Raw genomic sequence first — 144,179 nt, 5'->3', positions numbered from 1 at the left:
TTTTAGCCATTTTATAGAGAAGCTCAGAATCCTCACCATCACCTTAAAATCATGATTCTGAGCTTTCCTACAATTCTCTTCTCCCCATTATTGGATAAATTTCGGTTCTTGATGGGTTTTCTCCCTTCTGGTGTTTTGTGCCTAGTGAATAGTGGCTATGCCTGTATTACATGGCAGGTACAGTGTGAATTCCAAAGAGCAATATGGCACAGTTTATCTCTTGGACAAAGTAAGAATGCAGATTCAAAGGTCCTAGAAAGATCAAATTCCTGGGTCTTGAACTTGCTTGTAAAGCCAAAATATTTGAGGTATTTTTGAGGCTGTATCCATGAACATGAAAACTAAAGATAGAAAGGAAAAGCACACTAGAAGATTGCATTAGGAGTACTGAGAACAAATACTGGAACACAATATTTTGCACCGAAAATTAGTATAATTAGGTGTGGCATGCATATTAGACTGCAAAAAAAAGCAAGTAGAAAGAGAAAAAGTAAGCATATATTTTTATAAAATAGTTGTGGGAAAGAAATTGCTACTGGCAATGAAAAAGTTAAAGAAATTCTGGGCAAATTAATGAAGTGAAAACTAGATTAGTTAATGAAATAAGCACCACAAAATTAATGAAGCTGACAGTTGGAGCTTGTATTCCAAGAATTACTCTGTACATGCAAATTTGAAGCCTGGCCCCTGCAGGTCTGGAGATGCTGACGACCACCGCAGAGCTGGATAATATATTGTCAGTGATACTTGCTTCCAAATAATATCAATACGCAACACATCTTCAGGTCTCTAAGCCATGGTTTTATTTTTATCCTGCTGGAAAGATGGGCTAAAGGTTGAATTAGACCAAGAGATCAAAGAATAACAAACAATAGAGCAGGCGAGGGAAACACCAATTGAAGCAGTAACTATGACTTGAAGTGGCTTGCCTTACATGTCTCTACCTTGGAAATGCACAAGGTTCTGCCTCCCTATGAGCAAATAGAAACACACAAGGCTTTTAACCAAAGCTGCTGTTGGTTGAGTGCTTTAAAACATAGAACCATGCATGATATGTGCTATGACACTTGGCTCATGATTTTTCTCTCAATACTATTAAAGACTAAATTCTCTCCTTGTTTCATTTTGTAAACGAGGGAATTAAAGTCCAGTGAAATGAGCACGCCTGCCCTAGTGTACAGGGCTAGAAAGTGGCAGAGCCAGGATTTAAACCTCAGGAAATCAAACACCAGAAAAGTATGAGAGTTTGCGATTTTTTCAGATTTATTTTTTTTAATTGCAAAGTCAGCTATACAGAGAGGAGGAGTGACAGAGAGGAAGATCTTCCGCCTGATGATTCACTCCTCAAGTGATTGCAATGGCCAGAACTAAGCCAATCTGAAGCCAGGAGCCAGGAGCCTCTTCTGGGTCTCCCACATGGGTGCAGGGTCCCAAGGCTTTGGGCCATCCTCAACTGCTTTCCCAGGCCACAAGCAGGGAGCTGGACGGGAAGTGAAGCAGCTGGAACACAAATCAGCACTCATATGCGGTCCTGGTGACTGCAAGTTGAGGCCATTAGGCACTAGGCTACTGCGCTGGGCCCTAGGTTTTTAAAACTGTTTATACAGGAGATGTGTAATGTAATCCAATATTAATTCATTTTGTTGCCTACACGTTGATTTTGGTTTAACAGTCGGGAGCTCTTTTACTTGATGTACCCCTCTGTCATATGTGTATCTAATGTTTTAGATATTCCATTAAGTTTTAGTACTCTCATATGCTCCATCTTCATCTCACATATTTCTTGCTCCAGTTCTACTGTCGTCACTTCCTCAAGGAGCCCTAAGCATCAGCATTGCTACTGGCGCGTCACTGCTCCTCGGCCCTCACAGCCAACAGAGCAAGAAGGTATGCGTGTGTGCTACCCTTTGTATATGTACATGCACAGATCTAGGAAGAGTTCCAGATGCACCCTTAATCTATATTATGCCTCCAGCCATCTGCCGTGAATTTATTTCACTTTTGTAAACCAGGATACATATATAGCAACATTGGATTTGTTAATCTGTATTTGCATGGGGGACAATTTTATTGAAGAAGATTCAGAGTGTATGTGCAATTCGTTCTGTGCTTAGTTTTAAAGACTGCACTCATTTTCAAAGTCACTTGGGTCAATACCATGTGTTCCAGAGACTGGCCATTCTATCGCAGTCTACACTACATTATGGATGCTCTCCTTCCACCATAATCTTTAAATTCTTGCTATAAAGTTATGTGGCTGTTGACAAATATGTACTATAAAAGGTCCCACTACAGTAGCATGCACAAAGTTTCATCACCTTAATAAAATATTCTATTCCTCACTTTTTCAACCCTCCTTACCGCAAAACCCCAGGTGACCATCTAGATGCTTTCTGTTCCTGTAGTTTTGCTTCTTCCAGAATATCATGTAAAATGAATTATGTCTTTTCAGATTAATACCCTTCATTCAACAATATGTCTTTAAGATTCATTCAGGGCTCTGTGTGTATCAGTCATCCATTCATTTTCATCATTTTCATTACTGAGTAGTATATCATCAAAGGTTTGAACCACATCTATTTATCTATTCACCCAATGAAGTACACATTGCTTGCCTCCAGTTTTCATTAAGAATGAAATTACTCTAAATAGTCATGTTTTTCTGTAGACATAAGCTTTCCATTCATTTGCATTAATACCTAGGAGTATCATTGCTGAAGTCACATGTTTAGTTTTTCTTCTAAAGATTTATTTATTTTTATTGGAAAGTCAGATTGATAGAGAGAAGGAGAGACAGAAAAGTCTTTTTTCCACTGGTTCACCCCCCAAGTGACTGCAAAGGCTGGGGCTGAACCAATCTGAAGCCAGGAGCCAGGAGTTTCCTCCGGGTCTCCCACGTGGGTTTAGGCCTTTTTTTTAAAGACTTATTTATTTATTTGAAGCACATAGTTTAAAAAAGAAAAATGGAGAGACACACAGAGAGAGACAGAAATCTTCCATCTGCTGGTTCAATCTCTAATGACTGCAACAGCCAGAGCTGGGCTGGTATGAATCCAGGAATCCCGTTGGGCTCGGGGGCCCAGTCATTTACACCATCTTTTTTTGCTTTACAGGCACATCAGCAGGAGTCTGGATGAGAAGAGGTGCAGCTAGAACTCAAACTGACAATTAGATGGGATGCCACAGTCACAGGCAGCAACTTTACCTGCTGAGCTGCAATGCCAGCCCCCAGTGTCACATGTGTAGCTTTATGATAAACTGGCAAAGCACCCTTCAAAGCAGCAGTATCATTTTCTTATTGCAACCAGCAACATTTGAGCATTCCTGTTGCTTGGTATCCTCTCCAACATTTGATATTTTCAGTGTTTGGTATTTCAGCTAACAATAATAGGTATGCAGTAGCATCACGTAGCTGCTTATTTGTATCTGCCTAATAAATGACTTGAACATATTTTCATATTCTTATTTGTCATCTAGTGCAGCCTCCTTGTTGAGGGAGCTGCTTCTCCTGGTCCATATGCATCTTCTTTGATGCTGTGTTTATTCATATGTAATCCCTTACAAGAATTGCCTTGCTTACCCTTGAGATTTTTTATTAGTACAAGTTTTGGTTCAAGCTTTTTATCAAATATGTGACTTGCAAATACTTGTTCCTAGTGATGATTGGTAATTTCGTCTCTTAACAGTGAATTTTGCAGCATGAACATTTAGAAATCATAAGAGCCTTGGTTCAACCTGGGTCTTCTCTATTTCTTCCTTTCGGCCGTCTGCACCTGTGGTCTCCAGCGTCCTTCATCTCTCACCCACTCAGATGGTGCCACTCACAGTGCTGCAGAATACCTTTCATCAAAGCTCTTTGATGCTGGGCAACATTTCCATTTTCCTGAAGCATGTCTAGAGAACATACCATACACTGGCGTATTCTTAAATATGCCAGACAATTTTGGCTCTGCACTTTGCACTTTAGGATGTTCTTTCACAGATGTCATCTTAGCTCACTCTCTTCTTGCTATGAATATTTTCTCAAATATCACCCTCTGTAAGGCCTACTTTGCAGAGCGCTGCAGCTCACTGTCCAAAATCCAGTTGAGAACCACTTCCGAGTATATTCAGAACTTCTTCTGGTGCCTCAGGAATTATGAAAAACTCAGGACCTGGAGGCAAATCGTGAAACTTAGCCCTTACTATGACCTTTGTCTCATGTTAAAAATTAACAAAACATGGATTCCCAGTGTGTCATCTCTCCAATATTTTCAGGTGATAACTGTAGTTACTAAATTACAAAAGCAGTGCTGGTTTTCTCATTTATGTTGCTCAACAAAGTAGGTAAGCTGATTTGTAATCATTTGAACTTTTATCATGAGACCCTATGCGGCATGGGGAAACATAATACCAGTGAACATATATATTTTAAATTTTCCAAAATTCTTGCCCATGCACAATAGTGTACTCGTTACTGGAGGACAGTATATGCTTGGCTAGGCCAGGACACAGTTGATCAGGGTCAGTGATCATGGTTGGAAGTGTGACTGGTTCTCCAAAACACACAACAATGAAAGCAAACATAATACCAGGCCCAAATCATAGCCCCCTACCTGCACTGACACAAATTTTCCCAGGTCCACCCACTCACTCACTTAGCTCTCAACCCTGGCCTCTGACCCTGATCTCCCCAGATCCCAACTTCCCTGTCTTCCAGTAGCATCTTAACATTTCTCTTTTTCTGATGACCAGCCTGTTCCCTTCTTTGGTGTACTGACCTATGCTGCCCCTTCCTGATTTCCCTAGACCCAAAGGCTCTGGACCGGGCACATTTCCCTCTCCTCCCCCTGTCCTCACCAACCTCCCTGGGCTCCCCTGCTATTCCAGACCTGAAGAGGCTTCTGCAGCTGCAGTCAGGCTTTCTTTGCTTTGTTAGGACACAACACATTATATAAATTCAGATTTATTATTCGTAGCAATATGGAACTTGGTTTAGAGATACACAACAAGATTGGGGCTAAGAGCAAGTAATGAGGAGATATTTCACATTAAATAGATCTGAACAGCTTACTTTAGCAAGGATTTGAATCTTAGCCTTTCTGACCCCCCAAAGCCATCCAGTTACTCAGCTATTTCCATTGCAGTGCAGTTTCTCTCTCGAGGACACATTTCTTTACTGAATGAGGCACTAACAGCAAAACTCAAGAATATTGCAACTTTGTTTACCAGCAAGCAAAACCCAACGCACTCTCAGAATAAATGATATCATTTTCAGTTCTTCCATTTAAAAAATGAGATTTTCAAACATCTTGAGAATCTTAATTGCTTTGACAATGTTAGCTGAAAGGTGATAAAAGATGAAAAACAGAAAGAATAATAACTAAGGTTATACAAAATTTGCAGTTATAAACTCAAATCAACAGTTGCCTGAGCTTGATTGTAGTCTCTGCTTTCACTCCATCAAAAATGAACACAGTCCTTCAATTGATAAGATGAGTTTTTGTAAGGCATACCAATGGCACCAAACCACCAACATGAAAAAAATAAGGCAAAAGGAAATCAGACTCCTGAGAGACAAAACTAAATTTGGAGAAATGAGACATGTGCATTTATAGAAAGGAAAATGCAAATTCAAGGTCAACAAGGAGCTGTGTGATAGACAGTAAATTTGTGAGTTCTGGAAATCAGAATTTCTACAGTATTCTTACAGTTGAGGATCTGTGACCATCAGAGATGTAAAATTAGCTTCCCTTATTGAAAAACTGCATAGGCAGAAAACAACCAAACCATTCCATTGTAGAGGCATGCCCTCTAACTGTCCTGGAAGAAATCTACATTTTATGGGAAGGCATTGGGATGTGCACAAGCATCTTGGTAATGCTGATAACAATGACAGAGACGTCACTCAACACAGTGCTGGTGTTGAGCCTGTGAGGTGCCTATGCCTTCGAGGCACAAGGAACACCCTCGAATTTTCAATGTTTACCCAAAGAGAATAGCCTCTGGTCATAAACTGCTTCCTGAAAACATTCCATAACATGGAAGATCAACTGCCATGGATCAGCCTTGGTAGAACAATGTATTCTATTGGTACACCTCATCTTGAAACTTGGCAGCTCATTGGGTATAGGGTACACTTAAAGCAGTGCCTCTAGCAAAGAGGCAGAGAATCATTCTGAGTGAATAAACAAATGATTCCCTAAAGTAACTTCTAATTCTCTCACTCAATAATTCAGGATTAAAGTGTTCAGAAATAAAAAGGAGGCGATGGATCATTAAGCCAAAATAAATGCTGAAAGTGCTGGGGCACTGAAAAATAAAGTGCTGAAAACCCACCAAACAAATCAGCAGTACATGGGTGGGCATAGCATATTACAGACCGAAGTGGCAAAGGCTTGTCAATTCCCCATCTTACATGGAGAAGAGTTCTTGGGAAGAGGATGAGAAATATTTATAATGGGAACAAAGGAAAACAAATGCAAAATACTGTGCTGCACAATGTGCAAGTCATTCCCCTATTATTGTACCTGATTCACACAAAATGCATATTTGTTATTCATAGTCATTCACCATTTACCTTTTTCCAGCAAATATTGTAAAATATATAGTATGGGTCAGGCAGTATTCTAGATTCTGGGAAGACCACAGAAGAAGAGAGATGAAGTCTTTTTCTCTTATAGTCTGTGGTTAAAAAGTCATAAACTCAACACATATTTTAAAAATCTGTATGGAACAGGAATTTAATCACAGGTATTGAGACATCTTTCAGGATGTCCATGTCCCACATCAGAGTTTTGGGGTTTGAGTTTCAGCCTTCCTTCTGATTCCAATGTCCTGGTAATGCATACCCTGGGAGAAGCAGATGGTCCCTGCCACATAAACAGGAGACACGGACTGGATACTGGGATCCTGCCTCACTCAGCACCAACTATTGTGAGCATTTGTGACTGAACGAGTGAATGGGGGATCTATTTCTGCTGTTTGTCTTTCTGCCTTTCAAACAGAAAAATTTTAAATTGACATGTGTACAAAGAATAAAATGTCCAGTGCCCCTGTATATCAGATGTTAGACAATCCTTTCAATAGAGAGAATAGGTATTAAGGTTACATCTGCGTTAAGGCCAGACAGATGAAAAGAATCCAACTATATAGAAATTGGAGGGAGGCAGTAATAGGTGTAACAGCATTCCAGGCAGAAGGGACAGAAAGGAAAGGCCTTGATGTTGTGAGATTTTCCATTTTCGTGCACCTGAAAGACTGCTGCTAACATAGCTAGAATTTAGTGAGCCAGACGGAAGAGGAGAGCAGGTGAAGCCAGATCCAACATCATGGGCTGATTGGTGACGTTCTTACAGCCAGTGGAAAGCAGTGTGGAATGTGTATTTTATTCCAAGTGCAATGGCAAGACAAGGGGGATAGGGATAATAAACCAAAGTGTATTTATTTATTTATTTTTAAGGTTTCTTTATCTGAAATACAGAATGACAGAGACAGAAACAGATCTGTCTCATGATTCACTCCCCAAATGAATGCAACGACTCAGACTAAGCTGGGCTTTAGTCAGGAGCCATGAACTCCTTCCCGGTCTCCCATGTGCATGGCAAAAACTCAGCTTACTGATCATTTGCTGCTTCCCAGTCACATTACTGTGAACTTGATCAGAAGCGGAGGAGTAGCAGTGGTACTCCGATAGGGAAGGTAGGGGTCCCAAGTGGGAACTTAACTCATTCCCAAGTTGCATTTTTAGAAGGTGAGGAAATAGAATGGGAGAGGACAAGAGTAGGCATGAGGGAATATACTTTATGTGAGAATGCTGGTGAGGGACGACCAGGGACTGGCTAGTGTGGTGCTGGACGGGACGTAGTTAAACAAGGGCTATGGTGTGGCGGTGGAACTTGAAGGACCTGCTGATGTTTTAGATGTGGGTGTAGGGAAAGAGAGGGGTCAAGGACTACTCTTACTTTGAGGACTGAGGAATTTATTGGACACTGTCGCCATTGTCTGAAATGGGTTGCACTTGAGAGAACAACAATGAGATGTAATGGGGATATCTAACAATACTCTGAGAACATGTTACATTATTGTTTTACAGACAAGAGAATTCAAACTCAGAATAATGCAGGCAGAATTCTAAAACTGGTCTTCCTAGGCCGCCAATATGGAGAATATCCAGGATCAAGGAGCAAACATTCCTACAGATGCCTTACTTTAGCCCACAACTTCTCCGGTCACAGACTAAACCTCCCATTAATACCATTTGCTGTTAAACTGTCTTCTCATTGCATCCCTGGTTATAACCTTTGGAGTAACACCAGCCAGTTCAAGCCCTCACATCAGGATGTGCTGAGACATACTATGTAACTTTTCCATGGCCAATTATTATATTGGAAAAGCTCAATTTTTATACAGTAGTTAACCACTGAGAAGCATCCCCACTATTCCAAAGTGAAAACCATTCTCTAATCTAGTAGGCAATTAAAGCAATCTCAGTATTGGCTTATTCTAATCTGGTTTGATCATGCTAGAGTTCTATACATCATCGAACTGTTTTAATTTGCCTAAGAGTAATCACACTGATCACTTTTTGGGATGTGTACACTATTGAATAGGCTTTGGAATCCAGTTACATAGAAGTCCCCTCTGGAATGGAAATTTTATTCTGGGAATTTGAATTTCAGATTCTGCACCTTGAACAGCAAAAGGTAGCAACAGGGCATAACTTTTTCTTCAGGCTAAGAGAGCACACTTGGTTACCTTTGAAAACAAAAGACAAAGGAGTTATCTTAAATTGTCCTTGGAAGCAAACTGATAACCCTTCAAGTAGCTCAAGGCAGATGGAAAAGAAGGTGTTTCGTGTTGGTTTTTTCTCTAATCAAACAAGCCTCTCACCCCAGCTGAGGCTTCCTGGACCTCACCAGGGGGCAGCCATACGAAGGGCAGGTCAGGAGGTTAGAAAATGTGGAGAGAGGTCCTGAGGTCAGTTTTGGAAAAAATAAACCACAAAGAGGAAAAGGTTGCTGCCCACTACAGAAAGGACTGACATTTGGAAACACATCTGCTACAGGAGAGTTCAATGAAAATGGGGCTCAAAAATTGCCCATTGCCTACGAGCTCTGACAGCCAAAGACCACAAATGAGACAAAGCAATTACTCAAAGTCACTCTCTTTTCTGGTTCCATGGCCCCCAGCTTTTTGTCTGAAGCCAACCCTTTCTGACATAAAATAAACGTATCAGATGCTCTTTTGCTAAGATTATATACTTAAGATTCCTTTTACCTTATGGCCCTCGGCATCTGTCCTCACAATTACGGCCATCTTTGTTATTCTTCACTTCCAACACAAACATCAGAGTCAGACCCCATCATCTCATCACAACTTTCATCAATAGTACCCTAAATGTGATTCCACACCACTATCATCTTCCCTCCAATCTATTTCTCAGAGTAACCTGTCGAAAATTACCTATTGTTTAAGCAATGTCCATATCTAGAACAACTGTTTTTTCTACCCACTTTGAGTGTAAGCATCAATAATAGATCTGTCTCATACCCTTGCCCCAGTGTCCTCTCCAAAGAGTGCTCCGCAAGCAATAATTTAATTTTTCAATTAATCTCTGGGCAGTATCAAAGCCCATGCAATGCTTCTTACCTCACCTTGGGATACTTGATCAAATCCATCTATCCCAGTTCTTATCCTGCCCTCTTCTAGAACATTCACTCCAATCCTCCGCCACTGCCACTTTTGGATACCTTCAAGTGTCTCTGCTCCTGCTCATTCATCATTTCCAAAGTTTCCCTCCAAATGGATAGATGAATTGTGACCCTTCCTTCTCACCCATAAGAAATAAAACCTTTGCATATGTACACCTTCAATGAATTTAAGGCTCCCAACAGCAGTCTTTTTAAAAATTAGATTTGCATATTAAAATACAGAACAGCATTTTCTTTTACATTTCAAAAGTGTGGTGATAAACTTGTTGTTCTTGATGGTTAGTTGCCTAATGTACCAACTTAAAGTCTGTATTCTGATTATATGTTTTCTAAACCACTATCTTGCAAAGCTTTTAGGAACTTTTGGTCTCAACTGAGAATACAGGACTTTCCGCAAAGAGCAAAACAGGGACAAAAGAAAGAAAGACATTTGCAACCTGATACTTCCTAGAGGCAAACTCCTTCTCATGATATGGCAAGGATCACAAAAGTCCTCTCCTAGAATCTCATGTCCTACAACCAGATCTCATGAATCTTCCTTTTAATTATTTATTTTTATTGCAAAGTCAGATACACAGAGAGGAGGAAAGACATAGAGGAAGATCTTCTGTTCAATGATTCACTCCCCAAGTGATCTCAGTGGCCGGAGCTGAGCCAATCCAAAGCCAGGAACCAGGAACTTCCCCCAGGTCTCCCACATGAGTGCAGAATGCCAAGGCTTTGGGTCATCCTGGACTGCCTTCCCAGGCCACAAGCAGGAAGCTGGATGGGAAGTGGGGCTGCTGGGATTAGAAACAGCACCCTTATGGGATCCTGGTGCTTAACTACTAGACCACTACGTCAGGCCCAGATTTCATGAATCTTGATAAGAACATATAAGATGGAAATGATTTTTTTTTTTAAAGAAAGCAGATCATAGAGAGAATGTGGAGATAGAGGAGAGAAATGGCACAGTAGTAACTGCCCACTGGAATTTGGGAGAACACTTTACAGGAAGGTGATGATATTTGCAAAGGACCTTGAGGTAAAAAACAGGATTTATCTGCCAGAGATCGATAGGAATGCTGTCTTGGATGGAGGAGAGAGGGCAAAATGGGGAGGGAAGAGTAGAGAAATTGAGAGGTGCTTACAGGTCAAACCTTAATGTTTTATCGTGGTAAATTTCCTTTTTTAAATATGTACTTATTTGAAAAGAAGAGAGGGTGTGAGGAAGGGAGGCAGGGGAGGAGAAAGCAGGGGTGGGAGAGAGAGTAAGAGAGCACAAGAGATCTTCAACCTGATGGTTAGTTTTCCAGATGGCTGCAATGACCAGGCGGCTGAGCCGGGTCAAAGCCAAGAGTCAAGTTCTCCAGCCAGGCCTCTGGCAGACATGGTGTCAGAAACACAAATACTTGAATGATCGTTTGCTGCTTTCCCAGGTGCATCATCAGGCGCTGGATTGGGAGCCAAGCAACTGGGATTCAAGCCAGCACCCATATGGGTTTCAGGCAGTGGCTTAGCCCGTATCATGCTAATTTTCTAAGGAAGAAGCTGTGGAACTATTGTCCTAGTATTTGCTCACTAAGATGGTTTAGCTTAACAATGTGAAACACTAAATGTTCTGTTATTTATCCTCCTGAACACATGTAAAAGATAGAAATCACCACTCCTTTAGGAAATTGATTCAGAAAGTGACTACTTAAATGCACAAGAGTTCCCATAGAAACACATGTTTTATCTACCTATGTATTGTATTATTGCATGACCGAGACAACACTGATGATAGTAGGTGTTTGTGCAAACGCTGGTATCAGAAGACAATAAACACTGTATTCAAAATTGTGAAATGTGTATTGCCTCTTTCACCTCCTTTGTGTTTCCTGAACTGTAACCCCAGTTCAAGTTCTTTAAATTCCCATAGCACTAAAGAAGTGAATTCCTAATTACCTTCCTGTGTCTGGCACAACTACATGTTTCTGCTATAGTAATCTTCTGATAGCATGCCTCCAAAGATGTGTTTCTGCTCAAAAATGTCCATGGTTCCTTATTTCCCATGGCTCCCAATTTTCCATTAACTTTTGTACAACCTCTTCACTGTGGGTTTTAAACCCTCTGTACTTAGGCTCTCACAGGCTTTCACAGCTGCTTATCTATTGGTGCCTTACATAGGTCTTGTATAACAGACAGATATATTCCTGGATGTGCCCTAATACATTAAACACTTTCTGTCATGCCCTTCTACATTGTTCTCTCCATCAAGCGTACCATTACCTATTAATTTCTGCCTCATAAATTCTACCCATCCTTGAAGGATTTTTTTTCAAATATCATCAACTCTCTAGAATATTTTGACCAACCCATTAGAGAATTTGCCATAAATTTCTCTTACATGACTTGCTCATTCACAAGGTATTTTCTGACTCCCTGATCAACCCAGTGGTGGACTTATAAATTTTTAACAACTGACTCTTAAGAAGTAAAGTTCTACTGTATAGTGTTTATTGATTTAAATAATACAAATGACTCTCTGGTCACTTTCAAGAGATTAACGCTACATCATTCAAGTGTAGAATTGTATGATGTAGTTTTAATAACAGTCATGCTTAATAATAAAATCTTGAAATCGCTGAAATTTGTAATGATCAGTATGTGTGAGCTCGTTGTCCCAGTTGCATCATACCAGCACCCCCATTCTTTACATGAAAATGTAAGTTCGTGGACGGAAGATATTGTCTCTTTAATCATCTCTATCTACCCATCTCATTACTTTTCACAAAGATAGATTCTAGATAAAATCTTAGAATATAAAGAACCTTATTCAATTTAGAACATGAATCCATATCCTGGAGTAAAGTCCTAAAAGGAGCTTGTCCATAAGGATGCAGAAGGCTGAAGTCCTGTTATTGGCAAAATGGAAGCAAGATGCAGCATTTATTGGTTCATTTATTGATTCAGAGTAGTTCAATGTCAAAGCAACTAACTTGGATTTAGAGGACTCTTCTTATTGCCACTTTTGTTGTATTTGTTGGAATGCAATTGGGTCTGAATCAAGGAATTAGGAAAGCAAAGGATGAAGAAAACTTCTGCAAAGAAATCATGTTGGGCCTGGTGTGGTAGCCTAGTGGCTAAAACCCTCACCTTGCATGTGCAGGAATCCCATGTGGGTGGCAGTTTGTATCCTGGCTGCTCCACTTCCATTCTAGTTCCCTGCCTGTGGCCTGGGAAAGTAGTCAAGGACAGTCCAAAGCCTTGGGACCCTGCAGCCATGTGGGAGACATGGAAGAAGCTCCTGGCTTCGGATTGGCACAGCACTGGCAATTGCGACCACTTGGGGAATGAACACGCAGATGGAAGATCTTTCTCTCTGTAAATCTGATTTTCAGGTAAAAACAAAATAAATCTTAAAAAAAAAAAAGAAATCTCCATGTTGTCTTTCAAATACCAGTTGTAACTATAGAAGTGTGCAAGAAACAAAAGATGCATTTTAGACACTCCTTTTCTCATATGGAACCAAAAGCTACTTGGATTTCAACATGTGCACATCTCCCTACATCAATACAATAAGGCCCCAAAATGACGGTACATTGCATTTCTTTGGAAGTCTTACAAATACGACCTGGAAGAACCAACAGATGATGCTACAGTATCCTTGAAAGTGAATAACCATTTACTAATCACATTTACTTTTTCTCCTATAAGGACTGGCTAAACATCCTACTTCAGATACAAAGCATTTGAATGCTTACCTGTGTTCTGATGGGATAAAAATATCACAGTGCAATTTTGCTGTTTTTAATTTATTGGGGACAAATTTGCTACTGTCATTGAAACTCAATGTGAGGGTTGTTGAAGAATGTGAATGGGCATTATAAAGGGCACATCAGAGGTTATTATAAGCCACTGGGAATGTCTAAAGCCTAGAAACAGTTTAGACAAGGTTGGAAAGGGCAAAGTCCTTGTTTATAAAAATCATCCAAGAAATCCAGAGTTTTAGGAGTTAGAGTTTTGTGCCTTCAAGTGAATCAAAGGAAATAGATGTGTGGTAATTGACAAATGGATTATTAAAGTATTCAGGCACTTCTAGTCAGGGTAAGTGCTAAAGCCAAGGAGAAGAGCGATAACAGAACAAGTCATGAAATTGAGGTAGAATGCTGGAGATGGGACAGCTTGGGGGATGAAAGGGCAAGGCAATCTAGGTTTAAATTACCTCATATTTACAACTAGGTCTAAGAATGTAAACCACAGATAATTCCTCAGGAAGATGAATTTGGCAAATATAATGTGAAAATGCCTACCTTGATAGTGAGGACAGAAAATATAATAAATATTTGTTACCTAAATCTGAATCCAGCGTTAATCTCTATTTAACCCTCACCTAATAGAAAACAATAACACTAAATTGCTAACTCTCTTCTTGAAGGTTCGATGAATCTCACATCCATATCTGAGAGCACTGACAGGCATGAATTTGTGCTATTAACATTCATTTTTATGTCATCTGATAAGGTCATATTAATGACACAAGGAAAGCAGCACACATGTGAATTTCAATAGTTCTAGCCCTTTTCTCATTTACAGGCATAATGTTTCCTTCAGACTGCACTATATATGACATAAGTCATATTAATATTATTGATTTCTTTCAATGGTGATTGAATCATCACTGTAATTATTATATTAAGGGGAAGATTCAATCTAAAGATAGAAACTGTGGACCTACTTTAAATGTGTAGTGTTTTGGGGGGTAGCATCCTAAAATTTAAATTTCACTATAGGTATTTTTAAACATAATATATACTGTATATTTTTATATTTTAATAACCAATTTCCTTGCACACATAACACAGAAATGATGCTGCATGACTCCCATGACTGAAATAATAAAATACTTTATGGCCTTTACTTATGCAGTAGGGCATCCGCATTTGCTGGCCTGGGCTGCCATGCATGGTATATAGAATACAAGAATTCTGATGGCAGCCCTATTCTTTGACCAGATAAAAAGCATCTGAGATCCCCCCAATCAGTCCTTGTACCAGCTGAGTACCACTGAGTGGCATTGGTTAGCTGCTGCATAAACAGGAAAAGAAATGCTTGAATCTTGGCCCACAGAATCTGAAAGGATAATTAAAAAGGCTATCATTTTAAGCCATTGGCTTTGAGGATCATTTGTTATGTAGCAGCACTATAGAAAGATCTGAGTTACACAAACATCACCTCACTGGGGCCAAAAAGCCCATGGAAATATCCTAAACTACAAGTCATAAGGGTCGGTAGGATAACAACAATGTCAGCAATATCGCTTCTCTGCCTATTGGCTGAGATCAAGGGAAGAATGTCAGCAATGGTGAACCCATAGACAAGACCTACTCTGCCAGACAACATAGCTGGTGACTGGTGCGTATCAACTTTTTCAATCCTCACATCAGTTTTGTGAGGTAGAGAACAATGTATTCCCGCTTCACCTATGAGGAAATTGAGTCACAGAGGAGGGAAAGGTGTAGCTCATTTTTCCACTGAGTAAATGGTAGAAGAACTAACTTCCTACCAACAGGTAATCTGCTGCCAAAAATCTCTGCTTTAGTCATCACACCATTATTCATTCACATTAAATATGAGGCAGAAATTTTACTCTTTTTTTTCTGGGCCTTCCCAAAACATTGCTTTGCTGAGGCGGAGGCCATCAAAATGACCGTATATCTGGCTTCCTGATTCTGCACACACTCACCAAACCCATCTAGAAAGGTGCTTCCAGACAGTTCAGCTATGGACTGCTGTGAGTCACACATTCCTTGCTCCGAATGTCAGTCTCCAAGCTAAGAATGTGCTTATCCTAGTTCCTGCAATTTTTCTAAAGACTCACCCACTTCTGGGGCTTGGCGACAACAAATACATGACAGAGATCATTGGCAATCTTGTTAGGGACAAGATTTTGTTGTTATTGTCTAAGCAATGTAAGGAGAGGCTAACCATAACAGTCAGAATGCAGGTGTGTCCACTGGGCAACTCTTAGGCTCACCACAGCACATGTAATATTTTCTTTAATTCTCGTGATAATAATGACACATGATGTAGCTATTATACAAAAAGAAAATAAGGCTTACAGAGATTAACTAACTTACCTAAGGTCTGCCATTGATGAATGGGTAGCCAGAATTTGAACGCAGAACGGTGTGATTCTAAAGCCAATGTGGACTGGATGGATCGATGTGACTAATTATACCCACTACATTCCTGGACTGATCCTCATTTCAGCACTTCCACTCTCAGCGTTCTCTCCTGGAAACAATAAAAATATGACTGCTTTCATCCTAGGTTTGTTGAAATTAAAGCATATATTTAAACAAAACTTGTACAGGAATATTTACAGAAGCGTTACTGCCAAGAGTCTCAAGTTGGAATCAACACCAATGTCCTTCTATGGGTGGATAAACAGCCTGAAGATCTGTTTGTACAATGGAATAATACTAAGCCATGAAAAATCATGAAATACAGATTTATGGTACCGTGTAGAGGAACCTAGAAACCATTACTCTGGAGACCAGTAATACAGCACAATGTGTTAAGCTACCACCTGTAAAGCCAGAATCCTAAATGAGTATGATTTTAAGGCCTACCTTCTCCACCTCTAATCCTGCTCATCCACCTGAGAAACAACAATAATAAATGGCCCAAATATTTGGGTTTCTGCTACCCGTGTGGGAGACACAAATGGAAGTTAGGATACTTGCTCCAAACTGGCCCAGCACCAAGATTCACAGTCATTTGAGGAGTGAACCAGCATATGGAAATCTCTCTCTCCCTGTCTGTATCTGTCTCTGACTTTCAAATAAACAAACAAGCAAATTATTAAAAATTACACCAAGTGAATGAAGTCAGGCACAGTAACTCACATATTGTACGATACCACTTACATGAAGCACCCAGAAGAGACAAATCCATACACATATTAAATTGGTTGGTGGCATCCAAGAGCTGAGAGGAGAAAGAATAGCAAGTGGCTGCTGACAGGTATGAAATTTCTTTTAGGGCTAATTTTTGCACATTTGTGCAGAAACATTATTTTAAGTGCTTAATTTTATGAATTACGTTTCAATAAATTTGTTTTAAACATACTGTTCTGAAGCTGGCATCAGGGTAACCAAAATAAACCTCTGCCTGCAATGTTGGCATCCCATGTGAATGGTGGGTCGAGCTCGGCTGCTCTGCTTCTGTTCCAACTCCCTGCAAATGACCTGGGAAAGCAAGTCTTTGGGCCCCTGCCCCCATGTGGAAAGTCCATAAGAAGCTCTTGGCTCCTAGCTTTGTGCCAGCCCATCTCTGGCCATTGCAGCCAATGGTGAGTGAAGCACCAGACGAAAGATTGTCATTCCTTCTCTCTCTCTTGCTCTTGCTCTCACTCTCTCCTTCCCTCTCCCTCTGCTTCTCTCTCTTTTTCTCTCTCCATAGTTCTGCCTTTCAAATAAAAAAGATATTTCTTTACCACATGAGGTTGCTATTTGGAATAAATAAATACCCAGAGCCACATCTGTCAGATGATCAGTAATGAATACACTTTAGCCATTTTTTATGCTTTGAAAAATTTGAAAGTACCAGGACAAACTAGGGATGTTGGCTCTTATTTGGATACCACAAGAGATTGCATTCAACTGTCACTTGGATTTTATTTTTGCTTTCCTGAAACTCATTTACTCTCTTCTCTCCTGTCATCTGAAATAAAGAAGTATCAGCTTACATGGGAGGAATAAGAGAAGAATGAAATAAAAATAAAGTCACTATTTTGGTGGTAGAGACCAAACATGACAGAAAGCTACTTCATCCTGTATGTGTTTGGGGCAATGACAAATCTTCAGGGAGATAATACTCTCTGGTTCTTCCAATCAAGTGCTCCTCCTTGGAGCCTGTCTTCTTCCTCAAAAAGTTTAGCTACTTGAAAACTTCAAAGTAGGACATATACAAGATACCAGCAACTTGTCCTGATGACTGGTACAACTTGAAGCGCTGAAGAATTTTCAAGACACACCTTTTGATTGGTTGGAGCCACTATAGCCTTAAGATAAATGAGGACTGTTTTGGGCTGCCTACCGCTCCTGCACATTCCAGAACTTCTACTCCAGCCAGAGCTGAAGAAAAGGAAGAAAAATGCAAACACACTTTGAGAATTAGGGAAGTGAATTTGTGCTTCCCACCTTTCCCAAATGTCTCTTTTTACTTTATGGAAGTTAGATTTGTATGGTTTGCAGCTGCTCTTGAGTAAGGTTTCCTTGTCCTTAGCCTTGTATCCCAGTAGGACCTCCCTTCAAAAAACACCAACATAATACAAATGACAGGGTTCTGACAATTTCTCTTCCTTAGGTTTTTTAGTGGGAGGCTGTGAGAGAAGAGCTATGGCAAGATCAATAGGCACATAGGTAAGCATGTATATACGTATGTTTATCTAGAGGATCTGTATAATGAAGCAAGTATACCATGAAGTGGAGATACATTGCAGTGTGCATCTTGACTTCTGAATAAAAGATGGACTCACAATGAAACTGTTACATATATATGGACACTAAAATGTTGAACTTTATACCATTCTCTGTACCAACAATGTGAGGAAATACTTACAGAGCAAAATGATGAACCTGTGACTGTTGTTGAGGGACTAAATGCTGTTACAATATAGGGGGAAACAATGGCAGGGGGCAGGAATGCAGGAGGGGGGAAGGGGAAATCCCTGAGCCTAAGAAATTATAGCATGAAAAATAAGGAAGTTTTTAAAAATACTATCCAAAAAAGTCTATTAACCATATTGCCAGTATATCAACAATAGCTAACCAAGAGCTCCAAAACGTGCCCAACACTGCACTAGGCACTTAATCAAACATGGATGCAGTCCTTTCTGGAAAGTGTTATGATGGCAGTAATCTGCAGAAGATTATATAGAAGCTAAGGAATGGTGGCTCCAAAATTCACTCCAGTTTCTCTGACATCCCAAGCCTGTTCTTTTATCTCTACACTGCCATTTGTTTGGTGGACTTATATTTGACCATTTTGTTAACACATAAATGAAGGTGAATCTAGCAGAGATGAAAAGAATCCTGTAGGCGAACGTCGGAACAGAGTGTGGGCCGAGCCAGGTTCAGTCACGACAAAAGCCGTATACAATACGGAACGCCTAGTTGAGGTTGCCTGTGCCAGATGTGACCGCACAGCCCAACCAGCACACGTGAGAATCAGGAAGGGAGGGGCAGAATCTGCAGAGGAATCAGGGGTAGTTACCTTGCTGAACAGCTACTCCCACTTCAGAGCGTGAGCTGGGATGGGGACAGACCAGACTAGGCAGGGCTACAACACCTGTGGGCCTCATGTGGACCAGATCAGGGAAAAACCAGGCTGGGCTGATTATTCCTACTAGTGCAATCTACAATTAGAGTGGGTGAGTTTTGTTTGGGCTTAGCTGGCAGAAGTTGGCACTGGGAGCTAATTCTGTCAAGTTAAACCACAGAACCACCTGGAGAGTGCATAATCTGGGAGTGGGAGTGGCCTGGGAGGGAAATAGTGGGCTCTTACCTCTTGGGTTACCACCCCCACGGAAGGGCACAAAATAACTAGGACAGGGGCTGGGGTGGCTAGACAGAGAGGCACTCAACAATATCCGTGAAGGCTGGATAGTTGAGCTGGTTAGATGGCACAAGGTTTTAATACCCACTTACATGTATGAGAGCCGAATGGGATGTGGGACAGACTGGAATAGTCTGCTGCACATACTGGCAAACCAGGGTAGGGGGTGGGCCTGGTGGGGGTTATTGTGGGTTGCTCTGACTAGGCTGCAGCCCACACTGGTTTGTGTGAGGGCCGAGTAATGTGCTGGGCAGAACCAGGCAGGACTGCAAACACCCATTGGTTCCAGTAGAAGACAGGGATAGTAACAGAACCAACCCAGCAATTGCAACCACCAGCTGATGAGGGCAATGGACTGTGCCAGGCCCTGTGCTTGCTAGTACATACAAGAATCTGGTCTGGGAACACCTCAGACAAAGTTTCTTTGGGGATCCCCCCCAATCAAGCTTCCAGACTCAGAACCCTAGCCATCAAAAGACAGAGGACAGAGCAAGTCAATCAACCACCTCAGCTATATGTTGGCAATGAAAATACTGGGCAAACGGAGACTCTATGATGGACTATGTCAATCAGTGGATTCTTCAATGACCTCATCGTGCTTGGAGTGGTGAGAGTGGCAGCAATTCAGAACTGGTGAACTATCAAAACCACTTGAGCAAGACCCTCGGAGCATGCCCCACATCTGGGACCTGGGGTGGGTGGGAGACTGGGTGGGGCTTCTCCCTTAAAATTCCCTTTTACCTTAGATATATTAAGGAAACAATATGGAACTAATTGTTTTGCCCATCTTCCTGTAGTGCTTGAACCTTTTTACCCTAATTATGTCAAGATTGTAAATAAATAAATAAATAAATAAATTTTTAAAAAAGAAAGAAAAAAAGAGTCCTGCAGGGCCTGGTGTGGTAGTCTAGTGGCTAAAGTCCTTGCCTTGCTTGCATGTGCTGGGATCCAATATGGCCATAGGTTCTTGTCCTGGCGGACCCACTGCCCATCCAGCTCCTTACTTATGGCCTGGGAAAGCAGTCAAAGATGGCCCAAGCCCTTGGGTCACTGCAACCTCATGGAGACCTGACAAAAGCTGTTGGCTCCTGCCTTGGGATCAGTGCAGTTCCAGCTGTTGCGACCACTTGAGGGGTGGATCAGCGGACAGATAATCTTCTGCTCTGCCTCTCCCCCTCTATGTGTATTTGACTTTCCAATAAAAATAAATAAATCTGAAAAAATAATTTTAAAAGAAATCACACTGGGATCTCTCCCTCTCTGCAACACATTCAGAGGGAGGGATAGAGAGAAAGGGAAAGACAGAGAGGGAAAGAGAATGATCTTACCCTGTTTGAGAAGAGCTGAGCATAAAGGCTAAGGAAACAAAACTAGGTGAGGCCCTTGGAAGAACAAATTATCTACTGGCTTTGAGAACTACTGAAAATAATGGTATATGTGTGGTCTTTGCTAGTTGGAGTAGTGAGCTTGATTATTATGAAATTTCATTATGGTTTAATTATTTTTTTCCATGAGATAAGGCCAGGAGGCCTTTGTTTCAGTATTATTTCTAATTATTCATGGCTTATGAATGCAATCACAAATAAGGGTGAGAAGGTAGGTTTATTATTTAATCAACTGCATAAAATTGATGCAGTATTCAAATTTCAAAGGAAAGAAAGTCATCTATTAATTAAAGTCCTGGTAAGATAATGAGGCCTCTTTGGTTGTATCTATTCTCTAGCTGCAAAAACTTTGCAAGAGTGAAGTGCCAAAGTCACAATTTGATATGTTTAGGGAGGCTGTCAGAGTCCAGTCAAGCAGCTCTGAAAGGCCAATCCCTGAGGAAAGAACTCAATAGTCATTTACTGCAAGGTCCTAGCCTTTGAAGTGAGCCCCTCTGAAAGCTGGCCAGCAGTCCATCCCTGGGCCTCTGGATACACACTTTTAATGATGGGAAACTCAATATCCCATGATGAAGTTTATTCCTCTGTAGGATACCCACTGGATTAGAAAGCATCAAGTGAAAGGCTGAGATTACATGTATTAGTAGCTTTCATCCGTTGGCCTAGCTTTAGCCTTTACTCTAACCACATGGCTTTTCTGCCATTTTGTGAGTACTGGGGCCTCAAACACACACATGTGCGCGCGCGCGCACACACACACACACACACACACACATCTCTTAGTCTAGAATAAATAACCTGTTTTTTTTCATTTTCCTCTTAAATTGTATGATTTCTAGATGATGTCGTACCACACCTCTTAGAGGACACTTGAATAAGCTGATTGTAAAATGGAATTAAATGATTTTTGCTGCAACAAAAAATTTCCAAGTTTTTTTCATGATACACATTTTCATGAATATTTTGGAGATCCCTTGTATTTACTTGTTTCTGGGCAATCTCTTCATTACACTACTTCTCACATTGAACTAAATAATGAAAGTCATAGTGCTGACACGGACTCCATACTAACTGAATCAGTGTCTCAAGTGTTGGGTCTCCAATCTCAGTATTTTGAGTCTTTTCAAGGAATTCAGATTTATAGCAAGCTTTGCAATCCAAGGCTCTAGTCCCTCATTAGTGGTCTGTGAATCAGTGGCAAAGCTGACCTGAGAGTGAACTTGCATATAGAGTCTCAGGACTCAGCCCTGTCTTACAGAATGACAATCTGTATTCTATAGGATACAATGTGATTCCTATGCACATTACAGTGTTCAAAGCTAGGCTCTAAGGCAGTGGTGAGGAGACTTTGTCCTGCTAAGGGCCCTTTGGATATTTATGACATCATTCTCGAGCCACACAAAATTATCAGCTTAAAAACTAGCTCAGTAGAGATTTATTGAATTTCAAGTTCAACCTGCTGTTGCCTTGGCAGGGCCAAATGATTTAACACAAGCCAGTTGGACCTCATGCCTGTTCTAGGCATGTTCTGTGTCAGTCCTGGTCAGATACATTGGTTTCTTAGATTCTACACTCAGCTATTCCCAGATAAAGTAGGATTTAATCTTACTCATGATTTATCACAAAATGGACCATGAGTCATGTTTTTTCAGTCATTTAACTGGATCCTGGTCATACAACTCGCCTGTATTGAACAAGCTTTACCCAGTGCACTGTTTCCTAAATGCAAGCTCACTGTCCGATTCTGTGTTCTATAGTTCCAAAATGATGTTTTAAACTGGATATTTGAGCTTACATCAGGAGATTGAAATAATAATAATAATACCAATATAGGAATTTTAGAACCCATATGTATGATCACCTATAATTAGGCACTGCTTTGTAATTTTAGTGCTTGGTTTGGCTTTTGTGTTTATAGCCACACTGGAGCCAATTAGAAATATTTTAAGTGACTCAGACTAATGAGAAAATAATAAAAAGCAGTCTAGAATGTGGAGCCAGGATTTAAACTCGGATCTGTGCCTCTGCTGCCTGCCCATCTCCCCCTTGGCAGCCTGAAGCCTTAACTGGCAGTGCCTTGCCAGACATCTCAATGCAAGACCTATATGGCACAAGCCAAATTCCTAGGTTCTCCACATTCTTTCCCAGCACCAAAGCTGATTGCCAGAGTGGTACTGATTTTAACCATTGTCTTATTTTCCTTCCAAGCTATTTTCAATGTGCCTATAAAATTATCAGAAAACAATTCTTTGACATCAGCCTTGTTTGTGCTTTTTTTCACCATGGAGACAGGGCAAAACTAAAATTCTTCACCATGGAATCACTTTATCTTGAAGAAACAGCATCTTTCATTAGAAATAAATGAATTATGTAACACAATGTTTCTCAAACTGAGATGAAATGACAAGTTCTCAAGGATCCTGAAGATTTACATTTAGTTTATATTTTCATGCTTGCTTACACTATAAAGAAATCACTTTCATATCATAGCTAACTTGTAATTAAATATTGGCACATATTTTCAGAACCCACACTTACAAGGCAGGATTTTGCAAATTGGTTAATATGCCACTTTTAATGTTTGCATTCTGTGGCAGAGTGCCAGCTCTGAATCCCAGCTACTCTGCTTCTTATCCAGTTCCCTGCTAATGTACCCAGGAAGACAACAGACTTGGCTTTTGTAATCATATGGAAAATGAATCGGTGGGTGGAAGATATTGCCCTCCTTCCCCCCCCTCTGTCATTCTGCCTTTCAAAAGTCTTTTAAAGTTTCAAAGAATTTATTTATTTGAAGATTTATACATTTTTATTGAAAAGGCAGATTTACTTAGAGAAGGAAAGACAGATAAGTAGATATTCCATTCATTGGTTCAATCACCAAATGGCTGAAACAGAGGGACTGAACCGATCCAAAGCTAGGAGTTAGCAGCTAGGAGCCACTTCAGGTCTTGCACGCATGTCGGGACCTCGAGGTCTTGAGTCAGCCTGCAGTGCTTTCCTAGACCATAAGTAGGGAGCCAGATGGGAAGTGGAGCAGGCAACACATGAACCAGGGCCCATATGGGATCCTGGCAAGGGAATGACTGGTGAGTTGAACCATCTTGCAGGGCCCTCACATTTTTTTAAAGGCAGTCCACATTTGCATTTTTATACAAGTGAAAGCTGAATCTCATCATAAAAGAGAGAATAATTCAGAAAGGGAAAGGGTTACAGGATGGAGACAATGTGTGACCTCCATTCTACAGCTTCACAAAGTTCCCAAGAACCTACAATTTATGAGGCAAACTAACTCCCGTGCGAAACAGCTATAATTACCAAATCGTGTCTTTAAGAGTAATTTAATACTTAACGATGAATTCACCCTTAAATGTTAGTTTTATATTTAAATGTTTTATTTATGGACATTGAATTTACTTTCTTAACAAATAAATCAGTAATTATCTAAAGTCTAACCCTCTGAAAAATTAAAAATAATAAGAAATCAATGGAACAAAAATGATCTGTTATGCTAAAAAGGAAGAAAGGAGAAAATGAAAGAAGTTATTGGAATATACAGTATATCTTTCCTATACCTAAATGGAAACACTGAATTTTTGCAAGATTATTTGCTAAGATTATGCACTGCTGATACAGATTTCTTTCTTAAATTATCTACAAAGACAACCAATGGCAAAAAGAAATTACAAATGTTTTAGGATAAATGTAAGTTTACCCTCATTCAAATAATACACAGTATACACATGTATGACAATATAAAATAATACTCCATAAATAGGTACAATTTTCAAGTATTGGTTAAAATTGAGGAGAAAGGATGGAACTCATAGAATGTATCATTTAGGACTGATGACAAACCTGTGGACAGAATCTTGTGGGCAATTCCTCCAGGTGCAACTACAAAGTCATTGCCCCTGGCCACTCTCTCCCACACCTTCGTCTATGCTGCAAAACTGGATATAGAATTAACTTATTGATATCTCTGCACTAAGCCAAATCTAAGATTTCCCTAATGAGGGAAATTTCCTGTTCTTTTGGGGTCTTTTTCCTGTGCTGCATGGGGTCTTTATGATACAGTCAAAATATTCCTTGGCCTATTTAGATAACTCGTCTCTATTTAGTTGGAGAACAAAACTGCCAAGAAAGACCTGAACAGAAGGTGCATGTGTGTGGAATGGGGTTGGGGTGGCGAGGAGTAAGGTGATAAATACAAGAGAAACCTAAAGAACCAGACTTCACCAACATATTGCTCTAGGATTTTCAGAATGTAGACTGAGGTTACAGTTAATGAGATGTGAAACTCACTGGGTTGTTACATATTTTTTGAAAAGAAAAAGAAATGAAGAGTATAAAGTATATCTGACATAGTAATGGGAATATTCTACAAAACTTGTGTCTGTGTTCTATGAGTTCCATCCTTTCTCATTCTCAATTTTTAACCAATACATGGTACATAAAAATATATTTTGTTTGAATCTTGCCTCTCTTTTCTAACATCATTTTATCCAGTTTGATTTGATTTAAAAACCTGGTGTGTGGGCTTGGTGCAATGGCCTAGTAACTGAACCCTCACCTTGCATCCACCAGGGTCTCTTGTGGGCTCAGGTTCATGTCCCATTTGCTTTACTTCCCATCCAGCTCCCCGCTTATGGCTTGGGAAAGCAGTGGAGGATGGCCCAAAACCTTGGGTCCCTACACCTGTGTTGGGTACCCGGAAGAAGTTCCTGGCTCCTGGTATTGGATATGTTCAACACTGGCCTTCATGGCCCCTTATGGGGTGAACCAGCACACAGAGGATTTTTCTGTATCTGCTTCTTCTGTATATCTTTCTTCCCAATTAAAAAAAAAAACTTGTACAAAACCACCTAGTAAGTTTTTGTATATCCTATGTTGCAAGTATATGATGATTATGAGGACACAGTCTGGATCCAGGCCACCATCATGCCAGCCTTGTCACCCAAGGCACTTCATATTGCCTCTTGATATTTCCATATTATTATCAGTGAGGTGATAATTATAATAATGCTTATTATAAATGCGTGAAAATATAGCATTTGGAAATATAATTTCCTTGCACTAAATTCTGTTTAAGTATTAACTATGATCAATATAATTATTATTTACCCTTGCCAAAGAATCACATGTGGTGGGACTGCCAAGTGCAAAGTTCCATGGTAGACTTCATGAAGACATCCCTCCATCAAACATTATGGATATAGTAGCTCTACCACCCAGGAATTGTCTTAACTGTTATTGAATCCAGTTTTCACTTAATCCATCTTCAACATCCCATAAGATATCCTGGCATCCCATTCTGCTCACAGTGAGCTTCAAGGCCTTTCATTATGACAGGATGATAGTATGTGCCTCCCACTTCCATTCCCTGCTCTTCCCTTGCCACAATCAGCTGTTACAGTCCTTGTACTTAACGACCTCTGCACTTGCTGTTCCCTTTACCTGATAGGCATATAAATTTCTCTTCTTTCTTTCAAATCTCTACTCAAAGTAACCTTATTAGAGAGCTAGACTTGGTCATTCTGTATTGAATAGAACCCTCCACCTATCTCAGAGCCCATTGACAAAGTACTCTGTAGCACTCAGCATAACATTCATGCCAGGCTATAATTATTACTTATTTTATTGGTTTCTCTCTTTCTGATTAGAATCTCAGCTCCAAAACTCGTGGATTTTTGACCATCCATTGTTGAATCCAAAGTGCTGACAAGAGTGACCAGCACAGAGCAGCAGATGGCTTGGCATGTATTTGGTGAATGAATAAATACTGAACACTGCAGAGAGAGAGAGAAAAAACAGATGTATCGCATCCATCGCACTCTGCTAATGAAAGCAGTTCATTACAGATTTTCAAACAGGTTTTTAGATGGATGTTTAAGGCTTGAAGTTTAGTATATTATGACTTGCTCTCAGCACACATAGAATTTTACACATAATAAAATGACTAATTTTGCACAACAAAGCATATGAAGCCCTATTAAGAATTACTGCATTTGTAGATTGTGCCACATTTGGCTCTGCCATGAGCAATCAGCTTTTGCCAGATGGTCTCAAATCATCATTGGTAGGCATCTCAGTTCTGCCTGAGCAGGTAGCTTCTCACTGGCACCTAAGACTATTAGAGGGAAACATAGGAGCCACTCTATAAGATATAGGCATTGTTTGGCCGTGGGGTTGGGGCAAAAGCAGCTCCCTGCAGTGTGGGAGCTGGGGGGGGGGTGCCCCAGCCAGGCCAGACCCAATGCTGGGGACTCAGGTCAAAGTCACTGCCGGCAGGCAGTGACCGAGTCCTAGGCTTTCTGTTGCCAGTGCACCAAGTGATGCCAGGCTCTGCCTGCTGACTGCCCAGACGTGAACTCTGGAATTTTTAGGACATGTAATTGCTGCCTAGGGACACCCATGGATAAGGCCAGTGTTAGTGTAGGTGAGGGATGAAGTCTGGGTGACTCCCAGGACCGGGGTCACAAAACTTTCAGGCAAGCATGGGGACTGAAACCTGATGGTTTGGAAGGGGGTGTCCATAAGATCTATTTGGGCCAGACTGATTCACCAGCCCAAATGGAAATCCTGAGCTGGGCTGTTAGCACAGAGAATCACTAACTGCCACACACCAGTCACACACACACATGAAAGCTATGGATGGGGGCCTGTCTGGCAGGGCTTGGTACCAGTACCTGACTGAGTGGTGGAACAATGGATGGATGGGTCACACTTGGCAGCGTCAAGACACTAACCAGCACGTGAGAGAACCAGGTCCGGGGTTAGATTTTGTGGGGGAAGTGTGGGCCCAACACTGTGGAAATACAAGTTCCACTGGTTACCTCTCAAGCTGGGTTGGTGATGGGCTGAGCTAGGTGTGATCATGGAACCTACCATCACTTAAGGGTAAAGGAACCAACAACAGTCTGGGCAGGTCAAGGCAGCAGCACCTGAAAGTGCATCCTAAAATAGAATGTGGGGTGGGCCAAGCTGCAACTGGGAGGGAGTGGACGGGACAGGGATGAGCAAACCTCAAGTCACAAGGAAGAACAGAAATCAGGACAGAGCACATATCATGCCGAACTAGGCTCTTACATTGACTGATCTGCATGTGCCAGGGATACTAGGCCATAGCATCAAAGGCAAAGGCTGAGACAGGTGAGGGGCTCAGCCAACTGGATCAGAACAACCACTGGCATGCATGTAATCTAGGGCTGGGAATAGGTTCGGTTGTGGAGCTATGAGAGTGCACCCTTGCTGGGTTGGGGTTCCCATGGGAGAGTGCGGGGGCCAGAGTGGGGGCTGCATTCTGGTCTGGATATGGCTGCAATCTCCCTTGGCACAACAGTGAACTGGGACTGGGTGCACCTAACTGGGCTAGACACCAGCACCATCTGGTGCTCTGGAGAACCTGGGTAGATGTAGGAAGGACTAGGCTAGGTTTCTGCCCCTACTGAGCCATGTGTGAGCAGTGTCTGGGTATGCACAAGCCTTGGCTGGGCTGAAACATTCAACAGTAAGAACTGGAATGGATTGAAGGCCAGCAAGGAGGGCTGGCCCATGGACCCACCAGTATGCGCAAGATCTGGTATATGGAGAGGTTCTGATGGAGGAGCTTGGGAAACTTCTCTGTAGGGACACAGTCCCTGCAGGTAAGCGAAGAAACCATGGTAGGGAGAAAGCCAGACTAGGCCAGGGAAAGATACCCACCATCATACATTTGGCATGGGTCGGGGGTAGACCAGGCTGAACCATTTCACATCACCCGCTGGTGAAACCGAGCACCAGAATAGAGTGTGAGTTGGGCCAGGTTCGGTTGTGACACAAACCAGTGCACATTACAGAATGCAAAGGTGAGGTGAGCTGTACCAGATGTGGCCGCAGTGCCCAAACAGCACATGTGAGAACCAGGGAGGGAGGGGGCAAAAGCCAGCAGGAGGAATGTGGGCTCCCCTGCAGGACAACCACTCCCACTGGAGAGCATGGGTTGGGATGGGGGCAGACCAGACTAGGCAGAGCTACAACACCTGTGGGCCTCATGTGAGCTAGATCAAGGAAAAGCCAGGCTGGGCTGACTGCTCTGACTGGTGCAAGCAAAAATTAGAGTGGATGAGGGTTAGTTGGGCTTTGCTGCAGCATCAGCTGGCAGATTCTGGCACTGGGGGCTTAATCTGTCAAGTTAAACTGCAGAACCACCTGGAGAGTGCATAATCCGGGAGTGGGAATGGGCTAGGAGGGAAATAGTGGGCCCCTCCCTCTTGGATTACCACTCTCACTGGAGAGCATGAAAACCAGGACAGGGGCAGTGGTGGCTAGACCGAAAGGCACCTGCCAGTATGTGTGTGGGCTGGATAGTAGGACTGGTTGGGTTGAACTAGATTTCAATGCCCATTGACATGTATGAGATCTAAATGGGATGTGGGACAGACTGAACAAGTCTTCGGTACATACTGGCATGAATGGGAACCAGGGTAGGGGGCAGGCCTGGTGGGGGTTATGGGGAGTCGCACCCCCAGGCAGTAGCTCCCATTGATTAGCATGAGGACTGAGTATGAAGTGGGCAGGATCGGACTGCAACACCCATCGGTTTGCATGGAAGACAGGGCTGGAAACAGAACTGACCCAGCAACTGCAATGACCAGCATGTGCATAAACTGTTTGGGGTGAACTGCAAGTTAACACTAGAGTTGCAGTTCTCTGCAGATGATAACTGAATTCTCAGGGACGTTTAGCAATGTCTAGAGACATATTTATAATGACTGGAGTTGACAGTACTAATAGCACCTAATTGAGTGGGTAGAGGCCACGGACGCTGCTTGACATCCCACAACAGCATTTTGCAACAGAATTCTCCTTTCCCCAAACTTTAGCACTATTGAAACTGGAGAATGTTTCACCAAGATGCATGCATGCCTTTGAATTGTATGGTTTGGGGGTTTTATTACAGAAACCAGACTCCCCATTTGCTCAACAGGAATGCTCAATCTACACAGGTGAATGCTCAAGTAGATTTCCCAAACAACTGCTGAAAAATGCAATTATAAAATGTGTGTCCTAATATCTACTTTGCTCTAAACAGAACCCTATTTGTGTGCAAAGAAATACCTGTATTAGTCTGTAATCAGATTGATTTCCCGTTTTGGCAACCAATTTCTTAGCACAAACATGGCTTTTATTCTGGAATCAGGTGTGAGCCTCTGAAAATCTGGATCAAAAGAATTCACAGCTAAAATTCATAGAAAAGGGGCATAAGAAACATTTTTCTAGTTAAAACTTGAAGGAGGATAGGGCCCACAGGATTTCTCCATGCAAAGTCTTTCCCCAACATTCAGATTAAATGCTGTAGCTGAAGCTAGAAACTTTTCTTCAATTTGTCTTGAGCCACAAAAATAAGTTTTCTATCCATGTCCTCAGGGGTGTGTGTGTGTGTGTGTGTTTGTGTTTGTGTGTGTGTGTGCGTTCACGTATGCATGTACACATTTTTTCACATGTGCATGCTCAACAACAGGTCTTGACAATTCTAGGGCAAAGCCTGATGTTTAGAACTGGCAAGCAATTCTCATCTTCACTTTCCACAACAGTAGGGAATTTTTCAGGTATGTGGGAGGTGGGCTGCTTGGAGCCATTACAAAGCTTGTTCCTGGCATGATTTCCTTCAATAAATAATCATTTAATGCAATATTAATAACAACAAGATTATAGTTCAAAATAGCCCACTATGCAGCTAAAATGTTACCATTCTTTTTCTTTTTTTTCTTTTTTTATTCCATGATACAGTTCCATAGCCTCTGGGATTTCCTTCCCCCATCTCCTAATAATTTCCCCATGTCATTACAATAGTATAGAGTTCACAATCAGTCCATCATTCTGCTATGATGTATCCTGACACTTTAGGCATGCACAATGTCAGAGGGTACAGCATCCTACAATCAACACATAGTTAACAGTTTCATTGGAAGTCCATCTCTGATTTAGAAGTAGAGAGGCACACTGCATTGTATCTTTTTTCTACAGAAGTCAATGGGAATCAGGCCACCTGCACATTAACACAGCTACTGTCACCATAGAGAGATGAATGTTAACTGCTGCCTCTCTGGATGCAATTAGAAACCATTATGCTTAGTGAAATAAGCCAGTCTCAAAAAGATAAATATCATGTTTTCTCTGATATGTGATAACTAATATACAGAGTACAAAAACTAAAATCTGTATAACTGAAATTGACAACTTGGTATCTGATTATTGTTCTCAGCCTTTGTGTATACTCCTAAAGAATACTTTATTATTGTTGTTGTATTTCTGTTTTATTTTGTTTTTATCAGATATGTGTTGCTATCTTTACCTAATGGAGTATTAATCACGGCTGATTGCAAAATGAAATGAAAATATTCCAATGTAAAAATTAGGGGAAAATGGGACCATTGCAGTTGCTCAATAGGCTAATCCTTTGCCTAAACTGCAGGAATCTCATATGGGCAGTGGTTCTACTCCTGACTGATCCACTTCTAATCCAGCTCCCTGCTCATAAGAAAGAAAAGCATGAAGGATGGTCTAAGTCCTTGGGACCCTGTGCCTGCGTAGGAGACCCAGAAGAAGCTCCAGGCTTCCAATAGCCTCGGCTGTTGTGACCATTTGACGAGTGAAACAGCAGGTGGAATCTCTCTCTCTCTCTCTCTCTGTTTCTGTCTCTCCTCTCTGCAGATCTGCCTTTCAAATACAAATAAATAAATATTTTTTAAACATTAGAGGGAAGAAAAATAGAGAAGGATGAGGGTGGGTGCGGAACACAAGCAAGAGGGAGGGTAGGGTGCAAAATAATCCTTTACTCCTGAATCTGTATTGTGAAATATGTATTTTTCATTTTTTGGAATTTTCCTTAAAAATTACAAAACTACAGATTGACTAATCAATAATAATTTTCCCATATATGGGTCAGCAGTACACATCCACCATACATCTTTCAAGAAAATATATGCTCATCTGTTGACATATCCATATATTTAATCTATATCTCCACTTTCCTTATCTTTATAAGGAATCCACCATAACACCAATCTTTCACTGAAAACTACATTAATCCAGAGTAGCATTACATTTATCAAGGTAAACAATTCCATACTGTACCCACGCTGTATTAATAGCAACCATTTTCCCCTAAAGGCATTATTTTGTTTTTAAATAGCATAACTCAGACCATGACTATTGTGCTCTACCTCTTCTTTCTTAGTGGTCTGTGCATATGTAATGAAATTCAAATGATTAGTTGACTAATGCGGGTGAATATGAACCCAGAACTGGGAAGAATTCCACAACACTTCTCCTCTCCCTTACTCTGTGGGCATTGTTACACTTAAGGCATTGGGTAGCCCCAGTGGCTTGCCAAATCCATAATTTTCAGGTGCTGTCTGGCCACTGCCAAGATCTTATACTCCAAAATGAATTCCCTTAACTCTATCTACTTAACCATTTCTGGCAGGACAACAATATGTCCCTTTATTTCCCTCTGATTGATCCTTGCCTTGAGACATCTTATAGTCTTGAACTCACAAGTCCTGGATCAGCCCTTCAAGACTCCAGAGACAAATCTTTCTTCAGTCATCAAATAGACTGGATTTCGGCAGATCCTTAACACATGCAACAAGAGGTCAAGGAATCACAGAATCCGGCACCCAGCAAGAGTGTCACTCTGCTATAAAATGATGGGGAGCTGCCACTCAGAAATGATTGACTCTAGAAGAACTGGGTCAGAGAGCCAAACACTGTGCCAACCATAATTTTTCCAGAATCTAACAACCTCCATCAGTGACTCCCTTTATAGAGAGATCCAAGTACACACAGGAACTCCCAAGTGAATCATCTTGACTGTGCATTTGATCTATGCTTGCTTCCTTGGCAAAGGGCTAAGACTTCATTTCACACTGTCAACACAAGCCACATCACTGTTGAAGGACTGCTGAACCCCGCCACTGCTACTATTTCCTGGATGCATTAACACTAACAAATCTGAACTCCATACAAGTGCAATTAATCAATTGGGCAATTTTCATGCTCCCTCCCTAAATGAAGATACAGTTTCCCAAATGAGAGCTCATTATATGTGGCAATCCAAATGCCACCCCCCCACACACAAACCACAGATACCTGGATTTATTCATTGTATTGAACTGTAATCAAATGAAAGGGATCTTTATTAAGCCCCTTAACTGTTTGTCTTCTTTTATGCTCACAAGCTGATTATAATTTAGTATCAGGATACAGCCAAGAAGTGTCACAGACAGAAAACTCTGGATCCAAGAAAGTTTGCACACCCCAGTGACTCTAATCACATTTTTTTAAGATTTATCTATTTTTTAGAAAAATGAATATTTCAGAGAGAAGGAGAGATACACAGAGATACTTTCTGTTGGTTAACACCACAAATTGTAGCAATGACGAGAGCTTGTCTGATTCCGAAGCTGGGAACCAGGAGCCTCCTCTGAGTTTTCCATGTGGATGCAGGGGTCCAAGGCCTGATCCATCTTCCTCTACCCTCCAAGGACACAAGCAGGGAGCTGGATCAGGAAGTGAACACGATGCACCCAACAGAGATGTTGATGCTCGTAAGCAGGGTTAACCTATTGAATAATCACGCTGACCCCTGTAAATATAAATTTTCAAGATAGCCATGGTACTGTAGCAGAAGTATGCATGTGTACATAAATCACATAGACTCATGTGTATGAAAATCTACCTTATTTATCAATAGTTTATCAAAACTTCCTTATGAACCTGAATGTCCTTATATTTCTCAATGCTGGATGTCAGAAAAATCTCTCTGCAGGTGAATAAATTCAGTCCAATCCAGTCTTGCCCAATGTTAAATGGCCTTTTAAAATTCAGTCTGACTTGGGTAAATGCTATCACAGATTTCCTCTTCCTCTCTATCTCTTCAAGATGGTTACTAGGCATAAGGAGGCTGTGTTATGTAATTGTGTATATAATTGTTTCTATGCCATGTAAAAGTTTTTCAACCTAGTGATATTTTGAACACGTGTTTATGATCATAACAGTTTTGTTGGTCAGAGGTCTGGGCACAGCTTAACCAGAACGTTTCTTCACCATCCCCTAGGACTTCAACAAAAGCTGTCGAGTTCTCATCTGGAGGCTCATTTCGAGAAGCATCCACTTCCAAGATCACACAGGATGTTGTCATCATTTGTTTTCTGTGGTGAGATCATTATAGCTTCTTCATATCAGAGAACACAGTCACTCCAAGACAGTCAGCTAGAAAGATGTTATCTTATATAATATGACGTAAGACTGTCCAAGCCTGCTGAACTCTTGACCACATCTTGGCACAAGAATTGTCCAGCCATTTCTTAACTGGTTAAGAGACCACCAATGGAGAATGATTTACATGTAGGTTTCTGCCCAACAAGGAGGGTCAGGGAACATTTAAAATCCCAAAACCCTTACTACAACTTTTGGTGTCTCTCCCTCTCTCATTTCCAGAGGCACCCCACCTCCAGGCTGTCTCCCGGGTGGTGCTTTCCCCTTCGCTCTCCTTTCTATGTTCACCTGGTCACTTTAGAATGAAAATTCTCTGTCCGCAACCAGTCCCCGGATTTTTATTTCTATACTAAGCCAAGGAAAGAACCCATTGAGCTTTTCTGGTAACAACATATTCACAGATGTGACAATTCTTCATGTGTCACATAAAACACAATAGTTATGTCAGTGCGTGGGGATCATTGAGCCTTGCCTTACCTTGCTAGTGCTTCACTATTATTCCTCAATGATGATTTGGCCTTGTGCAGAATTTCCCCAAGACTCCTGAGGCTTCTGAAAACCATGACAAAAGTAACAAAAGGCAAAGGCACCAGAATTTGAAATCTCCCTTTTGCCCTCTCATCTTTTCTCCACCCATTAGGGCTAGAAGGAACACTACTTCTTCTCTCAATTCCTGAACACTATTTTAAGAATATTGTAGGGTCCGGTGAGGTGACCAAGTGGCGAAAGTCCTCACCTTGCATGTGCCAGGATCCCCTACGGGCACAGGTTCTGATCCCGGCAGCCCTGCTTCCCATCCAGCTCCCTACCTGTGGCCTGGGAAAGCTTTGGAGGATGGCCCAGTGTCTTGGGATCCCGCACCGCGTGGGAGACCCAGAAGAGGCTCCAGGCTCCTTGCTTCAGATCAGCTCAGTTCAGGCCATTCTGGCCATTGTGGTCACTTGGGGAGTGAATTAGCAGATGGAATATCTTCCTCTCTGTCTCTTCTCCTCTCTATATTTCTGGCTTTTCAACAAAAAATAAATAAATGTTTAAAAAGAAAAATATTCTAGAATTCTGGAGTGAAGCCGTCTGGGCCTGGGCTTTTCCTTGTTGGGAGGTCTTTAATCACTGATTCAATCTCTACTTCAGTTATGGGTTTGTTCAGGTCGTTTGTTGCCTCTGGGCTAAGTTTTGGCAAGTGGTAGAAGTCTAAGAACTTTTCCATTTCTTGGTGATCTTCTGATTTGTTGGAGTACAGTGCTTTGTAGTAATTTCTGATTATGGCCTTAATGGATGCAGTGTCTGTTGTTATGTTGCCTTTTTCATCTTTGATGCTGTTAATTCTTGCCTTCTCTTGTTTTTTCTTTGTCAGTCGGGCCAGTGGAGTGTCTATCTTGTTTATCTTCTCAAAAAACCAGCTTTTTGATTCATTGATTTTGTGTATGGTTTTTTTTATTTCTATCTGGTTGATTTCCTCCCTTGTTTTGATGATTTCTTGTTTCCTATTGTGTGTGGGGCTCTTCTGCTGTTGTTTTTCCAGTTCCTGGAGGTGTGTGTTTAGTTCCTGTATTTGGCGCCTCTCTTGGGCCTTGACATGAGCTCCAATTGCGATGAGTTTACCCCGTAGCACTGCTTTGGCAGTGTCCCACAAATTTTGGAATGTTGTGTCAGAGTTTTCATTGGTTTCCATAAATTTTTTGATCTCATCTTTAATTTCTTCTCTGATCCATTGTTCGTTTCAGAAACCTTCAAACTTTTGGAAGAAAATGTTGGAAACACACTGGAACACTTAGGGGTAGGCCCTCACTTCCTAAAAAAGACTCCAGATGCAGTAGAAATCAAGACCAAAATAAACAATTGGGACCTCATCAAACTAAGAAGCTTCTGTACAGCTAGAGAAACAATCAACAAAGTAAAAAGGCAACCCACAGAATGGGAGAAGATCTTCGCACACGACATAGGTGATAGAGGGCTAATATCCAGAATATACAAAGAGCTACAAAACAACCAAAATGTCAAAACAAACAAGCCACTCAAGAAATGGGCACGGGAAATGGGCAGACACTTCACAAAGGAACAAACCCAAATGGCAAATAAACATATGAAAAAATGCTCAAGTTCCCTGGCAATAAGGGAAATCCAAATTAAAACATCAATGAGGTACCACCTAACGCCAGTAAGACTGGCCCACATGAATAAAAGCACCAACGACACTTGTTGGCGAGGTTGCGGGGAAAAGGGAACCCTACTCCACTGCTGGTGGGGCTGCAGGCTGGTACAGCCTCTATGGAAATCAGTATGGAGAATATTCAAACAACTCAAATTCAACATACCGTATGATCCAGCAATAGCACTCCTAGGAATATATCCAGAACACTTGTTCTATGAGAAACCAACATGTACTCCTATGTTCATAGCAGCACAATCAGTAATTGCAAAAACATGGAAACAACCAAAATGCCCATCAACAGAGGATTGGATAAGAAAGCTATGGTTCATCTACTCCATGGAATACTACTCAGCTATTAAAAAAAACAAAATGCAGTTCTTTGTGGCCAAATGGGCCAAACTGGAAACCATAATGCTAAGGGAAATGAGCCAATCCCAAAAGGTTAAATACCACATGTTTGCCTTAATTTAAGATGATATGATGTTATGTATAACATGTTATGTTTTGAATGTTATATGTTGTGTATAAACTAAAATTGAAGTATAGGTGAGGTGGTCACAGAAGGTGGCTGGGAACCCGCATTTACTTTTAACATATTGGTTACTCATTACTATGTCAATTAATTCCATAATGATGTAAATTTTTGCTGATGGTATGTTGGAGCTTTCAATTGACTGGGATGATACTCTGCTGGCTCTGTCATCAGACCAGAGAGGGTATACCTAAGAAACCGTTGAACTTGACGGGACAATAAGATGCTGGACTCTATGTTTGGTATACGCTTGCAATGGGGAAATCTCAACTGAACTTGAGCTGTGGTTATGCAATAAGGTGGAGGAATCCACCATGGTGGGAGGGTTTGGGGAGGGGTGGGGAGAACCCAAGTATCTATGTAACTGTGTCACATAATACAATGTAATTACTGAAGTTAAATAATAAACAATTAAAAAAAAAAAAAAAAAAAAAAGAAAAATATTCTAAATGTTTTTCAGGACATTGTAATCTATTTGCTATTTCTCTTATTAAATGATAGATAAATTAATTCCAGAAATCATTTCATCTTTCAACAGAGTGGGCTTTTAAGGTCGTACTCTCAATCAATTTTAAGATTTAAAGCTGATCAACAATCTTTATTTTAGGCAGGTTTTTTCCTCTCATTCTTTATGGCATAAGCCTCATGATTCAATCTTCGAACTACAGGATTGAAAAATAAATGATTTAAGGGAGAAATATAAATTCATTTACAGAAATATAGATACACATACAAATATGCACATGCTATTCAGGAGGTAAAATAGATAAATATGGTTGCTTGACTAATTCCTCCTTATATGATTTTGAAATGAAGTAATAAAATCCCATTTTATTGAAAAATCTAGAACAGAGCCCACCCAATAAGTGGTATTCATGGATGCTCTTATATGCCTTCAACTCTGATGGTGGTTGGGTGAAACGTGGGACAGCCAGAGACATGTCACTTCTAATCCACGAATTGCCTCATCTAATTACCCAGGGAGGATAGAAAGACATTATCCTAATCTTGTTGTTATGTAGCATAAAAGTCTGGAAAACACTGCTCTACAATTCTGTTGCTACAGAGCCCTAAACTAGCAAAATATTTAACTCGGTAAAATTAACTTATTATCATTTGTTTTGCCAAAGTAGGATTGAATTATACATAACCTGCTGCTGCATTTGATTGGCAATTATTGGCAGTAGACTATACTTGGCCATTTACATGAACTCTTAGATTTCCTTGTTGATAATTAGTGCCAGTAACAGTGAGAGATAACCATAAGATAATGTAACCCAAGACACTGACCTCATTACTAATGTTATAACTAAACACACTAATTTACTTGAATAAACAGATCTGTGGACCCAGATTGTCTAGAATAGGCCAAGAAAGTTGCCATGTGTGTGATTTGGGTGGCGGGGGGTGGGGGTGGGCGTCATGTGTTGGCAATACTAGACCTTCCCTGTGAACCTCCTCTGCATTCTATCTCTCCCACCATCCCACCCTCCCACCCTCTCCATTTTGTCTTCATTTCTCTCTGTGTGTCTTAACATTACTGAAGGCTTCCAAGTCACAGCATAAGCCAGGAAGACACCTGGGGCAGCAGTACTCTTTTGCAAGCAGCAGCAGCAGCAATAAGCACTTCCAGAGTGCTTCGATGACAATGCTCATTTGTAACTGGCATTGACTGGGACTAGTCTTTCACAGTGTGTGGTCTGCATTGCAAATACTCTTACATTTACATGTTTAATCTGGATCTTTATGTATCTTTGCTTGTGACATGAGAAAGCAGCAAAGGATGCCCCAAGCCTTGGGACTCTGCACCCATGTGGGAGACCCAGAAGAAGTTGTTAGCTCCTAGCTTCAGATCAGCTCAGTTCTGGCAATTTCAGCCATTTGGGGTGTGAGTCAGGAGATTTTTCTTTTTGCTTCTCTCTGTAATCTGTCTTGCCAATAAAAATAAGTAAATCTTTAATCTGGATGTCTAATTTTTACATTGCATTTAAAGAGAAATCCAATTATTGGTTCTATGCACATGTATGTATGAAAAATAAAAACATGAACAACCACTCCAAACAAAACACACATGTGGGCACATACTCACAGATAGGATTTGGAGAAGAAAAGTGAAGTAGCTCTGGCTGGTTTTAGGAAGATACAAAAACAGGTAGAACTGGGCTAGAACATGGGGAGCCCTAACCCTTTAACTTGTCTCAATCCCTGTGTGGCATGTAGTGGGTCTGAAGTCTCTTCATAATCTTACACTTGGTAAATATAATAAAAAATTATAGCACTTCAATGAAAGAAAAAAAAATCCAAATCAAAGAAATCCATCTGCCCATATCCTATGAAGCTCATAATAATAGTCTTTCCTACAAGGACTCAGTAGTGAGAAGTTCAAAATAAGAAAAGATAATTTATTTGGTACATACATACCACTGAGGGTGAGGAATTCTTCTGCATAAAAACTCAGCACGTGGCACCTCATTAGACAGGACATAGACTTAATCTAACTTGGAATAGATAAAAAAGGAAGGATTCATATGAATCTCTCCAGCCTGGGGCTTAATCTTAGAGCTTCTGAGTGTAAGGAATGAATTAACTAGGACAAGTGATTAATAACAAAGAAACAATTGCTTATGTTTTAAAACTGAAATATTAGAGTAGCATGCTCATTGTTTATGGATAGAGTCAGGCTATGTTTTTTGGAGACAAAAGAGGATACAGGAAATTCATAGAAGCTGACTCTGAAAAGATAATTTCCAGTCTTTTTGGAGTACAGATCCTTGTCTTGGTTCCCTACTTGTCTTTTCTATCAAAAATCTTGTGGATTTTTTTTCCTAAGAAACACAGAAATTGAAAATTAGTTCTGTGGCATGAACACGGTAAAAATATCCACAATGTTACACCACTTAAATGGAGATCCTGGGGATATCATACAATGGGAACTGAAAATGTCTCTGCTAACACTGATATAAACAGCCAGGACTAGAGAGTAGCTAAGGAATCCATCTTAAAAACTAAACACAATAACAACAACCTAAAGAAGATTATTTTGGTGACCATATGAGGACAATCATCTCAACAAGAGAAAAAAACTCATGTTTTCACTGCTATAATCTGTCATATTTATAACAACAAATATATCTAATATTCAAGGGTTATATTTGAAATTCACTACTCTTTGCAGTCTCAGTAATTGAGTTCATGGTGTGTTTTTATTGACTACATGGATGAAGACACAGAGCAATGGGTAAACGAACAAAAGAAGAAATACAGCTTCCATGGCAATTGTCTCGAAACTGTCTTGTTGGTGTAAGCCCAAACTGTTCCAACATATGTTATATTTTCCCAATAAAGTCCCTCTCGTGTGGAAGAGACAGGTTGTATTTTCCTATGACTATGCTGACAGCAGGTTTGAACTGATTTAAGTGTCTTATTCTAGCTTAAAAATTCCAAATTTTTCATGCATTTAATAAAATTTTGTTGAGACCATCATAAGTGGCAGACACTGTCCCCATACCAAAATGCTTCAGTAAATAAAATGGTTGCAATTCCTGCTTTCTTGGAGTTAACTTCTGAGAGGTAAGAGAGGCAACAAAATACCTCACAATTTGACATAAATAACAACTCTGGTAAAAGCTATGTGGAACAGGAATGTAGTTCTGTAAGAGCCCCAACATAACTTAAGTTAATCACAGAAATAATGAAAAAAAAAATTGAACTGAGATCTCTCAGTAATTGGCCAATGTATCTGTGGGGAGAACATTCTGAGCACAGGGAATAGCATGTGTAAAAAACCTGAGATGAGTAATATTTCTTCCACAAAGCAAAAGATTGATATAACTGGATCACACTGAGAAAGAGGAAGAGTGATACAAAAAGAAAAAAAAATGAGAAGCAGATTTTGCAAGGATATGGGGTACTCACAGGATTGATGGAAAGGTTTCTGAATGAATACAACTTAGGAAGCTTCAAAGGGATGGAGAACAGGAAGTCCAGAAATAGTCTTGTACTGGGAATCATCATATAAACATTTGCCACTTGAATGTGTTAACTTTAACCAGTTTCTCTTTATCCCTGTGCTCAAATTCCTAGAGCATTATATCAGTCTTGTTTTCAAGATGTGCTTGTCCCTTGCCTAATGAACAAAAGGGAATCTGATTATGGCCCAGTCAGACGGTATTCAATGGGAAAGAAGAAATTTTTAAAAGGAACCTTGAAAAGTTACATTGTAGTACCCATTTCTACTCCAAAAGGGAATTAGGACTTTCATTTTGAAACATGTAAATATTAACAGCATAACATGATACTAGATTTTCTCCCTTTACCATTACCAGCCACATTGATACATTTAAATAGCAGAGCATTAATCTTGTAACTGTTAGTAAGGAACTTTATTACTGTGTCAGTTTGTGGAATAATAGCCAGAGTGGGGGAGGGAAGGGGGATAAGGAAACAGAGAGAAGAATATCTATCCCTAGAAAACCATATCCTGGTAATTAATCTATTTTGTAAAAGAAAGCTTGAGATGGGATTAGGAATAGGAATGCATACAGGGCAGTTGAAAACAACAATGTCTACTACAGATTGCTGGGTCCACACAACAAAATTCTTGTGTACCATTTTTATTCTTAAATTTCTTTTTAAAGTATTATTTCTTTGTAAGGCAGAGGTAGACAGAGAGAGGGAGAGTAGTTCTGGGTCAGTCAACACCGTGAGCCAAGCATTCCATCCTGGTCTCCTACCTGGCACAGGCCCAACCACTTTAACCATCATTTGTCAAATCCCTAGGCAAATTAATAGAGATCTGGATCAGAAGCAGAGTTTCCAGGGCTAAAACATAAGCTTCAGCATGGGATGTCTGGTTTGTATGTTGCAGCTTAACTCAATGCAAAATGATACTGCCCCTGTTTGAGCATGTTGAGTTTTATCATATGGGCAATAGTGAATTTGTAAAGACTTGAGTAGAAGGAGTGATGTGCTCAGGTTTACATTTTAAAAGGGCTCTTAAAACACTCTGTAAATTATGCATTAGAATGGGACAATTTTACAGGTTGGAGAGAAGTCTAGCTAAAGAGAATGAGGATTCAGATTATCAGTGGAGCTGAGAAGCTATTGTACTCAAAGGATGCCGAAGGTAGACTAAAAAAGTGTGTCTCGTGCGAGAGCTAACAGGACGTGGGACAGACTTGACAAGCCTGCAGTGCGTACTGGCAAGCATGGGAACCAGGGTAGGGGGCAGAACTGGTGGGGGTTATGGGGAGTCGCCCCAACCAGGCTGCAGCTCCAACTGGTTTGCGTGAGGACCGAGTATGAAGTGGGCAGGATCAAACTGGACCACAACACCCGTTGGTTCACTAGGAAGACAGGGCTGGAAACAGAACGAACCCAGCAATCCCAACGACCAGCATGAGCATAAGCTGATTGGTGTGACGGACGGTGTCGGACTCTGTACTAGCAAACCCGCGCAAGAATCAGGCCTGGGATCATCTCAGATGAAGTTTCTTTGGAGATCCCTCCAACTGAACTGCTGATCTCAGAACCCCAACCATGAAGAGACTGTCAGCCAGTGGATTCTGAATAGGTTTCATTGCGATTGGAACTGAGAGACTGGCAGCAATCCAGAACTGATGAATTGTCGAAACTGTATGAGCAGGACCCTCAGAGCGCGCCTCCTGTTGGGGATCTGGGATGGGTGGGAGGTTGGGTGGGGCTTTTCCCTTTGTTTTTTCCCTGACCCCAGATACAGGGTAAAATGATATTGAAGTGGAAACAATGGTATTACCCACTTTACCTGTAGCCCTTGACACTTTGTTCCCTAATCAACTAAGTAAGATCATTAAAAAATAATAATAATAATAATAAAAGAAGTCAAAAAAAAGAGCGTGTCTATGAAATGAGGTGTTTGGAAGTATTTCATGTTGGGCACAGATTCTCAGTCACCTGAATATCAGTTTTGTTTGCGTTAATAAGAAAATGTACACGAGTGTGGAAGAGAGCCTCATGAACTAGAGCTCACATGACTTAATTCACATAATTTATTCACTTGAAGGGAGCAGACCCCAAAATGGTTTCTAGGTAAAAGTGTGGCTTGGTCTGGAGATTCCCTACAAGAAGGTAGAACAATTACAGCTATGGAGGCAGGTCCCCGGTTTCAAGCAAGAAGTCATATGTTTGGTCTATAAAGTATGCAGATCTGCACTAAGCTAACAATATAGAACTCATTTGAGTGGACAGATTTTAGGCATCTGCTCTTCTCGATTAGAAGCCCAGCCATGAGAAGTAATGGTTAGACAATACATGTATGAATGTGCATGGGCAACACTGAAGTAGTTACTATGTGCTAGGCACCAGTTTAAACTCTAATGCATCATTTCATCGAAATTATGAGCAAGTGCTTTATTTTTCCTTTGCTACAGATAAGAATGCAGGTGAAATATAAAGAAGCTAATAAGTGGGAAAAGTTGCATCTCTACCATTCTCATGGGACTGTAAATGACAAGCATTTTCTCTCATTTCATGTAGCACAACCCTCATAGGACAGTTTGTGAGGAATATTATCTCACATTTATTTTAAATATTAAGGGAACAGGGAACCTTAGTGGGAAAGTGATTTGTCTGAACTTATTCGGAATGTATGGTATTATAATGGGGTTTGATATCAGATCCCTGACTGTGATGCTTGTGTTAGGTCCCAGGCTGCTTCCTCAGGATCCTGTGTGCCTTGACCATGGTACCTACCGTCTACCACCTCCTGATGAGTTACGAGGAGCCAGTTCCATGCCAGGTGCTGTGATGAGCAGTTTTGTATATCAGCTGTGTTACAGTCCCAAGTGATTAAGCTGAACACTAATCCAAGTGTTGGAGTGAAGGCATTTCATTCACATATGAACAAATGCCAGCATGTGTCCCGTGTGGCACTGATGAGAGTACAATATGGACTAGACCATCGTTACTTATGGGCAGTAACAATAACAGTGATAAAAGGGACACTGACAATCTCAGGTGATTACAAGCAGTCTCTTGTCGATGACTGATTAATGGATTACATTACAAGGTCTTATTACAAAAGGTACAAATAATTAGGATGTACATGAAATTGCCATTTTTGAAGCACATCTGAAACATGATCTGCTAAAATGTTACAGTAACTGACCCTTTAGCAGAGCAAAGTCCTAGAAAAAGAGAGGAGTAGCAGGATGTAGTCAGATGTTGGACTGGATGCTAGTTATCTCTTTTTAGGTAATATGATGGCACACGGATCACCACAGGAAATACAGATAAAACTAATCTGAACCAGCTTGAGGTGGACATGAAAACCAAGTATCAATTGGGTTTAATTTTCTCACTTGGGTATTTCAGAATGAATGGGAAAACATAAAACAAAGCTCAGTAATATGGCATAAATCTCTTCTGTAATTCTTGTAAATCACAGAGAGATCTGAATCTATGCATTACATTTTAATTCACTATTCAAGGTTATAAATGACAGATTTTAAAAATACATTGAAACAGGCAAGAAGCAGATTTTTGGTTTGTTGTCAGATCCTGTTGAAGGGAAAAGGTTAATTTATAAAGTATTGGATCTGCTTTTATGCCAAGACATTCTTATAGCATTTGCTTTCTATTTCTTTAAAATACATATATATTTTAAATACTGGTTAATTTTAGACCCTCAGAATTTTGACCCACAGAAATCATATTACAGAAGTATATGTTGTAAAAGTTTAAAATATAAGGAAGTTTTGAAAAATGTTATTTGATTGTCTGCTCTAAATTCTTAAACACTGGGAATACACTCTTTGGCTTAAATGGTGGAGGGTTAGAAGTGCATTTGGATTTAGGCCAAGGGCCCTTCAGGGTCTTTGGCTGTAACAGACTTTCAGCCAACTGAACATTTCTCTTGTTGACTGAATGTCCTTTTTAGGAAGGTTTGTTGCATGAAAGTATGCCACTTTTTGTTATTGCTGTCGTGGTTCTTTCAGTACTGGCCTGGGTGACCTGCTTTCTGGAACACTCTATTGTTTCTAGTTGTAGGGTCAAAAGATGGTGGAGGAGGAAGGGACCAAATTTCATGCTTATGTATGAAGGAGAGGGCAGAATAAATTTTCAAAACTCCCTACGTCTAAATTGAGGCTTAGAAGAAGAAAAAAAAAACTTTTTACTCTTAAGCTTATCATTTAAAATAGTAACTTTTGAGCTCATGTTCTTGGCTCAGGAGGCTCCAAGAGTCACACCAACAAATTTGATTCTGCACTGAAGTTGACTGGTAAGAATACAATTTTGATACTACCTCTCAATGGGACCATTACAAAATGCCTCTTATGGTTAAAGAGATAGATACAAAGAGTTATATTTGACGGTTACTTTAAACTCTGGCATCTATCTGCTCAACAGTGGGGATTTCACCCTAATTTCATACTTTGTAGAGACATTATTTGTGTGCAATTTTATAAGCGTATTTTTCTCATTTTGTGTTGTGTAATGTGTACAAAATCTCAAAGTTCAAACTACTGCTTATGTTGTTTGTAATTACAGTATGTAAATATGTTCTAATCACATACATTTGGGGTGGGGATAAGTGGGTCATTCAGATATTCAAAAGTACCTTTTTTTGTATTGCAATTTCCACAGGTAACTAACCATCAAATTTAAAACCACTTTGATATATTTTTAATAGTTCCCATAAGAAAACATTGTATTCTTATTGTCTTCCTTCATCAAACAAAAATCTTCATTTGTTCCTTTAAAACAGATGGCCAGGCATCAAGTTAACCTGGTATTTATGACTCTGTTGGGGTTCTGGAGTCTCCAGCTCAGAGTCCAGTCCATATTTGAATTTTATTCTCATAAAAAATTATGTGAGTCTCTTTTAGCACATGTTTATCCTTCCAAATCACGCATTTTCCTTCTCTCTCTTGAATCCCCATGTTTGTCTCCCTTCTGCTGTTGTTGCCCAGTTAATGGAACTGTGGCGAGGGAGAAAATCTTCCTTGCACAGAAAATGCCAGGCCGTTTTTGAACTTGGCAAACAAAAATGGCACTGTGAGGCTATATGTTTGACAATATTACTGTGTCAAAAATCACATCATCTGATTTTTCTGGATATGTATGACAAACATACTACCCATAGAGCAAGCTGTAAATTAAGAAGCTTGTGTTTATGTTTTGGTATATAACTGATTGCTATCCAAAAATAGAATTCTCTTGGTTATTTCAATTGAAGAGATTCTTCATGCAAAAAAAAATTATCTTTGTAGCAACAAAGTGACAGCATTTGTATTTTGTTTCTTGATGGCAGTGGTGCCTTTGTCACCTTTTGGAAGGTTGGCATTTTGTTTTTGTTTTAAATTGCAAGGGTAGCTTCCTTTGGACTTCACACATCTCCCTAACTGAACTTTAAATAAACCTTTCCAGATGTAGAAGATAGAAAACAGCATGTTGTCATTCCAGCTTTTATTTTTATCAAAACAAATAATAGTTGGTGCTGACTAGTCAGCAACCAAGAATAACAAATTTTAAAAATTAAAAGCAAAGAAATGACCTATTGAGGAGGGACTAAGTTGGAGAATTACAAAATGACTGTCCTGGTTTGTCTGCTATGAGGCAAGAGTGTGGTCCAGGCAGCTGGGGATGTATAGCAGCTGGCATGATCCATGGTGCTGGTTCTTACTCATAACTGAGTTGGCGTACCTCATTGTCTATGCATGTATTTTTCCCTGGCCAGCTTTGTTAGATATTTATTCAACCAGTGCCTTCTCAATAGCCAGTAATGGCAGGTCTTTTCTCTTTCTTTTTTTTTTTTTTCAAGATTTTATACTACACCTTCTTTAAAGTTGTATGAATGTATGGTAGTATGTTACACTATTAAATCACTTATTTCTGTCTAAAAACATTTTTAATCTTTAGTCAAATATGACAAATATTTTTTAAATGGTGACTAATTAGATGACCATTTAAACCCTGTCATTATAGAATCCAAGATGGCAGAGTGTAGAAAGGACTTGCAGATTTTGATCATGGGAAATCACTAGAAAAACTGGAGGAGTTCTGTTTCTAGGTGACAGTATAGAGAGGTTTTATACTGAAAATCTACTGTAAGAAGTCAGACTCCATGGAGCAGAAAGAATTGCAGACACACACAGCAGCTCACATGATTATTTCAATAGATGCAGAGAAAACATTTTGTAAGATAAAAACAACCTTTCAGGATAAAAATGGTAAGTAAATTGGGTAATAGAGGGAACATTCCTCAACACAATTAAGGCAATATATGACAAAACCAGTCAGCAGACCCGGCACAATAGTTTAGCAGCTAAAGTCCTCGCCTTGCATGCACAATGATCTCATTTGGTCACTGGTTTATGTCTTGGTGGCCCCGCTTCCCATCCAGCTCCCTGTTTGTGGCCTGGGAAAGCAGTCGAGGACAGCCCAAAGCCTTGGGGCTCTGTACCCATGTGGGAGACCCGGAAGAGGCTCCTGGCTCCTGGCTTCAAATTGGCTCAGCTCCAACCATTGTGGCCACTTTGGGAATGAATCATCAGACGAAGAACTTCCTCTCTGTCTCTCCTTCTCTTTGTATATCTGGCTTTCCATCAATCAATCATGCAAGAAAAAAAAAAAACACTACCAGCATCATACTAAATGGGGGAGAAGTTGGAAATATTTCCATTAAAATCTGGTATCAGATAAGGATGACCACTTTTTCCACTGCCATTCAATATAGTTTTGCAAGTTCACTCTCACTCATTCATTCACTCATTCTCACTCTCATTCTCTCACATTACAATTTTTTAAAAAAAGAAAAAGTCATTTAAATGCATATTCCTATTAGATATGTCTGAGGTGGTGCTTGAACCACACATCTAAGAACCTGGGTTTGACACCTAGTTCCAGTTCTTGAGTGCAGCCACCTGCCAACGTATATTCTGCAAGGCTTCGGGTGATGGTTCAGTTGATTGGGCCCTTGTATCAGAGTGTGAAAGGTGAATTGAGTTCTCATGCTTCCGGCTTCAGCATAGCCTGGCCCCAGTAGTTGCAGCATTTTTGCAGTGAGATGGTGGAGGAGAGCACTAAAATTTTAAAATAATAGAAGCATTATTAATAGTTCAGGAGTGAGATCTGAGATTTTATAACACTATCATTCAATTAATATTAATGCTGCTGGGCCTTGAGCTACATTTTGAATAGTAAGGCTACAGGATGTAGGTAGATAAATAGATTTCTTTCCTTCAAAATATGTAGAATTTAGTTGGAAAAAATGGGAAGATTGGGAAATTTTGCTTTTTTCTTTTTAGTTGGAAAGGCAGATATACAGAGAGAAGGAGATATATAGAGAAAGATCCTCTGTCTGTTGGCTCAATCCCCAAGTGGTCGCAATGGTGGAACTGAGCTAATTCAAAGCCAGGAGCCAGGAGCTCTTCCAGGTCTCCCATGTTGGTGCAGGGTCCCAAGGCCTTGGGTCATCCTCGACTGTTTTTCCAGGCTACAAGCAGGAAGTCACATGCAATGTGGAGCAGTCAGGACATGAACCGGTGCCCACATGGGATCCCAGTGGATGCAAGATGAGGAGTTAGCCACTAGGTCATCATTCCAGGCCCCAAATTGGGAATATTACAACCATGAAGAAATAAAGTATAAAAAGATGCAGCAGATCATGTTGGGTAAGCTGTGACTTTACCAAAATATATTGGATCAGTTGTGGAATCAGGAAATTGTGCTATTGAATGAGTCTGTATTGGAAATTGGAGAATGAAGAAAATTAATTCTCAGGAAAGGCAAATGAGAGCAATCTTGAAGGATGAGTTGAATTTCAGCAAATGAACACACGAGGATAAGAGCAACAGGTAGGATAACAACATGAGAAAATGCGTAAATGGAAGGGACCACTGTGTGTTTATAAAGAAGAGCCAGCACACCGCCCCTCCCTGCCTGGCTGCTGAAGGGCACCAGCAATGAGAAATATGAGAGACAGGTTACCCAGTGACAGATTGTAAATGGCTTTAAATGCCATTCCAATTGGTTGAGCTTTATACTGGCAGATAATAAGTGGTTCTTAAAGGTTTTAGAGCAAAAGAATGATATGAGACCTACTGGGAAGGAAAATTTGGTAATGGCTATAAAAATAGATGATTTTTTTCATCTTAGAATCATCATCTGCACATGATAACTTGTTAGCAATACAGGCCTTCTGCAGACTTACCAAATTAGGAAAGGGGAGAGGGGCACAGTGTACCATATTCACTTAGGTAAGCCCTAATGGGGAGTCGGATGCACTCCTAAGTGTGGGAAACACTAGATTGAGAAATGCATCACAATTTTGACTTCATAGTAATCTTAGCTGGGGAGCAAAAGGAAACCCTGGTGCAAAAATCCTTTATCATATCCACCATATCAGAAACCTTTGAAGTGATGACACCTGGATATTGGCATTTTGCCAAGCATCTCAAGCCATTTTAAAGGAAAAATCAAACCTAAGCATGAGTGAATTGAGGAAGCAACTATGATGATAAAATAGAATAGAAACTGGGCAGATAGCTGGCACCTGTTTTTTGTGTGAATATGGTTATTTTTTTTTCTATTGAATTGAATAAAAGTAGGTGAGAAGCCAGGCGTAGAATTACACCCACTTTCCTTATCTTGGGTGAACTTAAGGGGTAATTAAACAATAAAACAGGTTGCCAAAAAGCACTTTAATCTTATTTAAAAGAACAACATTTTTCAACCTTTTTGTCCTGTAGGTGCTTTGGAACTGGGATGGGGATGCAGAAGTGATAATAAAAAAGTTAGCCATTCCTCTTGGATCTGTATAATGGGAAAACAATTGAAAAAATGCCTGTCCATTTCCTTTGTCCATTTCTTCACAGCATTGTTTGTTTTGCTGTCATTGAGTTTCTCTGAAGCTCTTTGTAAATCCTGGATGTTAGTCCCCTATCTTTGTGTAGTGTGCAGAGAGTTTCTCCCATTCTGTTGCTGGCTTTTCACTTTGTTGATCATTTCCTTTGCTTCTTAGTTCGATGTAGTTCTATTTGTTTATTTTGGCTTTGACTGCATGGACTTTTGGTGTCATTTATAAGAAGTCTTTACCATTTCCTGTATCTTGGAGAGTGATTTTCATGCTTTCCTTTAATACTTTGATGGTTTCTGGGACTCGGAGGCAAGATGGCTGACATAGGAGGAAGACTGTGAGGGAGCTCACAGACAGAGAGGGCTAGAACGCAACAAAAGCGTAAGTGGAGCAGCATAGAACTACAGGGAGAAGAACGTGAAGTTCCCTGGACAGTGTGGAGCCAAAAAAATCCACACAACTCAGAAGAGCAACCAGGGAAAAACAAAACAAAGGGCAGGGAAGACGGCTTTCCGCTCCTGACCTGCTGAGTCACCTTTGAGTGCAGCCGCTGAGAGCCACAGTCGACCTGCAGACATCAGGACATGCAGATGCTGTGGCCGTGAGGACCAGCAGTGATCAGGACCCGCTGGCACCTGCCCACCCTAGTCGCCAGGACCCGCCAGGACCTGCACCCGCTGCAGTCTCCAGGTCCCATTGGGACCCGCCAGGACCTGCACTGGACGCAGACGCCAGGAGACGCACCCGCGGCGAGGGTTCCCACCAGAGGAAGAGGCAGACTGCAAGAACCTGAGGTTTGAGTGAGTTGGGTGCGGACAGTGGTGGGTTGGAGACTCTGGGAGTTGCCCCCCAGGGGCATGCACAGAGCCTGAACACCCTTGGTGCTCATCTGCCCGCCCCCACCCCGAGACTCCAGCATCTAGGGACACAGGGCGAGTGCCTTGAAACTGCCAAAACTGTGTCTAGGAGGTGACGTACAGCGGTCCTGTGCGCTGAGGAGAAAGGCAAAAGGCACACTGAATACTCCCCCGTGCCTTTGCGGTCTGGAACTCAGCTGGGCGGTGCTATCCCACAGGAACCTGAGCACGCCTCTGGGCTGCGCAGTCCCGTGCTAGCGCTGGGGCGGTCGGTCCCCTGCAAGTGCTGGGGTGGGCGGGCCTGCGCAGAAGGCGCTTCCAGAGAGCATCTGGAACACCCCATGCCCTATAGTCCCGTGCTTGGGAGATGAACCAGGAGGGCACTGCGGACCCGCGTGCAGGAGGCGTTCCCAGAGAGCACCTGGAACCTCCACGCCCTGCAGTCCCTGGCACTGGGGACACACCGAAAAAGCAGCTAGAATCCTCCGAGCCCTGTGATCACGTGCACAGGGGGCGCACACAGAGAGTGCCTTCACTCCCCGACGCCCTGTGGTAGCATACCTGTAGGGGATGAGCTGAGAGTGCGCTTTGAATCCGCTGGGCCCTGGAAGTGGCGCCCTGAGGTCCAGTGTTCTGGAGACGCACCAAAAGTGCCTTGAAAATTCCCACACCCTGCTACTCCACGCCTGCAGACTCCGATCTCTACAGGATAGTGCTTGGAGACCCCTCAGCACACTGGTGCCTAGGTCTCTCAAAAAAGAAACACTAACACAATGGGAAGAAATACCAGAAAAGGTAATGATCCTGATGAGAGAGCCAACACCCTACTAATAAAGGATCAAAAGCCAATGTCTATTTCGGAGATGCGAGATGAAGACATAGAAGATCTACCAGACAAGGAATTCAAAAAAATAATGTTAAAATATGTCAGAGACAATGAGAAGAATTGGGAGGACTTCAAGGAATTCAAGAACCGCATAGTCACAGAAATACAACAAATGAAAAGTAAAATCCTTGACTTAGAGCACAAAATTGAGAGCCTAACCAACAGAACAAATACAGCAGAAGAGAGGATCTCTGAAACGGAAGACACACAAAGCGAACATATCCAGCTCATTAAACAGCTGGAGACAAGTCTAAACAAAGCCAATAAGACCATACAAGAAATGGGAGACAACCTCAGAAAATCGAATATTAGGATTATTGGCCTTCCTGAAGGAGCGGAAAAAGAGTCAGGAATGCAAATGGTGCTCGACGAAATTATACAGGAAAACTTCCAAAACACTTGGAACATGAACCCAGCCCAAATCCAGGACGGTCAGAGGACTCCCAGCAGATATGACCCAAAGCGATCTTCGCCCAGACATATGGTGCTCAAGTTCCACTCCAACGAAGACAAAGAAAGAATCCTGAGACAAGTACGAAGCAGAGAAAAGATCACATACCAGGGAAAACCAATCAGGATCACTGCTGACTTCTCTGAAGAGACCTTACAAGCAAGAAGAGAATGGACAAAGATCTTCCAAATCCTGAATCAGAACAACTGTCAACCAAGAATACTGTACCCAGCAAAGATCTCATTCGTATTTGAGAATGAAATCAGATACTTTCATAGCAAAGAGAAATTAGAAGAATATGCCAGCACAAAACCAGCTCTACAAAATCTCCTTAGAAATGCACTAAATCCAGAAAAAAAGGAGATGAATCATAAGCAAAGATGGCAAAAAGGAAGGTCTCCCCACTAAAGTCCACACAAGGAAGGGCAATTACACAGATATCAACACCCACAAAAACAAGTATGGCAAGGCAAAATCACAACCTCTCACTTTTAACTCTTAACACAAATGGCCTGAACTCACCAATCAAAAGGCATAGATTAACAGAATGGATTATCAAACAGCACCCAACTATCTGTTGCCTACAAGAGACACATCTAACCAGAAGAGATTCTAAGAAACTGAAAGTGAAAGGTTGGAAACAGATATTTCATGCCAATGGATGAGAAAAAAAGGCTAGGGTAGCTGTCTTAATTTCAGATGATGTGGACTTCAATCTGACACACATCAAAAAGGACAGGGAAGGACATTATATATTGGTGAAGGGACTGATCCATCAGGAAGTAATTACCATTGTGAACATATATGCACCAAATTCAAACGCACCTAGCTACGTGAAGCAATTACTTACGGACTTAAGGGGAGACATAGATATGCACACAATAATAGTGGGTGATCTTAACACCCCACTAATAACAATAGACAGATCAACAAAACAAAAACTCAACAAAGAAACAACAGAGCTCATACAAACAATAGAACAACTGGACATGATAGATATTTATAGAATTTTTTATCCTAAGGCCACAGATTATACATTTTTTTCAGCAGTGCATGGCACCTTCTCCAGGATCGACCACATGATAGGACACAAAGCAAACCTAAATAACTTCAAAAAGATAGGAATCATACCATGTACCCTCTCAGACCACCACGGAATGAAACTGGAAATCAGCAATTCAAAATGCCCCAGGAAATACAGAAACTCTTGGAGGCTGAACAATATGCTATTAAACGAACAATGGGTCAGGGAAGAAATTAAAGATGAGATCAAAAAATTTATGAAAACCAATGAAAACTCTGACACAACATTCCAAAGTTTGTGGGACACTGCCAAAGCAGTGCTACAGGGTAAACTCATCGCAATTGGAGCTCATGTCAAGGCCCAAGAGAGGCGCCAAATACAGGAACTAAACACACACCTCCAGGAATTGGAAAAACAACAGCAGAAGAGCCCCACACACAATAGGAAACAAGAAATCATCAAAACAAGGGAGGAAATTAATCAGATAGAAATAATAAAAAACCATACACAAAATCAATGAATCAAAAAGCTGGTTTTTTGAGAAGATAAACAAGATAGACACCCCACTGGCCCGACTGACAAAGAAAAAACAAGAGAAGGCAAGAATTAACAGCATCAAAGATGAAAAAGGCAACATAACAACAGACACCGCATCCATTAAGGCCATAATTAGAAATTACTACAAAGCACTGTACTCCAACAAATCAGAAGATCACCAAGAAATGGAAAAGTTCTTAGACTTCTACCACCTGCCAAAACTTAGCCCAGAGGCAACAAACGACCTGAACAAACCCATAACTGAAGCAGAGATTGAATCAGTGATTAAAGACCTCCCAACAAGGAAAAGCCCAGGCCCAGACGGCTTCACTACAGAATTCTACAAAACATTCCGAACAGAACTGACCCCAACCCTCTACAAACTCTTCAAAACAATAGAAAAAGAGGCAACCCTTCCAAACTCATTCTGTGAAGCCACCATTACCTTAATCCCAAAACCAGACAGAGAACTAACAGAGAAGGAAAACTACAGACCTATCTCTTTGATGAACATTGATGCTAAGATTCTCAACAAAATCCTAGCCAACAGAATTCAAAAACACATCAGACAGATCATTCATCCAGATCAAGTAGGATTCATCCCTGGAATGCAGCGATGCTTCAACATTCGGAAATCCATAAATGTGATACACCACATCAAAAAACTGAAAAACAAGAATCACATGATAGTATCAATAGATGCAGAAAGAGCTTTAGACAAAATCCAACACCACTTCCTACTAAAAACCCTAACCAAGGCAGGCATAGATGGAAAAATCCACAACATAATTAAAGCCATATCTGAAAAACCCAATGCCAGCATCATACTGAATGGAGAAAAACTGGAACCCTTCCCACTGAGATCTGGAACAAGACAGGGATGTCCACTTTCTCCACTGCTATTCAACACAGTCCTAGAGGTACTCGCTGAGGCCATAAGACAAGAAAAAGAAATCAGAGGAATCCAAATGGGAAACGAAGAAGTCAAACTCTCACTATACGCAGATGATATGATTCTTTATGTAGAAGAGCCAAGAGACTCAATACAGAGACTGCTAGAACTTGTACGAGAGTTTGGTAGAGTGGCAGGGTACAAAATTAATGAACAAAAATCAACAGTCATAGTGTATGCGAACAGCCCCAAGTTGGAAAAAGATTTAACCAGCAAGATACCATTCAAATAACAGAGAAAAGTATGAAATATCTGGGAATAAATCTAACCAAAAATGTAGGAGTCTTATTTGAAGAAAACTACAAACTACTTAAAAAAGAAATTGAACAAGACCTCAAAAGATGGAGTAACATCCCATGCTCCTGGATGGGTAAAATCAGTATCATTAAAATGTCTATACTGCCAAAAGCAATACATACATTCAATGCAATCCCAATCAAATTGCCCAAAACATTCTTCATGGAACTGGAAACAATGATCCAAAGATTCTTCTGGAAACACAAAAAACCACGGATAGCTAGAACCATCCTGAAGAATAGGAAGTTAGCAGGGGGAATCACAATTCCAGACCTCTGGACATACTATAGGGCAGTGGTTATCAAAACAGCGTGGTACTGGCACAAAGATAGAGAGGAAGATCAATGGAGCAGAATAGAAACACCAAAAGGGAACCCAAACAGGTACAGCCAAATAATCTTTGACAAAAAGACAAACGACAATCCAGGCAAATGGGAAGGTCTGTTCAATAAATGCTGTTGGGACAACTGGTTAATAGCCTGCAGAAACAAAAAGATAGATCCACATCTCTCACCATACACTAAGATCAGATCTAAATGGATAACAGATCTAAACCTACATCCAGAAACCTTCAAACATTTGGAGGAAAATGTTGGAAACACACTGCAACACTGAGGGGTAGGCCCTCACTTCCTAAAAAAGACTCCAAAAGCAGTAGAAATTGAAACCAAAATAAACAATTGGGACCTCATCAAACTAAGAAGTTTCCGTACAGCTAGAGAAACAATCAACAAAGTAAAAAGTCAACCCACAGAATGGGAGAAGATCTTCGCACACGACATAGGTGATAGAGGGCTAATCTCCAGAATATACAAAGAACTACAAAACAGCCAAAACACCAAAACAAACAAGCCACTCAAGAAATGGGCATGGGAAATGGGCAAACACTTCACAAAGGAACAAACCCAAATGGCAAATAAACCTATGAAAAAATGCTCAAGTTCCCTGGCAATAAGGGAAATCCAAATTAAAACATCAATGAGGTACCACCTAACACCAGTAAGACTGGCCCACATGAATAAAAGCACCACCAACACTTGTTGGTGAGGTTGCGGGGAAAAGGGATCCCTACTTCACTGCTGGTGGGGCTGCAGGCTGGTACAGTCTCTATAGAAATCAGTATGGAGAATATTCAAACAACTCAAATTCAACATACCGTATGATCCAGCAATAGCACTCCTAGGAATATATCCAGAACACTTGTTTTATGAGAAACCAACATGCACTCCTATGCTCATAGCAGCACAATCAGTAATCGCAAAAACATGGAAACAACCAAAATGCCCATCAACAGAGGATTGGATAAGAAAGCTATGGTTCATCTACTCCATGGAATACTACTCAGCTATTTAAAAAAACAAAATGCAGTTCTCTGTGGCCAAATGGGCCAAACTGGAAACCATAATGCTAAGGGAAATGAGCCAATCCCAAAAGGTTAAATACCACAAGTTTGCCTTAATTTAAGATGATATGATGTTATGTATAACATGTTATGTTATGAATGCAATAAGTTGTGTATAAACTAAAATTGAAATGTAAGTGAGGTGGTCACAGAAGGTGGCTGGGAACTCACATTTACTTTTAACATATTGGTTACTCATTACTATGTCAATTAATTCCATACCGATGTAAATTTTTGCTGATGGTATGTTGGAGCTTTCAATGGACTGGGATGATACTCTGCTGGCTCTGTCTTCAGACCAGAGAGGGTATACCTAAGAAGCCGTTGAACTTGACTGGATAATAAGATGCTGGACTCTATGTTTGGTATATGCTTGCAATGGGGGAATCTCAACTGAACTTGAACTGTGGTTATGCAACAAGGTGGAGGAATCCACCATGGTGGGAGGGTTTGGGGAGGGGTGGGGAGAACCCAAGTACCTATGAAACTGTGTCACATAATACAATGTAATTAATGAATTAAAAATAATAAATAATAATAAAAAAATGTTAGTATGTTAGAATGTTAGGACGTTAATGTTAGGCAATGTTGGGCCCTTTCATTCCAAGAAGCTGCTGCTTTAAAAAAAATACTTTGATGGTTTCTGGATGTAGATTTAGGTCCTTTATCCATTTAGAGCTGATTTTTTTACAAGGTGACAGGTGGAGGTCTTTCATCTTACCTCTGAAGGATGCTTTCCAATGTCCCATCAGCACTTGTTGAAGAGACCAGGTTTTTTCCTGGATAATTTTCATTTCTCTTGTTGAAGATTAGTTGGCTGAAAGTATGTGGGCTCCCTTCTGGGGTTTCAGTCTGTTCCATTGATCTTCTCTGTTTCTGTACCAGTACCAGACTGTTTTGATGACCACTGCCCTGTAGTATGTCTTGAGGTCTGGAACTGTGATTCCTCCAAATTGATTTCCATTCTTCAGGATAGCTTTGACTGGTTAGGTTTTATTAATAGTGTCTGTATTTTTTTTTTAAAAAAAAAGTAAAGGAGTGGGTCTTGTGGCATAAGTGGATGAAGATGCCACTTACTAAACACAAATCACACAGCAAAGTATTAGTTCTCATACAGCTTGCTCCTCTTCTAATCCAGCTCCCCGCTAATGTAGCTGGAAAGCAGCAGACAATGATTCAAGTCTGTTAGTTTCTGCCACCCATGTGGGAGATTCAGATGAAATTCCTGGCTACTGACTTTAATCTTACCCAATTCGAACACTTACAGTCATTTTGGAGAGTGAAGATGCAAATAAAAGATTCTCATTCATATTCTCTCTCTCTCTCTCCTCCCCTCCTTTGTACACACACACACACACACACACCCCACTCTACATTTTGAATAAATATTTTAAAAATTAATAAAAATGAGGAGTGCACAGAATGACGTTTTTGTGCTGATAATTCAGAATTATTCAAGCTGGAAATGAATCCCTATTCCTTGGGCCTAGGGAACTGGCAAAGCGGCTACATTACCAATGAAAGATAGGTCATGTTCAAAATCCGTCATTCATCAGAGCAATTGTACAAGGCAGCATTTCCTCACCACAACAGCAAGTGGAGATAAATCAATAATTAGAACACAAATCCCTGCTCCATCTCAGACCTAAAAATCTGCTTGAGATGCTTACTTTAGAAGGGCGTGGAATTTGAATTTATTCAGCCAGCATGGTTCAGAAACACCAAGCCTAGAAATTGTTTCCATAGAGTCTCACTTTGCTGCACAGCCAAAACACAGAAATCACTTATTTATAAAGTCTCATCAATTGACTTATAGCAGGCTTACAAACTAAGTTTAGCCAAATACAAGTGCATGGCAATTATTATTATAACAATGCTGAAACAACCAAGAATTTCACAGAAAAATGAAAACAGTTTTGGACAGTTTTTGGTTTAAGTTTTCCTGATAACAGAATAGACCCTAAACTGGATCTTAAAGGTAAAAAATACACAATTAAAAAATAGCAGAGAATAAGAGACCATCAACAATGAAAAGACATTTAACAATAACAATGTAAAAAGATATTAAAATAAATCTCTAACTGTACATATTAAATAATTAATACCTCAGCAACAATAAATACAGCTAAAGAATGATAAAGTATTAATCTGAACAAAATTATCCAGAATGAGACATAGAATAATCAAAAAGACAAAAAAAGATAAAATATGGAACATAGTATGCGATTATTTGGCATAGATCTTGCTAGACTTCCAGAAGAAAAAACTGAACCAAACTGAAGACAGGCAATATGCAAAAAAATAATTGCTAAGAAGTTTCCAAAGCCAGCTAAATATTATACTTTTCAATTCCTGGAAGGATAATTCCTAAATAGGAATAAAATAATATAAATCTGTACCTAGAGATGTCATACAACAAACAAAATAAAAAAAAAAAAACCTTAAAACAAGCCTGAGAAATATCAGCATTAGATGTCAATGCAAAATGGAATGAAAAATTTCAATATACTAAAACAATTCTTATATGCAGAAAAATATATTTAAGAATGGAGGGGCAATACAGTTATTTAAAAATAAACAACAATAGATCTTGCTACCAATGGAGTCTCAAGAATGGAGAGTCTAAAAGACATTTCAACCACAAAATGTCACTATTTACATTAAATGTAAATAAATAAACTATTTCAGTTAAAAGAAGAAATTTGTTCATCTGATTTTTTTTTAAAAATGTATCTGTTGGGGCCGGGCGGCGTGGCCTAGCGGCTAAAGTCCTCGCCTTGAACGCCCGGGATCCCATATGGGCGCTGGTTCTAATCCCGGCAGCTCCACTTCCCATCCAGCTCCTTGCTTGTGGCCTGGGAAAGCAGTTGAGGACGGCCCAAAGCTTTGGGACCCTGCACCCACATGGGAGACCCAGAAGAAGCTCCTAGCGTGGGAGACCCGGAAGAGGTTCCTGGTTCCCGGCATCGGATCGGCGCGCACTGGCTGTTGTGGCTCACTTGGGGAGTGAAACATCGGACAGAAGATCTTCCTCTCTGTCTCTCCTCCTCTCTGTATATCTGACTTTGTAATAAAAATAAATAAATCTTTTAAAAAAATGTATCTGTTAGCTACAAGAAAAATGATGAACAAGTAAGGTGACAGGAAGAGGTAATTAATGGAAGTGCTAAAGCTTTATCATGCCAATGCTACCTCAGAGAATAATGGAATTGCTCACAGATATCAGACAAAATCAAATTTAAGGCAAAAAAATAGACGGTGTGTCACCTCAAGGTGGCCAAAAAATATTAATACGCATCTCATAGCATAATAAAAACACAAATGCAAACAAACATGAACCAAGGCCTGTGCTCACTTATCACAAAGAAAACACCATAAAATAGTGTGACAAAGTAGCAAAAATTGAAAAGCCTAGCAAGATCTGGCAAGATTGTGAAGCAAGATTCTTTTTTGAAGTGCTGGAGTGCACTATTAATTGGTGCAGATTTTGAATACAGAAAAAGAAGAAAGATGTAAGGATGAAACTGACATTTTATGATTTGTTTGTTGTTTTTAGACCTTGTCTATGGAACTTTTTATTTGTTGAACAGTGTGGCAACTAGTCTACTAAGTCTATGATTACAAAGTAAATTAAAATTATGTTACATTGCCAAAATTAAAGGAAAAAAAAAGGAAGGATGGATGAAAACTAGAGGAAGAGACGGAAGAAATTGAAAATACATATTCTAAATCTTATAAATTTCTCTCCTAAGAATATAACAAAATAAACTTTTAAGTCTAATTAATTTGTATAAAGTGAATACTTTCACCTGTTTACAAAGCAGTTTTTGAGGCACGGTGACACTTCCTTTCCTGATATTGTTTCAACCCCCTGTCCTTTCTCATTTTTTTTCTAAATTTTTACACTGGTATACTTTTACTTCATTTCTCAATCACAGGCTTAATACTGCACTATGGACCAAAGTCTACAGTTAGTAGGGGAAAAAAACCTTCTCTTGATTAAGCGTATAGACAAAGGCTGTACACAACAATCAGTTCTCCAGTCAATATCATTGCTATAGATTACGTTTTTACCCATTGAGGAAATTGCTTAAAGATCTGAAAATAGATCTACCTATCCATCTATCCCACTTCTGAGAATTCACTCAAACAAAGCGAAATTAGTATACAAGAGAATTATTTGTAAATCCATGTTCATTGCAGTTCAACACACAATAGCTAAGATATAGAATGAACCCAGAAGTCCATCCATAGATGACAGGATAAAGAAAATGTGGTCCATGCCTACAATGCCAGGATACACTTAAATAGCAGAATGATGGACTTAAGACTTATGACTGATTAGAAAAGACTATACTGTTGTTATAATATAAGGGAAATTGGGGGAAGGATAGGGAGGGAGAAGTGGAAATTCCAGAGCCTATGGAACTGTATCATAAAATTATAAAATAAAATAATTTTTTAAAAAATATTGAATAAACAGTAAAGTTACCTAATTCAAAAATATAGTACACATACACAGTGGGACACTTTACAGCCATGGAAAGAATGAAATCTTGTTTCTTACAACAAAATGTATGCAATTGGAAACCATTATGCTTAGAGAAATAAGCCAGTCCCAAAAAGACAAACATACGGTTTTTCAGATCTAAGACTGCTTATTAGCACAAAAAGTGGGAAGCAATCCAAATGGTCATCAAAAAAGAATTGCTAAATAATGTTATATTCATTCTACAAAACATAATTTCTATAATTCTAACAACATACATGAACAGGAATGAATTATACAAATATGATATTAAAAGAAGCAACTTGTAAAAACAAAAACAAGTAGGCCTGGCTCGATAGCATAGCAGCTAAAGTCCTTGCCTTGCATGCACAAGGATCCCATATGGGCACCAGTTCTAATCCCGGCGGCCCCGCTTCCCATCCAGCTCCCTGCTTGTGTCCTGGGAAAGCAGTCGAGGATGGCCCAAAGCCTTGGGACCCTGCACTCACATGGGAGACCCAGAAGAAGCTCCTAGCTCCTGACTTCGGATTGTCTCAGCTCCAGCCATTGCGGCCGCTTGGGGAATGAGCCATTGGATGAGAGATCTTCCTCTCTGTCTCTCCTCCTCTCTGTATATTTGCCTTTCCAATAAAAAAAATACACAAATCTTTAAATAAATGAATAAATAAATAAATAAATAAATAAATACAAACAAACAAGCAGGGCCTGGCGTGATGGCTCAGTGGCTAAATCCTCATCTGGTACATGCCTCATCTTGTACGTGCCAGGATCCCATATGGTCGCCGGTTCATGTCCCAGCTGCTCCACTTCTCATCCAGCTCCCTGCTCATGGCCTGGGAAAACACAAGGATGGCCCAAAGCCTTGGCAACCTGCATCCACACAGGAGACCAGGAGGGAGTTCCTGTTTCCTGGCTTTGGGTCAGATCAACTCTGGCCATTAAGGCCACTTGGGGAGTGAACCAGAAGATTGAAGGTCTATCTCTCTGTATCTCTTTCTGTCTATAAATCTGCCTTGCCAATAAAAATAAAATCTTTAAACATAAACAAAGGACTGGGCCCGGCGGCATGGCCTAGTGGCTAAAGTCCTCGCCTTGAACATGCCGGGATCCCACATGGGCGCTGGTTCTAATCCCAGCAGCCACGCTTCCCATCCAGCTTCATACCTGTGGCCTGGGAATGCAGTTCAGGACGGCCCAAAGCCTTGGGACCCTGCACCCACGTGGGACACTCAGAAGAAGATCTGGGCTCCTGGCTCCGGACTGGCAAAGCACCGGCCATTGTGGTCACTTGGGGAGTGAACCATCGGACGGAAGATCTTCCCCTCTGTCTCTCTTTCTCTCTGTAAATCTGACTTTGCAATAAAAATAATTAAATCTTAAAAAAAATAAAGCACTTTCCAAAAAAAACAAAAAAATATTTAAAAAAATAAAAAATAAATACGAACAAGTAGATTGACACCAAATCTAGAGTGCTCAAAATGATTGAGGGTATATTAATTTTTTTTAAGATTTTTTAAAATTTTTTATTGGAAAGTCAGATATACAGAGAGGAGGAGAGACAGAGAGGCAGCTCTCTCTGCTCACTGATGCACTCCCCAGGTGGCTGCAATGACCGGAGCTGCGCAGATCTGAAGCCAGGAGCCTGAAGCCTCTTCCAGGTCTCCCATATGGGTGTGGAGTCTCAAGGCTTTGGGCCATCCTCGAATGCTGTCCCAGGCCACAAGCAGGGAGCTGGATGGGAAGCAGAGATGCTGGAATTAGAACTGGTGTCCATATGTGATCCTCACATGTACAAAGTAAGGACTTTAGCCACTAATTTAGCACACCAGGCCCGAGAGCATATTAAGATTTTATGAATCAAACAAAATTATTACAGAAAGCAATGGAAAACATAGAAAAGAATATTGTAAGTAGTGTTTGTTCTGTGGAGATAGAGAAGGCATAGCAAGGATGAAAGTGGTATATAGGAAACTTTAATAATGCGTAATATCTGTTTCTGAAGCTTCAAAGTGGATATATGTTCCTCACAATTTTCCTTGTACTGTTTATAAAAATATACATGTTCATACGCATACCTATCTACTTATTTGTATCTGCTAAGTATTTCATAACACAAAAATACAGAAAGCTAATTATGCAGAGAAAGGAAATGATCATCTGTGCAGGGTAAGCGGTCCACTTCCAAAACGGTCTTCAGCGCTGCAGCCTGACTGATCTGAAGGCAGGAGGCAGGAGCTGCTTCTGGGTCTCCCACATAGCTGTGAGGATCGAATGACTTGAACCATCTTCCACTGCTTTTCCAGGCCATTAGCAGGAAGCTGGATCAGAAGTGAAGCAGCTGGGATTTGAATCAGATATTGACACCAAAAGCAGAGGCTTAGCTTGTTACACTACAGTGCTGACCCTTTAACTCCAAATATAAATCATAGTAACCTTTTAACTATCATTTATTGAGTGCCAACCACGTGCAGTTACCTTTTACATCTTTTACTACTACGTTTACATGTTTATATGTTTTACTACTACGTTTATCTTATAGATGAGAAAATTGAAGATCAGAATTTCAGTAGTTTGCCCTAGATCACACAACTGATCGTATGAATTAATAGAATTAATAGGAGCTAGAAATAGAGCTGGCATTCAAACCCAGCTCACTGTGACTTCAAAATGTGTACTCTTCATCTCTTCTCATCATGCACATCTTTTTATGCTACTTCCAGGTGATATTTTTCCTGCTTTTATCACTGTTAACCTGCCCATGAACAGCGATTATGGGCTCAGAGGTATGAAGAAATGTCATACTAACATGTAAGAGCGTGTCTAATCCTGACTTCTTTAGTGTTACCAAGAAAAATTGCGAGAGAGGAAAATTATGCCATGTCAAAGTGGCAAACAAACAAACAAGTCAGGAATTTATCCCAAAGTCCTCTAGGTTCTTTTATATAACAGGCTGTGGTACCATGACACGTAAAATGGGCTCATAAACATTCCAGCAAGAAAGATCTCCAACTCAATCGTTGCCCCTGTTCCAAAATGCTCAACATTTACTTAGAATTTTTCCTATATAGCGTAGACAGCTGGATTCCCCTCAATCCTTATGTGACTAAACTGTGATGTAAATCTGAAACACACAAAGGTGTAGTAACAGTATGCTCGAGTCAAGCCATACTTTACAATCCAGACATCAAAGTGAACACTGGATAATGAATGGCTTGTCAGAATCTGTCTTATTGGTTGAAAACAATCCTTCAATAAAGAAATAAAACATATTACATAAGACACTTATTTAACTAGGATCTCAATCTCTCTTCCTGGTGGATGAATTATTAAGATGGTTTTGATAATCAAAGAGTTCATTTTTTTTCCTAACTGCTGTCTTTAGTAACAGTGCCTCATCAACTAATGGCACATCTCTTAGTTTTCATATAATTAAGAATAAAATTTGAGACTACAGAAGACAGAAATAAGGTAATAATACAGGAAATACTGATTATTTTTCTGGCTCTGGACTAGTTCTACTCCTGATTTTTTTATATTTCCAGACCAGAATTGGAATGAATAAGCAAACAGGAAAAAGCCTTAATTGACAATATAATGCCCACAAGCATCAACAGATGTGATCCCTTGTAATGAAGCATGTGGGTCTAATTTGGCATCACTAACCACTTGGAAGATCTCCTTGCTGAGTTCTTGCAGGCTATCCTTCTGAACCTATGTTTGGCTGGCACCTGTGCCCTGTTGAAACTGGCATACCCACCCTATGGGTGGGCACAGTGCCATTCTACCAGATGGCCATGAGAGTCATCATGCCAAAGAACTATTATTGTTTCTAGCAAGTTCAACTCAACAGCAATTGGTGTCTGCTAAAAAATGACAAAATGGTGGTTTCCCTTTCTGTGGAGGATAAACTATGACCTGAATCTGACATATCCAAAATTGGTTTGCATGAGTCATTTCACATACTAAATGAAGGCCTATAAGGGAAAAAAATTACACTTCAACTATGGCGTGACCCTACTAAGGATCCACTGAAAAGAAAGGATAATGTTATCTCTAGGTTGTAGAATACATCCCAACATCCTTATCTCTTACAGCTATTAAACCATCCAAACCCAATTGCAGTTACAAGTAATATTTTTAGAGTGAACTATCTGTGTGGTCAAGTACCTAGGACTATTTCCATTTTTAAGACACACTTATACCACCAACAAAGGAATGTAGTTCAGAAACATGTATTTTTTGAAGTCAAGCGTCCACGTTAAAAACACAATTTAAGGGTCATCTCTGTGGCATAGCAAGTTAACCACCATCTGTAGTGCTGCTGTCTCAAGTCCTGGCTGCTCCACTTGCAGTCCAGATTCCTGCTAATATACCTGGAAAGAAATTGAGCAGCACCACCCACATGAGAGACCTGGAAAAAGAACCTGGCTTCAGACAGGTCAAGCACCAATCAATGCACCCATTTAGGGAGTGCATCAATGCAAGGAAGATCTCTTTCTCTCTCTGTCTCTCTCTCTCTTTCCCTTTCTTGTTCTCTCTCTCTCTCTCACTGTAACTCTTTCAAATAAATCTTTAAAATAAAATAGAAAACACATTTATAAATAATGATTGAGAAAGTTATATACGAAGCCCAACAGATGAAGTTCTTTTTTTTCATGTTAAAAGTTATCATCATGCAGAATCAAAACAATCCTGAAAGGATTGAGGCATAGCTAGTGTCCCAAATTGGGGTGGAATACCATGAAGACTGGAGGGAATATGGGAAGGTTAGGAGCAGCTAAAGAAGTCAGTGATGAGCCCCTTCAACACTGGATATTATACAGGTCTGTTTAGGTTTATCTGAAGGAAAAATAAAGGGAGCTTACCTTTATGAATACCTGTTATGTGTCAAGCACTGTGGAATACACATATAGGCAGTCATCACCACACATAATTTGAATACACATGAACTTCAGTTACTCCAATTTAAAGAACACCATTCCCCTAACAATAGAGTACTAATTTCACTTATCCCATTAGACTGATTAACAGTGAGTAACTGCATAAGCCACAAACTTAATTTCTGGCTGTTCAACACATATATGATCAGTCTCATCACTTCTTTCAAAGTTTCCGTGTGGTTGATCATTAAGCATTATTCAGTTCTGGCACATGTATTGTATGCAGTGTGCTGCCTCCTTGTCTCTCAATGATGAATCCATGTGAGATTTTACAACAATGGGTAATTGAAACACAAAAAACAAAGTGTAGTAGAGCAACAATAAGTGATAATGCTGGAAGTGAAATCTGAATCAAACATAAACAAAGGTATTGAAGAGACACTTCCATTTGACCATGGCACTATGGACACTGACCCTAGATAAGAAGACCAAGGGACTTAGTGAAGGAAAACTAAACAAAAAAACTGGGAAAGAAGCTGTAAGACAAGAAGTACAAGGTCCCAGAAGAAGTGATGTTGGCAAACATCTTCACAGTTTAGATTCTTAGAGTTCACAAAATTGAAAAGTCAAAAAATAAAATACTGGAAAATGATCAAGTTGGAAAGGAGTATTGCAAGACAGAGAAAACTTGCTCTACAACATATTATGGTTATAGAAGAAGGCAAAAACCATTCAAATAGAAGAAGGCAAAAACCATTCAAAAATAGTGTTGATACAATCTAGTGTTTTAAACTATAGTATACTAAGTAAACATTAGTTTTATAACTCTATTTAATTTCCTTATATATTTATAACTGAGAGTGAAAGAGTTTGAGACATCTTCCTCAAATTTTTAAAGACTAGGTGCTCACTTTTCTAGAACTTCTGTTCAAAGCTTAAAATTAACTTTTGAGAACCACAACAATCCTGAAGCGTAAACATACAGTTTAACATTCACAACCGAAAAACAGAGGAGTAAAGCGTTAAACTCAATGTCAGCTTGGAGATACCAGAGCTGCATATGAAGTACTTAGGAAACAGTAGATCTTCAAGGTGATTCAATATCACACAGCATGTATTTTCAAAGTTAAGCTTTTTCCGCCAGGTGCCACAGCTTCTTAAATTGAACTTGAGTATTTTATTTGGTACATGCTCAAATTAGAAACTAGTATATGTGATAATTAGTATATAATATAGAAAAGAATGTTGTTTGATATATGCTATTTTTCCAAAAGATAGCAAGATAAGGGAAAATATATTTTTTTTTTAAAAAAAAGTAGCCCCAACTAACCTGAAAACTTGCATACAAAATGGAATCCAAAGACACATTGCTAGTTTAAGTTATACCTTACACTTTACAGGAAAATCTAAATCAGGTGAATCAAAGATACAATAATTTTTTCCAATATGGTTACAAAAGAAAACATAGCTGATTTTTAATGGGGGGATGCTTGACACGTCATAAGAATCAGAAACCATAACTTTAAAGTCTTGAAAATTTGATTATATAAAACCTTAGGAGTTTAGCAATTGTCCCAGCAGTCAGAAAACCAGTTAAGATGTCCACATTCCACATCAGAGTGCCTGATCAAAGCCCATGTATAGATCCTGACACTGAGAAGTAGTGGTGATAGCTCAAGTAATTAGGTTCCTAACACCCACACAAGAGGCCTGAACTGTGTTTCCTGGCTATTTGCAGCCATTTGGGGAATGAACTAGCAGATGGAAAACCTCTTCCCCTCCTCTCTCAAAAAAATAAAATAATTTTTAAATGCTTAAAACTAAAAATAACACATAGTTTATTTTTAAAAACTGAAATAAAGGTTAGGGAAAGCTAATAAGCAGAGGGAAGAGTTTTAAAGAGAAAGGAACATATTTCATTGCTCATATACAGTGAGATATTACAAATTAAAATTTAAAAATGAAAAAGGGTTAGAAAAAAATGGCACAGGACAGGTGAAAGAAAGCCCCCAGTTGTAGGCATCTGCCTAGGTTGCATTGTACCTAGGCAAGTGTTACATGGCTGGGAGAAAAGCAGCTAATAACCAGTGGGCATCCTGGGCCTGGTTAATGCCAAATTTGCATTAACTATACTTGAATGCCAGCATAGTTGCCTTTTGTGTTTTTTTTTTTTATTTCTGTTTTTAAGGCACATGGGAAGCAGACACTGGCATACCAGCAGACAGAGTTGGGAGACCCATAAGTGAGTGTGCGTGAGCCCTGGGTAGGCAGGCAGGGGCCCAAGCTGGCACACTACACTACAGGAGAAGCAGGCTTGGGGATCTGCCAGGAAAGGAGGTGGGCCATGTCAGGGTGGGCCAAGAACCCACTGTTGTGGTGTGTGATCTGCCACTGGGATATGACTTAGTAGAGGAGCTTGAAGAATTCCTCTATCAGGAAGCAGTTCCTGTAAGCAAACACAAGAACCAAGGCATGGAGTAGCCCAGATCAGGCCAGATTACAATACCTGCCAACATATGCTCCATCATATTTAGGGATGGGCCAGGCTGGGCCAGTTCATAGCACCCACTGGCAGATGTGAGAACCAGGACAGGGTGCAGGATAAGCTAAGTTGGACCATAATGCCAGCCAGTTCACATTAGAGCCAAAACTGGGGCTTGGCTGGGCTGGGTTAGGCTGCAGCATCCACCAGCATGAGCTAGAACTTGGGGCAGGCCAGGATGAGCAAGGTTACAACACTTGCTGGTGAATGCTGAGGTGAGGCAAGCCATGCCAGTCTGGGCCGCAGCTCCTACCAACAACCCTGGGATGGGGGTTGAGACCAGTAGGGGAGCTGCAGGGGCTCCACTGCTGCCCACTGCTCCCACTGGTGAGCATGACATACTGGGAGCAGACCAGGCAGGGCAGTTACATGGCCCATTGCCCTGCATGTGAGCTGGTTTAGGAGGAGACCCAGGCTGGGTTAAGTGACCATATCCACTGGTGCACGCATGAGCCAGATAAGTGCTTGCTGGTTGGGCTTTGCCAGAGTCAGCTAGCAGGTCCTGGGACTGGAGCAAGTTCTTTATCAGGCTAGATCGTAGAACCTCCTGGAAAATGCAAGAAACAGGGATGAGAGTGGACCTAGTAGGGAAATTGTGGGCATCCCTCTGATGGGCTACAACTCCCACTGGTGAGAATGAGAACCAGGGCTGGGGGTGGACCTGGCTGGACAGGCAATAGCAACTGGTAGCATGAGTGTGGGCTAGATAATGGGGTTGACTGAATTGAGCTAGGCTTCAATGCCTATTGATGTGCACAAGAGCCAAATAGTATGCAGGACAGACTGGACCAGTCTGCTGCACATACTGGCATGCACAGGAATCAGGACTGATGGTGGTCCTTGTGGGAGTTATTGGGGGTTGTTCCGATTAGGCTGCAGTTCTTATTGGTGTGCATGAGTCCTGAGTGTGTAGTTAGAAGGGTTAGGCTGGGCCACAGCATCCATTGGTTTGAATATGAGATGGGGCTAGAGATAGAACTGACCAGGTGACTGCAACCACCAACGTGTGTGTCAGCTGATATGGGTGATGGACTAAGCTGGACCCCATACTGGTTAGCACACACAGGAGTCAGGTTTGAGTCAACTCTGGTGAGATCTCTTTGGGGACCCCTAAACTGGATCACTGGACTCAGAACTCCAACCATGGGGAAAATCACAGGATATGTGGTTTGACAGTAGAGTGCATGTGTCAGAACTGGGTTTCCTTGGTTGCTGAAGCCCATGTAGTGGATGGTGTGCCCAGATGCTCATAGGGAACATGACAACCAGTTCATCGAGGCCTGCAGAAGATATCTACTACCATGAATGGTGGAATAAATTGGACAGATCTCCCTGTCAAGCTTTAACAGTAAGTATCTAAGTGAATCGAGAGTCTGACAAGGACTATGTCAGCAAATGGACCTTGAAAGAATTTCCTCAACCTTGAAGCAATGAAATCATCAGCATCTCAGAACTATTGAAACCACTTAAGCAGTATCCTCAGAATATGTTCCACATTGGGGACCCTGGGGTGGCATTGGGTGGCCATCCCCCATTTCTGGGTACTGATGTGGCTGGGGTGATTGAAACTTCCCTATCCCCATTTTTTCCCCAAGATATGGGAAGAAAAAAGGAGAATGGAGGCAGATGTCATCCACTTTCCTCAATTTCTTAACCCTCCCCACCATAATTGGTGGTCCACATGGGCATGCATCCCTCTCAACTACGTAAACATCATTAAAAATAAAATGAAGTTATTATGAAAAGAAAAAATAAGAAAGCAAATGACAATAATGTATAAAAGGGCAGTAATACAAATTAAATTGAGGCATCATTGCTAACTTATCAGATTTGAATATGGTCAGCTCTAAGGAGATAATCAAAATACATACACAAGAAAACAGTATTCACGAGAATAGTTAGTGTAGCTCAATAAAAAGTAGGTTAAATAAATTGATAAATAGTTGCACCTTGAACCCATAATGCAGCCAATTTTTTGTTCCTTGGAAATACCTGTGTCTGTAACCTATTTAAGTTGTTTTTGGTGATAGTAAGTTACAGAATTAAATATACAGCATGCTACCATTTTTGTAAAATATATGTATGTTCTGGTTTTCCACTGATCTACAGCAGTTTACATATATATAATATATATATATAGTGTGTGTATCTATAATTTTATATATATATTAAAAACTTGGTATATAGTACAAATTTTCAAATTTATATACACATGGTGTTTTTGGAAATTCTTCTAATATTTTGCCCAAATCTTAAAACTCATTCATTTCAATGGATGAATAATAAATGTCATTAAACACAGGTTCTAGAATAAAGACAGAAAAGCCATATAATTACAAGGAAGTTATTCAAGCTACACAAGGACAGCAGCACATAAACTAATCTAAATATTCATTTGAAATATTCATCTAAACTAACAAGCCTCTTCTGCAACCTATAAGCCATTCTTAAGTTTGGGGGTTATGAAAGATGATGACGTAGGACGAGGTTAGAAATGACGGTTGGTTCAAAGTGTGCCATATGTGACAAGGCGTGGCAGCACAATGAAACTTCGGTGCGGCTTGAGTTTTGAGAGTTGTAGCTTAAGGAATGATGAGTGAGGAAACTGTAAGGAGGGCCATGGAGAGATAAGGCATGGCTAAAAGATTAAAAAAAAACAGATATGAGACCTTGAATGACTCACATTTATTCTTGGCCTTTGACAGAATGAACCACCAGATATAAGCAAGCTTGCTCTCCCTCACTCTTTCTCTCTCCCAAATATTTTAAAACTACACCAATATTTCCACAATTTAATGTATCTTCAAAAAGTTATCAAAAATCTATCATCTCACATATCATTTATAACATTAGATATGTCTGATAATATTTACAATGAATCCAAAGATTTTTTTTAAAAGTAAAACTCAAATATTGCTAAAAATTTTATATATATATATATATATATATATATATATATTAAAGAGCACTTCCAATCAATGAAACTGTTTGACACGTGTAGACAACAGGATGCTGGACATTCTGTACCAGCAATGTCGGGGCACACTTAAATAAGACTGATGGAATCATGACTCCTTATGAAGGACTATACTATCGTAGCAACGTGGGGAAAATCAGATGGGGGGTGAGAATTTGGTGGTGGGGGGAACCCAGACTCTGGAATTGTACCATAAAATTCAAAAATTCAAAATAAAAATTCAAAAGACAGCACTGAAATCACAAGCAATATAAGGACACAAGACAAACAAGATTGCCCTAAAAACGTGTGAGAAATTTTGAATGTGTTCTTTCTCTTCATTTAGCTTAAGACATGTTTATTCAATTTCATGGATATCTATTATAACACACTAATGTGTTAATATATCATAACATTTTCAATTCAAACTGAGAGACTCAGCTGGGAGTGTGGTTTAGTACTCCACAGAACAACTGCAGATTCTACTCATGCAAGCAAATCCAAAACTACACTCCTGGTTTCAGTGTAACCCATACTGCCAAACTGCAAACTGCTAGGAAATAGAACAATCCAAGTTAAGATCTCAAAAGGAAGCAAAAAAGAAATAAGTTCCAGAAATGAAACCACATATTTCCAAAGAGCCATTGAATTGGAGGAGGAAAAGAACACTTGTCCTTCAGTAAGATTCACTTACAAGATATGGCAGAGGAATGGCCCTAACAGACCCGGTAATAGGAAAGATTCGTGTACATAATTGGATTATCATCCTATGTGTATATTCAATGCCATAACATTTTGACTGCCACATATAATCTTTTATTAACAGTCATCAAATTTTAAAAATAATTGCTGCCTCCCAATAAGGATCGGTTATAAGGCAATCAGGGTATATAGCTATTTTCCATTCCACCAAAACCCAAGGTCATTGTCCTTTATACAATACACACATTGGGGCGAAGGGGTGCTGAATTCTAAGCCAGTGGCCTTTGTATGTTAAACTTTGTTAAGAATGTCATATGTAGCATTAAGCCAAAAGACATCAGGTGTAGACAAGCATAGTGTAGACACTATGGAAAGAAATTAATTCATCTAAATCTAAAACAATTGCTTCCTTGCTGAAACCTCAACTACTAATTCAACTAGAGAAAAAAGATGCTACTAGTAAACTATAGTTCTATGATTTTTCTTCTAAAATTAATTTTAATTGGTAAATTCAATTGATATTTATAATGTACAACACACTATTTCAACATAGTGCATAGGTATGTCTTCTGTTTCTTTTCTAATCAGGGTTCCAAAACAAGATTTTTTTAAAAATTATCCCCAGGCAACAACAACAACAAAAAAACCCACATAGTACAGAAAGGATGAACAAGACTTTGGATAGACTAAAATGTATCTTCCCAAGGTACATCCTGAAAACAGTGTTAGCTCATGAACATTAACTCAAGTTTTCATTCTGTGCTCCAAATTAACATGATGCTCTTTCATTAGGCTAGAAAGTACTGACATAAATCAAACAAGAATAGAGCCTTTTCCCAAATAATAAGAAACATGATAGAGTAGGAAGGCACCAAATTAGCTACAAATTTTCCATCTCATTGTTTTCTGTAAAATAAAATTTTATAACGAACATGCTCCATACAAGCTGTGCTAGTAGGTCTCGCTTCCAAAACCACTCACAGAGCAGTAATAAAAACCAAGCATGAACTCTAGGACATCTGCTATGGCATTGTTATCAAACGCAATCATTTTGGTCACAAATCTATAGTTGCTTCAACTTTTTGTTGAAATATTAGTTTGTCTGCAGAATCTCCAGTCTGGCATGCAAGGACTGACAGATGCTCTGATTTTACCTCATCTTCAACTTACACGGCTTCTCATTATACTAGCTATCACTCGGCAAACTATTCCTCTATTCTGGAAGGCAGACAGAATGCCATCTGTCTCTTCACGGCTATCAAACGAGTGCTGCAGTGTGTGAAACTCAGCCCCCAAATGGGAAGTGGGGGGAGCTGCACACCATCCGAATTCTATTACAAATTACATGTTTATATATACATATTTATATATTTCCATGCATATGCATAGGTGTGTGTTATATACATTATATCTATATATAGATAGATACATACATACATACATACATACACATATATATTATGTGAGGACTCACTACTCTTTTCAGTTGATTCCATGATGTTAACTATGAAATTTCAACAAAAAGGCACATCTCACCTTATCTATTTGTAACCCATACAATATATAAAATCTGACAGTGATTACTGGCAAGCATGCAAGAGTGCTGTGCTCCCCAAGCAAAAGATTCAAAAGCCATTCTGCAATGAAAAGCAAGTTGGAGCATCACTGTAAAAAGCAAACTAGGTTCAGAGACAATGGAAAGAAGGAAAGGAGGAAAAGCTTCAATGGAAATAGAAGTACAAATTGATTTCAACTGGAGCTTATACTCCTGCCAATCGTGTGGTGGGTAGACAAGGAAGGGGAGAGGGTTGGAAGCTGGATCCACAGGAAACCTCAAATGGCTCTGACAGTTTGGTTAGTACCAATGCTTCGAGTGTGACTAGGAAAGTGCCAGCGGTAACTACAAAGCAGCATTATCAGTCTCCTTGTCTGAAGCATAATGAGCAATTTGAACTCTGTTTGTGACAGCATTTTTTGATTCCTATACATCTATAGATTTGAAGCACAAAAAATAGAAAAGAACATTCAGCCCGGAGAGGAATTTTATACTTCAAGAAGTTCAAGGAGCTCTTTAAAGGCAGTGTTTTCTTCAGCAGAGGCTCCGGAGATCAAGATCAGTCGTATTGAGGATCTTGAGATTTAGAGACTGTGACTTAGTGGATATACAGCCCTATACTCCTGAATCTCTTGACATTTCAAGTTGCCTGCTCAGAGCTAAGAGTATGTTGTTGCTAGCAACTGATAGGCACCCAAGTCCTTCTGGCATTCATATAAAGATGTTGCTATTTCAAACTAAGTCTTCATCTGAAACCATAACCCCAGACATCTGTGCAAAACAAACAAAAAAGAAATCAGAATGAATGCTGTTTTCTTACTTTGAATCTGTTTACACAACCTTTTGATGAATTCTATAGCTTATATGAAATGAGATTCTGAAAACCTTATATGAGAGCTAGCAGTCCAATTCCCACATAGGTCAGTTCACTTCACTTTGTCCATGTCACAACTACATGCCATTCCCTTAACCCATTGAACCATTTGGCAAATGATGCCATCACACACAAGAGGCAAGGACAAAAGGTGACCATATCTGTCCAAATCCATTCTTGAAGACTAACAAGTAATGATCAAGAATCAGGAGGACCATCGATGTATGCACAGAACACACTGTTATTTTTGCTAGCCTCTCCACACTCCTCACTGAACTTCCTTTGAAAGTGTTACTTCAGTCAAAAGTTGTCTGGGTCACTGCAGTTACCTGCATAATCTGTTGCTGTAAGCTCCGTTGATTTATTGTTTTGCTATTCAATTTTATCTGATCAAAACCACAGAGACCATTTCAATAAACCTTTCTCCACTCAAATGAGTATCTCAAAAAACAGGACCTTTGTGCAGGACTTCAAACCCATCTCTGCATCAAATATGTTCCAAACAAACACTGCTCCAACCCAACTCTGCATCAAATATGCCCCAAACACTGCTCCAATTCAAGGAAGCCATGTGAGTTGGCAGGATCATCTGTAAGAGCATTTGGTTGCACCCTGCCAAACTCTCACAAGATGCTTTTGATAATCGCCTGTTTCCTGATTTCAAGTCCGTTTTATCGTAGACCTTGGATTTCTGTTTCTCCCCCAAACATTTGGTGCAAACTAGCCTTCTTTGTGTAACAGTTCTCTGTTTCAGGTCACAGCATTGCTCCTCAAGGGTATCCCTCATCCTCCCACAGCATAACTCTCACCAAGACACAACATGATGCAACACTAGAGAAATTTTATATAGAAGTCAAAATCACATGGGCTCTGGGTCTCCTTGGACCACTAACAGCTAACTTACTAATTTCTCGGCACATCAGCTTTTTCCTTTGGCAGACAGCAATAACTATACAGATCTAGTCTGCTTCATATGTGTAAACAGTTCCTGGTACAGAACAGATATTCAGTCAATATTTATTAATACTTTAAAAGGATAAAAGGTTAAAGTGCCACCTAGGTTTAAGGGTATATGGAATTACTACTATCATCAGAAATTGTTTTAAGTCTCTTTCATCTTTCCATATTTACATGAATCTAAGATGGTAATGATCCCTGACTGATAACGTATATTAACAATAGCTAATATTTACTTAGTGCATATAGCCTCACTACCTTACACAGATGAATTCATTTACTTATCACAACAATATTGCAAGATAAATAATATTATTATCATCACTTTGTTTCAGAGAAAATCACACTTTGAATGTTAGGTAGTTCAGCTTTAGTCACCTGAATTGGCGATAAATAAACAAACAGGTTGGAATCTAGCTCTATTGCTGACCTCACGAGCTGTATTTCCATGATGCTACTCTACAAGTAAATATTAGAGTAAAACATACAGGAGAAACTACAAACTACATAACCATAACTCAGACTGGTGTTAACATAAACTATATTAAATTTACAGGAAAACCGAACCCTTCAACCTCTTCAACACAAGATTTACAAAACTAGAATTGTAATCTAAGTATCCTTGATAACAACTATCCCTTTAAAAACAACACTTTTGCTAACATTCCACTCCAAGATATGTTTGAGACCATTTGCTGTGTGTTATATAACAGTTTGAAGTACATCTGTCTCATTTCTTATTACATAAGTGCAAAGTAGAAGCTGCACTTACCTCACAGTCAGAGCAGGAAGGTTCTGACCTTAAATGGAACTTACTAGCCCATAGTCTCTAATTGGTTCATTAAGAAAGTGGAAGCAGGGCCCAGCGCAATAGCCTTGAATCATCTTGCATCCACCAGAATCCCATATGGGCGCCAGTTCATGTCCTGGCTGCTCCACTTCCCGTCGAATTCCCTGCTTGTGGCCTAGGAAGGCAATAGAGAATGCACAAGGCCTTGGGACCCTGCACCCGTGTTGGAGACCAGGAAGAAGCTCCTGGCTCCTGGCTTCAGATCAGTTCTGCTTCAGCAGTTGTGGCCACTTGGGGAGTGAGCCAGCAGACAGAGGATCTTTCCCTATATCTCTCCTCTCTGTATATCTGACTTTCCAATAAGAAAATAAAACATTTTAAAAAGTGGAAGTATATTCCATAATGGCTATACAGCTTTTTATATAATGTTGAAGTTAACGTTTCTGCCCTTTAGCCCGATGGGTCTGAAGGAAGAGTAAAATGGGAAGCAGGGGATTTAGCAGGCTGTAACACCAGGGAAAAGACTTCACCACGGCCATGTAACTTCAACCCAGAATGGTTTTGGGGTTTAAGTTCCAAAGAGCTTTGTTTTGATCACTTCTTTAAATTCATCTTTTTCAAACATTTGTTTTTATTGGACAGCCAATTATACAGAGTGGAGGAGAGAGAGGAAGATTTTCCATCTGATGATTCACTCTCCAAGCGGCCGCAATGGCCAGAGCTGAGCCAATCCAAAGCCAGGAGCCTCTTCCAAGCTTCCCATGCGGGTGCAGGGTCTCAAGGCTTTGGATCGTCCTCCACTGCTTTGCCAGGCCACAAGCAGGAAGCTAGATGAGAAGCGGGGCTGCCAGGATTGGAACCAGTGCCCATATAGGATCCTGGCACTTGCGAGGCAAGGACTTTAGCCACTAGGCTATCACACTGGGCCATCCTTTATATTTCTTATGACATTACCTGCGTTTTGAGGAAAGCTTGCTTAGGAGGATAAGAAAGAAGATGATTTTTCATACCAGGATGTACTGGATGTCTAGTTTGCTGAGTACCTAATGCCTTTTTTATCAAATTATTTTATTTATATAATGTATTTCACAGTACAGATTTAGAAATATAATGATATTTCCCACTCTACCCACATTCCTGCTCCCATTGCTAACCTACCCTCCTTTCTCTTGATTTCTTTTTTCTTTTTTTTAATTTTTACAATGAAATACCTTTGGCTTGCTTCACAATCCCAGGCTTAATTCTCCATTAGGTAAGACATTTTCAACAAATATCAAGTAGGAAAAAAAAACTGCATCTCAAGAATAGTCAAAGATTGTAAGCAATAATCAAATTTCAAAATCCCATTTACACTGAAGTAGAATACATTTTTTGTGCCCTGTATCTTAGGTGCAATAGATCAGAAAAATATATGGTACGTGTCTTTGGGGGACTCTTTTCACTAATCATAATGGTTTACACTCACACCCATTTTGTTGCAAGAGAGGATTTCATTATGTTTATGGCTTAGTATTCCGTAGTGTATATCTACCACATTTTCTTTATCTACTTATCCATTGTTAAGACATTTAGGTTGAGTCTATAACTTAGCTATTGTAAAATGAGCTGTTATAAACATGGCAGTACAGATAACTCTCTCAAATGCTTATTTCACTTCATTTGGATAAATTTCAAGGAGGATAGATCTCTTTTCAGAATTTTGAAGAATCTCCACACTGTCTTCCATAATGGTTGCACTACTTTACATTCCCATCAATAGTGGTGAAGTGGCACCCAACAGAAAGGGAGAAAATATCTGCGAACTATGCACCTGATGAAGTAATAATATCCAGAATCTAGAAAGAGTTCAAAAACTCAACAACAAAAAACAAACAATACAGTTCAGAAACGACCAAAAGACAGGACCAGGCATTATTCAAAAAATGAAATTCAAATGGCCAACAACATATGAAGAAGTGCTTAGGATCATTAGCCATCAGGAAAATGCAAATACAAACCAACATGAGGTTTCACCTCACCCCAGTTAGAATGACTACGTACAAAAATCAGAAAATAATAAATTTTGGCAATTATGTGGGGAAAATGGTACCCTATTCCACTGTTGTTGGAAAAGTCCTGTGTTTTATACACATTGTTTGATTGAACCTAACAAGAATACTGCAATTCAGGTATACCCACTTAAGATGTTCAAACCATAGATAATAGAAATGAAACAGCTCTCCATGGTTACATATCTTATTAAGTGTCACTGTTGCTATTCTCAACTGGCTTGAGGTTTGAGAGAGAGCTAAGAGGGTAATTTCATTTATTGTGCATCCAGCATGAATGTCCAATACGTAGCACTTACAGAATGCTCAATTCAGCTAGTGCTTATGCTCACTGTACATGTTAGCTGTTCTAAGACCCAATCTCTCTGTCATGGTTACAATATCATTTTAGGTATTGTATATATGATATTCCAGAAAATTTTAGTGATGCTGTAGGACAACTGCAATTATTTCCACCTTAAAAATAAGGAAAGTGAAACTTGTAGATGAATGACTAATCCAAATCTACAAATAAACATGAATAGGAAGTGGTAGAATGTAACTTGGAATGCAAACTTAGCTAATTACAAATGCAAATTTTCTTATAAGATTTTAAAGTTAGTTGTAAATTATAAATTATTATTTAAGAAAATATAAATAAAAGTCATTCTTTGTAACATTATCTATAAATGGTTGAGTTGGCTATTTTGAATTCATTTTTAACTTTGCTGCCATCCTCTCCTGCCTTTGTAAATGCAGACACCTATATCAAGGCATTTGGCCTTTGAAGTTATGGGTTTAGTGTCAAAGGAAACCCACATTCCAAATAGCAGCAGGTGTTCCTCACTCCCTATGGCACTGTCAGATTCACCTGAGAACTCAAAAACATACAAGACTCACTCATTTTTTCAAGCCCTTGCACCAATTTCATGTTAACACAAACATGGGTATATCATACTGAAAGGCATTTAATATTATCCATGCAGAAGAATAGCTGTTTTGAGTTTTTACTGGATAAGAAATACAGGAAATGAAGTTTGTATTTCCAAATACACTCCAATTTTATAAAACTGTCAATATTGGTTATTTAGGATTCAGTAAATGCATTTCTCCATTAAATGGCATAAGAAAAATAAAAAGCAGTATTACTAGTTACAGTTTTTCTGATTCACATTACCGGATAAAGCTGCAGCTATCATGCACCCACCATAGGGTGTCATTTGGTGTGACTTAAACCATACTCTTGACATCAAGAAATGATTCATGTGGATGCATATGGTGGTAGATTGTCCTATGGAGGCACCTGCATCTGAGTGAGGCCATCTGCAGCACATCCTTAGTAACATGAAGTGCAAAATCTCTTCTCATACAGGCTTGAATCTGGTACCAATAATGCCATTTTGAGGTTTCTCATCTCTCTCCTAGTCACCAAGCTTTGAAGCCTTCATGCCACACCCTTTCAGGCCTGCACTCCTTTGCACTTATCTGATATTCTTTTCCTAGTCTCACCTTTGTTTGTCTGTGCATCTTTCATGATATAGCTAACTTTTCAGAAAACTTTCTTCAGTATCTTGGCTTTCCATCCCTACTTCAATGCCTGAGTTCACACATATATTTATATTACTCAGCTTATAGGTCCATATGTTCCACTAAACTGTAAGCTTCTTGAGATATAAATAATCTTCTGTGTATCTTTGGACCTCTGTAATTTGGTTCCATGGGGATTGGCACATGATGGATATGCCACAGCAGTATAGTGAATGAACACATGTAGACTCCCAAGATATGGCTTCTCTTTTTCCTAGGCACTTCCTTAATTTAGCTGCTAGTTAATCGTGTTCATTCTTCAGGGAAAGCTATCTGTTTTAGTAGGCACATATTTGACAACATAAATTTCCTTTTGAAATGCATTATACCTATTCCAAATGATATTATGACCTGACCAAGAAGAGCAGAAAAGTAAAAAGCCAGCTATGATCCAACATGAGAGGAAGAAGTGAACCTCTCAGATTTCATCATACATGATGTACATGACATTCCATTTATTTCTTGTTATTTGTGTGGTATTTTGAAGCACAATAATGTGAGTTATCTCTATTCAGGCCATTTGTTCCCTTAGGAGTTATATATTCTCCTTTACAGCTATTCAGGAACTGTGTCTCAATACTGTACATGACCTTGCTTTCAATCTCTTACTCAAATTATGTTAGAAAGAGCATGATCTTTGGTACCATATCATGTATAAAATTTTTATATGACCTCCAATTCCCCACATCCATCTATAACCTGCTGTTGAATGTGAGTAGAACCTGTAAGGTATATCTAACCAACAGAATAGGGCAAAATAACAGGACGCATTCCTTTGACCACGTTAAATTATATGGCAAAGTTTAAGGCACTTTCCAGATGCAGTTAACATTCCTAAAAAGTTGGATTTTAGCTAAGCAAGAAAGATATTACCATGGAACAGTCATGTATAATCAGGTTTGTACATTGAAAGATGATCTAGAACTTGCAGGAACTCATGGAATAGAAGGGGCAGAGATTATGTGTGTCATCATTGTTTGCTTCGAAAACGTACACTGTCATTAGTTTTACAGCCACAAGAACAATCTAAGGGAACTTGGAAGTGGATCCTTCCACCAGTATGCCTCCAGATGAGTATGTAATGTAGTTGATATTTTGCTTGCAGCTTTGCTGGACCCTAAATAAGGACCTTGGGAACCTATCCCTGGGCATCTGACCTAGAGACCCCATGAGATAAAAAATAAGAATTAAAAAAACTATGGGTTAAATTGTGAAGACACATCTAGTTAGGAGAACACAGGTTCTTCAAAGGAGTTATGTCTGACTTGAAACTTGAGTGATAAGATGGGATCAGACGTGTAACAATTAAGGGGATGGTTGTTTCAGAAACAAAGCATGGTTTAAAACTATCTAGTGAGAGAGACTTTGGATTTTTTGTAGAAAGGAAGCTGTTGGGGATATAACAGAAGAATTCAGAAGGAGTAAATGGGAGAGAAGGATCAAAACAGATAGAGAAGTGGGCAGGGGCCCCGCTACAGAGTACCTCAGAGATCATGCTCCAGATTATTCTTTCATCTAATTTCCCATTAGAGGATTTTGACCCAAGTGAGTGACAGTATATGATTTATACTTTCCAAGATCTTTTTTGCTCTATGGTGCATGGTTTATAGGACATAATAGTTGAAGCACAGAGGCCAGTGGTGTTATAGTAATTCAGACAAACAACATGAGTGACTTGGACTGAAGGGAGCAGGAGAGAACCGCAGTCATGCAATACAATATTTTCTCAGTGACTAAATACAAACTTCACAAATGCACAACAGCATATTTCTATACTTCATCCATCTTATACCCCTATGTCAGAAATTCAACATATTTTTATGTTCAGAATTTGGCTGAAATGACAAGACTAGAGCAGGGAACTTCTTCTATAAGGCAGCAGAAACATCAAAACCAAGAGAAATCAAAGAACCTGGAACATTGCCTGGAAGCCGTGATACACAAGGGTGAAAAGAGGATTTAGAAAGAAGGTCAAGATCAAACCAAAACAGGTACACAAACTCGTATATGTGCACATGTATCTGTTTGTTCATATTTTATGTATTCATATGCATGTTAGAAACATAAGACATCCTTCACCTTAAAACAAAGAAATATTAATTATTTTGTCAACCAATTAAAATAGAGAATGGGGCAAGTATTGTGGCATTGCAAGTTAAACCTCACTTGGAATGCCCACATCCCATGCTGGAGTGCCTGGTTGGAGAACTAGCTACTGTGTACCTGTGTACTTCCGACTCAACTTCATTCTTACACACTTGAGAGACAGCAGAAAATGACCCTAATATGTGTTCTCTACCACCTTCGGGGAAGAAGAGAATGGAGTTCATGACTTCTGTCTCTGGCCAGGCCTAGCCTTAGCTTTCCACCTCTGACTGTTGTGGACATGAGGGGAACGAACCACTGGATGGAAGATTCTCTCTCTCTCTCTCTCTCTCTCTCTCTCTCTCTCTCTCTCTCTCTCTCTTCACACACACACACACACACACACTCATACAACACAAACCTCTCTCCTTCTCTTTGTATCACTCCACCTGTAGCAAAAATAAATCTTTAAAATATAAAAACACAGTTCCCCTTGTGGCTGGTATCAGAGTAGCATGTCAAGCCTCTGCCCGTGATTCTGGCATCTCATATGGGCATCCGTTCAAGTTATGCCTGTTTAGCTTCTGATCCAGCTCTTTGCTAAGGTCCTGTAAAAGCAACAGAAGATTGACCAAGTGCTTGGCCTCTTGGGCCCCTTAGGCCCCTGTACGTATATAGATCAGGAAGAAACTCCTGGATCCTGGCTTCCAATCAGTCCAGCTCCTGGTGTTGCAGCCACTTCGGGAGTGAATCAGCAGACAGAAGAAGTCTCTCTCTTTCCCTCCCTCCCTCTCTCTCACTGTGTCTCCTTTATCTGTCATAACTCTTCCTTAAAATAAAAAATAAATCTTATTTTAAAAACAGCATTTCTGTAAAAATATCTAGGATGGTTTTAGCAAACTAAGGAGTATCACTAAACATAGCTTTCTTCGTGTCTGAAATGTGTGCCAAGGTGCCCCATTAATTAAAGATATTGTTGTGATATTATACATAGCCAATGTTTACAGTTCCACCTTTAACACTAATCATGAGCCAAAAATAGAAAGAAACCAATGATCTGTTACTTAAAATGTCTCAGTAATACATCTGACATATCTAGCAGGAGAACAACAAAAAAAGTGACTTTGACACCACAGAGTACTGAACAAATGCACAGTAATAGAGATAACTACCTCCTCCAGAAGGCTAGGAGTCCGAATGACAACTTATTCTTTCTAAAGAAAAGCAGGGCAACACCCAAGAACACTACCTATTGTTACCTATGATAACAATGCCTGCAAACACTTCATGCTTCTTGTTATTTTTAGTTTACAATAAACTTTTCATCACTTAGGATACACTGATACTCCTCAATGGATAAACTATCTCTTAAGCATATGGCCCATTGACTTCATGGTCTTGGGCCTAGAAAAGCTTTGTTAAGCTTTGTTATAGATACTACCAAATATCAAATGAATGTAGGGGTGATTTCAAGTCAAGTATATTACTTTGTCATCCAGTATTTTATAACTATTTACCATGAAATAACTGTGTATAATCTTTTCTTATTTCCATAAGATATCCCCCTCGAATCCAAAACTCATCCAATAACATATTGATTGTTTTCATAGAGACAAACACGATCATAGGTTACAAAAAGAAACCACTAAGTCAACACAAACCACAGCCATACACAGGTGTATAAGAATAATTATCTAAACACTTTGTTTACTCTCTACTGCAAAAGACTTAAAGATTGTTAATGTGTGTGTTCTATCCAAGATGAGAAACATGATTAAGTTGTCCAAGGTCACTTGTGTGAGTTTCTACCTGTATTTGGTTTTAGTTCAAAAGTTATATCATTGCTGACTAGTAGTTTTTGATCTGTTGCAATTATTTAAGCAATGATCAAAGAAATTAGATTGCTGACCATTCTGTTAAAGTTAAGAAATACATACAGCATGGCATTTCATTTAAAGGATCATACTTGCATGTGATATAAAAAAGCTTGACTCTGTTCACCTTTTTTGATATGAACCAAATGAGGGCAAGAATGATCCTTGGTATCAGTGATACTCATGGGTAGATCAGTGAGTGACACACGGTACTTTAAAAAGTAATGCTGCTAGGCCCAGCATGGTAGCCTAGTGGCTAAAGTCCTCTCTTTGAACGTGCCAGGATCCCATGTTGCCTCATGTTCATGCCCCTGCGGCCCCATTTCCCATCCAGCTCTCTGCTTGTGGCCTCAGAAAGCAGTCCCAAAGGGTGGCCCAAAGCCTTGGGACCCTGCACCCGCATGGGAGACCCGGAAGAAGCTCCAGGCTTCTGGTTTCAGACAGGCTCAGCTCCGGCCACTGTGGCCACTTGGGGAGTGAATCAGCAGATGGAAGATCTTCCTTTCTGTCTCTCCTCCTCTCTGTATATCTGACTTCCAATAAAAAATAAATAAATCTTTTTTTAAAAGTAATACTGCTATACCAAGAACTTTAAATTCAGGGTCTTTCCTACAAATCCTTATAATCTAATAGACAAAATTGGACACACATGTACATTGCAGTAACTCAAGGCAGTCCAGAAAATGTATTCTATGCAGAGAAGAAATTAAGAGCAATAAAATATAAAGGATGAGAGGTTACTGTAGGATTGGAGCATGAACTGTATTTCCAAGATGAGTAAATATTTTTGAAAGAGGGAGGCAAAACATTTGAAATGGCAGGAAGAAAGTAGAAACATCCAATATAAGTTCACAAAAAAATAACAAATACCCCATATCCAATTAAATGCAATTTCAGATGTGGGGAGGGGAAGGAAGAAAGCTATAAAGCTATCTTGAGAGAAGATTTCTGGGGTCACGCTTCAAACTAATGAAATTTGGACATTAATCAGTAGATATTTAGGAAGAATCTTAAGAATCACTAGGAATTCATAAGCATAAAATTGATATTAACTAATTCTATGAACTATTTGTGAATAGTTTCAACAGAATTCAATTATAAGCAAACACTAGGAAAAAACTATAGAAAACCATAGATGAATTTACATAGGGATATATATAAGATATATCCATGGTGTGAATAAAAAGAGCATCAATCCAAATAGAAGGAAAACCTGGAGAGGAATATTTAAATAGCATCTGAATATCAGAATGTAGGACAAATCAAACTGATCACCCTCTAAAAATGCTACAGGGGATAACAGCAAAAGTACAAATAAACTTTGCTTGGAGAAGTCAACATTTTTATGAGATATATGTAAGAAGATGAATCTAACATTCATGTCTATAGGAAAGAAGCAAGTTGAAATATACATGGGAAGCAAATAGATGTGCTGCCAAGTGCAGCCAACCTGGAGTTCTTGGTCAACAACATGTTGTCTTTCCGACCAGAAGCATTTGCTTAGCTTCTCTGTGCCTAGGGTTCCTTGTTGGCAAAATAGTCATTATAAGTGATACATACATGCAGCACTGATATAAGTGGTAAAAAGAGAAAATACAGAAAGGAGAAAAAACATTGACTGTTAAGGCCAACTTCACCCCGTCTTAGACTTTAATTTGTACCTTGGAATCTCCAGAAAGTGATAAAAAGCTACCCCAAAGTTTCTTGTTCCCAGAAATTTCATTTAATACATCTGTAGTCAGGATTCTGGGGTTTACATACTAAATTAAAAATTAAATATTATGTAAAATGAAATAATGAGCCTTCATCTCCATGGTGTTGTCATACTAGCAGTAGTACAACAATATGATGGTAGGGTGGCGCCAAAGAATGTCTGATATCTTACTGTAGAAATCAATGCTAGTGTATGACCCGTGTGGTTCAAATGGCAGTACAGTACAGACTAGATCATCATTACCTCTTATTTTTTTTCCTTCATTTTTCCCTCTAAACCCGAGGGGCGCTATACCTAATGGGCAGTATAATGGAAGTGCAGTGGGAATAATTATGTCTATAGGTAGAGACAGAGAGGAGTATATCTGCGTACTTAAAACATAAGGATGGACTCACAGTGAAACAACAGACAAGCCCCTACATTGTTGGGAGACACCTCAATGGTAGTGTGCTGGACTTCTGAGGGCACTCAGGAGACACCTAGTGAAAGACTGGAGAGGAGAACAATGGGGGAAGGGGAAACCCTACTGCCTGTTAAACTGTCTCACAAATACAAAAAATAAAACTAAAAAAATAAATCTTAAAAATGTAAATATTACAAAAATAACATAAAAATATCCCTTAATAATTTCAGTATACAATTCAAGTGTTGAGTATATTATTATTGTTGTTCAACAGTTTTCTAGAAGTCCATACCAATTGAAAATCATCTGCCATTTCTCCCTGCCCCAGCCTGTGGTAACTACTATTCTACTTTCTGCTTCTAGGATCTGACATTAGAGACTTCATGTAAGTGGAATCATTCAGAATACATCTTTTTGTGATCCACTTATTTTACTTAATACAATATTTAAAAATTCCATTCATCTTGGAACACATTTCAGAATTTTCTTCTTTTTAAGGACTAAAGACTATTCCATTGTATGTATATAATACTTCTAGTTGTTCATATATCACTATAAATATCACTGTAAATATTTTCTTCAGAGGCTGTCATTGTAGCAAATCAAGTTAAGTTGTGGCCTGCAACCCCACCATCCTATATGGGCCTCAGTGTGAGTCTCAACTGTCTCTAACGCAGCACTGTGCTTTCATTCCTGGGAAAGCAGCAGAAGATGGCCCAAGTGCTTGGACCCTGCCACTTGTGTAAGAGTCTCAGCAGGAGTCCCAGGTTTCCAGCTTTGTCCAGACCCAGCCCTGCCCATTGCAGCCATTTGGGAAGAGACCCAATAAATCTCTTTTTCTTTCTCCCTCCTTCTCTCTCTCCATCTCTGCCTTTCAAGTAAATAAATATTTTCAAAAATATGTTTTCTTTACTGAATTATATCATTGACATATATTCTTCTTTCCTCACTTTTTTCATGACTCACATTATGTGATATTAATATCATTTTTAAGAAAAATAAATATATGCCCAAATATCAACACAGGAGACAAATTTATCAAATTCTTAAAAATAATAAATTTAATAGATATATTAATGTTTTTAAAAAGTAAAAGTCACATTGGAATAAAAATCAAAAGAAGATAATAAGCAGAAAGATTGTGAAGAAAGACCACTCATTTAGCATCTCACACATAGCCTCCTAAGCTCCCTAAAAAATAAAGTTCTCAATTTTAAATCATAAGGAAAAACCATATATTTATAAATATTTATTGTTCAAATTGATATTTTCCTAGACAGGTGACATTAAATTACATTATTTAGTTTTAACATGTCCTGGCAGCATAAAATGAAATATATGTTTCTTTTAGGAAAAGTATGAGGATGGTCCTGTGGGGTCAAAGTTCTCAGGAGTAGGGTAGGGAAAAAGTTCAGACTCTGGTAACCATGCTGGGAAGAGAATTTAAGTTGTGGTTTTGTCAAAAGCCACTCCATAAATCAGTAACTTACCCAAAGTTAAAAGGCAAGACATTTTCTGAAACAGAAAAAGCTATTTTTCCCTCCGAAACGGCAATACTTCATCACAGGCTTCATCAATTCCCTTTCTGGCATGCAAGCTCTCCAAAGAACCCAACATGACAAATGAGAATAAAGGTCTAGGATATATTTCTCAGTGACATTTTGGTAATAAACACAGTGTGTCCATTTTTATTTTGCTTTAGTTAATTTTTAGTACCAAGAGGTTTCAATGAGAAATCAAGGACTACTATCATTTTTCAGCAGAAATTTATACATCAAGAAGCTAAAAAATGTGTTCAAATTTCACATTAATGTGCTCCTAAGGCTGGAAAAATATTTGAATAACCACTCTGTTTTGGGCTAAATGTAATGATATAATCACATTCTTAATTCCCAGAAGTTGGGGCATCTGAACAGAAAGACAGGAGGTTCCTGAACTCAGCATCTGCAAAAACACTTGGTACATACTGCGGTCCTAAGTGATTTTAAAAAGGAGCACTGGAGATGGCTAAGTGAACACAATAATTTGTGAACTGAATGATGTCTGTCATGTCCCTCTTGCCCCATACCCGATGGATTCACTTATATAAGATTTACTCTTATCTTAAATAATCTCTGCCACAAAATCTTTAATTGCTCAGTTTCTGGGCCTCACCATTTCCTCAAATAGTTTTGATCGTCTGATTTGTGTCTATATCTGCTTTGGCATTCAGTAGTGTCTAGTTAATATTTATCATCTTTCTGTATATATCCTCTTTCCAACTGGACATTAAGGCTTTTAAGTGAACAGGCCCTTCAAAGATTCTTGAAAGTCATCAGCTATTCTCTGATGAGGTATGTCAAATAACAGGGATCTAATGACTATGTAAAGGACTCAAGCGCAATTATATTTGTTAACCACGTGACCACCACCACAATCACATTCTTTTTCACAACCAAACAAAATCTCTTGCAGTAGCACTTACCCTTTTTTTTTTTTTTTTGGCCTTCAGTTTCTCAAGCAATGTAACTTGAGTTTTATTTTTTTTATTAAATTTATTCATTAATTACATTGTGTTGTAATTTCATAGGAACTGGGATTCTCCCCCCACTTCCCCACACCCTCCCCCAATGGTGGGTTCCACCACCCTGTTGCGTAACCATAGTTCAAGTTCAGTTGAGATTCCCTCTTAGCAAGCATATGCCAAGCATAGAGTCCAGGATCTTATAGTCCAGTCAAGTCCAACTACTTATTGGGGATACCCTCTCTGGTTTGAGGGCAGAGACAGCAGAGTATCATCCCGATCAAATAAAAGCACTAACATATTATCAGCAACAATTAACATCGGTATGGAATTAACTGACATAGTATTGAGCAGCCAACATGTTAAAAATAAATGCGATTTCTTAACCACATTCTGTGACCACCCCATTCACATTTCCATTTTAGCTTATATACGACATATGACATAACATCCATAACATAACATGTTATGCATAACATCATATCTTCTTAAATTAAGGCGAACATGTGGTATCTAACCCTTTGGGATTGGCTCATTTCCCTTAGCATTATGGTTTCCAGTTTGGCCCATTTGGCCACAGAGAACTGCATTTTGTTTTTTTAAATAGCTGAGTAGTATTCCATGGAGTAGATGAACCATAGCTTTCTTATCCAATCCTCTGCTGATGGGCATTTTGGTTGTTTCCATGTTTTTGCAATTACTGATTGTGCAGCTATGAACATAGGAGTGCATGTTGGTTTCTCATAAAACAATTGTTCTGGATATATTTCTAGGAGTGCTATTGCTGGATCATACGGTATGTCGATTTTGAGTTGTTTGAATATTCTCTATACTGATTTCCATAGAGACTGTACCAGCCTGCAGCCCCACCAGCAGTGAAGTAGGGTTCCCTTTTCCCCGCAACCTCACCAACAAGTGTTGGTGGTGCTTTTATTCATGTGGGCCAGTCTTACTGGTGTTAGGTGGTACCTCATTGATGTTTTAATTTGGATTTCCCTTATTGCCAGGGAACTTGAGCATTTTTTCATATGTTTATTTGCCATTTGGGTTTGTTCCTTTGTGAAGTGTTTGCCCATTTCCCATGCCCATTTCTTGAGCGGCTTGTTTGTTTTGGTGTTTTGGCTGTTTTGTAGTTCTTTGTATATTCTGGAGATCAGCCCTCTGTCACCTACATAGTGCGCAAAGATCTTCTCCCATTCTGTGGGCTGCTTTTTTACTTTATTGATTGTTTCTCTAGCTGTACAGAAGCTTCTTAGTTTGATGAGGTCCCAATTGTTTATTCTGGTCTTGATTTCTATTGCTTTTGGAGTCCTTTTTAGGAAGTGAGGGCCTACCCCTAGATCTTGCACAGTATTTCCAACATTTTCTTCCAAAAGTTTGAAGGTTTCTGGATGTAGGTTTAGATCTGTCATCCATTTAGATCTGATCTTAGTGTATGGTGAGAGATGTGGGTCTATCTTTTTGTTTCTGCAGGCTATCAACCAGTTGTCCCAACAGCATTTATTGAACAGACCTTCCCATTTGCCTGGATTATCGTTTGTCTTTTTGTCAAAGATTATTTGGCTGTATTTGTGTGGGTTCCCGTCTGGTGTTTCTATTCTGCTCCATTGATCTTCCTCTCTATCTTTGTGCCAGTACCAGGCTGTTTTGATAACCTCTGCCCTATAGTATGTCCAGAGGTTTGGGACTGTGATTCCCCCTGAGTAGCACTTACCCTTAAACTCTCAAAATCAATTAACTTCTGGGGTCACACAGAACGTTCAACACAATTTCTTTATCATGGAACTCATCTTTATATCCCTGAGCACAAGTCATGCTTTGTCATCATATACTCACCTCTCTTGCCAAACAACAACTCTCCTGACTCTTTGCCACACACCATCATTTCCACACCTCCTATCTTCTAGCTTCCAACAGAAGATCCTAAAATTAACAATGCGTCTCGGGACCTGGCATGGTAGCCTAGTGGCTAAAGTCTTAACCTTGCACACACCGATTCATATCCTGGTAGCCCCGCTTCCCATCCAGCTCCCTGCTTGTGGCCTGGGAAAGCAGCAGAGGACGGCCCAAAGCCTTCGGGCTCTGCACCTGTGTGGGAGACCCGAAGAGGCTCCAGGCTCCTGGCTTTGCATCAGCTCAGCTCCAGCCATTGCGGCCAGTTGGTAAGTGAATCAGCGGATGAAAGATCTTCCACTCCGTGTCTCCTTTCCACGTCTCTCTGTATATCTGACTTTCAAAATGAATAAATAAATAAATATTTTTTAAAAATAAAAAATAAATATGTATCCATGCACGGTACCTAGAACTAAGTATAATATTCTAATTTGTTTGTTTGATATATTAATTTTATTTGTGTATTCAACCAATAACTATCCGGGGGGTAACTCTGGCACAATAATGTTTGTGAAGAACACAGTGATAAGTAGAGACATGACTGCTACTAAACAGAAACTTAAACATATAGGAGGATATATATCTGACAGTAATTACATCAATAATTAATCAATCGCAGCATTGGCTTTTAACACAAAATAGAGGCTCAAAATAATACAAACTATTGTCCAAGTTTATGCAGGTTTCTTAGTTGTTGCAGAATCTATTGCTTTGTAGCTAGCCATGGCGTTAACCAAATCCAGAAACATCAAGAGCTGAGCAAGATGGGCTAGACTTTGTAATCATGTAGATATCACCAGGAATAGCCTGCAACCTGTTCATAGTCTATTGGTCAAAAGCAAGTCATAGTCCACACCCATGTTCAAGAAGAGAATATTACATGAAGGTGTTACCACAAGGACATCGGGATCATAAGGACTGCCTTTAAATTCTGCTTACTTTAGTAACAAAGCAAGTTAGCATTATAAATAAAAATCCCAGAAAATGGAAAGTAAACTTATCTATACCAATGAGTTGGGGTTGTCAATGAATTTTATATATGAGCTTCAAGAGAGGTAAAGAGAAAAACAACATGTGTGGGTAATCACAGCAGGAAAATGCTTGTTACCCAGTATGCAGGAAATGTGGAGAGAAAAGATTTGAGATGTTTTCTGGGATACAATGATCCAAGGTCAAGTTTGCGGCACCCATCTATTTCCTCCACATCATCAACAGTCTACAAGGATATGGAGTAAATAAATTTTCCCTTTGTGATAACACAGAAAATTGAAAGTTGTGGAAACTAAAGAAGAGAATTGAAATCTTCCAGTGTATTAAATTGTCTACCAAGCAGTCTAATCCATGGAAGCCAATTCTAATCCTTCTTTGTAATAGCACTGAGGCATGCCCTGAATCTGTAAATATATTAGAAGGTGCCAAAGAACAATGGAGTGAAAAGCATCTGAAGTATCCTCAGAAAAATATATACAAAATGTATTTCAAGGGACTCAACACAGGCAAGACACATCAGTATTAGCATTTCTGGTGCTTATGAGAACTCAACCCCTTCCATATTCTACTATAGTATAATATGATTCTGATGAACCCAAGCTCACAGAATGATATTTGCTTGGTATTGTCACCAATTGCCTCAACATCGTAAATACTAGGAGTTTGTCATCTTTAGCAGAGTCCAGAGCAGTGAGGGAGGAAAGGGACAGCCATAGGAGCCAGAGCAACTCTGCTGGGAGATGTCACAGTCCCTCACATCTGAGACTCTGCGAGTAGAATATGGGCTGGTGTTTTGTTAACTCACACAAATTAGGAGAGCAAGGCTCTCATGTGATTTCCAGTGCATGCAGTAAGGTCTTTGGATTCTCCACTGAATAGCTGTCCAGGTATTGGCATGGGCTATAAAATGTTATAGAGTTTCCCACCCCTATTGAGCAATAATCTATCATGAAGAATTTAGAAAGAGACTTTAAAGATAAAGGCTGAGTTCAGTTGATTGTAAAATTTCCTCTACCTCTATGATCATGCAAAAATGAGTACATTTTAAGTGGCTGAATACTTAACAAGAACAACATGCCAATAAGATTTCACTGGTATTTTCTTATTTTGAAAGCTTAGCAATAAACAAAAATATACAATGTTATAAACCAGTTTATGCATGCCTTCAATTATTTTTAAAAAATTCTCAGTCATCTTTGAACCCATAGGTGAAAGACATCTGATTCAAAGAGAGAAAGGGACAGATATTGGCTAGTGGCCAAATTAAGAATCCACAGACAGTGATATTCACTTAATGAGAGGTCACTAAGTCCAATCTCCCAGCCACAGAATGAGCAGAGATGACCACAAAGAGATCATAAAACATGTTAACACTGGAATCAATAATTAGAAAACTCCTAGAAACCTCTAGGGTTCAACTTCAAGGTTGTGTCCAAGGAGAATCAGCTCTCTCCATCTGCATTTGGCACATCCTCAAACAGATAAGCAGAGAATGAAAGGCATCAGAATCCCAAGTCAGGACTGGAGAGTAGAAACAAGGCTTGCTACTGGCTGTAGATAAAAGTGTTGCAATATGTTAAGACAAAAGGGCACAGGAGAGCTTCGTGATAGACTCACCGGGAACATGAAAATCTTTCAGTTTATAATTCAGCATCCTCATTCTGACTATATCCACTCAGCCCCACACAGAAAAGTGCACTGGGATTAATTATAAGGTTATTTTGTTAGGAATAAAATAGCAAATAAAGAAATTGAATGACTCTCGTTATGCTCAGGAGCAAATGACCATTTCCGCCCATGTCTTGCACTAAAATGTAAATGAGGCTGTTTGTGTATAGTACTGAAAGAAAAGCTAACTAGTTTCTTAAAGAATTTCTTAGAATGGACTGTGTTGACACAGATCTTGCTGCTCAATGCATTTGTGACCGGCCACTCTGAGGCAAAGGGATTGGTCAATGGGCAGTTTTTCCTTCCTGGGGTAAACATTCACCAGTGGAGAATCTTCTTCAATCTTTCAATTTGCATGACTTTTCAATACAACTTTCTTCTCCAATTTTTCCCTACAGCAGAAGTAATGCTCCAAGGACGAAGAGAGTAGAATGACTTGCCCACAGTCACACAGTGTATAAATGTCAAGGCTAGTAAATGAAAGCATCTATGACTCCAGAGTAGACATTTCAGCTCTTAAATAAAGTCTCCTAAAGTGGACCGAATTACATGAACTCATGTGAAATGTTGGTACACATGCACAGGTATATAACTCCCATACACATACACAGCTCATGATGGACAATGAAATCTGCTCTAAAAACACACTAAAGTAAACTTGTTATAAACAAGGGACAAGTGTGAGAAGATCATTTAAAGATATTTGAGAGGCAGAGTGTAGAAAGCATGGCATTCAAAAATGAAAGTGTTGCTTCCAAGAATAAGTTACTTGTAAATGATGATTGACACAGCCAGTGAAGCATCAGTGACTTTTTGGTGAAGCCTTGCTTTTTTCTCTGAAATTTGAAGTTCTCTGGGAGAGTGCTTCCCCAAGCTGGGTGTGTGTGTGTGTGTGTGTGTCTGTCTGTCTGTCTGTCCTCCAAGAGAAACAAAGTTAGTCCAAAATACAAAAGACACAAAGATAGAAAGCAATTGCACATTTTCCCACTACATCAATAACTATAAGAGGAAATGAAATACAGTATCTTAGAGGCCAGTCTGCTCATCTGACTGGACAAGGGCTTTCTGATTAATTCAGGAACAATGAAAACATAGTGACAGGACAAGTTTTAGGGGGAAATGTATAAGCTCATATAAAATGGAACAGTAGGAACAGTATTTTCTTGAGTCTGGAAGAGATGAGTACATGAGAAGAATGAACAGAATGGAAAGTGGACCCCTGGGGAAAGAGAGCTGTGAGTGCCATTTCTGACATGATCTGTCTCTCTGGAGTCAAGAGCTGGGAGGGTGAAGGGAGCAGACCATCTGCTGCACCCTCAAAACATCTGTTATAAAATAAGACTGATGGCATGTGTCATGTCAGGAAGATCTTGTGAAAAGAACTGCTGAGCCATAGATGATCTGAGTTAATGGAGAAGTCCCCAAGGTTAGGAATCCTAGATTCTAATCCCAAATCAACTGCCAATTTACTGTGGAATGTTGGGAACTATTTAACTCTATTTTGTCTCAAGTTTTCCACTGGCAATGGCATAGTAAAATAAATGCTCTTGAGAAAACTCCAAAAATCATATTTTTATATTTTAATAGCTATAAAATATCTACAAAGTTCTAAGACAGTTCCCTCCCTTCCACTTCAGAAAGGTTGCTTCATCTAAGTCCAAGCAAGAGAAACTTAAATACTTCCGTTCTCTGTTGCATTTCAGAGAAAAATGCAACAGATCAGACTTCAATCAAAAGAGTTGTAAGGAACAAAGGGAAATTCATAAATATAATCAAATTACACAGTTAACCTTGTATTTGTAGGAATGTTATTCACTTTGTTATTGTTATGATTGCATATTGAATATTCTCTGATAAAAAAGAACAGAGACGAGTCCATGCTTCAACTACCAAGGTATTTCAGCCTTCCAGTTCCAGCTATAAATCCCCTTTGAAAAAGTAAATACGTCTTTACCTTCTTCTGGATTCTTCATGCTGACAGATTTTATTTTACTGAGATTGGATGTTCTTTTAAATGGGCTCATAATAAAATAAAGCCAACTGTATTTTATTTAATATTTTCATTTCCATGCAACTATGTGTAGGGGAGCTCACATTCTTACAAAATAGAAAAGGTTCACCATTATAACTTCCAGAACAAAGACAGAAGTTAGAGGTATATTAATTTGTATCAGGCTTTGCCTCTGATTGGCCACAAATATCCTACTTGTCAGTATGAGACAAATTTACCTAAATCAGAATATTATTTTTTGTCAATGGTTACTTATTCACGTGGCAGGAGGGGGATACAATTCAAATTGGGTATGGACTGAAAGGGAGAAGTATTTTAGAAAAACATGGGAGTAGGAGGAACAGGATGAAGCCCTAGGCCTGAAACACTGTGAAACAAACAAACAAAAAAGAAAAGAATTAAAAGAAGAAACCTGTGAGAGAGTCCCAGATATTGTTGCAATTCTTTGCCATTTCCGAGGTGTCAGCCTTGAGGATCTGGTATGGTAGATTCACAAGACAAGTTCTTCCAAACAAAGTTTTTCAATAAACTTTTTATTGCAAAGTGAGATATATACAGAGAAGAGGAGAGACAGAGAGAATATCTTCCACCTGATGATTCACTCGCCAAGTGACCGCAAAGGCCTGTGCTGCGACAATCTGAAGCCAGGAGCCCAGATCTTCCTCCAGGTCTCCCATGCGGGTGCAGGGTCCCAAGGCTTTGGGCCGTCCTCGACTGCTTTCCCATGCCACAGGCAGGGAGCTAGATGGGAAGCAGGGCTGCCGGGATTAGAACCAGCACCCATATGGGGATCCTGGTGCGTTCAAGGTGAGGACTTTAGCCAATAGGCCATGGCACCGGGCCCTCCCCAAACTTCTTACCATTCTCATGGAATACTTTCTGTGTGCTCTGTACAATATTACAAATTTTCAATATGGGGAAAAGGGAAGACATTCAGTGCAAAAAATAATTATAATAGACACTAGGATAGCTACAGTTTTTTAATTTTTTAAACTGGGGGAATAATAAGTGTTGATAAAGACAAGGGGAAGTCGCAACCATGGTATACGGGTGATGGGAATACAAACATAGTGCCATCACTTTGGGTACTCCTGTGTTGATTCCTCAATAAACCAAGCACAAAACTTGCCATGTGATTCCAAGTACTAGCAAGCAATGATCTGGGTGTCATTTAGCCCAGTCAAGTTGACCCATAAAGTTAACCATAACAGAAAAGGATTCCACTCCTGCATATATCCAAAAGAAGAAAATACCAGTGTTCAAACAAAGCTTGTATACAAAGGCTCATTGTGTGTTTCTGCAGTGTGAATGCTCATACCACTGTTTCTAACAAATGGGAGTGAAAAATCCTAATATCCGTCAGTAGATTAAAGGATAAATTAAATGTAGGGTATATGTACAATGGAATATAATGCATACACAAAGCATAAGCAAAATACCAAGTATAAATACATGGTACAACAACATGGATGTATCTCAGAAACTTTATACTGAGCACAAGAATCCAGTCACAAATGGCTACATACTGTGAATCCGTTTATCTCAACTGTCCACGGAGAGCAAATGCACAGAAACACAAAGGCTACTATTTGTTTTCAGAAATTGGGTTGGTATGGAGCTTCAGCACTTAGAAGTTAGGGTTTTCCTTTTGCACTAACAAACATGTGAAACTAGATAGTAGTGATGATTGCAGAACATTATGTGTATACTGTATATTACTTAATTATAAGCCTTAAATAATTAAAATGGTAAATGCTATATATTCTTATCACAATTTCTTAATTTTCAAATAATAAGAATTATGAAGGTTGACATTTTTCCAAAACAAGACATAATTTTAATATGCATAAGATTGAACTAACTTTTCCTTTTTTTCTTGGATTTTTTCCTCTGCTTGTTTTCTTCACTGGTAGAAGCCTAACCTGAATTTGTACAATTTTTTGGTCACATTATCATTTGTCGGTGCTATAATCAGGATTTTTCCATTTTATTTCTTGCAATTGAACCTATCAGTATACATCACATTATTTTTGACAAGCTTTCTTTCAAACAACGCTTGCCTACCATATGCTAAGAACCATGACAAGCAATTTACATTTTCTAAATTAACGAAGAAGTTTAAGAATTTAACTTTAGAGGCAGTAACTATTTGCTTATGATTGATTTTGCAAAGAGTCAAAGTAATTTAGAGGTACTAAAGGCAAAAAAACAAAAAAAACATAATAGATTTTTGAAATTCTTCTTTTCATCTTCACAATATATTCATCCATTACTAACAATGAGTACTTACTGAGCACTTGCTCTGTGACTCCGCCCATGTGACAGAATAGTGCAAGGAATTGCTCCTAAACTTAATTCTGATTACATCTTAAGAGTTCATACTCAATTCGGCAGAAAAATAAATACGTCTATAAACATGAAGGATTAAACAAATGAGTGCATCTAAGCCACATAGTGAGGATATAGATAATGCCATTCATACTTTGTATATAATACAACGAAGCCTCACTGTAACATCATCCTTGAGGTAATGCCATGAAACTGCTTGATGTAGTGAGTCTGTAGATTTATTAAAGTGTTTCTAGCATTGCCATTGATTGAATAACATTGAATCTGGTCCAAGGTGTGTTATGCCAAATTCCATATTATGTACTATATAGAGAGGGTAGAATGATGTTTGGAGGCCCATATGTCACATTCTGCCTCCAAATTTTTACTTTTGTACTATAGCGTAATTCAAGATCTCTCAGACAAGGAAAAAGAGAATTAACTCAGGTTTCATCTGCTGAGGCCCAGCATTTTGAGCTATATTCTAAGATAAAATTTTGTAATGACTTTTTAAAAGTCCCATACATACATGTCACTGAAAACATAAATAAGAAACTACTAAGACAAAAATAGCAACACAGACACACACACACACACACACACACACACACAAAACAACCCACAGGTTCTCAAGCGAATGAGGCTCAGCAGCAAAGAGAAAAGTTTCATAAAGGAAAGAGGACAACGATGTTCTCAATCTGAAAGCTTCTGCGCCATGAGAGAAGCTCCTCGTAAGTCTATCATTTCTATGCTCACCTGTAAAAATGAGATACTAAAGTGAAAAACAAAAATGAAGGGTGATTCTTAATTGACAGAACATGGTGAATTATAAAGGGTGGCATCATTTTTTGATCATCTTGTACTTTCTGGCTTCCTTCCCTTTCTTACACAGGCTGAGAGAAAGTGGCTTCTATTTGTTATTCCAGTCTATCAGCTCGTCTCTGCTACACTTCTTCATGTCAGGGATATTTGTGTATATACTATTGTCCAGCTTAAATCATACATATAAAATACGTAGGATTTATATGAGGCAACCAACACACAGAACATACAAATACACACACAAATTGTACTATGCTGGATGTATTCAGCATGTCTCTTTATTCCCAAATGAATAGTATTAGGACTCTCATCATTTCTAATTATACTTTTATGTTACATTATTTTGTTCCTTTTCCTATACTTATGTCATGATTCATCTATATATCAGAAAGTCAGACCTGGGGCTGCTGGCTCAATTGGCTAATTTTCCACCTGTAAGTGCCGGGATCCCATATGGGTGCCAGTTCATATCCCAGCTACTCTACTTTCCATCTAGCACCCTGTTTGTGGCCTGGGAAAGCAGAGGAGGGCAGCACCAAGTCTTGGGACTCTGTACCTGCATTGGAGGCCCAGAAGAAGCTCCTGGCTATGGCTCCTGCCTTTGATTTAACTCAGCTCTGGCTGGTACAGTCATTTGGGGAGTGAACCAGCAGATGGATGCTCTTTTTCTCTGTGTCCCTTTCTCTGTATATCTGCCTTTCCAATAAAAATAAATAAATCTAAAAATTTGGGCCTGGAACAATGAAATGAATGCCTATGCCATTGTAATAACTTGCAGACAAATAATAGAAGTGTGTACGGAAAAAGTGGGGGGGGGAGAAGGTGATCTGCAAAGCATACAAATCCGCGTCATTGGAAAAATTAAATAAATCTTTATATAAAAAACAAAATGTGTAAGATCTGAAAAATCACCATAAAAATATTATCTTGCTTTGACAACTTTCAAGAATGATTACCGTTATCCACATCCATCATCACATTGGATATTTAACAGAAATGATTTGAACCTTTTTCATGATATATTCTTCTGATTTGTATATATTCATACCAATATTTTTAGGTAAATGGACACATGCTGCATTTCATGATGCTGCTTCTGCTGCTTATAAATTCAGTTTGGGAGTAGCCTTAAAACACCAGTCTTTTTCTGAAGGCCAAAATTAAAATTAACATATGCTAACTGAAAATTGCATTTATGTCCATGATCATGACTATCCATGATAAATAAAATGGACTTGGTCTTTAGTAGCTACAATGCATGTTGTATCTCAATATACTGCCATAAAGTGTAGCTGGAACCACTTTGGAGAAATAAAATTATATAATCCATGTCTGGAGGACCCAGATCTGTATGCCAGTAGTTAGCTCCTTTACACATTTTAAAAAATGCAATCCTCAACTCCATGTGCAGTATACTTGGTTAGCTAGCTAACCTTTGGCTGCGACAACAAGTTGGCCTAATAGCACCTGTATAAACAGAAACCTTATTGGGATTGTTTTTTCAGTGGTGCCCTTCCAACGTCTCATATTGCTACAGACGCACCCCTTCTCAGACAAGCAAGGAACAGCACTCAGGAAAGAGCTCTTTCTGCAAAGGGCAAAATGTGTGTGTGGCGTGCGGTAGTGGGTTGTCTCACTGTTGGGTTAAACAAGAGGATAAAGGAAGAGGAAAACCTAAATACTGAGACAAAATTGAAGAAGGAAGCACATTTGTCAGTGGGGGGTTTGGAGAGAGATTTATTCAGACATTAAAGCTCTAGGGTTACCTCTGCTTTCGTTTGAGATATTTGTGCTTTAATACCTCTGCATTCCAGCTTTTCCTATTACTGGATGTGAAACGAAGTTTCTACCCGTGCTCATGATTATGCTGTCAGCAAAATGATCAATCATGCTATCGCCAATTTCACATTGAGACTTCACGGCAGGGTAAAATCAGAGAACAAAATGGCTGTGGGGGAAGAATTTGTTTAAATACAGCTAGTTTGGGGAACTGGCAAAATGGTAAGAAAAATGATGGAAAACATATGAAGTGTAAATGCATCTATCTTTAAGGCAGATCTATTTCAAAGCTTTCCACAGCGTGAAAGTCATTGTGTGATGCATCTAAGTGTTTAGATTGCTAAAATACTGCAATTGGGTTGCGAACAAATGCCAATATTTCAGTGCATCGACTCTGAGCACTGATTTGTATTTATTGCATGTCTCTTAACTGAATGAATACAAGGAAGGCTACTTAGGAAATGAAGCTTGGTTTTTCATTTACAACCAGAAAAATAAAAATGTTTCAAGAAAACCAACAGCCACAAATCCCAGGTAGGAAGAAATAAACAGGGTCAGAATGAAGCTTAGTAGTATTTTTGAACAAATGACGCTGTATATGCAGAGTTCCACAGGCAACACAGCGGCTGGGAGAGAAGCAGCTGTGCATTGGATACACCATGACAGGGGTCTAAAAAAAGATATTCAAGGAGAAGGTGGGCTAGCCCTGGCTCTGATTCAGAATTTAGCCTCTTCAATTTAGCTTCAGCAAGCAGGCAATGCTTACTTCTTTTAATATTGATATATTAAATGCAAATTTTCAATGACTGCTTTTAAAGATTCAACTGACAGAAATGATCTACTATTACAAGGGCAGATCATGCTTAGTTGAAATCAATCATTTTAACTCCATTTTTATAATACATTCATGCTACAAATAATCCTTTCTTCATGCAAGGGCTGCTATTAATTCTAATCTTACAGTGCTCTCTACTGGTGATAAATGATGTCAAACCTCATTAGATATTGAGAAGCCTAATTAACTTTTCCCTTCAGGCTCCCACTACCATTCAAATGCACTGCAGCACCTCTAAATTTGTACTACACAGGCAGATCAGGAGCCGGACACCAAGACCCTTCCTCATAAGGACACAGAGAGACCTGAACACTGCACTTACTCCCTGACTCATTTTCCAGGAGCACTGAGCAGTAAAGTCCCCAGCTCTGGAACAGGAACATACAGATGTACTGGCTGCAAGGAAGATCTAGGCTAAAACATTGTCTGAGAAACTAAGAACTGGTGTGCAATCCTGGAGCTGGGTCACAATAGCCTCGTGTTTCTGAGGAAATCATTTTTCCTTGTTCACCTTTCATTTGTTTAACAGTAAAATAGGAATAATCTCTACCCTGCCTATTTCACTCAGTTATTGTGACAAATGAGATGACAGGTAAAATTGAACTTCATGCAAATTATATTATCACTGTCATTACAATTAAAGGAATAGTATTATCTTTAGATGAGTGACTCTTAAATCTGTTTAAATTCTGTTCAATGGAATAGATTTTTGAAACATAATCTTACATGAAATTATAAAAATAATAAAAAACAAAATAAGGAATGGGGTGGGTGGGGAACACAGGCAGGAGGTAGGGTAAAATGGCAAGTGTCAGTGTGCTCTTAAATATTTGTCATAAGTGAAAGTGTACACTTTATGAAAATACATTAGAATGTAAAAAATACTTTTACATAGGAACGTATTATATAGAAAACATTTTGTTAGCAACAGCTCACTGTATGTACTGAACATATATTATTTATCATTGAGTATGTTGAGAACAATAAAATTAATTATGCGTTAAGTTTTGAAATCTTGGAAAATGGTTGTCATGGATACTTGCCATTTGCCTCACCCAGCTTATTTTGAACTTCCTTTGTCTAGTGCCTGAAAAATGATGACTCATGTACAGAAAGTTTTTATAATTGCCTCAAAATCTCAGTTCACCATAAGCTTCAGCTAAATTTATCCAAATTCTTGGGATGGTGAATGCAAATAGTAGCTACTACTCGCAAATATTCTCTATGCATCAGATAATTCTTTGAGGGCTTAGTGTATATTAAATATTCAGTTCTGGTATGGACCCAATGAGAAAACTGTGTCTGGAGTTGCCATTTTTGCAGATAAAGAATCCTAGACAAAAGGAGATTAAGCTATAGACTAACAGTGCCACTATCAAGACATTCCCGTTGACACATGGCCTTGCAGAGAGGAAATGCATCTTTGAAGTTGAATTTCAACAGCTAACCAATAGAAATTCTCAAATTAAATGGGCTAAATTTTGAGTTAAACAATTAGTAGAGTTCTGAACTACTTCATTTATCTTTTTAAAAATGATTTATTTTGGGCCCGGCGGCGTGGCCTAGCAGCTGAAGTCCTCGCCTTGAACGCCCCGGGATCCCATATGGCTGCCGGTTCTAATCACGGCAGCTCCACTTCCCATCCAGCTCCCTGCTTGTGGCCTGGGAAAGCAGTCGAGGACGGCCCAATGCTTTGGGACCCTGCACCCGCGTGGGAGACCTGGAAGAGGTTCCTGGTTCCCGGCATCGGATCGGCGCGCACCAGCCCGTTGCGGCTCCTTGGGGAGTGAATCATCAGACGGAAGATCTTCCTCTCTGTCTCTCCTCTCTGTATATCTGACTTTGTAATAAAATAAATAAATCTTTTAAAAAATGATTTATTTTATTTTTATTGGAAAGTCAGATATACAGAGAGGAGAGAGGAAGTGTTGATTCACTCCCCAAGTGACCACAACGCCCAGAGCTAAGCCGATCCAAAGCCAGGAACTAGGAGCCTTTTCCAGGTCTCCCACATGCCTGCAGGGTCCCAAGACTTTGGGCTGTCCTGGACTGCTTTCCCAGGCCACTAGCAGGGAGCTGGATGGGAAACGGGGCTGCTGGGATTAGAATCCCCCATGCCCATATGGGATTCTGGCTCATGCAAGGCAAGGACTTTAGTCACTAGGCTACCAGTCCGGGCCCGAGTTCTCAACTTCTTGAGCAAAATATCATTCTTGATGTAATCGGCCTTTCATAACCATAGGTTCTACATTTTCAGGTTCAACCAATTATTTCTCAGAAATGTTTGGGGGAAAAAAACTGTCTATCCTGGATAGGCACAGGCATTTTTTTCTTGCCACTATTCCCTAACAATATAGTATGATAGCTATTTACTTTGCTATTACATAATATTAAGCATCACAAGTGGTTTATAAATATTTGACATCATATGAGAGGACTCTGTAGGTTATATACAAATACTACACCATCAGTCATCAACAAGTACAGTATTCTAGAGGTCCTAGAAACAATTCCCTATAGATACAAGTGATGAGTTTAAATCTTATTCTGATAATATCATTTAGATCTATGTTACATATCTCTGTCTGTTATACAGTCTTAGAAAATTTCAAAATAAGCCAATATATTCTGTTTTTCGTGTTGAGTTGAATTTCAGGTTTTTATGATATTGTGAAAACTACAACCGTGATCGAAATATCTGTAGAAACATATGTTGCCTGATTACAGTGCTCCTACTTAATAAAAATCATACAAAAATATTCCAAACTTGCATCAACACCAGAATGATATTTTGTCATCATGATATATACCACATCCACTTCTTTTCTGTACAGCTGCCCTTTGCACATGAAGGTGCACCTGAATGTGTATCCGAGCCACATCTGACATTTGATTATCAAGTAATGATTTCATATATGTAATTCCATGTTCTACAATATTCATAAACTGTAATTTTAATCCCCCTCCAGTTTGGCTTCTCTTAATCAATAAAATGTTCAAAAACTTTAAATTTATGTAAAACACTGAAAGTGCATAAAATGTATATAAATTAAGTCTTTTGAGAGAGTTACTTGTAACCCATGTTTATAGCAACTAAACTGACAATAGCTAAGATATGGAATCAATCCAGATGCCCATCAATGGGTGACTAGATAAAGAAAAATGTGGTGTATATATACACCGTGGAATACCACTCAGCCATCAAAAGAGTGAAAGCTTGTCTTCTGCAACAAAATGTATGCAATTGGAAACCATTATGCTTAGTGAAATAAGCAAGTTCCCAAAAGACAAATATCATGTGTTTTCCCTAATCTGTGATAAACAGTACACAGAGTGCAAAATATGTAATCTATAGGTATGAGAATGACATCTTGGGATATGATCATTGTGTACAGCCCTTGTTCATACTGAAGATTACGAGGATTTTTTGATTACTTGTTACTATTATTACTTTCCACTTACCGTGTGTTGATATGTTCACATAATGGAGTGTTAAACCTGTGAATGTGAGGTAAAATGAAACTATGCTATTTTAAAAACTAGAAAAAGATGAAATAAGGAAGGAGAAGGATGGGCAAAGAATGCTGGCAAGTGAGAGCATAAGGTGGGAAGAATCATTAAGCTCTTACAACTATATTGCAAAAAAGTGAAATCTTTCTACTTCATATTAATAAAATTAGAAAGTATTAATGTTTTACACATTAATAAAAGGAGATGATACTGTATATTTACCTTAAATTGTAAAACAAAACTTTGCATTTCATTCCCCTGAGCTTTTTGAAGTACAAATGTCTGCGTCACTTTTAATGCAAAGTCTGTACAGGTAGACATTCAGCACAGCAGTTAACATATTGTTTCAGATGGACACATTTCATACCAGAGTAGCTATTTGAGTTTCAACTGTATGTCCTATTCCAGCTTTCTGCAAATGCACACCCTGGGAATCAGCAGTGGAAGCTCAAATATCAGGCCTCTGCCTCATTCGTGAGAGACCTAGATGGACTTCTAGGTTCCTGGCTTCAACGTGGCCCATTTCTACCTATTAAGGGTTTTTGTAGAGTAAGCAAGCAGATAGATAAGATCTCTCTCTCTCTCTCTCTCTCCTTTTCAGATAAATTCAGTAAAAATAACAAATGAGTGCACTGATAGGCTCTGAGTTTCCTTGCTGTCTTTCCTGTTTGAACCTCCCTCCCATGACCAAGGTAACCCCAAATAATAAAATCTGGAAGCTTTGGAAGGTAGCACAATATGTCCCTTCTTTTGTATATTTAAGAAATCTATTCTTGCCCTCCAGATTTGGCAAATATTTAAAGCAAATTGTTAATCTGGGGAAAGGAGAATTATATTTTACAATGAATTACAGACTGAAGATATTTTGCTGATTCAGCACCATTATAAATTCTTATTTGGGGGTGAGCAAGGTGGCATATCAGACTAATAAATAATAAAAATAATAAACCTTTTTAAAATAGAAAGGTATGTCTTATTTATAATTTCTCATGCTTATAAAAATGCATTTTATTTATTCACATACATGAATGCCCCAAAAAACAGAGAACCATGGGAGAAATGCATTATCTGGTAATAAAATAATTCATTTTACTTACACCTTAATCTTTCTATTCCTTTTTACCTCGCATGTATATTTATAAAGAATACCAATTTAGAAATACCTTAAATTCTAAATTTCAGTTTACATAAATGTTTTTGATATGCTCTATTTATTAATTAGCATACTTAACTAAAATATATGCACTTTGCCTATTTGTGACAACTATTCCTTGTATCATAATAACCAAGATTTTTAATATACATTAAAGAAGTTAATACTATGTTATCTGCCTGAACACGAGAGTCTGCAATAAGAATAACACTATTTATTTGACTAGCAATGGTTGTATACTAAAAATGGAGGTGTATGCACCTAGGTCATATATTACTAAACATATTAAGATTATAAGTTAATATTTTCATCCATTTTGACACTCAAATAGTCTAAACTACAACTGTCTTTTTTATCAAAGTATGAACTCATAGATGTTAAATATCAGACAATATCTGACAACGGATTAATATTCAGAACATACTAGCAAATAAAAACCTTGACTGTAAAGGAAAAAATGTTAACTCAGTGATGAAATAGGCAAAGGAATTCAATAGATAGTTCTCAAAATATCTACAATCCCACTTCCCTCACTCCCCTACTCCCTGTACCTGTGTAATATGCTAAATCTGTCCTCTTTATATTAATAAAAAATTTTAAAATGAAGTATTTTTACATAAATTTCACCAGGATATCTGAATAAAGTGTGCAATAGATGCAAACCTGAAATTACAAAAAAACCACTATAACTGTTATTTTAGAAAAGAAGAAGAAATATAAAGAACAAACAAATACATCAAAAAATGAGCTCAGCATCACTAGCCATCAGGAAAATGCAAACCAAAACCACAATGAGATATCATCACTGCATCCCTATCAAAATGGCTGTTATTCAAAAAACAGAATGTAGCAAATACTGGTAAAGAGATGGGGAAATGCAATGCATATACACAAGAGATGAAAACATAAATTAGTGTAGAAACTATGGAAAGTGCTACAAACATTTTTAAAAATAACTAGAACTTGAATTGCAATATTAAGCCAGTGTCCCCACTACTGGGCATACACGCAGACAAGAACACATTGTATCAAAGAGATACTGACACCTCCATGTTTATAGTAACGCCATTCATGAAAGTCAAAATAAGGAATCAACCAAGGCATTCATCATCAGATAAAAGGATAAATAAAATGTGATTTTACATATATATAATGGAATATTATTAAGCAATTAAAAAGAATGAAATTTCTACCTTTTGCATCAAATGGCTCCAACTGTAGAATAATATGTTTAATAAAATAAGCTGGACATATTAAAATAAAGAGAATAAAAATAAGCTGGACACAGAAAGACAAATACCATGTGTTCCCCCTTATATCTGAAAGCTTAAATTTTTTAACAAAAAATATAATTAAGTAAAAAGAAATGTCATTTTGTACTGAATTGCTGCAAATGTAGTTTTGGCAAAATTTGTTTTGTACCTTCATGAAGCCAATAGTTAAGAATGATATACTACAATAGTTTTAGTGATCTGTGCCTATGTGTGTAATTTATGTGCATGAACAAAATTGATATGTTTTCATTTGGTTACTTTTTATAACCCCTTTGGGTATTCCTGCTTAACTAGAGTCCTTTGACATTTTACATATGGAACTCTTTATTTAGTGGACTATTAATTAAATTAAAAGTATGCTATATGGAAAGAATGAAAGGAAGGAATGGAAGAGGTGAGGAAGAAAACATGAAAGAAAGAGTCAGGGGGAGTAAGAGATAACAGGAGAGGAGAGGAGAGGAGAAGGCAGGAAAGGGAAGGGGGAGAGGAGGAGAGGAAACTAAGAAGGGAAGAAGAAAGAAAGGAAGGATTGTGACTGGTACGCAATTTTTTGTTTGCAGTCACTTGTGCCACTTCCTCCAGAACATTTCAGATCTGGACTCATGTTAAATTTCTACCATGGTCTCTGTAGCCCCAGCTCCTGGCTCAGCACTCCACCTCCTGTGATCATCTACTGAACCTGCACCATTGTCTGTGCAACATTTCTCCAATTTCTGGTTCTAGCAGTTTCCAGAATAAGGGAGACACCAGGTGTCCTAAATAGCTAGGTTGTTGTTCGTGGTGATATTGCCAGACCCTGCTGGCCATTAGGTCTGAGGGTCACATGGACATATTTTGAGCCATTAGATGTCAAAGTTTGTATTATTTTGGATGCGGGACCAGTGCAATGCACTGAGCTCATTGAATGCACTCCAAGCTCAGCACATGCACAGCTCACTGTTGTCCCTGCAGTCTTAAAGCCTTTGCCATACTGTACAAAATGGTGCCTGATGTGCCACTCATGAAATTCTGGATTTGCTGACCATTAGGTCTGGGAGCTACCAGCACCCATTTTGGGTGGAACCTGTAGGATTCCAAAATTGAATTGTACACCTGTGGGTGACAAAGCTTAGAAACCTTCCCCAAGGAGAAGAATCTGCTAACCAGAGTACAATGACCAAGAGCAAAAGAAGAGAAACAGAGGCACAATTAATATTACTGGGGACTCCCCTATAAAGGAGCAAAAGCCTTTTTGCAACCTCAGAGGTCACTGAGGAAGACATCGAGAAAATGGGGGATACAGTATTCAAAACACTTGTTATAAAATTTCTTATCAACAATGAGAAACACAAACAGGGGTGCAAGGAATTCAAAGAATATGTCACACAGGAAATAACAACACTAAAACAAAATCCAGCCAAATTATTGGAAATGAAAGAAACAATGGAGCAAATTAAAAATTCTATGGAAAGTCTCCATAAGAAAATGAAGGAAGCAGAAGAAAGAATCTCAGAATTGGAAGATATTTCTTGTCAAAATAGGGAAACAAAAAGGTCGAAGCAGAGCTAGGTCAAGCTTAAAAAGTATTCAAGAGTTAAGAGACACTATTATAAGTCCAAATATAAGAGTTATGGGAGATCCAGAAGGCATACAAAGAGAAGCTGAGTTTAAAGATGTATTTAATGAAATAATAAAGGAAAAGATCCCTAATCTAGAAAATGAATTGGGAAACAGAATAGAGGAGGGGCACAGAACTCCCAACAGGATTGACCAAAAGCAATCTTCACCACCACACATGATCATCATGTGCATGTGAAAAAAAAAACTACAGGCCAGAAGAGAATGGAGTGACATATTCCAGATGCAAAAAGAAAAAAAAATGTTGGCACAGGATAAAGTACCCAGAAAAGCTTTCCTTTGTCTTTGAAAATGAAATAAAATTCTTCTAAAGCTAAGAAAAACTCAAGAAATACTCCTCTTCCAGACCTGCCCTACACATGATACTTTTAAACATGTTCTCTTTGCAGAGAAAAGTAATAGCACCTGCCAAAACCAAAGGCAAATGTGAAGAACATCCCAGTAAAATAACAACAGAAGACTAAATCAATGAACAACCCATTGCTAAATTGACAGGACCAAATTACCACCTATTCATATCAATTCTGAATGTAAATGGCTTAAGCTCATCAATCAAACGTCATAGATTAGTAGGCTAAATTAAGAAAACAAAACCCAATCTATTTGTTGCCTAGAGGAGACACATCTCACCAAGAAAGATCAGCAGAAACTATATCTCATGAATTTTTGTTTTTTTGAGTTTCATTTCTTCAAAACATATTTTTTCTCATTAAATTCTCCACTGACTCATAGGTCATACAGTAGCATCATTTTCTTCGTGAAGGGTCTTGATTTTCTTTTTCATTTCTTCAGCAACACATTAGTCATTCAGTAGCATGTTATTTAACTTCATGGTGTTAATTTCTTTTTTTTCCCTTCCTCTTGTTGAGTTTTTTTTGTGGCCTTTCATTTAAGGGGATGTATAATAATTGTGTAACAGAAACTATCATATCCATTAACATGTTATTTAACTTCATGGCATTGAAATTTCTATTTTTCTTCCTGTTGTTGATTTTGTTTTGTGGCTTTTCATTTAAGGGGCTGTATTATAATTGCGTAATAGAGTCTATCATGTCCAGATGTGAGGATACAATGCAGTATGCATCTGTACTTCCAGACTAAAGATAGACTCCCAATGAAACTCTTACCTATCTTGACAATAGGATGCTGGACTCTGCCATGCCCACAATGATAGACTTATGACTATGAAGAACTGTGCTATTGTAACAATATAGGAAAAATCAGGGAGGGGGGTTTTGGGGAGAGGATAGGAGAAATCTCAGGGCCTATGGAAAGGTATCATAAAATGATAATAATAAAGAAAAAAGTAGGGAAAGATCTACATAGAATCTGTTTTCTTTGTATTAGTATTACATTAACATGAGAAAAGATGAGAATTGTGTTGTAGTAAATATGTTCTTGTTCTGATCCTGAGAATATAAGGTACTAATCCCTCAAAATAAAGAAAAAGATTAACATATTTCAAAATAAAAAACAATCAGCCAAGGGTGCATGTTTGGCACAGCAGTAAAGATCCCAGTTGAGACACACACATTTTGTCTCATACTGGAGTGAGTGATTCAATTGCCAGCTCCCTCACTTGATTCATCTCCCTGCTAGTGTACACCCAGGAGTTAACAGGTGACCACTTGGGTATTTGGTTCCCTGCAATCGCTGGATTTAATTATGTATGCCTGGATTTAGACTGTCCCAGCCCTTGCTATTTCAGAATTTGGAGAGTAAAGCAGATGGAAGATCTCCCGCTGTTCCTCCGTCTCTGTCTTTCAAATAAAATAAAAATGTGGAAGGGGACAGCCAAGTTGGCAGGTATTCAGGAAAATGCTACTGCTGGAGAAGTCAAAACCAAAACATGACCTTAAGCATAAGTACTAGACCAATATGGTGCAAGTAAGATGGCTATGATTTAGTGTGCACATGAGGAAAGCAGGGCACCATCAATCACGGTAAATGCTCAACTCAATAGAAGCAAGACTAATTCCAGAATCTAGCAATCTGCAGGATTTCTTTTGGCTCTGCTCTGAATAGAGAAACTGCACCAGATTCAGGCTTCAAATTTACACAGTGGCAAAAATATTTCTTCCCCCCAAAATAGGGGTATCTTGAAATATGCACAATCAGAGATATCATGTGTGGTACATGTACACAAAGAGATCTGTACAGATAATTTTGAGACTTTCCAAATCATTTAGCTTTCTTTCCCATTATTCAAAAATAATTACGCACATTCAGGAACCCTTTTCTGAAATATGCTTCCATTTATTTCCCCATCTATCTCAATTGTTCTATTGGCATTCAGCCCTCAAGAACTCTAAATATGGACCTGTTCTCACCATCCTAAGCCAACAAATGACACTATTAAGAATATGTGATCCAAACCCAATGGAACAAGAAGAGAAAGTACATATATATTTCCTTTGCAATAATTGTCACTTGGATTGTTAGGCTGTTCATGTTTGGAGGAACCTGAACTTCTGCCAATAGCTTTGGTTGACAAATGTGAGGCAAGTACATAAATGAGATTTTCATTTCACTTCTCAACTATGCATCCATTTGGCCTTCACTTAAGCTCAAAAAGCAAGTGCCTAAAAAAAATTAGTCTTAAAATCAAAATTTATGTTAAGAAGTTTCATGGGTCAACGAGAAGATCAAATTGACACAACAAGGCATGATGACTTCCAATTTCACTCATGCCAGTCATTTGGCATCAAAATATGCACCAGCTGTGAAAATTTGAATCTTGAGAAATCAGAGTATTCTGGAAATCTGACAAGATGCTATTGTAAAATGTTTTCCACACCTTACTGTCTGCTGTGTCTCCTTATTTTCATAATTTGTTTCCTATCTTGGTGGATAATGTATAAAACGTCAATGCAAAATTCTGTGAAGCCTTGATTGTACTTTTACAAGCCCTTTAAGATTATTTCAGTAATTTTACCACTGGCCATGATCATCCTTTATCAGCCGCCAATCTGTTTTCTTCTATCCGTAGGAACAACTGTTCATTGTAATCTATACTACAGAAAAAAAAAAAAGAGTAAATGGAAGTGAGTGAATTTACAAGCAGAAATTTCTCCAGGACTTGATCTTTTCCTTTAGAAGTAAATGAATCCCGGGCCCGGCGGCGTGGCCTAGCAGCTAAAGCCCTTGCCTTGAAAGCCCCGGGATCCCATATGGGCGCCGGTTCTAATCACGGCAGCTCCACTTCCCATCCAGCTCCCTGCTTGTGGCCTGGGAAAGCAGTTGAGGACGGCCCAATGCTTTGGGACACTGCACCCGCGTGGGAGACCCGGAAGAGGTTCCTGGTTCCTGGCTTTGGATCGGCGCAGCACTGGCCGTTGTGCTCACTCGGGGAGTGAATCATCAGACGGAAGATCTTCCTCTCTGTCTCTCCTCTCTGTATATCTGACTTTGTAATAAAATAAATAAATCTTTAAAAAAAAAAAGAAGTAAATGAATCCCCCATAGATTTCACAGGAATGGGTATGGGTGATTATGGACAGCAATGGGATTTACAAGCTACAGGTCAGGGCCAGATCGTCCTTGTTCATTAGTGTTCATGAGAAAATTTTAAAAAAAACTCTTTGAATTTTGTTTTTATCACATTTTTGTGGAAGAAAATATTTTTTAAACTAGGAATTCTTTTTCTCATTATTTGTTCATAAGCATATTAAATTTCATACACTTCAGTTGGCAAACTCTAGCTTGCTAGCTAAGTGAATCTATCACTTCCATCATTTCAACTGAGCCACAAGTTCAGACGCTGGCCTGTACTTCCACAGTCAAAATTCAGTGAAGGCTGAATATACCAATTAGTTTCCCTTACTTAATGTGCTTACTTTTCTTCACACACAACAGGAAAAAGAGGTTAAATCTATAAGCACAACTAAGTAATAATGAGTGTATTTTTCTTCCTAAAGAAGAATCTGATTTATTTTAAGTCCCAATTGCCTTAACATGATTTTACAAGAATTCCATGTTAGAAATAAATGTGGGTAAAACAAACATATTCTCAAGCAAAAATTTCACAAGACGTTGGTTTGTTATCTAGGGCAGATTAATTGGTTTATAGGCAGCGTGACACTGGTAATGCTAACAGGAAATAGAAAAAGAGGAACTAACATTGTGTCTTAGGCTCATACAACCTGCATTGGGCTAAAAAATCATTCCAGAATTGACAGCCAAAGTGCACTTTTTAAATCATAAAACCAAGCCACAGATACAAAGTTCACCAAACAAAATCATGAGCATAACTAGGGGGCCTTTACGTGTCAAGAACAGGAAGTGATTTTGTATTTCTCTGCAAAAATTTGCAGTCAGCAGCTGAAATCAGAATAACCAATAAATTGTGACAATCAGATCCAAAGTAACTTGCTGTTTCCATTCAGGGTCACAGAGCTTGCTGCTAAAGCCTTTTTGGTTTGTTTGTTTTAGATTTATTTATTTTTATTGCAAAGTCAGATATACAGAGAGGAGGAGAGACAGAGAAGATCTTCCTTCCAATGGTTCACTCCCCAAGCAGCTGCAACAGCTGCAGCTGAACCAATCCAAAGCCAGGAGCCAGGAGTCTCTTTCTGGGCCTTCCACAGGTTCAGGGTCCCAAGGCTTTGGCCCATCCTCAACTGCTTTCCCAGGTCACAAGCAGGGAGCTAGATCGGAAGCAGGGCGGCCGGGATTAGAACTGGTGACCATATGGGATTCCGGCGCATGTAAGGCAAGGACTTTAGCTACTAGCCTATGGTGCCGGGCCCGCTGCTAATGTCTTGCCACAATATTACAGCAAGTAATGCAGAGTAAACTTCACACAAACACATGTATTTTTTAATTTTTTGCATAAATATTTCTTGTGGATAACTCTGTTAATGTCACTTATGAAGCAAAAAAGGAATGCACGCGCGCACACACACACACACAATCCCGTTGCTTCCGATCGGCTATGTAGTAGTAAAGGTGAGTTGGCCTTCAAACAAGCCCACACTATGCAGCAGTATTAAAGAATGGACTCCACAACCCTGTCTTTTGGAATCTCCCCTGTTCACGGTAATACAAACTTACAGTTTGTTTATCTCAGATTATGTTATGGGAAGTGCTTGAGTTCTTTTTTGTGCGTACTTGGTCTGTATACTAGATGCATATGTGCGTATACACACAGAGAGGAAGAAGGTGACACCATTAAGATATGAAGATGTAGATAGGATCTTGTTTCTGAGCTAGAGTCATTTTCCCAACAATCTGTTGGTTTTATTAAACACAGAAGTAGTCCTTTGAGTCCTGACAACTTAGACCCACTGAATGTATTATTGATAAGGTAAATGCTTTCTATATACATTATTTGATTTCACCTACCGCAAACAAGAGAAGACAGATCACGTGGTCATTTCTGCTTTATTCCAATCAAGTTGTAAACTCTTAGAAGGCAGGTTGTGCATCTTAGGAAACACCATTTTTCTTTTTATACCCAAGTTCTTGTCTTCTCTCAAGAACCAACGGATTTGGGCCCGGCGGCGTGGCCTAGCAGCTAAAGCCCTTGCCTTGAAAGCCCCGGGATCCCATATGGGCGCCGGTTCTGATCCCGGCAGCTCCACTTCCCATCCAACTCCCTGCCTGTGGCCTGGGAAAGCAGTTGAGGACGGCCCAGTGCATTGGGACACTGCACCCTTGTGGGAGACCCAGAGGAGGTTCCGGGTTCCTGGCTTTGGATCGGCGCTCATCGGCCCGTTGCAGCTCACTTGGGGAATGAATCATCGGACGGAAGATCTTCCTCTCTGTCTCTCCTCTGTGTATATCTGGCTGTAATAAAAATGAATAAATCTTTAAAAAAAAAAAAAAAGAACCCACGGATTTACCATCCTTTTTTGAGATCTTCCGTTGTTCCCTTCCAATGAAAGAGGAATCATCCATCAGCTTGCTAGTTATGAGGCAAAAGTCAGTTTGCCAAGAAAAACTTGTTTCTGATTCTCTGAGATTACCTGAAAACACAGATATCTTCTTAACGTCTGTGTGCTGAGAACAGATGGAGGCTAGCTGTTCTCTAGCTGCTCTGCATATGACGGTGACTGTTAATTTTATTTGTCTAAGCCACAATACCCAGATGTTTCTTCAGACATTACTCTGAATGTTTCTGTGAAGGAATTGTTTTTTTAGAAGTAATCAAAATTTAAGTCAACAAAGCTGATACCCCTCACAATGTTGGTGGGCCTCATGTAAACTGTTTAAGGCCTAACAGTGGAGCCATTGTTGTGGTACATCAGATAAAGCTGCCACCTGCAATGCTAACATTCCATATGGATGCCAGTTCCAATCCTGGTGGCTCCAATTCTAATCCAGCTCCCTGCTAGTGGCCTGGGAAAGCAATGAAGGTGTTTGGATCTCTGACCCCTAAATGCGAGACTCTGATAAGGCTCCTAGCTTAGCCTGGCCAAACTCAAGCCTTAGGACCATCAGGGGAGTGGACCAATGGATGGAAGATCTCTCTCTGTCTCTTTGTCTTCTCTCGGTTCTCTCGGTAAATCTGACTTCAAATAAATAAATAAATAAATCTTTTTAAAAACTGACCTCTATGGGAAAAAAAGATTTATAGTACAAGAACACTTTTGCATACAAACCATGATGGATTCTTTCCTGGATCACTAGCCTTGGGACCTTTCCTATAAATTTTAGTTTTGTCAATTCTCCAAAATCCTATGAGGCATTTTTTGCTTCTCTTTTTCAAATTTTCCGTATTTTAATATTTTAAGTCAGAATAGTTTTAATTTTATGAAAAATATAAGATAGTACAAAGTGTTTCCTTATACCCCCTTTGCATTTTCCCATTAACATATTAGTATATTTTTCATAATTAATGAACCATATCATGTCCCTCCCACCCTTCATTTTTAGTGATATTTTGTTTTCATAATTTTTTTTAAATTTTAGTTCCTACCAATGAGAAAGAACACACAGTAATTGTGTTTCTATTTCTGGCTCATTTCATTCAACATAGTTGCCTCCAGCTTGCTTTAAATGACAGGATTTCAAAGATTTCATTCTTTTTGCAGTTGGATACTATTCCATGTGTATACACACCACAACTTATACGCCACCCTGTTAGTTCTATTATTTTTGGAGGATCATGACTAATGTGGTTAGTGTAGTTTGAATCTAGAAAGAATGGTGATTCTCTTTATACTGCTTCTAATGCTGGGGAACAAGAAATATGTGTGATCAATTAGTTGCCTTCACAATCCCCAATCAGGTCATGAATAATTTTCTATATCACTGAGGATTTGGTATGTATTAAATATTCAATAAATATTTTGAGTGAATAGATTTGTTATAAATATAGTTGAAGCCTTCCTGCAGCTAGAAAAATTAATTAATTTGTTTTTCAACTAGGGGAGTTAGGAAGAGTGAATTTTTGGAAAATATGGCTTTATGGTTTCCTACCATATAAAGAGGACTTCAAACTTTTTGTAACAGATAGGCACTCAATCATTTCTCTGATACATGACCAAGATATTTATGTCCCATGTCTGCAAAACAAATAATCTCAAACTTGGTCATTTAAAACACCAATTTTCCATTTCATTCATCTATAATCCCAAAGTTCACATAGAAACCCTGTTTGGGTTACATAAGGCCAAAATATGAATGTATATTGGGCCTTATCTGAATCCTCAGGGGAAGAATCTATGTCTAAGCTCCTTCAAGTTGGTAGAATTCAATTCTAAGTAGCTGTAGATCTGAAGATTCCATTTTATTGCTGGCTGTTGCCCATAGAAAACTCTCAGCTCCTAGGGGCCAATCTCAGATCCTATTCATAAGTCCCTCCACATTAAAATAAAAAATGGTCCATCAAAAATGGTCCATCAAATCCTTTCTCATTTTTTTTAATCTCATTCAGTTCCCCTTTTGCTACAAACTGGGAGGAAATGTGCTATATTTTAACTGATTATATAGTGAGGTTAGGCCAGGGCCTACATAATTTCCTCACCTCAAGGTCAACTAATTTCCAACTCCAATTATATCCACAAAATTGCTTTCATTGTCTTCTTGAAAATAATCAAAGAGGTAACACAAGATTTGGTGGAGCTATTGTCCCTCTTTTATGGTTATTTTGGCTAATGATTTCTGCTTATTTTTACCAAACTCTTTATCATTTTTATGTATTTTTTCCTTCCAATTTGTTTATTTGCTCTTTAATTTTAATTATTTCTTTCTCTGAACTCCTGGTGTAACTTGTTATTTTCCTAGGTTCTTAAATGCGTTGATAGATCACTTATTTGATGTCTTGCTGATATCTTGAAACATGCACAAACTGCTGTTAACAGTGTTTTTGCTGTGTCACATAAATTCTGACACATTATGCTGTCATATTCATTCATTTCCAGGCATTTAAATTTTTTTATTTCTTCTATGACACACTGTTCATTCATTATTGTATTGTTCAGTTGCTATGTATATTTTTAATAGTTTCTGTAGTTGTTGATTTCCAGATTCATTACCTAGTTGTCAAAAAACAAACATGGTATCATTTAATTTTTGTCAATTTGCTGAGACTTGCTTTATTGCCTATCATGTTGTCTGTTTATAGTAGGGATCATGAACTGAGAAACCAATTAGGTTCACTTAGAACACAGTACAAATTAGCTATGCTGTTTGTTTTCTCTCAAGCTGATCTATCAATTGAAAGTGGAGTATTGAAGTCCCCTATTATTTTTGTACTGGCATCCAGGTCTCCCTTTAGATCCTTTAATAATTGTTCTATTAGCATTTCTTTACTGTGGAAGAATTTTATTTCATTTTCAAAAACAAAAGAAAGCTTTGCTGGATATGTTATCCTAGGCCAACAATTTTTTTCTTTTAGAATCTGGAATATGTCACTCCATTCTCTTCTGGCCTGTAGAGTTTCCTGTGAGAGATCTCCTGTGAGTTTAATTGGCATTCCTTTATATGTCAACTGATTTTTTTCACATGCACATTTAAGGATCTTTTCCTTATGTTCAATCGAAGAGAGTTTGATGATCATGTGTCTTGGTGAAGATCTCTTTTAGTCAACCCTGTTGGGAGTTCTGTGCCTCTCCTGAATGTTATTTCCCAATTCTTTCTCTAGATTAGGGCAATTTTCCTTTATTATTACATTAAATATATTTGTAAAACCAGTTTCTCTTTCTGCACCTTCTGGGACTCCCTTGCCTCTTCCAAACCTGCGCTACAAATGATACTTCAAAATGTTCTCTTGACAGAGAAGAGGATTAGCACCCACCAAAACCAAAGGCAAATGGGAAGAACATCCCAGTAAAATGACAACAGACGACTAAACCAATGAACAACCCATTCCTAAAATGACAGGACCAAAATACCACCCATACATATTAACCCATTATGTAAATGGCTTAAGCTCAATCAAATGGCATAGATTAGTAGACTGGATTAAAAATCAAAACCCATATATTTGTTGTCTAGAAGAGACACACTTCACTAACAAAAGTCAGCGGTAACTATATCTCATGGGATTTGATGTCTTTGGTTAGCTTCATCTCTTCAAAACAGTTTCTTCCGATTAACTCATTCAATGACTCATAGATCATAGAGTAGCATCATTTTCTTCAAGAAGGTTCTTGATTTTCATTTCTTCAGCTACACGTTAGCATTTAGTAACATGTTATTTAACTTCTTGGTGTTGTTAAATTCTTTTTTCTTCCTGATGTTGATTTTGTTTTGTGGCTCTTCATTTAAGGGGATGTATAGCAGCTGTGTAATAGAGACTGTCATTTCTAGTAACATGTTATTTAACTTCATGGCATTGTAAATTTCTATTTTTCTTTCTATTGTTGATTTTCTGTTATGACTTTTCATTTAAGGGGATGTACAGTAGCTGTGAAATGGAGACTAGCATCCAGATGTGAGGAAACAAAGTAGTATGCATTTCTACTTCCAGACAAAGATGGACTTACAATGAAACTGTTCATTATATCTTGACAATAGGATGCTAGACTCTCTGCCATTGTCCATGCCCGCAATGATGGACAAATGACTGTATGAAGAACTATACTTTAGTAATGATATAGAGGAACTAGGTGGGAGGGGGGAGGGAATTGGGGCTGGAATAAGCAAAATACCAGGAGCCTATGGAACTGTATCATAAAATGATAATAATAATAATAAAAAGTAAAAAAATTAACTTTAAAAGCACCACGAAGAAAAAAATAATTGTCCTAAATAGCTAAGTGCCCTGGAATTGGGTTATATAAATTCACTATAGTTACTTCGTAATGCCCTTCTTCATCTCTTCTAATGGTTTTTTGTGTTAAAGTTCATTTTGTTGAATATTAGAATGGCTACATCTGGGCCCAGCGGCATGGCCTAGCAGCTAAAGTCCTCGCCTTGAAAGCCCCGGGATCCCATATGGGCACCGGTTCTAATCCTGGCAGTTCCACTTCCCATCCAGCTCCCTGCTTGTGGCCTGAAAAGCAGCTGAGGACGGCCCAATGCTTTGGGACACTGCACCCGCGTGGGAGACCTGGAAGAGGTTCCTGGTTCCTGGCTTCGGATCGGTGCAGTACTGGCCGTTGTGCTCACTTGGGGAGTGAATCATCGGATGGAAGATCTTCCTCTCTGTCTCTCCTCCTCTCTGTATATCTGACTTTGTAATAAAAATAAATCTTAAAAAAAAAAGAATGGCTACATCTGATCATTTTTCCTTGGCATGGGATATCATTTTTCATCCTTTCCACTTTTAGTCTGTGTGTACCTGTGTTGGTGAGGTTGTTGCTTGAGGTTTTTATCTTATTTTTCCATCTGTTCAGCTAGTCTGCATCTTTTGATTGAAGAGTATAGGAAATTTCTGCTCAAGGTTATTATTGAAAGGTAATTGTTTGGTGCTACCATTTTTCCATAAATACTATTAGTAGTAATAGTAGTAGTATTTTGCTTTGGATTTCATTTGCTTGGAGATCTCCTACTTTCCATCCCTTCATTATTGTGACTGCCACTCTCTATTTCTGTGTGTAACACTTCCCTAAACATCATCAGTAGGACTTATTGGGTGATGTCAAAATCAAATTTCACTTATTTTCAAAGGCCTTTATTTAGCTTTCCTAGGTATGGTATTCTGGGTTGGTAGTTTCTTTCTCGTTAGGACCTGTATTATGTCTCACCATTGTCTCCCAGCCTGTAGGTTTCTGATGGTAAATCAGCTGTGGGTCTAACTGGGATCCTCTGAAGTTAACCTAGTGTTTTCTCATGCACATTTTAGAATCTTTATCTTTACTATTGAAAATTGTACTATGACATGTTATGGCAAAGCTCATTTCTGATCATGACTATTAGTTTTATGTTCTTCCTGTACTTGTATGTCCCTTTTTGTCTCAATATCAGGAAGATTTTCTATTATTATTTTTGCTGAATATGCCTTGTAATTCATTTTGCTCTTCTTTGCATACCTCCAGGAACTCCTAAGATGCATATGTGTGTGCATATTTGTTTTCTGATGTCCAATATATCTTAACACTGTTTTGAATTTTCCAAATTTATTATCTTGGTTTTTGTCAGACTGAGATGTTTCCAAATGTTGTCTTCTGACTCAGATATTCTTTCTTCTGCTTCCACAAGCATGCTGTGCAGGCTTTGCACTGCATTTTCTATTTAGCACACTGAACTCTTCAATTCCAATATTTCCATTTGATTTCAAAGTCTCAACCTCTACAATATTTTGTCATCCATATCATGTATGAATTTCTCTATTTCAATCATTCATTTCTGCATGCACCAATGTACCTGTGGTCATCGTTTTCCATTCATTTTCAGATGTTTCAGCAATGTATTCATTTTGCTTTCTAATAATGAGGAACTATGTTCCTTTGTTGGGGGGGCATGTCTTCCTTATTTCTGTGTATTGTATTGCTGTGTTTATTTTGAGGCATTTCTGGAAGCACTTATGATGTTTCTTCTCTGATGGTTTTTATTCGTGAATTGTGCCTCTGTGGCTTAGTGGGTTTACTGATTTGTCACTGGATATCTGAAGGTTTGTGCTGGCTGTTGACAGCATATTATGCTCTGTGTTCAAGTGTGGGTTCAAGATCCAGGATTACACCCAGGGTTGGCATGGTGAAGTTCCCGTTTTGTCAGCGGGGAGAGCAATGATCACAATTTTTAGTGGAAACACAGCCTCACTTCCTCCCTTTCAATGTGATCACTGCCCAGGTTAGCCCACTGGCTACAACCCCCCACTCATAACAGCAAATGTACAACACAAACTATCTATGCAGTGCTCTGTGTGCCTAGACACCCACCTACATGCCACACACAATTGGGCAGTCACAGAATCCTTATACTTTGTACATGCAAGACTCCCACATTCGCAGGTTACTGAAGCTCCTCTCGGTACTATGAGTCTTTCCTGACTATGGAGAGCAGTGGAGTTCCCAGTACCAGCTATCTCTGAGTGCTTCTTAGCAGCTGGAAGCTGCCACACTTTGCATCAGGGCTTTAGAATGATGTATATGTGTGTGACTCATAGTCCCAGATACATGTGCATGTACAAAGCCACCACTCCAACTCAGACAATGGAAAACATAGATTTATCCTTTTGACAGAATCAGCTAATTGCATGTGTCCATGCAGATCCAGAAACATGCCTCAGCTGCCAAATTTCAGAGAGCATCATTTATCTCACACCAGCAGTTATTCCCAACAGGTCCAAACTGTCTTCAAGATGGTAGCTTCTCACTTTTGGTCTGGTACTTTATGGAAGAATAGGACAAAGAAGTGTGCTTCTTCCCCTTGGTAAACCTACCAGAATACTTTCCTTTCTATGAATCTGCAATCTTACCCAGTCCCTGTTATGGTGTCTCTTACTTGAGTTGGAGGTGGGCACACAGCTCACACAGATGACTACAAGCAATGTTTCCAAACAGCATGCTCTTGACACATGGAGTTTCCATGTCACATCTTTGCCAAAAATTTGTGTCAGTCTGACCTCTGGAAATATAGTCTTTCCATCATTCTTTTGGCAGTCAATGTTAGTGTGACATCCACTATTCAGCAATCTTGGATCATTATATACTACATTTTCTTTATCCATCCATCACTTGAGGGACATCTGGGTTCATTCTCTATTTTAACTACTATGAATTGAACTGCAATAAAGATGGAGGTATAAATAATTCTCTCATATGCTAATTTAAAAATATAAATAGATATAACAACTAGTTATCCATGTAATGATATATCAGGGATTCCAATAATTTCTTAGCAAAAATTTCCCCTTTGTTTAGATGGCCATGTGATGCTGTTTAAGAGAAGAGAAAATGAAGAGAACAAATATATAGAAATACAAGTGAGAGGCCATCAGAAGCAAACATTCTCTTGACAGGTTTGCTTCTGGACAAGCCTACTTGTCCTCTAGAATCACCTTCACTGGGATTTTATAACTACTTTCTGCTCAGGGCCTTCAATTTTCTTACTTAAAATCACACAGATAAGAAATCTCTTGCAAATCAACATAATGCATGCAAAGTGTAGACTCTTAAATGCATATTAACTACAAACAACTCTTTAAGTCAGGGAAAGTAAAGCCCATACAGAGAAAAGGTGGCCAATGTACATGCATTGGCATCTTAGCCAAATATAAGAACTACTCAGGATTTGAATTCATATCTTAGAGTTGTAAAACATCAACAGAAATCAAGAACAGGTTCAAATAGATAGTGATGCATTTCAGCTTATACCGTGCCTTCTTTTAAGACTTAACATTATTATCTAATGGCCTACCTTTAAAACATGCACAAGCCTCAGTGAAATCATTACTCAGTGTAGAGCTCCACCAGTTTACTGAATTAACGCCTTGATTAGCACCATGGAATGATTCTCACAGGATGGAGTCTTAAAAGCTGTTTCAATGCTGAGTTCCAAAACAAACTGAATCTAAGCTCATCTATGTTCTAGGTCAGCACATGTCCAACTCCACCAATATCATGTGATTGGAAGCATGCTGTAATAGCTCAAGAAAAAATAACAATCTTTTATGAAACATGCCAATTTTAGACTGTAGCCAGGCACACAACTATTGAATTGCAAATGATATAATTTCTAGGAGCAAAGCAAGACAGAGAATGAATTGGTACTGACAGTCTTCAAAGGTGTAATCTAGTTGTTTATCACTGCAGAAAAATATTATGTACCTATAACATAATGCAGCATCCTCAAGATACATATCTAAAGTTTTGGCTAAAATATTCTTGTGGTCCTCTGAGTATTGCTTTATGTATAATTCAAAATAATTGATCAATAATATTGCAATATGATATAATTAAAATATGCAAAATAAGCATACACATAAAAGAATATAATCATGATTGGAAAAGACCTTAAAGATTACCAAACCCCATAATACTCAGATGAATATAGTTGGCTTAGCAGGGGACAAAATTCTTCCATGAGTGAAATGACAATTTTCAAGCCTGCTTAAGTTATTGCAGAGCAGTTCAGTTCTATAGTAACTGTCATGTGAATTCAAATCAATATATTTAGACAAGTGGAAGATAGCACTTAAGTGATGAAATTTCCACATATTTAATTCTTGAGTTAAAAAAAAAACCCTGAGTTTTGATTATTGCAAGATTTCACTCATGCTGTTGCATGGGTCTGAAGAGATTTAACCCTCAATCAACACTCATTCTTTAAAATGAAGATGAAAAATCAGCTTCTTTCAATATCTTGCCTGGATCTCTTCCCCATCTTACATTGCCACAAAGAAAACATGGTTTCCTCTCTTTTAATATTTTATATAGAGAGCTATCATGGTCTCTTAAAATGTGTTTCCTCAGGACAGTGGCTTCATACTGTTGGATTTTATGCTTCTCTCGGTGCAGTATTAAGCAGTTAATGATTGAGAACTTGCTGCTAAAATTTGATTCATTTGGCTAATTTGCTTCTAGTTGATTCGACTGATTCTTGGTAGATTGGTTACTGTTTGATTGGTAAGCTTTGCCAAATATAACTCAGTAATTCTTCCATTTCTCCAGGAAATGGTAGGTATACGAAGCTATTCATTCATTGTCTATGACTCTCATATAACATAAAATTGTAGATTCTCAAGTAAGATTTGAATCTGGATTTAAATACCTGACTTCACACTCTAACATATTCATAAGGAACTGCAGTTACAACTGAAAAAAGTGAAGGTCACATATGAGCAATATTGTCAATGAAGTTTAGCACTTTGTTTAAGGTTCAAAGTCCTACTATAGCTCGTATACTCTGTAGGAAAATCAATATTAACGAATGGTAAAGTTTTTAGTCCCTGAAATTCCTCCAAAATAAGAGGTATCTTCAAAGAATAGATGGACTAATCTACTGCTATGTTTCACTGTAAAATTTACCTTTGTTAAAATTTGCTTCTGTTCAAATTTGTTGAGATCGCACGTAAAAGTATCCTAATATTACTTTGGCTGGTATTTTCTAATTACTGTATAATATTTTGGGAATGCAAATTTTATTTGAATGTCAACTACAGTTAAGCATGTGCCGTTTGTTTTTCTTGCTCAGGTTTTGTAATTTGATGGAATGTTTTTATTATAGTTTAATAAATGTTTGCTTTATTTAAAAAAAGAATAGATGGAAATGTGTAATATGAAAAAAACACTACGTGTGAATTTCAAATCTTGATGCTAAAATGAATTTATCTTTTAAAACCATTTTCAACAAACCTTTTGAACTATCCACATGGTGTCACGTTTAGAAGCTCAATTTGGAGTGGCTACCCTCAAAACTTTTCAGCTACCAATTAATCTTTTGTATTCAACTACATCAGAGTCAAAATCCAAACCTTTAATTTTGTGTTTTCATTTAGTTCCATGATAAGATACACATAAATACCCAACTTATCTACTGAAGAGGAAGGAGTGTCATGTAGTAGACACCACTCAGATGGCAGCACCTTATACAACAGTGCTTTGGTCAACTCCTAGATCCAGTCCCCATTCCAGTTTTCTGTTATTTCACACCCTAAAAGCATCAAGTGATGGCTGAAGAACTTGGCTCCTTCCCACACATATGGAAGACATGGATTGAGTTCTAGGCTGAGTCTTACCCAGCCCTAGACATAATAGGCACTTAAGAAACAAACCAACAGATTCTCTCTCTCTCTCTCTCTCTCTCTCTTTTTCTCTCTTCTCACTTCCTCCCTTCCTCTTTCTCTTTCTCTCATTCCCTCCCTCCCACCCTTTGAAATAAATTTTATATGTGAATAAAACAAATTATTTCAGATAAGTGTCTTTTACTACAAGAGAAAGATCCATTATATATTTTAAACAACTTTAGACTGCTTTCAGTTATAGAAGCTTCACTGTAAACTTGCATTAAAAAAAAAAGATTAAAGCTTTCCATTACAGTAAGGTTCCCACATTATGATGTGTTTAGTCTTAATACCCTACCTGTCACAATGAATTGCTACCAACTTCGCTTAACTACCCTTGATGATTACTCATCTATCCCAAAGTGAAGCTAATTTGTGGTTGTTTCTCAGTACTTCTCAACTCCAAACAAAACTGTCACAACTAAGTAACTGTCACATCCACAAAGCCTTGCCAGTAGATGCTTGAGGACGATGATAGTAACAATGATCTTTGTGCTCCTCGTTTAAAAAAAAAAAAAGCAGAGGGTATTATAAATAGAAAAACCTATCTATTATTCATGTTTTCTTTCACTGTCAGGACCAGAGGAGAGAGAAATAAGCTTCCAGATTTTTCTAAGGGTGGTCTCCATATTTGTGACTCAAGAGAGACATGTTTACCTAAAGAAATAGATGTTCCTCTTAGGTAAAACAAATAGAGCAGGAAGCAAACTGAGACCTTAACTCAGTAATCTACCTCAGTATGTCTTAAATTCTAGAGTGAGAATAAACCACCTATTAGCTCAAATGTGAATGCTGCCAGGACCAGTATCATGGGGTTAAGTGGCCACCTGTGATGTCAATATCAAATATGACAACCAGTTCAAATTCTGACTGCTCCACTTCTATCCAGCCCCCTGATAATGTGCCTGGGAAAGCAGAAGGTGATGGCCCAGGTTCTTGGAACCCTGCCACTCATGTACTAAACTTGGATCCTTGGATGGAGATCTAGGCTCCTGACTTTAGCCTGGAGCTATTCTCTCCCTCTCTCTCTTTCTCTCTCATAAATAAACAAACAAATAAATAAATAAATATTTTAAAGCAATACATTTTAGAAAGAACAAAAGGCAGGTCCTGATTCACTAGATCTGGGCTGGGGTCTTGGATTCCGCAGTTCTAAATCAGCATCAGGTGAAGCCAGTGAAGCTGGTCTTCATGTGTTGACGGCAATTAGCTTATCCTAGGCCCCAAATACCTGACGCTTTCCTGCAAAGGAACCCATCTTTATCACCGAAGATAAAGTTAGCTTAGTTACCTTATTAATTCCTTTTTATCTCCCTGAGTTTCACATTGTGTGCCTACACATTACAAGATTATTTATTTTGGGGGGCATTTTATATATAAATGCATATATGTATATATTTCTTCATTTTTATTAATGTTGTCTTGCTTTTATGTCATTTTAATAAACAACAAGAACCACCTGTACATCAGAAAATTCAGTTGCTTTTGCCTCTGAATCTGGTGTATTCCCTTTAATCCAAAAGCATAGCTGCAATAACAAGCTGGAAAAACCAAAACCTCTGCCGAAGATAACAATATCTTAATCTCCTAATCAAGTGATCAAAGCATGAAAGAAAATAAAAGAATTCTTATTTTTTCTAAAGTCATATGATTCCTAAGAAGTTAAAATCCTCATTCTGACTAATCCTCCTAAATAATGCAAGAGTAAATAATTTTCCAGGACAGTTACAAGTTTAAGCATTTTCTGTCTACTTAATATATCAAAATGTCCCCTTCAATTCCAATATTTTTCTGCCCCAAAATACTACCTCTCACATCTAGATATATTAGAAATTTCCTAGTTATTTGCTCAGAGGTTTGTTTCAGAACGCTTTTCAAAGCTTAAGGGGAGTGCAAATTCTCATCCAGGGAGGCCTTCCAACTAACAGTTCTTATATTGTATTATTCACCGAAAGAGCAAGTGCTCCACAAACATTTCTGTAAAGACTCCATTGAGAGAGGCATGATAAAGGTCCCGGTCCAAAGTGCTGGACTCACACCCAGACATAATCTTGCTCCTGAATATATTGAATTAGAATCCTCCCACCTTAATAAAGACAGGGCTTCAAAAACCTTTTTAAAGAAGGGCATCTTTCCCAACTCCTTTAATTCATCAGGAAAATGTCTTTAAAGACTTGTATCCCATACCAGATACAACAACAGTACCAAATTCGGGAACACGGTTTGAATTTATGGCTGCTCTGCTTCTGACCCAGCTTCCTGATAGTGCTCCTGAGAAAGCAGCACAAAATAGCCCAAGTACTTGGCCTCCTGACACATATGTGGGAGACTCTGATGAGTTTGACTGCTGGCTTCACCCTGACCCAGAGTGGCTATTGCAGTTATGTGGGGAGTGGCCAGAAGATGGGAGAGCTCTCTCCCTCTCATAAATGAATAAATCTTTTTGAAAGTATATTTAAGTCAGTGTTCTAAGTGCATTCCTTGACATGCAGAAATAAAACATTTAATCTCCATTCCCTTATGAGGTAGGGGGTATGCTATTCAGCATAGCTGCATACCATATTTTTTTCAAATACAGAAATAGAGACACAGAAGTTTATAGTTAATCCCATGGATAACTTATCTTGTTTTAGATCCACCACACATGCATCTAATCTCCACAGCACTTAGGAGCATGAGGTCTTAGGGGAGGTATGTTCTTCTCCTAAGTTCCTAGTGAGGGTCAGTAAAAGCACCAGGTAAGGATCCCAAGTGTCCAGGGATCTTAAGGTCCATGGGATCTGGAAGTCAATATGGACGAGTAGGCTTTTCTTTTGTAGCATGAGATATCAATATCACTGACTTAAATATACCTTCACTTTTAAGTTTTTTCTAATTATGATAATCATGGAACCCCTTGAAAGCATGTGACTATAATTCCTGACTGCATTAAATCTACTGTCTCATAAAGGAGACACTTCAATATTTGAACTGGATCAGTCTGCTGTACATACAGGCAAGCATGGGAACCAAGGCAGAAGGCAGGCCTGGTGGGGGTTATTGCAGGTCACTCCAGCTAGGCTACAGCTCCCACTGGTTTGTGTGAGTGAGTGCCAAGCGTGTGGTTGGGCAGGAGAGGGCTGGGATGCAACACTCACTGGTTTGTGTGGAAGACAGAGCTGGACACAGAACTGACCCAGCAGTTGTAACCACAAGCATGTGCATAGCTAATTGGGATGACAGACTGTGCTGGACCCTACATTGGCAAGCACACACAAAAATCAGGTCTGGGATCATCTCAGATGAAGTTTCTGTGGGGAATCCCCCCAACTGAACAGCTGGACTCAGAACCCAACCATGAAGAGTATTGCAGGTTCCATGGTCTGACCATGGAGTACATGTATCAGAGCTGGGCCACCTCAGTGTACAGCATATCCAGGTGGACATGGAGGATATGGCAGTGCATTAGAACCTGCAGAGGACACCTGGTACCATAACGGAGGATACAGGACAGAACAAATTGATCAACTACACCAGCCAAGAGTTTGCAGTGAATACCTAGGCAAATGGAAACTCTAAGTTGGACTGTCAACCAGTGGATTCTGGAGAGATTTCATCTTGATTGGAGTGATGAGAGCAGCAGTAATTCAGAACTGCTGAACTATCTTTTGAGCAGGTCCTCTTGAGAAGGACCCTCAGAGCATGCCCCACATTGGGAATCCTGGGATGGTGTCGGGTGGCCATACCCCATCCCAGGGTGCAGAGGCAGTTCAGAGGCTGGGTAGGGATTCTCCCCTTATCTCCCCGCCCCTTTCCCCAGATACAGAAAGGAAAAAAAGAGAATGTAGAAATAATGGTCTCATCCACCTTCCTGTAGCCTTTGACCATTTTCACCCTAATCACCAATGTAGAAATCATCAAAAAGTTGTATTTTGTTAACTATAACTTAGAAAAATAAAAGTTATTAAAAATGAGACACTATAGCACTTTTTATTTTCAGCTATTTTTTTCTTTTGTAAAACCATTCTATAAGTGTCTCCATAGCTAGGGTTAGATTAGAACGAATTAACTCTTCAGAGATATTCAATTCAACCTCAGTCCCATTCATAATAGTTATAAAAAATTTAAATAACTTGGAATAAAGTTAAACAAGGATAGAAACAATCTCTACAATAAAAAACTAAAAGACATTAAACAAACAAACTGAAAAAAACACAAAAAAATGGAAACATTTTCTATGTTCACAGGTTGGAAGTATTAATAGCATAAAAATGTCCCTACTACCCAAAGCTATGTAGAGATTCAATGCAATCCTGATTTGAAAAATATCAAAAATATTCTTGAGATGTAGAAAAAAATGATGCTGTGAGGGTCATTAATAGTTTTTAATTTTATTTTTAATATTGTTTACATAGCACAAAGACATGCATGCCCATGAGGGACTCTGATTAGGGTGAGAAGGATCGAGGTGAGAAGGAGGAAGGTGGATAGAATAGATGTTTCATTTTTTTTTTTCTTTGTTTCTCCTGTGTATGTGCTGAAGGGAGGCAGAAAGGAATGGGGATGCTCCTTGCTGTCAAACGAAATGAGGACCCAGGGATGGAAGAGAGTCACTGGATGATGCCTTAGACACCCCAATATGGGGAAGAATGTTCTGAGGGTGTTACTTGATTGGTTTTTAATGGCTCTGAGATAATGTCAGCCTTATTGCACCAGGTTTAAAACAAAATTTTCCAAGGTCTATTGACTAAGTCTACCTTAATGCCTCCACAGACCCAGACACTTGTTGCAAAGCTTGGCCAGGAGTGTTGCCCAAAATGTTCTGCTATCCATCCTCTGACAATGCACTCAATGACTTCCACTAGGCCAGTTGAACCTGCTTTCATGTCCCTTGTGTGCATATGGGCATGCTGCTCATTACACAGGCATCAACAATTAATGAGGTCCTGTCCCAATACATGCACTCCAAGGTCAGACTGTACCTATTGTGATTTTTCTCTGTGGTTGGGAAATAGAGTGGTCTAGTTGGGGAGTCCCCCAAGAAACCTCACCTGGGGTGACCTCAAACTTGACTCTCATATGTGCCAGCTAGTTCAGGTTCAGGTTCAGTCCATCACCTGAACCAGTCAACCCACATACCTGTAGAAGCAGCTGCCCAGTCAGTTGTGCCCACAGCCCCATCTCTGAACTGATGGGTGCTGCGACTTAGCCCAGCCCAGCCCACCACCGGCCTGATCCTCACACACACTTACTAGTAGGTGCAGCAGCCTAGTTGGGTAACCCCAAATGACCCCCAACAGGTCCTGGTTTTTGCATGTGACAAATGTGCTGCAGCCTAGCCAGGCCCAGCCCATATCCCATTTGGTTCTTGTGCACACCCATGGGGCTGGGTGCCGTGGCTTAGCATAGCTTGACCTGTCTCCAGACCCAGCCCACATGTAGGCTGATGAGTACTGCCACAATGTCTACCTGGCACACTCCCAGTTCTAGCTCCCATGCTCACCAGTGGGAGCTGGAGCCTAGCAGTGGAGTGCCCACAGTTCCCCTAACAGGACTGCTTCCAGCTCCAGATTTTATGCTTGCTAGAGGGCGCTGTAGTCCTGACAGACATGACTTGTACCCAGTCCTGATACTTGCAGGCTTTGTTGTTGCCTAGCCTAGCCTGCCCACACCCATTTTCTCTTTTGTGAAAACCAGCAGGTGCAATAGTCTAGCCTAGCCTGGCTTGCCCCCAGATTTGGCCCACATGCAGGATGACAGGTACTGCCACCCAACCGTGCACAGCCCACCCCCAGTCCAGCTCTCATACTCACAAGTGGAATTAGCAGCCTATCAGGGGACTCCCTGAAGTTTCCTTGCCAGGACTGCTCCCAGCACAGGGTCTTGCATGTGCCAGTAGGTGCTGCGGCCCAGTCTAGAATGGCCCACTCCCAGTCTCAGCATTAAGTAGCATGTGCTGCAGACTGGCTCAGCCCAGTCTGATCCCAGTCCCAGCTCACACCAGCAGGTGCTGCAGCCTCGCCCAGCTTGGCCTGCCCTCAGCCTTGGCTCTCTTGTGAACTGGTGAATGTTGCAGCCCAACCTGGCCTGGTCTGCACCCTGTGCTGACTCTCAGACATGCCAGTAGATGCTGCAAACTGGCCCTGTATGGCCCATCCCCAGGCCTAGGCCACATGTATGTCTACCTTATCCACTTGTCCTGTCCCCAGGCCCAGAACTCATCAGTGAGTGCTGTGGCCTAGCCCAACTAGCTTGCACCCATTCTAGCTCTCACCAATGGGTGCTACAGCTTAGCCCAGTCTTGCCCACCCCTGACCCTGCTCTCAATGTGAACCAGCAGGTGCCACAGCCTAACCCAGCCCATACTGCACCCATTCTGACTCTCATGAGTATCAGCAGATACTGAAGCCAAGCCTAGTCCACTCAACCCTCAGACCCAACCCAACGTATGCCAAAAGATGCTGCTACCTTGTCTGCCTGGCCTGCCTTCAGGTCCAGCTCTCATGCTCACCAGTTTGAGCTGCAGCCTAGCATGTGAGATCCAAAGTTTCCCTACCAGACCTGCTCCTAACCCTGGATCTCATGTGTGCCGGTGGCTGCTTCAACTCAGCCTGGCATGGCTCTCCCCAGCTTTGGCATTTGCAAGCAGATGCTGCAGCCTGGCCTGGCCAGGTCCACCTCAAGCCCTGGCTCTCATCAGTGCATGCTACAGCCTAGCCCAACCCAGTCTACTCAAGCTCTATCTCTCATGTGAACCAGAGGGTGCCAAAGCACAGCTCAGCATATCCCACACCTAATTCTGCCTCCCATGCATGCCTGTGGGTGCTGTGGCCTGACTGAGCCTAGCCTGCTCTCAGACACAGTCAACACACATCCCAATGAGTGCTATAGCCTTACCTGGCCTGGACTGCCCCAGCCCTGGCTCTCATGCTCACCAACAAAAGATGCAACCTAGCAGGGAGTTTCCCAAATTCCCCCACCAGGACTGCTTTTAGCCCCATATCTCACATATGCCCACGGTAATGTGGCCCTGCTTGGCATGGCACTCAAGCATAGGCTTTGCACGTACCAATAGATGCTACAGACTGGCACAGCCTGGCCTCCTCCTAGCTCCTATGAGTGTCAGTGACTTCCATGGTTTAGCCTGCCTCAGCCTGTCAGCAATCCCAGCTCTTGCTCAAACTGCAGGTGCTGCAGTCTAACAGGGGTGAGCCCACAAATATCCTACAGAATTTTCCTGGACCCTTGAGGCCCCCAGATATCATGCCTCACCTGACAACATGCCTTCAGTGGCCCCTATCCATGGGAAGATGAATCCCAGTCCTGGGTCTCTCACACCCAACCATGTGGCTTAACACCACACAGCATCCCCTGTGTGTATTTTTTAAAAATAGAATAGGTACCTCTGCTGGCATGCTAGTACAGTTAACATAGAATTGGCATTAACCAGGCCCAGAATACCCACCAGCTATTGTTTTTTTTTTTCTCCCATCAATGTAACACTTGCTCTGGTACAAGATAACCTAGAATATGTTGAGACTTCAATAAAAACACAAGGGAATGCAAATAGCTGAAACAATCTTATACAACAAAAACAAAGCCAAAAACACTGCAATATTAGATTTCAAAACATTCTACAGGACAGTTATAATCAAATAATCTGGTACTGTCATAAAAAAAGAAAAGGAAAGATAAGAAAAACAAAAGACATAGAATGATGGAACATAGAATAGAAACTTCAGAAATAAATCCACATGGTGATAACGGACTGATTTTTGATAAACAATGTTAAATAAATCCCTGTGGAAAGGACAATCTGTTTAACAACATGTCATGGGAAATTGGATCTATGCATGCAGAAATACAAAATAAGACTCCTATCTTACACCTTCCCCCCAAAAAATCAACTCAAAAAGGATCAAACATCTCCACATATGGCCACATACCACCAAATTACTAAAGGAAAGCACAAGAAGAAATTACTAAAGGAAGCTCTGTAATACATAGGCATGGGTAAAGAGTTCTTGGAAAAGACACCAAAAGCAAAAACAATAAAAGCAAAAATAGACCAAATGAGATTACATCAAACTAAGAAGCAGGAAACACTTAACAAAGCAAAGAGGAAACCTACAGAATGAGAAAATACTTACAAACTACCAAACTGAGAGAGGATTAATATTCAGTATCTATAAAAAGAGCTCAAGAAATTCAACAAATAATTCAGTTAAGAAATGGGCAAAGGACGTGAACAGGAAATTGTAAAGAATTCACTTCAAATGGCTAAATGACACATGAACAGGAAATTGTAAAGAATTCACTTCAAATGGCTAAATGACACATGAAAAAAATGTTTAGGGTCACTAGACATCAGTGAAATGCAAATAAAAACCACAATGACATTTTACCTCCCCCAAAAACAATAAATTCTGGCAGTGGTGTGGGGAGAAACAGAATCTAATCTACAGTTAGTGGGAATTTAAACCAGTATAACCATTATGAAGCACAATATGGAGATTTCTCAGAGATCTGCAAAGAAATCTATCATATGGCCTAGCCATTCCACACTGGGAATTTACCAAAATGAAATGAAATCACCATATAAAAGTTACTAAGCTCTGGGGTCAACCAAGATGTCCATTAACTGATGACTGGATGTCGGTAAGTTGATGGGCATGTTTGTTTGTCTATCTGTCTTTCTTTCTTTCTTTCTATATGTATATGTATGTATGTATGCACGTATGTGTGTGTGTATATCCACTCAGCCATAAAAAGGAATGAAATCCTGATTCTGCTATAAAACACATGCAGCTGAAATCCATTCTCCTTAATGAAATAACCCAGTTTCAAAATAGATGTCATGTTTTGCCTGACATGTGGTAGTTATCATAGAATATAAAAAAATGAATAGAAATGAAATGGTGATTTTCAGATATAATTGTCAGTTTAGCCATTGTTTATACTTCTGTGGAACTATTATCTTCCTGCTTTTTATTATGATTAGCAGTGAATATAGAGTAGAATAAAATTATGTCTTTGAAAATTTTGATGAAGAAAAGGAGGGATGGAGGGTAAGGAGGAAGAGCACGCAGTGGAGTACAGGATTGTGGTTTTCTTCTTAAAACTATATCTGTGAAATGCATAAAATCTGTTATCTTCATACTAACAAAATATCCTAATGATACTTCATATCTCTTATACATATTCTTGAAGAACATTGATTTTTCCACTTACTACTTAATGAATTATAGAGGGATATGTTTGGCTGTGCTTGTGATGATCAGGCAAATTGAAACTATGTCATTTTAAAATTAAAATGAAAATAGGGTGGAAGGTACAAAGTCTTATCTCTTGTTTCTAGGCAACTAGCACATAGTACTCACTCAGTAAATAGCTGGTAAATACATGTCCAGATGGATTACTGAATGAAGATAGTAACATGTAAGTCAACACAGAAAGATTTCTGAATCCTGTTCCCTTGTTCATTCCTGTGCCAAGCACTATACACTGTGCACGGTATAAGCCAGAAATGTTTTAAAGCCAGGTTCCTATGACATGAATCTAAAAACACAAAAACCTACTTCAAAAAAATGGATCTCAGAGCATACCCCACATCCGGGACTTGGGGTGGGTGGGAAACTGGGTGGGGCTTCTCCATCAATACCCCACTTTACCTCAGATACATGATGGAAACAATATGGACTTAATACTATTACCCACTTCCCTATACCCCCTGAACCTTTTTTTTAACCATAATTAACTATGTAAATATTGTTAACAAAAATACAATAAAAAAATAAAAAAATAAAAAAATAAAAAAATAAAATGGTATTATTTTTCCTGCAGCCTGCATTGAGCCCCTTTACAAGTTGTCATCACTAAGTGTCCACTGGGTAAAACAAACAATAACACATTCATTTCACTTCAGCTATCTAGAAACTTCCTTCTGCCACAAGTCATATGAAGGCAAAGAACATTAAACCATATTCACATTATTTCTCAGTATTGTCAGATAATTTCCATAACCAGATCAGATAAGACAGACAAATGTGACTACAGTTCAGCATCCACAAGGCTAAATATAAATGATTCAGCTTAGCTAACAAAGCTCAAATCAGTTTCTTCAGGTGACTAATAAATAATCCAAGGACAGAGAACCCTAAATCGTAAGGTTCATAACCTAAGCAAAATGCCAGCAGCATAAAAAGTTGTACTTGTTACAGATTCAGTGCTAAATCTAGACCTGCATTGTCCATTATGATTAGCCAGTAGACACAGAAGAACATTTAAACATAAACTAAAATTAAAAATTAAAAACTGATTCCTTAGTGACATTAGTCATATTTCAAGTGATTATTAGCCATATGCAAGTGGTGACAACATACCAGAGGAGGAATTCAAGAAATGTTCAATTATTGCAAAAGGCACATTTGATAGTGTTGGTATTGGACATGCTCTAGGCACTTTACATATATCATCTTACCCAGTTGCAAAGTTGGCTGCTATTAAGTAGACACTACCACGAATCCCATTTTACAGACAAGCACTTTGGAATCAAGAGAATGAAAACAGCTTTCAGCGGCCAGAAGCTTAGAATGGCAGAAATGAGAGCCCTTCAAGAAAAGGTCAGGAAGCCAGGCCAGAGTCTGAGCATGAAAAGTCAAAAGGCAGATGATGTGGAGGAGACAAAATGTCAACAACTTCCCAAGTGAAATGCCTTTCTGAACATGTACTTCTTTTCTTTCGGGACCTCTCACTGACTTCATCATGTAGATTGGCCTGCACGCACAAGGTAAAGACCTCAGCACACTGAGCTCCAATGGGGGACTTCCCCACACAACTGTTACTCGTGTGTTTTGAAATACATTTTTTTTTCTAAACACGTTTTATTTGTAAATGTGAGTACATTTTATGTATTTCACAATGCATATTTAGGAGCAAGTGATCCTTTCCACTCGACCCTCCCTTCTGCTCATATATCCCACCCACCTCTTTCTTCCTTATTTCTTTTATTTTTTGAAAGTATTATTATTATTATTATTATCATTTAATGATACAGTTCCATAGGCCCTGGAATTTCCCTTATCCCAGCCTCAACTTCGCCCCTCCCACCTAGTTCCTCTATATCATTACTAACATATAGTTCTTCATACATAGTCATATGTCCATCATTGCAGGCATGGACAATGGCAGAGAGTCCAGAATCCTATTGTCAAGATATACTAAACAGTTTCATTGTAAGTCCATCTTTGTCTGGAAGCAGAAATGCATACCACACTACATCCTCACATCTGAATGTTAGTCTCCATTTCACAGCTACTGTACATCCCCTCAAATGAAGTCATAATACAAAATCAACAGCAGAAAGAAAAATAGAAATTTACCTCTTTCTTCCTTATTTCTTTTATTAATCTTCACAGTGGCATACTTTCTTTTCTCTTCACGATCACAGCCTTAACATTCTATTGGGTAAAGATTTCAAAAAATTACAAGTAGAAAACAACCCATACTATTCTCAAAGAATGTAGACACAGGCTATAAATGATATTCAAATCTCAAGACGTCTATCTCACTCATAAAGATCATATTCTTGTACTCTTTTTATTAGTTACCACTGATTAGTGAAAAACAGTATTTGTTTTTTAAGCACTGGCTTATTTCATTAAACATAATGGTTACAGTCACACCAGTTTGTTTCAAACGACAGAATTTCAATCCCTTTATGGCTTAATGGTACTCTATAGTGTACAGATACCACATTTTCTTTATCCAGTCCTCTGTTGATGGACATTTGGGTTGGTTCCATATATTAGCTATTGTGAACTGAATTGCAATAGACATGGGAGTACAGATAACTGTCCTGAATGCTGATTTCATACAATTTCAGTAAATCCACAGGAGTGGAATAACTGGGTCGTGTGGTAGATCTAGCTTCACATTGCTGAGGAATCGCCAAACTGCCCTCCTTAATGATTGTACTAGTTTACTTTTCCATCAGGAGTGGATCGGTGCACTTTCCCCACATAGCCCCAGCAGCATTCTCGGGTGGGAAGGGGGATGCTAGCTATTCTGACTTGGGTGAGGTAAAACTCCATTATGTTTTTATCTGCATTTCTGAAATAATTGCATCTTTCTTTTAACATTATTTTCTTTTCATTAGAGTCACAACTCCTACATTCAAACCTAGCTATGTAACACACTATATATAGGCCCTTGGGCAAATCAACCAATCTCAATAAAATCTACAAAAATGTGATGATAGCAGTATCTACCTCACATGATTGCTATCAGGATTAAATAAAATATGCTGACCAAGTGCCTAATACTCATAAATAACAGCCACTGTGGCTTCAAAGCAACATATTCTCATACTGACATATTATTCCCATGAAGAATGTCAAGAAAGAATAGTTATATTTTAATTGACCACATAATTGTAAATCAGGACATGGAGAATACATATTTATAAAATTCGTCCTGTCTACTTACCACTTCATTTTCCAAAGTGAAGAACCTGGATGTTTTCTGCTTTTATAATTCTGTCTTAATTGCTTGGCTGGGGGCTGTGTGAACTCCAGGCCTGACAGTCTATGTGCCACCCGGCAGGACACCTGGCAGGTCACGTAGGCAGAGCACTCCTCAGGAAGGAGGTCCCTGGTGTTAGATAAGACCCACCGCTCCATAGCTCATCCGTTTGTAACTTTTTGAAGTTGCTTGCTTCAAACCTACCAATAGAAGCCTACCAACTTGCTCTTTTTGAGAGTTAACAGTTAAAACTGACCAATCATGACTGTATAATGACATGGATTTGTCCTGAAATGTATAAGAACCTTGTGCTGTTCAACCTCGCCCCCCCTTTTTTATTTTGCCTTCCTGCTCCTTTTCCCTGCCCTGCTGATCCCACAGCAGCCTCGCTGCAGCTGCCCCTCCCCCGCCGAGCCCTCCTGGGCTGGAGGAGGTGGCTGGGAGACCTAGGCAAACCAGCTTTATGCGTTAGCACCAACTTCAGACTCGATGATTTTCTGGGGATATCAAAATCTGGCACAACAAAAGCATATTTAGCAAAAGCACAACACACTAGTCCAAGAATTCTTCTATATGCATTAGTTTGACAATGTGTTCTATTTGATAACATGAATTCTTGAGATAGATGCAGAGAACTCATAGCATCCTTCAATCTCTTCAGTGAAAGAACACCTTGTGAGTTCAGAAAATTCATCACTTCTTAGTTACCCTACACTTAAAGTGTATGTACACTAAATTATACCAGTTCCCCCCTCAGTGCCTCCAAAAACTTATATTCTTTCTTGTCACTTAGTCTTCTCTGTCTCTCTCTCTCTCTCTCTCTCTCTCTCTCACACACACACACACACACACACACTCACACACACATACACATACCTGGCATGCTTGTAGATATAAAGAATATATTCCTCTTGGAGTGAGCGTTGTGTGGGGAGCAGCTGACCCTGCATGGATGAGGGGCTGCAAGATGGCGGCTGGCCGAGTGCCAGGAGGCGGGATTTGTCCCACCAGCAGGCAAGCAGGAGATCACAAGGATAGGCTAATTCTCCCTGGCTGCAATTGTTGGCCTATCAGATAGCGCCCCGTGGACCACGGGCAGAAGTGATTGGTGGAGACTATGTATATAAGCAGCCCGTTTTCGGCAATAAACCTTTTTATTCGCCTGTGGTCTTTTGGTTCGCCCTCTCCTTTCATTCGCCCTTTCGTTCGCCTTCCCTTTTTTCATTCGTTCGTTTGTGTATGTGTTTATTCGGTGTGTGTGTGCCGGTTGCGGTGGTGGTTCCTGTTTTTACCAGGCCCTTGAAATTCCTCGTCATTTTAGTGTCGCTGCAGGGTGGCGACACATTGAGTCACATTGGTTTAGGTAACCACTTCAGATGCCTGTATCTCACAACAGAGCAGCAGTTTAAGCACCACTACTCTACTGTGCGGATCCTGCTTCCTACTGAAGCACACTCTTGGAGGGAGCACGCATTAGCTCCAGCATTTGTGCACCTGCCACACTTTTGGGAGACCCAGAGGAAATTCATAGCTATTGAACTTGGACTGACACAGGGCCTCAAATGTTGCAAATTTTAGTGGAGTAAGACAACAAATGGAAGATCTCTTTCCCCTGCTCCGTGGGTCTCTCCCTCTCCTAACTTTCAACTAAGCCAAAACAAACTTCAAAAGTAAAACATCACCATGAGTAACAAATGTATCACTATTGTGAATATACCTGAAGAAAGGGTCAGGTTCTCTCTGTGGTGATCTTGAGTTGTCTCTCCAGAAAGCAACTGGAAGACCACTCAGAAGATACTTCTATTAGACAGAGTTCTCTACAGAAAAAAAGCCAATAATATATAAAACACAGATAAAAATAGATTTATCATGAAGGACTTGGTCATGTGATCATGGAGGCGGAGAAGTCCCATGATTTGCCATAGGCAGGATGGAGACCCTGGAAATGCAGTGCTGTAGTTCAAGTCCAAACACTTGAAAACTAGGAGAATAATGGTTTTAACCTAAGCCTGGGTCCAAAGACTCAACAACTAGGGACTCCAGCGTGCAAGGGAAGAAGATGAATGTTTGACCCTATTGCCATATTGTGTTCTATTCTGGCCCTCAGTAAATTGAACAATGCACACTTCTATCAATGAATACGACCTTCTTTTCTTCCCCTACCAGAGGCGCTGTTATCCTCCAGAATTATTTTCAAAGACACACTCAAAATAATGTTTTACCCGCGATGTTGGAATCCCTGAGCCAAATCAAGTCAACACATAAAATGAAGTGCCACAATCCCCATACCCTTCCCATATCTACCACAGTATGAACTGGTGACGAAGTTGAATACGGGACATGGAAGAGAAATAAAACACTAAAATTGTATGTCAGCAAAGATTAGCACATTCTGTGGGAAATCTCAGAGTTCTTTTTATCTTTGTACATTTCCCCAGGAAATAATAAAAGGAGAACACATGTGATCGGTCATGATGGGGTATGAGGGATGTGGGTTGGCCATAAGACCTGTTCTCCTTCCATCTTAATCACTTGCAATCCATTAAATGACCTGCATCATATGTTATTAGGAGATATTCAATGAGATGTACCTTGTTTGATCATCCATGACTTACATGTGCACATGGTTATGACTGCACCCCTATTATTTGCTACACATACATAATAGTGCTCCTTCAAAGATTGAGAGTAAAGATCAATGGATGTGTAAATCTTGAAGGGATTAGACATGACAGAAAGTGACCCATACCAATCTAACTTCAGAAATAATTACTTCTCCAGGCCTAAAATAAAAGTGATGAAATCATGTCCCAAAGATGTCTAGCATTTGTAGATTAGCTACTGAGTGACCTGATAAGAAGTTTGCACAATGATAAAAATGTATTTTCAATTGCTTTTCACTCTCATAGACTGATTCAGTATAAGAATACCAAAAGGTAAGTGTGAGCTTGCAGATATTTTCTGCAGTGGAAGCTTTTGCAACTTTGAATGTTGGAAAAACTCAGATAGCAGATACTGCAAGCTAGTGTCTTAAAGATAATGTCTTTAAACCAAAGTATCTTTTCTCTGAAAATCTCCTGGGACAGGTGCCAAAAAATGCTTATGCTTTTTATAGAAATCTTTGTGGATGCCCTCAGAAGGATTTTATAAACTATTTTAACTACAATAGAAATCAGAAGAGTTGTAAGTGGTATTCTAAGTCCAATGGTTATATATACTAAAAAGAACAGTCTTGCTATTAAAAAGACCTCATTCATGATTATGGCTTGTCTGCACCACCATTTATGGTATCAAGGATAATCTGTGTGTTTAAATTCTTAAATAGAAAGATGCTAAAAAAGCTTTCTCCTTAGTAGCACCTCTCATTACCAGTGAAAATTTTAATGATTTGTCATGTGGGGCACTGGTCACTAAACAGGAAGTAGAAAGTGAAGAATTGATTGGAATAAATGGTTATTTAACAAATATTTTTAGGAAGATTTATTTGAAATGTAGAGTGGCATGAGAGAAGCAGACAACGAAAGAGGGAATTAGCGAGTGAAAGAGACAGGGACTTTCCATCTGCTGGTTCACTTCCAAATGCCTAGAACAGTCAAGACGAGCCAGTCTGAAGCTAGGAGACTGAAACTTCACTGAGATCCCCCACGTGGGTGGCAGAGACCTAAGTGCTTGGAATGTCTTGCACTGTTTTCCAAGGAGCATTAATAGGAAAATAGTTTGCAAGTGAAAGCAAGAGTCAATTCAGCACTCTGGTATGGGGTGAAGGTGTCCCACAAAACAGCTTTACTTTGCCAATATGAGTGCCCCTAAGTTCAAGTTGTTTTAGTTGACCAAAGCTGCCAGAACACTCCGGCAAGTTTTAGAAACATATGGAAAACACTTTTTTTCAATGGAAATCTAGAACTTTTTACCAACTATTTAAACATTCTGGATTTTTTACTGGTGCTCATTAGCTATCTTCCCCTCACATATGCAAGTGCAAATTCAAACAATTCTTATAATAATATCCAAAGCCTTGTTAACCATATATCTGTACCTATATAGTACATAAATGCTATCAGAAATATGCCAAAGATTACATGTCTATTGTTATGCCCTGAAAATGTGTTATTATATAATGTGTATCAGAATATGTACATATTAGCTATACATTATATAATAAATAGAAATATAGTATATAAGCAATGTAAAAAGTGTAAGACATGCTTTATATGTGACTTTTAAAGCATCAAACTTTATGAGAAACCAACATGCACTCCTATGCTCATAGCAGCACAATCAGTAATTGCAAAAACATGGAAGCAACCAAAATGCCCATCAACAGAGGATTGGATAAGAAAGCTATGGTTCATCTACTCCATGGAATACTACTCAGCTATTAAAAAAAACAAAATGCAGTTCTTTGTGGCCAAATGGGCCAAACTGGAAACCATAATGCTAAGGGAAATGAGCCAATCACAAAAGGTTAAATACCACATGTTTGCCTTAATTTAAGATGATATGATGTTATGTATAACATGTTATGTTTTGAATGTTATATGTTGTGTATAAACTAAATTGAAGTATAGGTGAGGTGGTCACAGAAGGTGGCTGGGAACTCGCATTTACTTTTAACATATTGGTTTCTCATTACTATGTCAATTAATTCCATAATGATGTAAAGTTTTGCTGATGGTATGTTGGAGCTTTCAATTGACTGGGATAATACTCTGCTAGCTCTGTCTTCAGACCAGAAAGGGTATACCTAAGAAGCCGTTGAACTTGACTAGACAATAAGATGCTGGACTCTATGTTTGGTATACGCTTGCAATGGGGGAATCTCAACTGAACTTGAGCTGTGGTTATGGAACAAGGTGGAGGAATCCACCATGGTGGGAGGGTTTGGGGAGGGGTGGGAGAACCCAAGTACCTATGAAACTGTGTCACATAATACAATATAATTAATGTAGTTAAATAATAAAAAAATAAAAAATAAAAAAAATAAAGCATCAAACTTGTCTCACTAGGTCTACTTTTCTCAGACTAACATTGCAATAAATAGTTATTTCTTTTCAGGCTAAATTTTAGAATTGGATTTTTAAAACTTTTCAAATGTAGTACTTATATACAAATTAGATAATAAAACAAAATCTAAGTCACCTGAATCCAAAACTAAAAAAAAAAAAAATATTGCCCACCACAAACTGCTGAAGGAAATTGCTGACCTCATGAAACAAATCAAGGAATTTTCACACATTTTCTGTTCCCTGGAATGTAATGCAAAACTAGAATCTGCTTGAATACCTGATAGGACTAATCAGTGAAGCCATTTACACCTGCGATTTTCTTTGTAGTAAGACTACTGATTAATGAATTCATTTATTGTGATACCACTATTCAGGTTTCCAAATCCTGTCAAATGGGTTTTGCTGTATTGCAGTTTTGTAAATACATAAAATTTATGTAATTTTTCAAATTTTTGCCATCAAATTGTTCATAGTGATTTCTTAAGGATTTATTTATTTTTATTGGAAAGGCAGATTTACAGAGAGAAGGAGCGAATCTTCCATCTGTTGGTTCACTCCCCAAAGTCCTGCAAAGACGAGAGCTGATCCAAAGCCAGGCTCCAGGAGCCTCCTTGGGTCTCCCACACGGGTGCAGGGTCTCAAGTACTTGGGCCATCCTCTCCTGCTTTCCTTGGCCACAAGCAGGGAGCTGGAGAGGAAGTGCAACAGCCAGGACACAAACCAGTACCCATATGGGATGGCGGTGCTTGCAAGGCTAGGATTTAGCCACTGAGCCATCATGCTGTGTGCCATAGTGATTTCTTACAACCAATGTAAGGTATCCGCGGTGACAGATTCCTTATCACTGTTGATGATGTAGATTTTATAGGATGAATAAAACATATGATATTTACATGTTTGTAAAAATATATTCATTCTGTCATTGAAATATTTGTAAGTATATTTCACTTTTAAATATCATTAACTCTTTTAATATCCTTAATTGATTCCATTATAGAGGTGAATATGCTTGGTTTTGCTGAAATGTGGGTTTTCTTCTCAAATAATGTACAGACTGAAAACTCTAAGGAAATTATGACTAGTATAAGATTTCTTGAAAAATATTTTTAAATCCACATTTCCCCCATCATTATTTTCCACTCAGTTTCCCCAGTCTTTTTCGTGACTTTCCATACCACTCTGCAAATTTTACATTCCAGTAGTGTTTTTGTGGTCATCAGTTCACAAACATACAACACATTTTTCCAACTCTAGTCTTTGCTTCTGCAATTTCCTCTACCTGGAAGACATTTTTGCTCTTATCTTCATCGGCCAGAGTCATAGTCATCCTCAATTAGGCAATCTTCTTTTGAGATGAGAAAATCTCAAATCCCTTCTCCCTACATTTCTTTCACCCTCTCCAAAGGAAGTGTAAGTATCCTTTCTGACATGATTTCTGGGAAGCATAGCTACCCGGGGAGGCAGGACAGGAGAATCAGAATGATGCAAGCAGCAAGGAGATTTAGGAACTGTTTCAGTCTTTATGAGAACAATAGAAACACTCCAGTTTACTTAGCTTTTTATACCTTTGTGTACCGCTGTGGATATTGTGAACCAATCTCCATTTGGGAGAGAATTGTCTCTGTATGACAATGACATAAGGGTTTGAAGGTAGCAGTTATTTGTTTCTTTTGCTACCTGAGCAGCTTGTTCTTTGAGAAAGTTTTGAAGCACAAGCAATATAAACATCTGTTTGAAGGATCTCTGCTGGAATTGCAGCTTCACACAGCCAAATTGCCTGTTCTTCCATCAAGGAAATGGCTATTTATTTTATGCAGCCATCTGGGCTCTAACTAGGATGCTTGTCATTTGTGGTCTTGTGTTCTGGCTTTTTGTTCTAAGGATAAAATTTGATGACTTCATAAGCAGATTTTTCTGTCAATGGCATATATATTTACTTATGAGCAAATGGTCTGTAAGTGGCTTACAATGTCACTACAATGATAAATATTTTCCACTAGCATCATCCTCTTTTCCCTTTCCCTCCCCCAACTGTATTTGGATCTGCAGTATTGATATTTTGTTGAAACACAGGTTAATAAACTCCACAGGGCCCAGATGCGGTTGCCTGAAGATTTTTTTTTTAAATCTACACTCTTCGAAATGGGGCAGGCTGTTTCGAGACTTGGTATGCCATCAAATGGAATCCACCCCTACCTTCCTCACTCTCAACAGTTTACCAAATAAACAATTTATCTCATCATTTTAATGAAACTATTAACATTAGAAACACTTTTTGCATCTTTTATGGTAGCTTCTCAAGAGGAATATCACAAATGACTTGTGTTTTAGAAAGTAATTTTCATAACCACCAGGAAAGAGCAAGGGCCAAGGATGAACTGAACAATCAATTTGTCTTTTAAACTGTTATTTTCCCTTCTTGCTCTAAGTAAATTTAATCAAAATTGGAGTATTTATAAAACCTTTCAAGTGTTCTGGTTTTCAAAGAAAAGACATGCAGCTCCCACTGACAACACAGTATTAATCTTTCTGGCCATCTCACTTACCTGGAATGGAGCCACAAAATATGAAGAACATTGAAATATCTGTAGGCAGTCTGAATAAATGCCTCAGAATTTGCACCCCAAAGCTTTTAGACATTTATTCATAGAAGATCACTTCAGCCATATTCTATTTGCTCTCACATTACACACAATTACACGAGGTTTTCCAGCCATTGCAAATTAGAATCAGCCAATTACAATGGAGAGAGGAGCTGCCAGGGGAGTTAGAAACTGTATCAATAGAAGACATAAAACTAAAATTCACAGCTGTTCTCTGGCATTTATAACTGGGCAAAAGCCTTTAGACTTTCATTCCCATGAGAACACAC

Source organism: Ochotona princeps, chromosome X, assembly GCF_030435755.1.
Source record: "Ochotona princeps isolate mOchPri1 chromosome X, mOchPri1.hap1, whole genome shotgun sequence".
Taxonomy (NCBI): domain Eukaryota; kingdom Metazoa; phylum Chordata; class Mammalia; order Lagomorpha; family Ochotonidae; genus Ochotona; species Ochotona princeps.
This window is presented reverse-complemented; position numbering follows the sequence as displayed.